General features: G+C 42.8%; 2 protein-coding genes across 4 annotated transcripts; one reads left to right on the top strand and one right to left on the bottom strand.

The window, feature by feature from the left end:
- Positions 1-20,769: 20,769 nt before the first annotated feature.
- C8B (complement C8 beta chain) lies at positions 20,770-56,348 on the top strand. Of its 2 annotated transcripts, XM_036911217.2 has the most exons (13): positions 20,770-21,019; positions 26,721-26,877; positions 29,609-29,750; positions 31,896-32,037; positions 34,525-34,657; positions 36,757-36,954; positions 40,189-40,429; positions 42,427-42,555; positions 44,816-44,979; positions 51,764-51,917; positions 53,506-53,574; positions 55,097-55,147; positions 56,196-56,348. In XM_036911217.2, exons 1-13 carry the CDS (start codon positions 20,934-20,936, stop codon positions 56,345-56,347), a joined length of 1,818 nt encoding a protein of 605 aa, XP_036767112.2. In that variant the 5' UTR covers positions 20,770-20,933; the 3' UTR covers position 56,348. The 2 variants fall into 2 exon arrangements, with proteins under 2 accessions (XP_036767112.2, XP_036767113.2); XM_036911218.2 differs by lacking the exon at positions 55,097-55,147 and having other exon boundaries at positions 20,784-21,019.
- A 10,353-nt stretch (positions 56,349-66,701) lies between these two features.
- C8A (complement C8 alpha chain) lies at positions 66,702-127,943 on the bottom strand. Of its 2 annotated transcripts, none has more exons than XM_036911221.2 (11): positions 127,770-127,943; positions 115,256-115,358; positions 110,210-110,354; positions 109,092-109,239; positions 102,544-102,733; positions 100,455-100,655; positions 98,531-98,771; positions 76,049-76,180; positions 74,764-74,924; positions 70,859-71,081; positions 66,702-67,235 (listed from the first exon to the last, which is right to left on the bottom strand). In XM_036911221.2, exons 1-11 carry the CDS (start codon positions 127,844-127,846, stop codon positions 67,084-67,086), a joined length of 1,773 nt encoding a protein of 590 aa, XP_036767116.2. In that variant the 5' UTR covers positions 127,847-127,943; the 3' UTR covers positions 66,702-67,083. The 2 variants fall into 2 exon arrangements, with proteins under 2 accessions (XP_036767116.2, XP_036767117.2); XM_036911222.2 differs by having other exon boundaries at positions 74,764-74,921.
- Positions 127,944-128,248: the final 305 nt, after the last annotated feature.

Here is a 128,248-nt window from a genome sequence, read left to right as displayed (position 1 = left end):
TTCTTACCATTTATCTCTTTTCACCTGTAAGTGGGACATACTGTCTTTATTTGTGAGTCAAATATAGATAGCTTCCAGATGGTGGACTGTGAACTCACCAGTCTTGGTTTAGGTTCTGGCTTCATGACTTAACAGTTGTTTGACCTCAAACAAATCACTTAAACTCTCTCAAATCCAGTTCATTCAACAGTTGAAACAATATCTACCCAGCGGACTGTTATGAGAAACACATTTAATAATTCTATACCTGGAACATAGAAAATGCTCAATATGTATTACCAATTAATGAATAAAAAATTAGGCTGATGGCTATTGTGTATTTTGCCCTTCATTCTTTCACTTTATGCTTCATATCTATTTTCCCAGCACAGTTAACTCTACTAATTGTGCAGAATGACAGTGAGTGATTATTATCTCTTATTTTATTGTCAAAGGAAGGCAGAGGCAAATACATACCTTTTTGAAGCATTTCACTGGCAAAGTATAAGGCAAAAATATATCATGGATTTATTCATGTAACAAAGAGTTATTAAACACATACTATATGCCAGGTCCTGAGTTAGTCACTGGAAATTCAGACATTTTTTAAAATACAAAACTGACCCTCCCTGCTTTCAAGAAGCTCAAATTCTAGTAAGGAAAATAGGCTAATAGATGAATTAATTAGAGGAGGATTAGTAATGGAATATAGGCATATGCAAATATGGGAGTGGTGGGAGAAGGCTGTGCAGTAGCATTGGTGATTGAATCGGGTCTTAAGAAATGAGTAGGAGTTTACCATGAGGAGATGGCAGTAGAGGGAAAGTGTTAGCAGAACTGGCAGGGCCAGTGAGTATGGTGAGTCTGGAGGGGCTGGAAATGAAGGGAGAAAAATGACTCTCTATTTAAGCTGTTGAGTAACACAGAAAACCCAGTTTCTCAATTCATATTTCAAAGCTAGAATAATAAAACATCAAAAAGTACTATAAATGATAGCCTAATCTTTCTAATGAATAATTAGAAACTCCTAAATTAAATATTAACAAATTAAATATAGCTGTAAACCATGACTAAAGCCGATTCCTGGAATGCGATTAATAGGTCAAGAGAGACTGTCTTGTCTTAGTAGATGTCAAAAAGGCCTCTGATAAAATTCATTATCCTCTTCAAGAAAAAAATTGGAAACTAGTATTAGAGGTTATTTTGTTTCATTTTTTTGTCATGTGAAGGGAATTCTCTATCTCAAACCAACAGCCAATATGAAATGTAACAGTGAAACTTAAGGCCATCTCCACTAAAATCAGATGGAGGTAAGGGTGCCAACTGTTACCTCCATTATTTAATGTTATTTGAAATGAGAGGCAGTGCAATACACAAATGTGAGAAAGAGAAATCAAGTATTTAAATGTAAAATGAGAAAATTATCGATGTTTGCAGATAATGTTTTCTAATAGGAAATATCTATCAGAAGCTGTAAGAACTAATAAAAGGTGGTTAGTTTAAAAATATATAAAAATCAGTATTTTCTATACTGATAAAGTATTTTAGAACACCTAATGGCTTTAAATAGATTCTACTAAAAAAGCAACAAAAGTAAAACACCAAAGAATAAATTTAATATGAAAATGTAAAATTTAGATTTAAAAAAAAAAACTAAACAAAAGTACAGAACTTTGTTGAAGGGCATTAAGCAGCTGAACAAACTGAGAAAGGAGGGTCCAGTATTATAAAAATGTCCATTTTCCCTAATTACAGGAAGTCCCTCACTTAACAATTGTTTGACTTATTTTTTTTTATGATGGTATGAAAATGAAACACATTCTGTAGAAACCATACTTCAAATTTTGCATTTTGTTCTGTACCAGGCTGGCAGTATGCAGTACAGGTGCCATCCCCTCTCGGGATGCTGGGCAGGGGCAGGGAGCTACAGCCTTCAGTCGGCCACACTATCACGAGGTTGAACAACCCGGCCACTTAGAACCATTCTGTACCGATACAACCATTTTATTTTTCATTTCCGATACGGTATTCAATAAACTACATGAGATATTGAACACTTAGTTATAAAATAGGCTTTGTGTTAGATGATTTTTCCTAACTGTAGTCTAATCTGAGTGTTCTGAGCACGTTTAAGGTAGGCTAGGCCAAGCTATGATGTTTGGTAAGTTAAGTGTATTAAATGCATTTTTAACTTAAGATATTGTCAGATTACGATGGGTTTATCAGGAGGTAGATGCATTGTAAGTCAAGGAGGATCTGTAATTTATAACAGTGCAATTCCAATCGTCTCAATTCTACATCTTCAATCATATATTCATATTAAATCATATTCTAAGGCATATCTGAAAGAGAAAGGCATGTGAGAATATTTAAGAAAAAAATTAATGTAATGAGGATAAACTTCCACTATCAGATTTCAAAACATAAGCCAAAGTCATTTGAAATTATTGGTACAGGGCAAAGAATAGAATGATCAGTGAAACAGTATATAAGGTACAGAAATAAGCCCCAGAAATTATGTATAATCAATGAATGTATAATTGAAAGTGTTCAGATCAGCAGAGATAAAGATTATTAAAGATGATAATAATTGCTAGAAAAAGATTTCTACCTCACACCATATAGTTAATTAAATTCCACATAAATATCAAATGTATCATATAAAGACATGAAAGAATATGGGGTAAAATAAATATTCATATAGGGGTAGAAAAACCATCATAACACTAAATACAGACAAAATATATAATATTTTATATTTATAAAATGTATCATTTTAAAGAAATGAAAGGAACCTAAATAGGTTTGTATGAAATAATGTCAAAGATATATAAGAAGTATAGGTTTGGTAAATTCCTTTTTCTATTAATAATATAAAAGTATGTATGTAAGTGCTTATGTATCCATAGAAAATGTTCATTATGGTATTTAGGAAACTACTCATTCACTGAATGTCTATTGAGTGCCTGGTATGTGCTAGGCATTGTTCTGTACGCTGGGGAAGCAAACCCCTTGTCCTCATGGAATGATGCTATCCACATGCCAACCTTAAGGGAGTGCATAACCCTAAAAAGGGAGTCATTGAGGGGAAGAAACAAATTTCTCATCTAAACCTAAATGTACTCTTTAAAATTTTATGCTTCTATATATTTGTTTCCAGTATTGTTCATGGCCAAAAAGTATTTTTTAAATGCATAAATGTTTGTAATCAAAGATATTCAAATTAAGATGATTTTTGCCTATCAGTTAGCAATGATTGAAAAGGTGATTACCACTGTGATAATAAGGATATGAAGAAACAGGCACCCTCAAATACTTTGAGTGTTTGATTCAAAGACATTTTTAAGTCAAAACTTTTGAAAAGATGCATTATCTTTAACATGGTAATTCCATGTCTAAGAGTGGAATTTAAGATAAAATTTCTGTAGTAGTGAACAAGTAGGTTTTAAAGTGTCCTTCCTTCACTTACTATATGTAATAGTGAAATACTGGAAATTTCTATTTCTAATATTATGAGACTATAGAACTGTTATATTTGTAGAATGGGGTGCTATGTCTACATGATCAGTGATAAACTCCTTGAAGATAAAGACCATGCATCTTGCATTTATCTTCTGCATCAGTAAGTATAAATTTACAAATGTGGACTGTGTAGTCATTAAAATAACATTGTAGAACCTATATTTTATCTCAGGATTTTCCATGCAACCTTTTAAATTAATAATTTAATATAGCATAGTACAAAATTATGTATACATTTTGATCCTAATTTGGTTGTATAAATTTATGCATTCACATACACTCATAGAAAAAAATTGCAAAAATCCAGGTAGTAGGATTACATGTTACTTCCATTTTATTCTTTGTGCTGAATTTTGTTTTGTTTTCCATTTTCTCTATAATGAATATCTGTTACATTTAAAGGAGAAAATAAATGTTATTTTAAGAAAGAAGGAGCCAGTAGACAAAGGTGTTAAGTGCTATGTAAGCATCATAATAATAGGTAATACTTGTTGAGTTCTGAATTTGTGCCATACACCCCATGAAGTGCTTTACCTAGATTATCTCAGTTTGTCATTTCCCCCACAGCTCTGTGAGGTTTAAACTATTACTGTTCCCATTTTCAAATAAAGACATCGAGGCTTAGTGGGAAAATACCCAAGTGGCAGAAGTCCTGTTGGAAGGGCTGATATTCACACCCAGAGTCTGACTCCAGAACTCAGGTTCTTAATTATACCAGGTTGACTCTTCAGTTACCATCAGGCTGAAAAGTACTCACTGAACTGTTGTTGGAGGTGATTTGATGACACGGGGCAATATATGTTGGAGAAAAAGAAGAGGATTTGGAATCAAGAAAACTGACGCCAACACATAAGCGTTTTCTCATTCTAAGCTTCAAGCCACCCTAATGAAGCAGTCATTGGAGATCTGTCAGTTCCCTTCTCAGAGGACGCTGATCTTTGGACAAGGTTTAAATGACTCACCATCATCCTCTAAACAGGTTCAAAGAGACCCTAAGAAAGACCGAGCACCCATCCTGCATGCATTCTCCAAAAGAGGTGAGAGAACTTTGGGGAGGGCTGGATCATTGTGCACCTTCCACACAGCCAGTGAGTGCTAACTCAGCTGGGACAGAATTCCACTGTGAAAAACCAAAGACATTTTAGATATGGTGGCAATCAGTGAGTCAGAGGAGGAAGAGGGCCCAGACACTCCTATTCCCAAGCCCCCACTGTCTGCCTTTCTTCTCATGGCTACCACAACACTGTCCTCATCAGCCTCCTCTCACCTCAAAGGGTCATGCCATGATCAGAGGAAAATGTTCTAAGTCAATCTATGAAATACAATGTTTATTGTTTGCAATTTACATCAACATTTTCTTTCCTTAGCATGTACTCTTTTTTTTTATTTTAGTAAATATAAAAATGTAAAACACAGTAAAAACAAAATATATTAATATAAAGCTCCTGTAAGTTCATTCCTAATCCTGTTCCCTCACTAACCTAATTTGCCATTAGTTTTTTAAAACGTATTTATAATTACATAGATAGCATAAATGCATTCTTAATATAACAATAGTTTTAGTATTTCAGAGAAAACTAACTCTTGGCCATGCTCTTCCATTCTTATCTCCTTCCCAGAGAAAACCAGTTATCCATTCAATTCAGTCTTCTAGATTCTTCTAGGTAAATATTTATACTCACAAATGTTTACTAAAGGAATGCATAGTTTCATAGGTATTTGCTTTTTTAATGTATAAGTAGCATGGTATACATACTTGTTTTTCTTCATGGGTTTAGAATGTTATAATTTCATGTTCACCTACATAAATATAGATAAATATGTGTGTTCCTGTTTGTATATGACACTGAGGCACAGTGCTCCTACAGTAAAGCACAGAAATCGTCAGTGTCTTATTCGAAGCCCATCTAGTAGCTCTCTGACAGTGGGTAAGTTATCTTCTCTAAGCTACCATATTCTCATCTGCAAAATAGAGGGATAAATGAACTGGCATTTGTAAAGTGCCTAGCACAGGTAACTCTACATCCATGTCTTTTAAATATTAATGAGGTTTTTGAGGTCCACAGCTGGTAAGGAGCAGAGGAAGATTTGCTCTCACAGACCCACATGGCTGCTAGTGTTCCTTACACTTTTGATGCTCTCGGAGAAGCAGGAGTGACCACCGATCCCACCCTTCCTATGGGAAGCAGAGGCCCAGCTGGAGTGCCACTTCCAGTCAATCCTCACTCCCCTGGAAATCTCCCTCTGATGTGCTGCTGAGCTAGGCCACGCCCAGTTGTCCACTCTTCTTAGACATGGTTATCTGGCCTCTGGCCCTCAGCCACTTCTGCCTCCTTACCCCAAACAGTTGGTCCAGGAGTGTGTCTCTTAGCCAACTCATTAGTTTATCTCCACCATTCAAGCCCCTGCTTTTTGCCAGGCCCTTCTTCCTCACCTCCTTATGACCAGGTCTTTTCATTGAGGACGGTATTTGGGGTGAGGGTTAGCATATCTACATTTTTGTTTTTTTGTCATAACAACCCTATGAGATGAATATTTTCACTTGCATTTTATACAGGAGGACCTGAAGGTCAGAGGCAGGAAATATCCTTTCCACTTAAATGGTACCACCAGCATTTGAGCCCTGACTAACAGACCCCACGTCCCCTGCTCTTCCAATCCTCCATGCTTCTGGGGGAAAGTGAGAGTGAGGTGACTGTCCTCTCATTTCACCTGGGATGCACCTGGCTTTCAGGAAGCTCCTGGCTGTGATGGCTTTCTCCAGCTCTTTCCATGTTTACCTGAACAGGAGATGGAAAGAGCTTAGCTCATTTCTGCTACATCAGTGTGTGAGATTCACTGCTAATAATGCCATGTTATCTCAGTGGAAACATCTGGCTTATGGATCATGAGGAAAAGGCTTTATCAAGCTCTGTATGAGTTTACTTAAGAAATAATATTCTACAAAGCCATCCATGCTTAGTGTTGATGGCATCTCAGGTAGAGCAAGGATTGGATTTTGCAAATGGTGCTGTAATTTGCAAACCAAGTATGTACCAGAAACCATCATCTCAGAAAAGATGTGCTTTAGCAGACTTGTTCTCCACTAAAAAAAAACCCGACATGCCACAGGCACAAAGAAAGTTGGCCAATGAAACTATCTCTATATTATGCCAGATGCAAGTTAATTTCATTGTGAATGCTGTGAGTAGCCTGAGGAATAGTGAGGAGGTGGCAGTGGGGTTGGGTGGGGCTGGAAACTAAAGCAAGTCTTTATCTAGAAAGCAAGAGAGAGATGGAGAAGAGCCTTAAGATCACAAAAGTGAGCCTGGTTACAAAATAACCAGGAGGAGGAGTCTGGCAAACTAGTGAGCAGGAAGCGGAATGTGGGCAGGAACAGCCATCAAAGTCAGAGTGCAGAGTGAGGGATTCAGAACTAGGAACATGAGGCAGCTCAACCCCGGTGAGGACAGAGCATGCCCCTGAAGGAACGTCAGCCAGCATCCGTGACCCACTCTCAGGAGGTGGTCAGTGCCTTTATCTTCATGGGTGGTTTAGATGATGTGGAGAAACACCTTTGCTTCCCTGCTAGCCTGTGAACTCCTGGAGAGCAGGAACCATGCCATGTTGCCACATAGATGAGCGGCAAAGGTTTACCGAACATGCAGGACTGAGAGAGAGAGACGGGGCTGAATTAGAGATCCCAGAGTTGACTGGCAACTCGGCTTCTGCATGGCGGGGTAGCCTGGGGTAAATGACTTTACCTCTCTAAGCCCCAGTTTCTAAGTTAAATTAAGAGGTTGGGTGGTAAATGTAATATATCTTACAGTGTTATAAATATTCTGAATCTATGAATAATTAATCCATGAGTCATAAAGGCTGTTGTGACAGGGTTATTAGCATTCTTACCAGCAAGGTTGTAATTTTTTACTAGAAGGACTTCCCTCCAAGTGCTTGGGATATCCAGTGGATAAGGACATGGCCGTCTCCTTGAAGGAGGGCACAGGTAGAGGAAGGTGAAGGAATAGGTAGCTAAAGAATTACAATCCAGTGTCACAAACCCTACCTAGAAATAATGCTATGGGGCCAAAAGAGGAAGTAGTTCCTTTTTTTTGGGATAGTCAGGTCACAGAGTGCTCTGCAAAGGAGGTGGTATTTGAGATGGATCTTGAACATGAGTTCACTAGATGGAGAAGGAGGGTCCGAGTGGAAAGCGTCTCCTGGCAAAGGGAATGTCATGTGCCAAGGAGCACAAGTCAGGAAATGTAAGATTTATCAATGGAAACCAAGGATTTGACCCAGCAGATAATACTCATAGGAAGGAGGAAAAAAAGGAGGGGAAAATGGGGGCAGGGAAAAGAGAAGAGAGGACAGAAAATGCCATTTGATAATAGGGACATGTCTGTTTCCATCTTACCTACAGTGTTGAGTAATAGTCAAGTGCTAGTAAGAGAAAGCTGTGACGCAGTGCAATGGATTTCAATTTGGGAGCTAAACCATAGAACAAGTTCCAGAAGAAACTTAGAAGTCATCCAAGCTAAAGTTTCCTAACATGAATAATTTTTCTTTCTTTTATGCATCTCTCACCTGCTACCTCCTTCTTCCCCACTCTCATTCCTGGGATTGGAAACGGGGACTTACATTTAAATAGATTTTTTTATTTCCAGCTAAATTCTGGCTAGGAAACACATGTCAAAGATGAGAAAGCTGAAGCCTGGTAAAAGAACCTAATTTCTCCAGGCCCCAGAGCCAGTGAGTGGCAGGGCTGGGAATAAATCCCCAGGCCCTTGACTTCCGTGGCTCAAGTCCATGATCCTTGTAACTTCTCCAAGTACAACAAGAATATCCGCATGCCCCACCCCCTTTCTTGGGGCAGCACACAAGTGTGGGTGGAAAGCCTCCAGGGTCTGGAATTGCACCACCATTACCAATTTCCAGTCCACTGGCTGCAATCCTGCTCCAGAAAGACTGAAGGACATTGCTTCCTATCGGATGGCTCTTGTTCTCCACCCCCAGTGTCAACAGACTTCCAGACGTTCACCTAAAGGGGCCTTGATTTATTGTCATTCACTGGGGTTTTAAACGTTAAGGAAAGAAATGAGAGAGAGAGAGAAAACAGATTCTAATTTCTCTTCAGTAAAGGAGAACTGCAGTTTGACATAAAGCCCTTGGCTCAAACCCTACCTTTATTTAATAATTCATATTATTATTATTGTAACAACTAACATTTCTTGATCTTCTCCTTGGTGCCAGGTACTGTGCAGGTGCTTTACCACACCATCTGCAATCCTTACAAAACCCCAGAAAGGTTTCGCCGTCCTTATTTTGTTGATAAAGAAATGAGCCCCGGAGGGTTTAAAACCCTCAGCCAAGGTTATACAGTGACACCCGGCAGCCTCAGGATTTGAGTGCAGATCACTCTGACTCCAAGCTTTGTTTTTAAGAGCTGTGTGACCTCGAGCAATGCAGATTCCTCATCTGTGACACGGTGGGTAATAATAAAAATTCATGTTGTGGAGAGACCCACAGAATAAATAAGTTAAAATAAAAAAAATAACTCCTACCTATCCGGGTTGCCATCAGGATTAAATGAGTTGATACAGGAAAGTTCTTTGTAAACTGCAATACACCATACAAATGTTATCATTATTATACTTTAAAAAATATGGCTGTTCCCATAAAATAAAACAGATTATGGCATATATTTATGACAACATGCCTCAGAAACAACATCCCTCCTGATGGGCTGCCTCCCTATCACGTTATTAAAAGGTTAAGGAAAATGAACAAGGGCAGATTAAGATTAGATCTTTCACACATGAAACTACAGAATCGATAGAGAAACAATAATCCATCTGGTGATATGAAGAAATGTACCCAAGGCGCCTGGAATGATTACTCAGGGAAACATGAACCGGCATCGACAAGACACCTGGCTTGGCCGGGCTGGCAGAGGCTGGGCCGCTGCCTCCCTCACACCAGCACCCTCCCGGCAAACGGACTTGCTTTCCGAGAACATGGAGTGGTGAGGACCCTGAGGAAGGGGCACTTTCCTCTCGCAAAGTTCTGCAGGATTTGTCTCTGCAATTGGGTCAGAGCTGCTGGGGGAAAATGCCACCTAAGCGGCACCCTGAGGTGCATGAGATTACATCTGTCTGGTCAGTAGAAAGCCCAGTTTTTGAAACCTGCTCTGCTATCCTTATGCTATGATGGTCATTATCACTGTCATTCTTACATGGTATGTAGAGGATGCCAACTCTTTTCCTGGACACCTGTGGGATTGAGGATTAAGGCTGAACACTCAAAGCACTGAGTTCCCTTTGCAGGGCTTATTCTACCTGCGCTGCTGGAAAGGGATGCCTGGAGATCTCAAAGGAAGACAGTTCTGGTGAGTGTTCTGGGCAGGCTTTCAGTCAAAAGTCTGAGATTTGGCTGAAAGTAAAACTCATGTATGGTCATAGGGTGCCCTCAGATACCCATAACCTATTGATTAACCTTCATGGTGGCATGTGTGTGACCCTCCTCCCACTGTCCTGAACATGACAAGGCATTATAGCTAAGAAAATAGTAATAGCTTCAAAAGGAATAGCAGCTTTGTATATTGAACACCTCCTAGGTGTCAAGCCCTGCACAGGAAATTTATACATATTGCCTCTACTCCTTATTACCCCCCACCTAATAAGATGTACTATCCTCTCTATAACGTAGAGCATCAGAGAGGCAAAAAACTTGCCAAAGTCACATAACTAATAAGTAGCAATTCAAACACCGACTGTTGTTCCCCCATGTCCGCATTGTGCCCGCTCTTTAGCACTGCCTCTCAAAAGTGCAAATCCTCAGAAGAGAGGCAAATGCTGTGACTGTTAACCTAACTGCCCTCCCACCAAATGGAAAACCAAATAGGTAAAGTCAACGGTAAGTAACAAGAGAAGGTGCCATAAAGGAGTGGAGGGGCAGAACAGACTGGAGGGGACTGAGGTCATTCTTGAGGCTTTGGAAAGAAGCCCTGTCAGGGTTTGTGTGGGAGGACAGGGCAGACTTGTGGGGGCATTTAGTGTCCCTCAGGACCCATTCATAGCACCCTCAGGCTCTCCTCCCAGGCTTTGAGAACACAGGTTATAAGATTCAGGTGGTGCAGGAGACCCCAGTCACTCTCTTTGCAAGCATCTGACCAGGCCGGCGGGCGGGCAGCCTCCTTCTATCCTTGTGCCCCATTGCTAGGGGCTGGGCTCCCGTCATCATCTGCTTTCTGGTTCCTAAGGGAGTCCAGGCGACTCTGGCTTGAACACCTGGATGCAGGATGTCCTTCCTCAGAGAGTCTGCCTGGATCTGAAATGCCCGGGCATCCTGTCTACAGGGAATGGCATACTTACTGTGCAGCTGAGAACCTGAGACTCAAAAAGGAGATGTGACTTGCTCAAGGACACACAGGCTATGTGCAAGTGGCAGGACTGTGTCCTGAGCCCCTTTCTCTAGTGTGAATCCCAGGACTTCTCCTCCTGTTCTGTTCTGCCACAGAGAAGAATCTCAAAGCTGGGGCCAGGTTCTAGGCATCAGGCAGAACTCTGCACCCAGAGAGGGCCACCTCTCTACCCCCTTTCACATCTGTTCAAGGAAGCCCTAGGAGTTCAGAGTCATGATCCAGACAAGGGGTGCCTGAAAGAACTGGAATAAACCCCCATATTGGATGTAGAAGCAGAGTGATAATAGTGAATGCTTATAAATTTTTACTCATCATGAATTGTGCCATGAATTGTTCTAAATATCTTATGTAATGTTAACTCATTAACCTTCACAGGAGCCCTCCGAGGCGGATACAATGAGCCCCATTTTCTGGACAGAGAAGATGAAGTTAAGAAGCATAGCTAGTAAGTACAGAAGTCCTCTGCTATAGACAATGCTTGCATCTCCCCCAGATTCCTGTGTTGAAACCTAATCCTCCAGTGTAATGGTGCTTGGAGGTGGGGCCTTTGGGCGGTGATTAGGCCATGAAGGTGGAGGCCTCATGAATGAAATCAGTGCTCTCATAAGAGGCCCCAGAAAGCCCCCTCCCCCCTTCCACCATGTGAGGACATAGTGAGGAGACAGCTGTCCACAAACCAGGAAGCGAGCCCCACCAGACACTGACTGTGCTGGTGCCTTGATCTTGGACTACCATTTCTACTATTCATTAGCCATCCAGCTCATGGTTTGGTTGTAGCAGCCCAAATGGACTAAGATGCCCACTTGTGTGCCACATAGCAGGGCAGCAGAGCCTGTGTGCACCACTGCCCTGTGCTGACCGTCAGGAGACAGGCAATTCCCCTACACCTGCCTCACGTATGGAGGCTGTGGTGTCAATTGCCAGGGTAAACAGAGCCTCTGAGGAAGAGCAATTACACACCTTGACAAACGCAGTTATTCAAATATAGGTCCCAAGCTAACAGATTCACACATTTAGGATAAATGGAAACTTGTTCAGTCATATTTGGAATAACATCAAAGCCATATTTGCATTCACATAAGATTCCTAAAATACCGTGTTTGCACATCAATCAAAAAATCTTTCTGGGGCTGGTCAGTCAGTCTGCTTTAGATGCCCAGATGTTCAGCCTTGACATCGGCCCCACTGCCCACAGCCCCACGCAGGGGCCAAGCTCACAGGGCCAGAGGTTCCTTTCCGGCAGCTGCTGCCACGGTGGATGCCGGCTGCCCAGAGGTAGATGTGAACACTCCCTTCTGGAAAGAGGGCTGTTACCCTGGTTTTGCCTGCTCTGGATGCCAAATTTTTCACATCAATGGACAGTTTATTTCCATTTATCAGGTTTCTTTAAATGCTTTGAAGGAAGATCTTGGTCTTTACCTGCCAATCTCAAAGTCCATTGTAAGTCTGGACTCCTGGTCAGGGAGTCACAGCTTCACAGGTGAATCTGGAGACCATGTTTCCCTGTGGGTGGTGGTGCAGTGGCATTTCTATCACTCCAGTCAAGAAGCTCCACCTCCCTCTGTGAGCCTTATTCTCTGGCAACAATGCTTAAAGAAAGGTACTTTCAGATTCTTTGGGGAAGAAAGAGTCTCTTCCTGATTAAGACTTATTTAAAAAAAAATACAACCTCATTAAACAATGCCACTTCCTGAATGTGGTAGCTGGTCTCCAGAGATGGTTCCCGATAGGCCACACCTCCCTGTCTTCACAGCCTTGGGTAGCTCCCTCCCACAGTGTCCCTCACTTGAGCCAGGGAAGGGCAGTGAGAGCAGCTCAGCCCCAGTTCCAGCGTGCAGCCTTCAGAAGGCCTAGCAGCTTCTGCTTTTATGCTCTTGGGAGCCCCGAGCTGCTGTGCAAGAAGTCCAGCTACTCTGCCAGAGAATCATGTGGAGAGGTCTTGCAGAGTAAGAGGCCTGAGGAGGACTGAGGCCCCAGTCAGGCTGTCCCTGCTAGCCCTGAGGCTCCAGCTTTCGGGCTTGGTCAACAAACATTTGAGTGGAGAAGCTATCTGGGATGTTCCTGCCCAGCAGACAGTGTATAGAACATAGATGATCACTCCTGTGTGCCCTGTTCGAATTCTTGACCTGCGGAATTGTGAGTATGAGTAACAGAATTCATGTCTTAAGCCGCTAAGGTTTGAGGTAGGTCTTTATGGCAGCACCAGATAATAGAAACATCGTGTGGCACTATGTAACACCAGTAACTGCACAAGTGACTCAAGCCTGACGACTCAGCCACGGCACACTCTCATTCAGGGCTTCCAAGCACAGAGTGAGTTTCCCAGAATTCCTTCCCTGCCTCCAGCCACCACCCCAATGATATCAGGAAAGTATATGGTTTTACTACTTACAACTACTCAAATCACCATTATATGTAGATATGTGCAATTACTTGAGTTTATTTCCTCTATGAAACTGTAAGCTCCATGTGGGCAGGAGGCCAAGGGCAACGTTTATTGCCACATCTTTCACTTTAGCACAGGACTCCCTGTGCAGTGGACATTGAAAAGATATATATTTGAATGAATAAATGCATTGGCATGAAGTTCAGAGTATCTGAAGCATACAGATTGAGAAAGCGTGCATTTGCCAGGCTAAGGGGTTTGAACTTGATCCACTAGCGAGTGAATGAACCGAGGAACAAAGTGGCTTGAATTTTACCATTTGCACTGTTAATCCACAGAATCAATGCAACTACCTAATCCATCGAGTTGTTGAATGTCCCTAGGTAATTAGTTTCCTGGCACATTGCCAGGTAGAATCCCGTTTTACCTCCTCATGCATTTCTAGCATTCCTGGAAATACCTGAAATAGAAAATGAGTACTCAATATTTTAGGTTTTTTTTAATTGACCGTACTTCAGTATAAAAACATTTACAAAAATGTACTACTCTAAGTTGGACTCAAGATGTTTCATTGTTGGTGGGCATTATGAGGTCTGTAAAATGTCCTAAGACTTTGGGAACCAAAAAACTGTTTAATATAAAATATATACCGTGCTACAATATTAAACATATAATTATGCATAGATACTGAGAACTGCTGGGTGACCCATGAATCATCTACCTTGCCCACTACTGCCTCTTCATTCACGGTCAATGTCTGAAAGTTTCCCTGGGTTGGAAACTCCATTAAAAGCTGTCACTGTCATGGCCCACCTGTCTTCTAGTGCTTCTTTTTATATACTGTTGAGTCCTCTCTGGTACTCTTGTCAATAACCAGGGGCCAAGCAATGTGCCCACTCCAGGCCCTAAATCATTAACACCAAATCAAATTGTGAGCCCCAAATCACTCGCTCTCCAGTCTTCCCAAGTGATGGAGGCAAAGCCAGCAGTCACCCCTCCCAGCCCGCTGGCCGCCCTTGCCTTGGGACACCTTGCTGCCTCCTGTGTGTACCTGGCCTTCACAGTGCTGATATCATCACCAGTGCTAATCAGCTGTTCTTGCTGTGCATCCTAAGTTTTCCTAAACTATATGGCTCACACTCACAATGTCCCATATCTACTCCTCCCTATTTATAGCCAGAGAAATCCATACCTATACTTCACAAACCAAAACCAATAGAAGAAACAGGGCACCTATGTGTGTCCAGAGAGAAACGTATATCCATACTACTATACAGATACACATAATAGAGGACACAGAATCCCCATACCTGTCAACACAGAGGACAAACAAAACCCTGTAATAGTGAGCTTCCTCTGCTAAACAGACACCACCTTTCTGCCACCACCAGAGCTGTGGCAACTTAGATGTCTGTTTTGAATCCATGACTCCTTTCTGGCGAATGCTTGCCAATTCTGTGAGGTGGAGAATGGGAATTGTGGGAAGGAGGGTAAATTAGTTCAGGTAATGATAGCCACTACAACATAAAAATGGTGAATCTCAGTAGCTTTAACATAACAGAAGTTTATTTCTACTCAGGCATTGTCTAATCAGCAGTGGGTGGAGAGGATTCTGATCCATTCAGTCATAGAGGAATCTAGGCTGCCAGAGGGTCTGCCCTCTTCAACACTGGCTTCCAGCCTCATCCTGGGGACCCACACTCAGCTGGCAGATGGGGGAAGAGAGAGGTTAGGAAGGCATGTGGGAGGGTAAAATGGCATGCATCACTGCTCTCTCTATTCCACATGACCTAGTCATGGGGCCAGATAGAATTGCAAGGGGCACCACGAAATATAGTGTAGCTGGGTACCTCAGAGGAAGGCGACAGGGGTCCAGGAATGGCTATTCTCTGCTCCAAAAGGATGGGACTCTTCATTCATTTGGCTGGCTATCTTTTTTCCCCTTCTGGTTTTTCTAAGTGGGAATAGAACCATTTCCTTTCTCTTTGGGTTATTTTTTCCCCAGTTAGATCTCACTGCCCACTCAGCCTACCCATACTTTATTCTGGTCCAGTTTTGAACTGTGGTGGAAATAACACCCCCCCTCCATGGGTAAGGGGTTCCAATGTAGGGTGTGTGCATAGCTACCTCCAGTGACACAGTTTCACAGCAGTCTGCTGAGGGCACTTTTAAATCAGCTTCCCCAGGTTTCGAGGAAAAGCCTTCAGTGAAAACCTTGGAGATCAAGGGATCCCAGACACTGACTAGGACCCTGGAACAGTAGGAGGAGGACAAAGCCTGACCTCCAAAGTCCAAGGAAGGTGATCCTGGAGAACAAGGAACTCATCTTAAGGGAGACAAGCCCGTACATTTAATCCACAGGACCATGGGTGACGATGCGGGAACATGTGCCGCTTGGAGTGGGGCTGCCTGAGTGGCTGCTGAGCTCAGCCCTGGGGACTTAATCTTCCTTCCTTAACAGACAACCGTAATCTCAGTCATAATAATCCCACCTTTGTGTAGAGCTTCATAGTTTACAAAGCCCCTCATAACTAGTATGTAACTTACTTTTCTCAACAACAGAAGACAGATAGTGTGGTATGCCCTCCTATCCATCTCCACTAATTCAGGCCTTCGTCATGTCTCCGGGGACACTTACACCAGTCTCTCTGCATCCATTTGCCTCCCTCTAGTCCATTCTCAACACTGCAGCAGAGTAACCTCTTTCACAAAGAAAGCTGGCCCCTTCCTTCCCCTCCTAAAGCCCCTCGGTAACTCCCCTTACACTTAGGATAAAATCCCATCCTGAGTGCTGCCCGTCAGGCCCTCCACGGTATGACTCCTTCCTGCCTCTGCAGTTTCGTTTCTCCCCTCTACTCAGTCTGAACTCTGTGCTCCCGCAACCCTGAATGGCATACGGTTCTGCACGAGCCCTGTACAGTTTCTCACTTTTGCGTCTTGATTTCCATGGGCTTTCTCTCTGAAATGCCACCTGTCCTCGCTTTGGTTCTTTGGGTTGCTAACTCCTCCTCACCCCAAACGGGCCAACTCAAACATCACTTCCGAGAAACCTTTCCCAGTGGCCACACACACACACACACACACACACACACACACACATTTGGCTGCACACAACCTACACTGTGCAGATATAGACTGTTGCATTCATCACACTGCACTGCCCTGATATATTACTGCATCTGTGCCTCTGTCCAGGTTGTCGGCCATCCTAGAGAAGGTCTATTACATATTCATCTTTTTACCCTGGCACCTAGCATTGTGCCTGATATCTAGTAGGCTCTCAGTAAATGGTTTTTGAAACATTATTTCAATAAGCCTGCATTTGAAACTAGGGAAACTACTGTTCAAAAGGCTTAAGGGATTTGTCAGGATATAAACTAGTAAGTGGGAGAAGTGAAATGCTAATCTAGGTCCTCTGATACCCCAAACACTTGAAACTATGCCACACCACCTTCGGAGGAACTGAAGATCATTTTGTGAAGTGGAAAAGTTATATCTCTTGAGGGAATTTTTCTTTTGTGTTTTATTTTTACATCTTTCGAATTTCAAATCCTTTTGAGAATCTGAGGAAAGCTCTAGGCTTTTTCCCCAGAAAAATTAACATATACACCAAATTTTGTATGTAACATAAGAGTATATTAGGATAGGATAGCTGTGGCTGCAGTGACCTATAAACCACAAATCTAAATGGCAGTACAACAGAAGTTTAACTCACTTTAAAGTTCCCTGTAGGTTAGCAGGGATTCTCCTCCCTCCAGTGAGTTAGGGTTTTAAGCCCCCTCCACCATGAGTCACTGTTGTCTTAACACATGCTTCCAAATTACCACACAGAAGACAGAAATGAAGGCGCACTGGTTTATTACTGCTTCAGCATTAAAATGGCACATAGCGATGGTAAACTGCAAAAAGTCCACAAATTCCTTCCATCTTGTATGGACACCCTTTTGCAAAATGACTCTGTTTCCTCCTATCCACAGGTCCTGTCTGTCCATCTTTTGAGTGTGGGTTTGGCCATTGCTTTGGCCAACTGAACACTAAAAAACATAAGAGTTTTAAAAAGCACTTGTACATCACAGCCCGACCTTCCTTGCTGCTCTTTGGAACCATGAGATAACCATGAAGAAGACTGAGCTAATCTGTTTGGAGACATGTGGTCCAGTTACCCCATCACTTCAGCCAACAGCTAGTACCTACAGCCAGACAGAATGAATCCTCAAGCAGGTGAGTAAGACCATCCTGAATCAGCCAGCTCCCTGCCGACCCACCAGCCAGCTGAGGTTGCGTAAGTGAATCCAGACAAGACCAGCAGAACCACACAGCTTAGCCCAGACCTATTTGACGACCCGGATAATTTTAAGCTAATAAATTACTATTTTAAGCTACTAAGTTTGGGGATTACTTGTTATGCAGCAAAAGCTAACTAAAATAAAAATATGTATCAGGAGTGGAGTGTTGACATAGCAAAAATCTGAAACATGTGCCATTAACTGTGGAGCTGGATGCTAGAAAATTAGTTATCAAAGACTGGAAAAACAATAAACTGTTATTGAATGCACAGACCTGGACCTATGAATTTCTGCATATAATTTAAAGGCCTGGAGACACATGATCATTTTTAAAAACTCTCTGCAGTTCAGCAAGGAGATCTATGGCCAGAGAGTAGTAAGGTGTGATAACTGTGTGGTAATTGTGCTGGACCTAAATCATTCCTCAGACTTCCTAATTGCAGAATAAAGCCTTGGAGTTACAAAAAGAAGAGTTTGGGAGTCAGGAAAAAGAACTTGTACCTGACTGTGGAACCAGTTGTGAGACCCCCATCTCAGAGGTATTGCATACTTTGTGGCTTATTGTCAATATCAAACAAGAGGCTGTATGGGAAAACCTGTTAAATTGCTAAGAACTGTCTTTGAAAAGCATGTGCATTATCAGGGCAGCCTGAGGCTGCCATCCTCCTGGCCTGACCCCAGGTGAGCACCACCTGCAAACACCAGGGGGCGCCATGAGGTTGGAATTCCAGGGGACCTACTAGAGCCTGGACTCGAAAGAATCCAGGAGAGTCAGTTGGGAAGGCTATCTTGAGAAAGTCAACATTAGTATGAAATGTAAGTAATAAGTCATATTTAGCCAAGTGGCAGATATTCTGGGCAGAGGGAACAGCATGCACAAAAAGCTGGAGGTGAGAGAGCACACGATTCACTCATGTAATTGCTTTTCTCTAAAATTTGCAGTTTCTTCCATGAGTCTATCAGGTTGAGGAGATGGGAGACGAGTCTTTATCTTTAAGGATATGGCTTCTCTTAAATGCAGGCAGATATGAGAGAGGACATGGATCTTTCTTGAAATGCAATTTTCTGCTTGTTTGTAAGTGATTAACTACCATAATCAATTGAGTCAAGGGTCAGGTCACTGCATCCTTTGGGACAGCGATGGGATAGTCCTTTGTGCTTGGGGTAATGATGCCTGGAATGCCTGCAGGGTGACCTGACAGCCAAGCTTGTGTCTTTGGGCACATTAAGGTGAAGGAACAACTGGCCTCTGTGGCTTTCCATCCATCTCCTTGCTACTCTTTCCTATTTGCATTTCCAACCCAGTCCAGCTACTCTGGTAGACATGGCAGGCTGGGAGCAGGCTGGTATTCTAACCTGTGTCAGGAAACAGGTTAAGGGGCTTAATGTTTTATATTCAAACCTGAAAGCAGCCATATGAAATAGGTGTTAATGAATTATTAGCCCCATTTTTCCAGATGCCAAAACAGTCTTAGAGAAATTAGGTAGCTCATTTAAGAAAGTCAAATCCAGTTTGTGTTCTTTCTGCCAGCCCACCCTCAAGTTGCCTGCTGCCTCCCCACTCTGAGGCCATTCACCTCCTCCTGCAATATCAACCAGAACAGCCAACCACTGTGTTCACACAGTCCTTTATGGGCGGCGGACTGGTTTCGCAAATGCAAGGTTAGTACAGTTTAGACATGAATTTGTTGATTCTGAGGAGTCGTCGATGGTTTTCAGGGAGGTACACTGGAGAGCCTTGACCGTTTGCACATTGCCTCTGAGTGTACAATCCTTCTCAAACACTCCACTCCTGTCTCCTCACCCCAGGCATGGTAGGTGCCATCTCTAGGTTGCAGTCAGGGTGACACTGTCCACAATGGAACTGAAAATGTGCAGACACTTATGCCACATCTGGTCGCAGGTGGTCAAGGTGTCACTGCTAGGGGGGTCGTTGCGAACATTTGCTTGGATTGTGCAGGTTCAAGACAGCCTCGTGTGATATTTTCCTTCAATTCTCTTTAATGGTGAGACCACAAAGAAATGATCGGGTAATCAGTGTAGTATTGAGAATAGTGAAAACATGAAGGGGAAGCACTCTTCTAGGTTCAAATAAAACAAGCTTGACTCACCTTACTTGAGTGGCACCTTCCTTTCCTGTGTTCAACCCTAGAGGAATGACAGCAGGTCCCCTCTGGCCTTTGCCGTGGGAGAGGTGGTAGGTGAAGGGCAAAGGCATTTACTGAGCTCCTTTCAGGTGCTCCTACTATCCCTTGTGAGGCTTACTAGCCAATCCTGGGGACAAATGTTAAATCTACCAATACCAATGATCTCCGTTTCACTTCCCAGCAAGGTCAGGGAAGCGATCTGCCCTGCACACAGTGAAGCGCTATGGCAGTCATATAATAACAACACACATATTTGGATAGTTGTTCTGTTATAATTACCATTTTTATACTGTCTATTTGTGGAACATTTTCACACTGAGTATCTCATCTGACTATCCCAACTGACAGGTAGGCATAGCCCTCCCAGGTTTACACATAAGGAAACAGAATCAGGGACAGTCCATAAAAATAGCAGGTCACTTAATAAAGAGATCATGGCGTATGTGCTAGGCACTGGCCAGAGTGTTTTAAATATTTAGATTTATTTACACTTTACAACAACCCTGTGAGGTGGGTACTGTTACTATCCCTGTTTTGCAGATGGGGAAACTCAGGCCCAGAGATCTTAGTAGTTTGCCCTGGGTCACACAGCTGGTAAAACATACAGAGAGAACTGGAACCCAGGTGGATGGGCTCTAGAGTTCTACAGCCCTCTTGTCTACTTGCTCAGCATCATGTAGTTAAAAAAGAGGCAAAACTGGAGTTCAAAGCTTGGCCTGTCTCCAAACCTTGCACTCTACTTAGTTGTAATAGTTCACATGTCTGGGGCTTCAACACGGGCCTGTTCTAAGCACTTTCTCATATAAACTTACATTGCACCATTTTGCAAATGAGGAAACAGGCATAGAAATAAAGTAGTTTGCTCAAGGTTACAAAGCTGGTAAGTGGCAGAGACAGGATGTGGATCCAGGCAGTCTGAACCTAGAGCCCACAGTCCTTACAGCCTTGGCAGCCTGTCCTCTCGGCTGCTCTCCCAAAAGCTGGTTACATGTGCCACAGTGTTTTCCCTCATTCTCATTGGTTTCCAGAGTCACAGTGAAGTTTTCTGCCTGTGCAAAGTCTAAAGGGTTTCCAGTCACTGGTGGCTTTCTGTTTACTTTGTGGAACTGTTTGCTCTATGGGGACAGAAGGTGACAGTAGTGCTCCCTGTGCAGGCTTCCTATGGATCTAGGAGCCTCCGCTAGATCCCCCATCATATAGAGAAAAGCAAGATGTCCAGGACACGGTCCTGGAGGATGCCAGCAGAGCTCATTCTCCTCTGTGCTGCCCTGTGTTGTCTCAGCTTGCCTGGCTACCGGTAAGTGACGTCTGCAAATGATTCCCCGATCGGTAATATGACAGGGACTATAAAGCCACATAAGGCTGACTGCTTCTGTGTTGTGTGCGTATTGAATAAGGAACATCTCTTCAAGCAATTTGCATGCATCTGATAAAATGGTAGCAACAAATTATCATGGAACCAAGCAGCTGGCTTCAACAAAAGTTCCTCTACAAAACTGACATGTTTAAATGTATTTTGTCATGCTGAGAAGAATAGGATGCTTGTTCTGTGTTATGAAAAAAGCCTCAGTGTGATTCTTTATGCAAAAGATTTGTTATATATGGAAAAAAGAGCCAATTCATATTAATGATTTTAATATGACAGTGATCTACTCTACCTGCTCATCACCCCACACCCCTAGGGTTCCCAGGCTCTCCCTTCCTCACATACACCCTCCAAATGTCCCCAGCAGCTAAATGTTAACTGACTCATTGCATCATTTTTTTGGTATTCATTAATAGGGCATAAAACTGGCTCAAGAAAATATCTGAGTAAAAGCTCAGAGTTAATCTGAGTGTAAGTTCAAACTTGGGCTTCAGTGACAGAAATGCCAGTGTCTTGCAATCTGGGGTCCCCCCAGTGCCTGAGATGCCCCTGCTTTGAGTGTTGAACCACCCAGGCCTCTTTGTAGGCAGCTCTGTGGGAAGAAGGACTGTTAATGCCCCTCCATTTACTTATGCCATAAATGCTGTCTGAGTACCACCTCTCACTTAATGTGCCCATTGGGCACACCCCTTGGTCCCAGCTCTGCTGAGCACTCAGCCTCCATTGGGCACCACCCCGAGATCAGAACGGTGAGTATTCACCACCCTCTGGGCACTCAATAAAAAATAGCTCTTATGATTATGAAAACTCTCCACTTGGCCCCAAGAAGAATCAAGCTGCCAAGGACTTCCTTGTGTGTACTGTATATACATACAGAGAAGGATTCAGGACCCAAGGAGACACGTCTGGAATGGAGGGTCTAAGGTGATCATAGCCACCCGACCCACAGCACTGATCCCTATGCAAGGCCCTTGTCAGGCTCTGAGGACACAGAGAGGACTAAGACACACAGGACTTATGTTCCCATGGAGAAACCTAACATGTGAGCACATACTATCTGAACTGTTGCAGGAGATGATACAGGTGCAGGCGAAAAACAGCAGGGAGCAATCAGCTGTGCTGGGCATGCATGGGGTCTGGAAGGGATTCTAGAAAATATGATGCTTGGGCTAAACCTTTACATATGAATAGGTGTTGGCCAAATGGCCAAGGGTGTGAAGGGTGTGAAGGGTGTTCCAGGCAGAGGAAACAGCATAAACAAAGGCATGGCAATGTGAGACAGACTGGCTTGTTCCTGAAGCTTCAAGTCCCTTCAGTAAGCCTTGAGCCCAGGCCAAGTTGGGGAGCTGCCAGAGACGAGATGGGAGTAAGCAGGAGTTGGATCATGGGCAGCGTTGAGGGGGCATTAGGCTGCCAGCTAAGGAACTTAAACCTTATTCTCTAGGCAACTGGGGAGCCAGTGAAGGGTTATAAGCAAAGGAAAAATACAATCAGATTTCCCTCTGAAGTAGGAAATGGAGATAATGTAATATTCCAGCAATGTCATGAGATAGATGTGATCTCTTATTGTCATGATATAGAAGAGCAAACTGATCCTCAGAGAAGAGATTCCCCGATGTTCCGTGAGTCTCAGACCCATACCTGGATCCAGGTTTAGTGCTCTAGCCTCTACCCATGATTCCCATGGGGCAATCCATAATTCCATAAGTATTTAAACTCAAAATAGGTGATTATTGATAAAGTAGAAGAATAGCCTTCAGTTCTGGAACAGAACATACTAAGATCGCCTTTCTATTAGCTAAAAAAGAATTTTGTTTCTAGTTACTTTTGTAATCAAATCAGGTGAAATAATCGTCATGTTGTCATAAGACCTATGGTTTATTTATTACTACTCTGTGCCTGGCATTTAGATAGATTAGCTCTAATCCTCACAGCTATTTGAGGCAACTGCTATTGTTTACAGTTTTGCAGAGAATGAAACTGAGATTCGGAGAGATCTTGTACCTGTTGCAAGGCTACTCTGTTAACACAACAGAGTATGGATTCAAATCCAGTTTTTTTTTCTGGTGCTGAGCCCCTTTATATCCCTGCATCTTTCTGCCTCTCAGTAATGCATTATCCCCTCTCCATCTGCACCATGTATCTGGCTTGCTGGACTCCCATGCCATTTCTCTATCTCTGGGCCACACATTTGTTGCCATGAGATGTTGCTTTAAATTTCATGTCTACAACAGCAAAGACAGAGAGAGGAGAAACTGAAAATCTGCCACCCAGTAGCTGCCCCTTCTAGCAAAGAGGAAGGATGCTATTTGCAAAGGGAATGCAGCTGCCTAACAAATTGTGTGTGACAAGAAAGTTGTTGTGTCAGGGCATTTCTACAGAAAGCCAAAATACATTGACGCATCCCATCTATATAAGCTGATGGCTCGCAATTTATTGCTGACCTAATCTTGCTGTACTTGATGGATCCATCTTTATTTTGATCAGAGACTCCTGTTAGAAAGACAGTAGGAGACAAGGGCCCAGTGAAATATGTCCTAATGCTAGCAACAGCATTCCCTGCACCTCAAGGAAAGGTACATTCTTGCCAGTCCTTATGTAGACAGATATGTTCCAAGGACTTGAAGAAGGGTGTTTATTGTAGCTTTACATTTGCATTTACACATGCAAAACATTGGGAAAATATGTGTCCTTCAAAAAGAAAAAGAATAAATTGAATGCAATATATGTCAAACAATGGAACATACATATGAGAGGAATGAACTAGATCTCTATGAATCAACACGTATATGCCTTAAGAATACAATGTTGATTGACAAAAGCAAGTTGTAGAACAAGTGTGGTATGAGTAAAGCACACAAAAGCAATGCTATGTATTGTGTATGCATGTTCGTATGTAAAAATATTTAAAAGACTGAAAGGAGGCACACAAATTCATGACCATAATTCTCACTGCAAAGAAGGAGAGGGAATTGGAAGTGGGGATAATAAATTTCAGATGTGAAATTTATAGCTATTTCTGCATTTAAAAAAGAACTTGAAAATATATCAAAATGTTAACAATTACAATCCTGGGTTGTGAGTACATGATAGTTTATTATTTTATTTTCTGTACTTCTCTGGGCATGTTTAAATTTTCAACATTAAAAGCACACAGAGGATTTTGAATGACAGAACTCAAGTCAGTTGGTCAAAACATCCACGTGGTTTGTTTCTGTAGAAATTCATGGGCATGAAAGACACATGTTGGATCCACACACACAAGCTCTGACCAAGTCTGTCCTTTTTTGGCCCCATGCTATTCCCAGGATTTCAAAATGTGATTTAATGCTAGCCTTTCTGATTTGCATTGTTGCAGTACTAATAAGCCACACACATCTAAGCTGATGTAATTTACAAACATTTTATTTATTCAGCTGATTACTTCATTATTGCATTGCCACCTCCATAATGAAAATTGGGTACAAAAATCAGAGAACTGGTGGCTATAACTACTTTTTACCAAGTTCCTTCTGTAAACAATCATCTTGCCTATTAACATTCTTTCAAATTTTAGAGAGGAAAATAACTGTGATTCTTAATAGCTCTTGTTGAATGTTACTTATCCACTCTGTCTGAACTATGGCCCTGAATCGGGTTGATAGTTGCTAAAAACACAACCTAACTGTTTATTGGTTGAAACAGGAAGAAGGTACCCTGCAGAGCTGTCAAATACACACTCAGGAGAAGCCAAATCACAGACAATATTGTTTTGTCAACCCTGGGCAAATCAGTAGAGAAGAGCACATTCTGAGGCCCCTCCCTGGTGCACAGCATCCTGCCTTGAGTAACTGTTTCACAGTATCCACCTGTGGTTTCCAGGAGAGTCTTTGACCTTTCGTTAAAGATCCAACTTTACTAGGCAATTGATTTTTGCTGGTCCCCGGGGCAGTCATGGAGATGGATTTCACTGGAGTTAATATTCTCCTCTTTTTAGGAGTTTTGCCAAGTGAGAATGTATTGTTAATGACCTTGTCTGGAGTGATGCACTGTGTATTTGAGACGGGGAAACGATGCTCTCCCTAATGACTCAATCTTGGACACAGGGATGAAAGAGGCCTTGCATGGAGACAGAGGGGCCTGGTGGAGTGGACACTAGCTGGGTTCCCTTCTAGGCAGCATGGGGCAGTGGACGAACTCAACCTCTGAAGTCCAACAGACCTCAGCTCAGACCCCAAGATCACTGCATACCAGCTGCACGTCTCAGGCATTTCCCTCACATTGCCTTATCTTCTAGACATATTTTGGGTCTCATGTTACTTGACTGCTCTGCAGGTATGACACCATTTGCCTCTCTCCCCCCGCCCACCCCGGCCTCCCCTCCATCTCTACTCTCTGCTCTACATGTTCTATGCCCTGGCCTGGCAGGACCAATCTCTCCTGGTCTGCCAATGGTGCTGACACTCCCCCAGGACTTAGCTGTGACCTGCTTCTCCTTTCAAGAGCAGTCTTGTCCTCTCCCAAAGCTTCTCATGATCAGATCTGTATCTCTAGCACAGATCTTTCTCCTGAGTCCCAAGCCTATATTGGTTGGAGTTAGCTACAGACTACTTTACATAGGTGTTCCACAGGCACCTGGAACTCGTCATGTCCCAAACACATCTTCCCCAACAAGCTCCTCTTTTGCTCCGGTATTCCCCATCCACCCACACATTCACACTGGAAACCAGCATCATCCTAAGCCCCATCCTCTCTAACCCACCCCTGTCCCGTCATGCATCACTTTCTGTCCATGCCACCTGAGAGATTCCTTGTATGTCTGTCCTCCCGGACACTGCCATAGGTCCAGCTCACATCACTCACCAGCACTACTGCACGAGCCTCCCACCTGCTTTACCTTCCGCCAGGCTCTCCCCACCCCATCCAGCCTCCACACTGCAGCCACCACGACATCCTGAAACAAAGCTCTATGGGGTCTGTGTGCTTACAAACCTTGCCCACTAGATAAAGTCCCAAGATCTAGGATGTGAGACACATTCCTCTGTTCCTAAGACAAACTGTGAGGTGCTGAAGGCAGAACCTGTGTCTTATATTCTCTGCATTCCCTGGAGTACTGTGCCTGGAGGTTGTTTATTCTCAGCAAATGTTTTGTAGGCTTGTAATGTGAGAGCGTGCCTACATACGATCCAGGCCACGCCTCTCATTGTCCAGAGCACAGCACAGCAGCCCAGAGATGGAGAGGGAATTGCTCAAGTCACACAGCTAGCTGTGGTTGAATCCCTGCATATCTGTAGCACTTTAGAGTCTATGATGTTCAGATATACTTTCTTATTTAACCCTAGGAGGTAGGTATGATTCTCCCACTATATTGATGAGAGAAGTGAAGCTCACACAGGTTGAAAGACAAGACCAGGATCACCGAGCTGCTGATGGACTTGTCTTCTGATCTGAGTTCGATACTCTTTTGACTAGCTAGCCACAATGTCAGGCACTCTGGGTATTTAGTCAATATTTGTTGGATGAATTAACCTATAATTGAATGATGATAAGCTAATAGCATTGCACAAGTGAGCAAATATGTATTTACTGAATAGATGGGTAGGTGGTTATACTTAATTCCCATCTTGACTCTTTGCTCATGGTGACCTTGTAGAGGAGAAAGGCTGCACTCTCTTGAGTCAAATGCAGTCAATGGGAGCTTTGCCAAGAGTAGACAGACTCGGAGTGTGGATGGCACGCCGATGCCCATTGACTGTGAATTGTCCAGCTGGTCTTCCTGGAGCACGTGTGATTCCTGTCAGAAGAAAAGGGTAAGTACCCAGGCATTTGGGGAGCGCTCAGCTTCCAGAGGCCCTGATCCTAGGGTAGTAGTAGTAGGATCTCTATAAATGTTGGCTGATTGAATCAACGAATTTGATTCCTCTGTGTCTCCAAGTGACAATCAGATCCTTTATTTGATCTTTTAGGCTTTCCCAATCATATATGACCTTGTCCATGTTAGGAGCTTTCTGTCCCCACTCTTGCTCTTTCAATCCATTTTTCATGATGCAGCCAGGGGAGCTATTAAAATATAAGTCTGGTCTATGTTTCCTCCAGTTTGAAACCACTCAAAGTCTACCCAAAGCCCTTAGGATCAAGTCCAGACTTATTGTATTCAAGGCACCACATGCTCTAGACCTGGCCTACATCTCTATAAAACATGCCCCACTCAAGCTCACAGAACACTTGTATTTCTCTGACCATTTCACACTCTCTCTGCACCTTTATTCATGCTGCTTTTTCAGGCAGGAGTAACCTTTTCTACCTCCTTCGCTGGCAAATACCTTCTCCTAATGGGGACCTCCTCTTTGGTTCTGTAACTTCCCAGCCCCACTTGCAGTGGATAGATACCTTCTGTAAGTTATAACAGCTCTCCTTTCCTCCTGTATCTGAGCATTCATCATTTTACTTTTCTTTTAGTGTTTACCTTTCCATTAAACAGTGAGCTCTTAAAGGCTTAATCAGTTCTGTATCTGCAGTGTGAAGGCCAATTTCTGGAACATATTAGGTGCTTCATAAATATGTTTTGTTTGACCTCATTATATCTTCTGACATCTCCATAAGGAAGAGAGGATAGTCATTACACTTTCCCTTAGGCCTGTGGGTAAACAGGTTCAGAGCAAGTAGGTGATTTCTTGGGCTCAGATCACTGGCTCCTTGTCCAGTGTTCTACCACTAGAAACTCACAGTCTCTGCAGTATTTGTCCTTCAGGCCCGCTTGTCGTGTGAGGGCTGACGCAGGATCCCAGATCTGATAACAGCAGATGCATCAGAGAAAAGAGAACCATTGCCATTTCCCCAGCTCCCAGGGAAGCCAAACCAGCCACGGGCTAGGACCCTAAAGAGGCTGTGCAAGTAGGCCCAGGAAGATTGCACAGAGCTAGTGGATCACTGTGGAGAGCAGGCGGGTTCGTTCAGCTCCCAAAGTAAGCTTTACTGTTGAAGTCATCAACAAAGATCCAATATTCTCTATAACTGTTTCATCTGCACCATGAACCAGGAAGATCCAGCATCAGCCAACCAGCCAGTCAACTAGAGCTCTTCCCTTGGAGTTTGCTACATACTTTGCCTCAGTGGCCATCAGCACTCTTACAGGGCCACTGGCTGAGGGTTCATCAAAACCTTTCACCTGAAATTGGAACAGTCTTTCCTCCATCATTTCCATGCTCCTGAAACCCATTTTGTCATTGGTGCCTGGGGTTTCTAGCAATGTTGTTTGTAGACCTCATCCCTGTCCTGCCAGACTCTGTCTACTGGGAAGACAGACCCTCTGGAAATGCAAAGGAACATAGGCGAATGGTTGTCTCTTCTTCTTTTTGGATTTCCAATGCCATACAAGTGATAATTATGGCTGCTTAACCTGTCATTCTGCAAAGGGGCCATTATCCTGGTTTGCCTCCTTTGCTGCAACAGAACCTTGACTGTCACCAGCATTTGGAAGCCACCCAAATCTGATCACTTTCTTTCCCTGCAGTGGTTTCTCATTGCTCCATAATAAAACATTCAATCTAATCTTACTAAGGCCTGGAAGGCCCTGCCTTACCTGCTACTAGTTGTGTTTCTCTCCAGCTCTTATCACCCTCCCTTCTGTACTCTTCTCTCTGGCCATGATGAATTTTTTTATTTTCTAGGACAAGGTACAGTCTCTTTAGTCTCTCGGCTTTGGTACAGCAGTTTCTTCCACCTGGATTACTCTTCTCTACCCTCCTCCTGCCAGCTCTTCATGTTTGGTGCCTACCATCACCACCACCATCACCACCACCACCTGAGACCTCCTTGAGGGCAGGCTGGAGGGCACAATTATGATCACAAACAAACAAGCATAAATAACACCTACCTTTTTCAACACTGGGTGGCTTAATCAATATTTTGGAAAATCAAGCAATATTTCTAGAGTAAACAGGAAGGTAAAGAAAGAAATACTGACTGCTAAAAATTATTAACAATAAAAAAGAAAAAAGTACAAGAAATCGAGTGCTTGCTATGTGCCAGACAACATAATGAGATCTCAGATATATTATAAATATAATGGAAACTCCATAGCTGTACATTTAGGTAATTCATTATCCCTTTTTTGTATATTAGAACACTGAGACCACAAAGGTTCAGTAACTTGCCAATGTCCATAACCAGGAAGTATCAGAGTCAATTGGGACTCCAAAGCACATGCTTTTTCATGTATAAAATACTGAGTAAATGAGAATACTTGAGTCAACCCACTGGAGTAATGGAGCTGAGAGATTGTGGTTTTGTTCTACTGCACTGATTGCATCAATCTGTTTACTACCTTTTGACTCCAAAGCCCAAGCTTTTCCCACATTCAGCATATCTTTACTGATCACTATAGATGCAGAGATCAAAGACAAAGCCCGTGCCCTCAGAGAGTTCACAGTCTCGTTGAGATAGTCAGGCAGACCCCAACATAGATCCTTCAGTGCCTCACTCAGCTCCCAAGACCCCGGAGGCTCTGCCCTTGGTTCACTGTGCTCCTCTCTGCTGCAGTACAGACACGCCTCCCTGCTCCGGCCCTCTCAGTTCTATGGGGAGCCATGTGACTTCTCTGACAAGGAAGCTGAAGACTGTGTTACCAACAGACCATGCAGAAGCCAAGTGCGATGTGAAGGCTTTGTGTGCGCACAGACAGGTATAAATGGATGCAGGGGTGGGAGGGGAAAGCTAGCAAATGAGGCGATGGCATATGATGATGGGGGCCTGGCCAGTGCCTAGTGCTCAAGATCAGGGTCATGTGGCAGGCCTGGGGGCCTCTTTGTCCTCCTTGACCTCTTTTTACATGTAATATTTCATAAAAACAACCCTCTAAAGTAAGTGTTAATAGTATCCCCATTATACAAATTAAGAAATTGAGAATTGGAGTCATTACTTTCGTATCCTACAGTAGGTTAATGGATGAGCTTGCAATTAGAAATTTGGGAATTCAGATGACATTCGCTGACATTAAGGACACCAAAAGTATGTGTGCTAGAATCAGAAATCTTGAATCAAGTCTTATTTTGATTTTGTGACCGAGGAGTAGTCACTTAATGTTTCTGCATGTTGCTGCTCTCAACAGAAAAATCAGAAGTGACGTTACAACCTTACAAGTTTGCTGTAAGCATCAAGTGATAACAATGGTCATGAAAACTCTTTGCAGATTGTAAGGTCTGGGGCCTCTCTCAGACGCTTGGGTCTAAGAACAATGTGCAAAGCCTACAACAGTTAACTAGGGTGGTTAGCATCATGTATCTTGAAAAATCTTTGAAGAGATAGTCCCTGTCATTCACGTTTGTACATCACCAAGTCTGACATAACCCTTAATGCCTGATGTAGTCACTTAAAAACAACTTCCAATTAAAGGAAGGAAGAAAAAGAAGGACAGATAGATGGACAGGCAGAGAGGGAAGGAAGGAAGGAAGGAAGGAAGGAAGGAAGGAAGGAAGGAAGGAAGGAAGGAAGGAAGGAAGGAAGGAAGGAAGGAAGGAAGGAAGGAAGGAAGGAAGGAAGGAAGGAGGGAGGGAGGGAGGGAGGGAGGGAGGGAGGGAGGGAGGGAGGGAGGGAGGAAGGAAGGAAGGAAGGAAGGAAGGAAGGAAGGAAGGAAGGAAGGAGCACACAAATGAATCATCTTCAGCCGCCGACCTCAGAAACACTTGTCTTTTCAATGCATTCATCTAACTGAAGCAAGCATATGCCTCCCTATTTATCTAAGTCTCCAGCAAAAATAGGAGTATTCTGACCCAAATTATCTAGACGGTAGTTACAATGTCTGCATTCACTGTACCCTTCTGGACTGTGCTTTGGGATCTTTCAAGAAAGAGTTAGAATTCTTAGAGCAATTTCTGGGGCTTATTGCAAATGCAAAATTCTATCCAGTAAATCTAAAAGACTTTTACAGTTTCTCTGTGGACTCATTATGGCCAGCGTTCCATGATTCTGGCGAAAGCAGTAATAGTTAGTCGGGCAGGCCGCAGTGTAAGTGCTTTGTAAGAAACACTTGAAGACCACATTGATATTCTTCGGCCTTTAACGCCCCCAAGAACATTGGTTAAAAATGACTAGAGATATCTAAGGAAACAGGGTGCCTGTCTTACGGGCTTTATCCCTCAAGAATATAAGGAGAGTCAAGGGAGAGCGAAGGGATTAAAGAGGCAAAACGGCTGCAAATAAATTTAAGTATATAGTCCAAATATTTTTTTACTCTAAAAATAGTCCCAATGGCTATGATGTTGAAGGCAGTGTGGTTTAGAAGAAAGAATGTGTGATTAGAAAGCTATAGGCTCCAATCCTGCTGTGTGCATTTGGCCCATCAAAACAGGATAATAGTAACTTATCCAGCACTTACAATGAGTCAGTTTTGTTCTACTTCCTCATTTAAATCCCAGCAACCCTAGAGGGTAAGTATGATGACTTCCCTAGGAGTAAACTGAAGTAGGCAGGCTAGTGGAAGGCCACTCAACTAGTGCTACTTGCAGGACCCACCAAACCCACGTCCCCTTGCCAGCCTGAGGGACAGGAGTCAGGACTTCCTCCTATCTGGCCACTTCAACTTCTGCCTAGTGGGCACTTTCCCTTTCTCTACTCTTAATGTCCTCCCTGCAAAGTGTATTCAGGAATGCAACATGGACCTCTGGGGGAATAAAGTGTTAATGCCGTTACTGACACATGCTAATAATAAATGAGGACTAATCGTAACAGAATGTTAAAAGCCCAGCAAAGTGTCTGGCACATAGTAGGTGCTCATACTGTGTTAGCTCCCCTCTTGATAGCTATGTGACTGTCCCTTTCTCCATCCCAGGGAGGTGTGTAAACCGCAGACTTCTTTGCAATGGGGACAATGACTGTGGAGACCAGTCAGATGAGGCAAATTGTAGGAGGGTTTATAAAAAATGTCAGCATGAAATGGACCAATACTGGGCAATTGGCAGTCTGGCCAGTGGGTAAGTTACTGCCTTACCATTGTGTACATGGGAAGGCATGAAGTTAAATGTAATTCTCAAGAAGAGAGAGGAAGGGAGCTGATATAAACAGAGTTCCTCCTTTTGTCCTTTCTGAAAAAAGCCTAGTGTGAGTGGATGCTTGTGGCTGCTCTCTGAGGACAGGTCCAGAGAGCTCCAGGAGCAGGTCCCAGCTATGGGCAGATGTGGCCACGAGGGCTGGGTTAGGAACATCACAGACAGCTGCGCAGAGAGCCCACGAGGGCTCCTTGCCAGGGCCGAGGGTGAATATTCATTTAACACCTACTCTGTGACCGTGCGAGATGCTTTCTAAGCATTACCTCTGAATCCTATTGACAGCTCTTAAGGGAGGTTGTTATCTGTTTCTGTGTCCCTAGACCCCAGCATGGGGCCTGGCCAGAGGTGAGGCGCCTAAGTACTTAGTGAAGGACTGACTTTCTAGGATGGGTCAGCAGTCAGTCTGTGTTTCAGGCTTCCAAGGAAACTCGGAGTTGGTCTGCTCCTCTGGCGAGGTCAGAGGAACAAGGTCAGAAGGGGCAGAACTGGGCTGGTATTCTCCCTGCCCCCCTGCCATATTCTGCAGCCTCCCAGCTTCCAAGAGGAAGAGTGAGCGCCTGCCTCACATGTATTAAAAGTCATCATATGTGATGTAGTGTGACAGGAGAATGGTGACCCTAAATGAAATCCATCTTTTTCCTAAACAAAAATCAAATCTTGATCCTTAAAGGTTGTTCTTAAGAGAGAATCCTTATGTGGGAAGCACTGCCTCTCAAAACCACCTCATAAATTTGTTCTTATAATCCCTACTTACTTGATGAGGAAACTGAGGCCTGGAAAAATTAAGAGAGTTCCCAGAGGTCACACAGCTATAAGAGGGCAACAGAGCAGACATCCAAGCCACCAGTAGGGACTGACTGGTTGCTGTATGAGAGGCAGAAGGACAGCCCAGTGACCACAGGGCCACAGGTGAGGCACTTATAGTGTGGTGCTTTAGTTCTGTCATCCACAGAAGGTAGTCAACAACCCTTCTCTCAAGCTCTGTGAGGATCAAATAAGCCAATGTGACTGTAATAAACTAGTAAGTGAGCACAGCTTATATGGTGGGATGTGTGCAGACTCTGTTCTTGAACCAGATCGTCAGACTTGGAATACTGGCCCGCCAGTTGTTGCTGGCAGGGAGGCCTTGGGCATGTCGGTTACTCTCCCCGTGCCTTGCTTTTCCTCATCTGTAAAATGGGCATAATAATAGTAATAATACTAATAATACCCATCTCATAAAGATTAATCCTCCTAAGGGGTAAATAAGCTAATATGTACAAACTGAATTCAACAGCACCTTCACAAAGTAAGTACTGCATTTTATTGGCAAAGTAAAACAAATAAATATACATTATTATAATACGTGGAACTGTCAGAAGAAAGAGTGCCTTAAGATAGTTCTGTTAGGAAGAGAACCTGAGCCCAGTGTATGGGAGCTGGAAGGAGACAGAGCTCCTTGCAACTAAAAGAACTTTCAGTAGTGGTCAGAGCTGGTCAAGAATGGAGGCCTGCCATAGGAGTCAGTAGCAGGATTCTCAGCCTTCTAGACGGGTATGATGATAACCACTGCCCAGGGCTTTGAGGACACTAAATAAGGTGACGCAGGGACCACCCACTCCTGGGTCTGTTTCCAGTTAAATCCTCTGTAAGTGATCATTGGTTCAGTGTCTTGTGATGGAGGGCATTCAGAAATTAAGAAGGAAAACATCACCTGCGAAGTGCACACAATCTAGTGGGGGCAACAGACGACATAAATAATGCAAACATTTATCACAGACCAAGTGGTCTTGTAAACACTTAACAAACATGGGCACATGTAATCTTCACAACAACTTCACGAGGTAGGTATATTCCTGATCCCCGTTTTACAGATGAGGAGACCAAGGTACAGAGAGGCTAACTGGTTTGCCCAACGTCACACAACTAATGGCAGAATGGAGCTTTGACCGCAGGCATCTGGCTCCAGAGTCTGTGTTCTTACCTTTTATGCTAGCCATTCGTGTAAGGCAACATAACAGTAGAATGATAAATGCATGAGGCTGGCAGCACAGGGTCTTATGAAAACCTCCCACCCAGCTGAGTACCACAGGTGTCAGTGAGGGCTTCCCATGAGTCACAGCAGACCTCAATCTTGAAAAACAAGCAAGATAAAACAGTGAATGTCTGGAAGGGCCTTCTGGGCATGGGGACCAGCACTTACACCAAAGCGAAGGAGCAAAGTGGCTTGGAAGAGAGCAAGCATCTCCAAATGGAAGGGGGCTAGGGAAGTGAGTGTGGTTAGCCAGAGAGGAAGCCGGGAAGTGGCTTTGGTTCACGGTTTAAGGGTCTTCAGTGCTATAGCAAGGAGTTTTGATTTCATTCGGTGGGGTCTGCCAGTCAGCATAACCTGATCACCCTAACCTCTGCCCCATCTCCTTGCCCTCCCTGCAGGATAAATTTGTTCACGAACCGTTTGGAGGGCCCGGTTCTCGACCACAGGTACTACGCCGGGGGATGCTCCCCCCACTACATACTGAACACAAGGTTTAGGAAGCCATACAACGTGGAGAGCTACACCCCACAGGTATGGGACCGCCAGAAAGCCATGGCAAGGCAGTGGAGGGAGCACTGAGTGAGGAGCCAGCTAGCAGGGGTTCGAGGGCAGGGCCTGCAGCCTGCCAGCTGGGTGACCTTGGGGCATCACTTTCCCTCTCTGAGCTCCAGTCCTTCCATGGCAAAATGGCAGTTCCTTCCTCAAGACATAGTGGTGAGGCTGACATGCTGTATGCATACAGTGACTGCAGCAGTTGTAGTAGTGAATTACGCTAACAATAATATATAAAGCTACCATGAAGATAGAAATAGAGCTTAGGACTTGGAGTCTTGCGGGCTTGGTGGCCCTGCAGGTGACCGTCTGTGTAGCCCTGCATGCATCATCTCTGAGCATGAACACCCTCTGAGCCTCTGTTTTCTGATCTTTAAATTGGGAGTTATCAGGTTTCTACCCTGCAGAAGGAGGATTAATGAGGTAATACATACCTGCTTATATATTACCTGCTTTAATGGTGACTCTTCAGAAATTGTTAACTCTTGTTACTACTAAGTCCTTGCCTATTAGAACCAGGCATTTTTCTAAGCATTTTAAGTTACAGAATGCTCTATGAATATTATTATTAACAAACTTACAAGCAATCTCACAGAGAGAGTGGGGTTTAGAATAGACTGTTACTGCCCGACATGCACACTTGCGACCCGAGTGGAAGATATGGGTCCCATGCCCGGCTCTGCCATAGGTCCCAGTTTTACTTTAGCCGAAGTTCTTTTTCCACTCTGGGCCTCAGTTTCCTCGTCTGTAAAATGAGAGGCCTGGACTAGATAATCTTGATGGTAGTTTCCACTTTTTAAACCATGCAGACCTGAAGGTTAAGGCTACTACCTCCCCTCCTTCTCTTCTTCCTACTCCCCTTCCCCTGCACATATTTACTGGGTGAAAGACCTGTGGAAAAACACATCTCCCTCCATTGCCCTCCCCCTGGTGCCCAGTGCTATCCCCAGAGCCTCTATTTTCAAGGGATTATCTCAGAGCAGCAATTGATCATCCTGGTTAAAATAGCTCCTAACCCAGGCAGGAAAGACTGCGTGGTCTCCTCTCTCCAGAGCCAGTGTGTAAGCGCTGCACTAGGCACTGTACAGTGTTTATCCACATAAATTCAATCCTCAGGACAAGCCCAATGGGAGGAACAGTCATGAGCTCCATTTTACACATGAAGAAACTGAGGCATAGACAGGCTACATCAGTTGTCCAAAGTTCCCAACTGGAAAATGGCAGTGGTGCATCATTCCACCTCAGGCAGCCTTACATCCGCTTCCCCTCCTCAGCAGCCAAGGTGTTACAGGAACTGCAGGCATCTAAAATCCAGTGGGAGTCGGGTAGAGACAATTTGGGACCTGTAACTCCAAGGCCACCAAGGCAGTACCCTTGGCAGCTTCCCTGCACAGAACGATGAGCACTGATTGTTGAGCAGACAGCTCTTCAGTTTTCCTGGAAGGCACACTCCTGCCCTTCACTTTGTCCCCACTGCACTACCTTGGACCAGACCCTCAGCAGGGCTCCCCTGTGCTCTTTTACAGCCTCCTCATTGACCTGCCTCTCTGACCCAAGTTCATCCCTTTCTGTCCAGCCACTGTGCAGTCCTGCACTGATCTCCTTGGCTACTTCCTCTGTTGGCTCATGTTTGGATTGGTCCAAATTTCAGAGCAAGTAATCCAGAAACCTGAACATTTTGATACCAGTACATTCTTTCACATCACTCCCTTCCCCTCACTTTTGCATCTTCTGATACAACTGCACTAGTATCCCTGCAGTTTCTAGAAAACATCCTGCACCTTCCCACCTCCATGACTTTGCCTAAGCCAAATCCACAGCCCAGAATGTTCTACATATATGCCAGTTAAAATCCAAGTCTAGCACCTACCTCTGAGTATTACCCACAGTACTGAATACATCCATCTCTCCTGGTGGGTCAGGGGCCCTGGAGATGGGGATGCAGGTGGCCCTGACTTTTCTGTATCCAGAGTACCTATTCAAGTGCCTGGCACATAGGAAGTGTATGGTGGGGGTCTGTTGACTTGTACTGATGTGAGTCAAATTAAATAAGAAACATTTTCTTTTTTCTTCCTTAGACCCAAGGAAAATACGAATTTGCACTGACAGAATATGAGTCATACTCAGATTTTGAACATAATATTACACAGAGAGAAACTAGCATGTCTAGTTCCAGCTTTGGTTTTAAAATTCCTGGAATATTTGAACTTGGCATTAATAGTGCAAGTGGTAATGCCAAACATTTTCTAAGCAGGATCAAGCGATTTTCTCATACTGTAAGTACCCTTTGCCACTCTTTTAATTCGTATGTATTCATTTGAATTTTTGTGCCCACAAACGTGTCTGTATTCTACATTATTACTAGTTCTAGCAACCATTTATATTTCTGCTGTTTTGAAAATTCACAAAAAATAGCTTGGTCTTACATTAACTTACTTTTTAGAAAGGTGATCTTCTTAAATTATTTTCATTCATTTCCTATTAAGTTTTTTCCCCCTTGTTTTTCATGAAGCTTGAGATTGTTGCTTGTTCAGACTAAGTTATGTCTGAAAACTTTTCAGCCCCTAGCAATTTGACTTCTTTCCTAAATATTCAGCTGAAATTCCCCTCTAGACTGTCAGCAAAGACCTCTTCTCTGACTTCTTGGGGCATCTGGTGGGGCTGGCCACACGGTGACATGCCTGTGTCCCCTGCTTGTTTTCTACTTCATATCAACTTTCTCCCTGGTTCTAATATCCCCACCTGTTTTTTAACTTACTTTGTGGCCGTCTTTTCTTACTGTACAGCCGTGCCAGATGACCTCTCCTGCCCCCCAGCCCCTGGCAAAGACAAGCTACGTGTCTTCATCTCTGCTTCAGGCCTTCCCGTTGAGCTCTGGCCTGAGCCGCCCACTCTCGGGCATCGTTCCCTGGAGGCCTCACCGAGCTCCAAAGCAAGCTCTTCCTCCTACATTTTCTGTGTTAAATAGATTCTTTCCTTCTACTTTTCTGGGCTAAGAGTTTCAGAATTTTACTTGGCTGTCTTGTCACTTCCACAATTGCTGGCCGCCAAGTCCTTCCTTATCACTCTCCAGTACTTGTTTCTTCATCGAATTTGCATTGCATCCTAACTAGCCCAGGCCCTCCATCTCCTGCTAGGATGTCCTAAAGGGCCTCCTGTCTCCCGACTTGACTCTTCACATTTATGTGCTGCCAGGAAAATGTTTCTGCAATACTAATCTAATCATATCACTGGCTCCCTACTGCCCATGAGGTCAACATCCTTGACTGGGTGGAAGAGGAGTCATTGGATGGGGCAGTAATGGGTTATGACTTCGGAGGAGCAGGGGGCAGGCAGAGGTGAGGGCCCTTGGCCTCCCGAGTGGAGGAGGGGGTGTTTTACTCTCTAGTCACTGGGAGTCTTCAACATGGGTGTGATGCTACAGAAAATCAATCTGAGGGGACACAGAGGAGATCAAGGTGTCCACAGTGATTCACAGGAGAAAAAAAACGGTGAGGGGCTCTGAATGGTGTCTCTTGGAAAAATATCAACCAGAAGAAACAGAGTTGTGAACAGTCATTAGACTGTTACTGTCTCTCTGGTTATTTTTGCCCATCTTCTGTGAGCAACCTGGAGGCAGAAGCCCATCTTCTATGAGAATGTGGAGGCAGAATCTTTAGATTTAGGATGACACTTAGTAGGTGCTTAAGACTGAAATAGAGCAATGAAGGATATGCCTGGTTAAAAGGAGCCTACCTTATTAGGGGAGAAAACTCAGGGCAACACCCATTCACCCTTTCTCTTTCTCCTTTCCCCCTTACTCCCTCCCACCTCCTGATTCAAATAGCCAGGTCCAGAATGCTTGATGCTAGGCACTACCCTAAGACTTGGGACCTAAAGACAAATATAACATGATTCTTGGCTTCAAGCTCATAGTCTAGCAAGAGAGGTAAACCTTTACATAGGTAACTTATTCTAAAGTTCTTATAGCAGTTGTAATACAGCCTAGTATTCACTATAAAGAAAATACAAAGTACCGTGCAGTCCTGGAAAATGGGATGTGTGTCAAGGAAATTCAAGAACGGTACTGCATAGGCAGTAACAGCTTAACTGAATTTAAAATATAAATAGGTGTACATCAGCAGAAAGGGAGGGAAAATCATTTCAGGCAGAAGGGACGAACAGCATGGGCAAAATTATATTATGAAAGAGAATGAGAAATTTGGGAGCAGTGAGAAGTTAGATGAATGCTGATGTACGGTGTGGGTGGTGGAAACAGTAAGGTGGGGGGAGGAAAACTTCAAGGTTGTAGGCATTTAAGCCGGAGAGGCTGTTGGAGGACAGTGTATGAAGTTACTTTCAGAGTAAGGCAATTGATTTTATTCTTGAGGCAACAGAGCCAAGGCAGGGTTTTGTTTTAAGCTGTGATAGTGTCAGTTTTAGGACAGCGACTCTAGCTGGAGCATTGAAGGCAGGCTAGAGGAAGAAGGGAGATCAGTGGGGAAGCTTTTATTAAACCCACACCAGAGACGAAACCTAAAATATTTAGAAAAATCACAAACAGAGCATTGAGTGACTGCTTTGGTTGGAAGCATAGGGAAGGATAAGGAGAGACACGAGTCACTGAGGCAGGATGAGAATGGGGCAAGGGCAACGCAGGGGACAGTGCGAGGAGCCTGGTGGTGGGCACAGCTGGAGCTGGCACAGCTTTGCAGAGCTGACTGGTCAAGCTGGCTGGAGTTGCTTAAGACTGGGGCAGAATGTACCCCATGGACATATCCCACCCTTTCCCCTGTCCTTCTGTTCCTGCCCCAGTATAGGAGCCTCTCATCCCAGGCCGTATAAATTCCTCCTGCATACCTGCACCTCATCTAGCATCACTATTTTTCTAAGCATCACCACACCTTTTCTGTAAAGGGCCACATATTAAGTATTTTAGGTTATGCAGGGCCAAAAGGTCTCTGTTGCAACTACTTAGCTCTGCCACTGCAGTGTGACAGCAGCTATGGACAATGCATAAGCAAATAGGTGTGGCTGCATTCCAATAAAACTCCATTTACAAAACCAGGCACTGGATTTGGTGTGCAGGCTGTAGTTTGTTGACTCTTGCCATACACTTCAGTGTCTAGCCTTCCTAAAGCACCATTTTTACTCTTTCTTGCATGGCTTTTCTTTAGAAAAACATAAGCAAAGAAGTTGCCTTTTCAGGTCAGTCAGCAAATCCCATATCCCACCTGAGCAGCCCAAGAGCACCCACACGTCTGTTTCTGGTTACCTACTCTTCTCATTCCTTATTTGCTACTGTAAAGAGGTGAGTTAAAGAGCAAGTTCTTCCAAGCTGAAAGGACATTGGAATATTTACGAGAAATGAAAGCTTGCCAAAGAGGCCGTCTCCCCTCAAGTATCCTGAAGGAATCATAAGAGTGATGACCCCAAGCCAAGAACATCGGATGGCATTTGGAAAGTTCATCTTCTCGTTCCAGATTCCTAACTTTAAAGGTCTGGTTTTCCCATGTTGGTATTTCATTTAGAAAAGCTCATTTCTGCATGCGCGCTCTGACCTTGAAGTGGCACATTACAAGCTGAAACCCAGAAGCCTTATGCTTCATTATGAGTTCCTTCAGAGAGTCAAGCAGCTGCCTGTGGAGTACAGCTACGGCGAGTACAGAGATCTCTTCCACGATTTCGGGACGCACTACATCACAGAGGCCGTGCTCGGGGGCATTTATGAATATACACTCATCATGAACAAAGAGGCCATGGAGAGAGCAGGTACGATTTCCTAATGGGGCACCCATGAGCTGTGTGAGTTGATGGGGAGATGTTTCTATTTTCAGTGGGGGAAGAGTTAGAAGTAATGCTCCTAGTTTTCCTCCCATAGTTCCATTTGCAGATTCCTCCTCCTCTTTAAAATTTGTTAATGTTGGCCTTCCTCTGCCCAACCCTCTGTCTAGGCAGTCTTCTTTTACAGCTGCTCTCTCTAGACAGTAGCACCCACATGGTTTTAGATGCCTTCAGCACGCAGATAACTCCCAGTGCATATACCCATCCTGGATCTCTTCTTTGCACCCAAGAGCTTATATCAAAATGCCTCCTTGATATCTCCATGTGAATATCTAACAACCATCACAACCTTAACATGCCCCAAAAGAAAATTCTTGATTTTCTTTCCCAAATATATTCTTCCATAGTCAACCACATCTCAGAATGGTTCCACCATCCAACCAGTGGCTCACAGCAAAAATCTAGGAGTTGACCTTGATTATTTCTCTTTCCTTCCTGTCTGTTAGCAAGTCCCATCAGCCCTACCCCAGAGTTACATTTCCTCTCTGTCTTTATGGTTACTGTCTTACTCTCACCCAAGGACCAGGGCTTTTCAATATTTAATGTGAATGTGAATTATCTGAGAATCTTGTAAGAGGTTGATCTGATTCAGTAAGTTTGAGGCGAGGCCCAACATCCTACATTTCTAATGAGCTTTGATATGATGTCAGTGCTGCTAACCCATAAACCACACTCAAGTAGCAAGGTCACGGACTATCACCATAGCCTCCAAGCTAATTAGCTTCCATTCCTCCTCTACATCCGTTCTCCACGCAGATACTGCAGGTCTTCCCAGTTGTGATCAACAGCAAGTCAATCACATGCAATGTGTGATTCCTGCTGCCCAGCCCGGCATTCTTTGTTGCCATGTGACCCTCATCAGGTTAAGTGATCTGTCCTAGGTCATTCAGTTTACAGTGGCAGAGCCAGGGCTTGGCTTAAGTCCAGGGTCCTTGCAAGAGGACACATAGTATATAATGTAAATTTTTGGCAGTGTGGCCTCAGTCTTGCCAAGATCAAGGGTACCTTCCTCCATACCAGTGGTTTCAAAAGTGCTTTTCATTTTTCCTCAAACTGCCTCCTACAGAAGGGCACTGTGATCAAACAAGCTGGAGAAACATAAAAAAGACCCCACTTTTAGAGTTTCACAAGCATACTGACATAAAACCACCTCTCCACTTCTTCTGATACAACATTGGTTACACTTACTTGACCAAAGAAGCCCCTTTTTCTTGTAATACTTACTATTACAAGAATTATAAGAGTTATTTATCATGGGATTCGTGTTTTAAAGAACATGCTTTGGGGAAAACTGATCTGCACCAGCATTACTAGACAATCCCAGTGGTCAAAATTGCTGCTCTCTTCCCCTTACACATGCCTCAAAGCGCTATAGAAAGGTGCTTGCAAGTCACACCAGAGATTTCAGCCAGGCCAGGAGAAAGGGATGCCCTGGGGGGAATTTGAGAGGAACAAGTAGGAAATAATCCAAAAGTGGAAAAGAAATAAGGGAAATTGTCCCCTCTCTTTGCCATGTACTATATCAGATCCTTTATACGTATTGCCTCAATCAATTGACAAGCTCTTTCTACTCTATCAAAGCTTAGAAAAGAAATTCTGAGGGGAAGGTGGGCAGATCGCAGCAGCCTTTACTCACTGGCTCTATCCTAGAGACTTGATAAGGAACCACATTTTTAAAAAACGACTCTGAGCGCTTGCCCTCTTTGGAGAGCAGCAAAAACCTCTCAGAGCCTTTGAGGAAGCTGGAAGGGGAAGTCGGTGCTGGTCTCATGAGCTCTGTGCCCTGGTGCCAGTAGCTGACTACATTTCTTGTCTTCAGGCTGACACTTCCTTTATAGGAGGGGTTGGAGGTCTCTGGAATCAATCACCGGAAGAGGAACAGGGTGGATTATCTTTAAGTCATGACCTCTGTCCTTGCTTTCCAGATTACTCTCTCAAGGATGTCCGTTCCTGTGCTATGAATGGTTTTAAAATCGGTGCTGCCATTGAAAAGGTCTATGTCTCACTGGGTGTGTCGGTGGGCTCATGCCAGGGTATCCTGAAGGAAATAAAAGGTGAGGGGCAGGGGCATTCTAATACTTACTAGTACAAAAATTATAAGAGATATTTATATGCTTATCTTCCTTCCTTTTCTAGCACTCCAAAACCCAGTCTTTCTTTAAGCTAAACACTGGATTTCACCTAAGGCCTTAGAATAAAAATAATAATCATTCATTGAATAATGCTGAGTAAATCATCCATTGAACAAAATTTACCTACCTCCTATTATGTGCTGGGTATACAAAAATGAATGAAACTGTGTTCCTACCCTCATGGTGTTCACATGCAGAAGGCAGACAGCGACAGAACCACTGACAAATCAGTGAGAAGCAGCAAGCCCAGGCTGAAGCACCAGGGCAGGCTTCCCAAAGAAGGGATCATTTGAACTGCCGCTCAAGGAATAAAGTATCAAGGTAGTGTTTTAGGCAGGAAAAAAAAAATCTAACAATGCAAATTACTCCAAGGACTGGGAGTTGGCCTGGCTAGAGGTAGCATGCTGCATCTGAGGCAGGTGGAGGAGGTGGGGGAGACAAGTGAGGAGACAAGTCCGTCCCAGAATCAATGGGCTAGAGGAGCAGGCAAAGCCGCAGATCATGTAGCAGAGCCCACATGGCAGGAGAGGCCAGATGGGAGACCAGGACATAGAGCCAAGTGTCCAGGAGCAGGGAGCTTGGGAGCCATACAAGGGTGTTGGGACTCTCTTAGCCAGTGGATTAGGGGAAAGAAGCTCCAATCCCCAACGCCTTCTGCCCCCTGAGCCCCTCTCCCTCATCTGCTCTGCTTACCAAGCCTGTGTCTGGGATCATATATGAAGAAAGCGTTCCACAGCTGAAACAAAACAAAAAGCGAATTTAACTGCTGGTCTAAAACAATCCCTTAGACTTGAGACCAATGTGTGGTTCATATTGTTTATTTGTTCATTTCGCTGGGGCTGTATTGGAAGATGCACCCCAAGGGAAAATTGTACATAAGACATAAGTACCCTTTAAAGAAGACTTACAGAGACCACCCATCCAGGTCACCAGACAGCCCACTGCCCAGCCCTCCAGACACCCTAGCCAACCACAATACCGCCTCCCTTTTGGAAATACCACCATCCTGATTTCCGTGTTAAACATGTCCTTCCTTTCTTAATAGTTTTACCACCCATATGTGTCACTGACCATTATGGCTTGGTGTTCCTTGTTTTTGAACTTTTCATGAACAGAATATATTTTTGTCAGTTCTTTATTTTTAATTCAACGTCATTTTTTTCTGTGTAACTACAGTTCATTCATTTGCATTGCTGCATGGTATTTTATTGTATGAATACAATGTTTTGTCTATTCTTTTGAATTTGGGTTATTTCCTTTTTCAAGTAATTATCTATCATCAATGCTGATGTGCACATTCTTACACAGTCATCTCATGCACACATGTGAGTGTTTCCCCAGGGACTTGACCTAGAAGTCAAATTGTTGGGTTTCAGAGCATGTTCCTTTTTCTAGACAAGATAACAGCAAGCTGTTTTCTAAAATGTTGTACCGATGTACATTCCTACCAGCAGTATACAAGGCTCCCTTTTTATGATGCTCAGGTGTTGCAGACTCAGAGCTGAGGAGTCACTTGACACCAGTTCTTTTCGCACTGGGCACATAGACAAATTAGAATGGGAATGACTCACTGATACGATGGCAGGCTTTCTAGGAAACTCCATGACAAGTCAAAATGTCACATGCAGAGCACAGCCTTTATAAATTTTCCCACCTTTGTCATCCCACACAAAGAAGTGATGTAGCTTAGAGCTTAGGCAGGGCTATCTGGGTAAATTCCTTTACCCCTAGTGCCTAAGATTGCTTATCTGCAACATAAGAATAATATAGTTCGTATTTCATAATGAAGATTAAGTGAGTTAATACACATATAACACTTAATCATTAATACATAAATGATCAATAATCTACATATCTATGATCTATGAATCTGTATTTTTATATGTATGTATCTAACAGCTTTCCATATCCTATAGACTCACTTAATGTCTCAGTATTTATAGATGCTGAAAATAAATGTCCCTCCCTTGCCCTGCTCCCACCTTGGGTCATATACAATTGGGTGAATTGCCCTTTTGCCCCAGCACCATGACTGCCTTGCAGGCAGGCCTGTGTCTTGTCTACCTGCATCTCCAAGACAAGCTCAGTGAATACTGTGGTAACCAAGTTGGTAGTTAGGTTGCAGTAAATCCCAAAGTGCGAAAGTGGATCCCCTAACATGCCAGGTCTCTGCCCATTCCAGAAAGAAACAACAGAAACACTATGGTGGAGGACTTGGTGGTCCTTGTGCGAGGAGGAGCAAGTGAGTACATTACTGCCCTGGCATATAAGGAGCTGCCCACAGCAGACCTGATGCAGGAGTGGGGGGACGCCGTGCAGTACAACCCAGACATCATCAAAATTAAGGTACAGCTGAGCCCCTGTTCTGTCTCCTTTTCTCTACTCAGAAAATAGATTATGAGGGGCTACTATGAGCCAGGTATGGGATGCAGAGCTCAGTAAGATATAGACCCTACTCTTGAGTCACACCCATTATAGGGGAAAATAGATCTGTAATGAACCAATTACATTATACATATTGTTCAGCACTGGCTAGAGACCCTGACTTCCTCTCACTTGGGCTCCTAAGTTGCTAAAGGAAATTGACCATCAATTTCTAATTCTAGCCATGTAAATTACTAGTGTTTCCATTTCTTCAGAGAATCACTCATTTAGTTACTTATTCTTTTAAACATTTATTCACTCAACAACCAATAGTTGCTAATGTGGCAAGAACTGAGACACTGGAAGAAAACAGGAAGATGCAAAGAGGAAAAATGCAGTCTATGCTCAACAGTGAGGCACATGCAGACATAACTAGCTCACAGGACAGGATACTATATCATGGTAATCACTAACACATTTGGGGCACCTACTATACCCATGACAATCTGTCAGGAGCTTTAGGAATGGTATTTCATTTAATCTTCACATGTCTGCAAATTAAGTATAAGCATGTTTATATTTAATTTATCTCCATTTTGTGTAGATAAAAATCAAGGTCACAGAGGTCACATCTATCTGTGGCTGATCAAAAGTACCGATTAGGTTTGGACCTGAGACTTTGACTTCATCCCTCCCCTCTAGACTTTCATGTGGTTTGGTGAATTAAAAAAATTATGATCCCAACCACCTGTCACCCAAACAAGAGCAGTTTTAAACTAAAAGGACGTTTGCTAGAACAGGACTGTCACGCACATCAGCAGTGGAAGGTACTGGCCTGTGCGGACTTCAGCACAGTTGTCCATGTTGCATCTAACACCATGCTCTTCTTGCCAGTGTCTGTACAGTTATTGGTGACCCAGTGTCCACCCCCCAAGGATTTATTTTTGAGGCCAAAGAGGGAAATTGAGGGGCTAGAGCTCTAATGGGAGGCTGTGAAGTTCCCAACCCTGGCAATTTCAACAGTGTCTTTATTTGTATGCCAAATGCATAGTTTCTGCAGAACAAAAAGGGTGCCATTCAAATCCCCTCCTCTGCCACTTACTCAGTAGTGACACTTAGAGTACAGCTGCTGGCAAGCATCAAGAAGGATAAAAGCTGCAGGCAGCTCCAGAGATACCTGAGAATGTCTGATGGCAGGGTGACATTGGTTCATGGCATAGACAGGCAAGAGAGAGAACAGAGTTCAGGAGAGATTAGATCTCCAATCATTTTTTATTTTCATTTATAGCTTACCTGATTTTTTTTTTTTAAAAACTGAGAATTAATGGGTTTCCCTGGATACCTGTCTGAATGGTTGCATGTGCCACCCTGGACATTGGGAGTGTCAAGTGCCAGGCCATGTGATATGATATGAGATGTGGGCATATGATGAGTATGCATGCTGTGTATAAGGAAGAGGGAGAGAGGGGCCCAGGTAGGGCCTGCTAGCATGCTGAGCATCTCGGGCAGGCCTGCAAAAACTTACAGGTATGGCACTTTACTGAAGGCACAGAGGCTCCCCAGCATGTATGTGATGTAGTGGAAAGCATCATACCCACTCCAGCGTAGTGCTAGGAAAGGCTGTGTGGACTGAGAGGGGAGGAGATTAGAAAATCAGAGCCATTTTCAGGAGCTGGGGAGGCAAGATTATTTAAGGTTTTTACACACTTCCTCTTTATGTCCTAATCTTGAGTTGGAAACGTACATTCTGGCTGTCCCACTCTTTCATGCATGGTTTCTGGCAAGAGAAAACAGCAGATGGCTTCAGATTATGTCACAATTATTCTCTGCAGAATGAGCTTACCAGGTAGTGGGAGCAGCAATTGCATTCCAGGACAGCAGAGCCCACTAGATAAGTAATTCCTAGACACAGAGTTGGCCAGGGTTTGTATACATACCCAGTCTTGAAGATCATGATCAGAAACGTGATTCCTATAGGAGCCAGATGGGCAGGGAAGGAGACCGCAGAAGGGGCCGGTCACATTGTTTACTGGTAAGCTTTGGACACAGAGAGACGGCTGTATGTTCAAAAAAGAGCTAAAGAAATGCCATGGACATACAAAGAGAAGTTTGAACACAAAAGATTTAAATTACATTCAAGATGCAGAAGACTAGCATATGTCTAAAAAATGGAAAAATGGAAGTATATTTTAAAGTGTGTGCTTATAATAAAATGCAAGAAAATGAGGAATTTATTAAATAAAAAATAGAAGCGAAGATGTTTAGACACTAATGAGATGAAAAGGGAAGTAGGTGAATGTAGGAAACCAAAAGCGCAATAGCAGAATTAAAACCTACACTGGAAACTATAAAGAACAGAATTGACACTGCAGAAAATTGAGTCAGTGATGTGGAAGGTGCTAATAAAAATGTTCTTATAATGTAGAAGCAAAAGACAAAGAGATTAAAACAATGACATAAAGAAATATTATGGGCACAGAGTACAGAAGTGGAAATCTAAAACCCAGAGACTTCTTCCTGAGAAAAAGACAAGATTAAATTTAAGGATACATTAATCAAGCACATAATAAAGAAACTTGCCTGAGCTGATAGTGCAAAATGAGCAGCTCATTCAAAAGTCGGCAAAAGTACTGAAAACAAAACCATACGGAAACACATCCTGGAGAGTTTTTTTTTTTTTACTTCTAGGAACAAATACACAAAAATTAAAGTCATCTTGGTCTTAGAATTCTTGGCAACACTAAATGCCTGAAGACACTGGAGAGATAACCACAAGGTCTTGAAGGAAAAAAATGTGTGGCCCAGTGAAATGGTCATTAATGGATGAAAAATCCCAAAGACATTTTGGGATATTAAAAGAGTCACATAAAGGGTCTTCAGATTTAGCAAATGAAAATGCAGGAAGTCCAGTTCATTTTGAACTTCAGAAAAATACAGAATAACTTTTTTAGTGTAAATATCTCCCAAATATTTCATGGGATATACTCAAAAACTATTTGTTGTTTATCTGAAATGCAGTTTTAACTGGGGGCATTCTGTGAGTATCTGGCAACCCTAGTCATAAAATCTATCACCCATGTATGTTCCTATAGTATCAGGGTAGCTCAGCTGTGGTCTGGGACCCTGGATGACGGAGAAGCCACTGAATGGAGCTTGGGCCCAGGGTAAAGGGAAAAGATCATAGTGACGGTGCTCACACTGGGCTCACGTGAACTAGAGGGCACTGCAGTGCAGCAACCCCCACATCTCCATGACTTGTCCAACAAAAGTTTATTTCTCAATCACACAACGTGTCCCCAGTTATTGAGCAGGGGTCTTCCCTCCATGTCACCCAGAGACCCAGGCAGTGGAGGCTTTCTCTTGTCATGTTCACCCAAGACACCACAGCAGTGGTAAGGAAAAGGGGAAAGTCGCCTCACCTCTCTCTGCTCCGAAAGCTTCAGCATGGAAGGGACACTCCCTCTGCTCAACTTCCCCTGTCACAACAGGTCACACTGCAAACCCATCCTTAAGGGTGACAGTGAATTACAGCCCTGCCCTGGATCCAGCAGGGAAAGTTGTAGGCGAGCAATAGTAACAACCAGTGCCCCGTTCTGGCAGCTTACTCACAGATCCTCTGTAGGCAAATTGCTCTGAGCAGGAGAAGGTCTAAAGCACAGGTGTTGTGGCAGCATTGCCTGGGGAGAGCATGTCGATGGGCTGCTTGATCTCACCCACAAAATAAATTCTGAATCTCAGATAAGGAATGAATATAATTAAATGGCAGACAACACACCAACCAATGATTTTGTGCAACTGAAATCCTTAATGAGTAAGCAGTGATAAAAATTTATAACAACACATCTCAAAGGACATGGACAATTCTCAGAAGAATTCAGGTGGTGAATAAATATGCAAACTTTTTAACTTCTCTAGGAATAAAAAAATGAAAATTAAAGTAACAGTGCAATATTTTTTAACCTATCAAATTGACAGTGATTAAAAATCTGTAATCCTCAGTGTCACTGAAGGCGATGAGATATGAACTTCTATAAAATGAGATGGGGATACAAATTGGTTCAATACTTGAGGAAAGAATCAAACTATATGTATGCAAAATATTTAAAATATTTACAGCTTTTGATCCAATAACGCCAAATGTAAGAAATGATTAAAGAAATAATTTTAAAAGTTAGTAATGATACATGTATAAAAACATGCCTTGTTTAGGTTATTTGTAGAGCAAAAAGAAAAGAAAGAAGAAAACAACCTAATGATTTAATAACAGGAGAGTTAAATACATTGTAGTTCATCCATATAGTAGGATACTACACTGCCATAAACATCATTGTATCAAGGAATATTGAATGACACAGGGAAATGTTCATAACGTGATGTTAAGTGAAAACAGTGGAATCTAAAACTGCACCTTTCTTATGCCACCAGTTTGGCATAAGTATCTGTCCATCTACCTATTTAAAAGAATATATACTGAAAGGACACAAACCACATGGGAGCAGTTCAAATCCTTTTCTGCCATTTACTGACTGTGTGACTCAGTTCAATCTATTTGACTTTTCTGTGCCTCAGCCTTTTCATCTGTAAAATGGGGACACAAAGTATTCCCTTACTCATAAGATTGCTGTGAAGATTTAGTTAGTGTATTACTTTGGCACCTAATAAATGCTACCAATGGTAATAAATATTTATCATTAAGAATGGCGGTCACCTGGGTCCATTAGAGAGCATTACATGTCAGTAGACAGTGCCCACTATCCGTCTACAGCAGTAGGATAAATAAAATTTTCATAAGAGCAAGTGTGCTGAGGACCCAGTGATCAGTGTGAGTAGCTAGGACTGTGTGTTTGGGGAGAGATGGGGAATAAAGAGGGAAGAAAGAAGAGGAAAGGGAGAGAGGGAGGGAGGAAGAAGAGAAGAGAGAGAAAAAGGACCAGCAAACCAAGGAATGGACATATGACATGTGCTGTGTTAACTTCGGTAACAAAGGAGCTGCAGAGTCCTGAGGGGTCGCTGCTCAGTTCCAGGGCAAACCAGAGTCTGCAAAATTTTGGACAACCCTGGCAGAGAGGTCGGAAATGGGAATAACCAAGTGATTCTTATCAATAATTATGAACTAGTAGGATGAACAAAAAAAGCTTCGTGTTAGAATTCTGGCAGTGCTATTTTATGAGTTTTTCGAGATTGTTCATCATTTAACCTCACCTGAAAATGGGGCTAATAATTGTTACTTTGTGAGGATGAAGTGGATCCTACCTGTAAACTGCCAGCACGGCTCATGGCACACAGGACATGCAGAAGGTGTGTTCCAGTTCTGCCACTGACTTGCTCTACCCGCTGCAGCAAATCTCAGGCTGGTAGGAAAGTGCTGTGTGGTTAAAGGCAGCCTTTGAAGGTGGCCTGGCAGAAATGCAGGTTATTGGAGGAACTCACCACCGGCATACTGCAACCCTCCCTCCTTTTTCACCCCTCCCCCGTGTGGGGCCAGCAGGCAGGACAGTTCAGCCAACAGCCTCTGGATCAATTCATTGACCACAAAAGAGTGAGACAATGGGACCACTAAGGGGCCTTGCTTTGCCCACTGGAGCGAAGGTCAGCATCAGATGCATTAAGAAATGGAAGCAATTTTCTTCCCACTGGAGGCTTCTATTAGGCATGATTGCCTGCATTTAGACAGACCCTAAACTCTCCAGGGCTGGATTAGGGCAGGATCACAAACAAAATCTGGAGAGGAGCCTGGCCCTGGAGCTGAAACTGGAGCCAGGAGGCTCTGAAAAATTTTAACTACCTCTTGGGACGTTCCTCTGGTTTTTCCCAGCCCACAAACACCACCACATCTGTCAGTGGCTTCCTCTTCTCAAACCCTGCCATGCCCACTGAGCCACCAGCATCTCTCTCCTGCTTCTGGGCTCTGGCTGACCACACCCTCTCCTCCTGCCAGCTTCCCTTGCCCCAGGGAGGCCTCTGTCCCTGCCTTCATTCACCCATGTACTTTCACTAGTGGATCTCACTGAGCTTGGGCCTGGACCCTGGAAACAGAGCTGCACAATATATCGCCCTGATATCCAGGAGCTGCAATCTAATGAGAGAAGAAAAAAAAGAGACTTCAACACATGAAAAATGTAATAACCACAAAGAAGCACAAGATAGAATTTGTACTGGATAAATAGTAGCGACAGGATTCTAAGCATCTGATGGTGGGAAGGTGTTCTGTGTGCTCTGGGGCACATGAAGGGCTTCCTGATGGTGGTTCTTACACTGTGTGAATGATTTTGACAGGTGTGGAGTGGAAAGTGATGTTTGGACAGTGCTTCTAAAATACTTTAAGGGCTGCTTGAAAATCACCTCCTCCTCTGCACCAAAATCAGATTAACCACCTGCTCCCCTCTACCCATTACAAGTTCCCACTGCTACCTGTAAGCACTGTGCTATAAATACCCGGTAGGATGTTTGTCTCCATCTCTAGATTCAGAGTCTTGAGAGTGGGGATTTTATCTTACTCATAACTTATGCTTAATGCGTGGTGCTTAGGAGTATTCAGTAAGTGTTTGCTGACCTGAAACTTGGATGAGTTTATCTGTGGATATTAGGTGGGGTGAGAGAGAGAGAGGGTGGGGCAAACAGCTACATGCTGTGACATCCACCCAGTTCCACACAAATGCACCGAGGTCTCTGCACCCACCCCTTGCCTGTTGCTGTGGAGCCTTGCTTGATGCTTCAACATGATGAACGTTTTCTGTTGGAATAAAGGCCTTTCTTCACATCCCAGGCAGAACCGCTGTATGAACTGGTGACAGCCACAGACTTCGCCTACTCCAGCACGGTGAGGCAGAACATGAAGCGGGCTCTGGAGGAATTCCAGAAGGAAGTCAGCTCCTGCCACTGTGCTCCCTGCCAAGGGAATGGAGTCCCTGTCCTGAAAGGTACTATTTCTAAGCCTTGAGTGTCCCTTGTAGAAGACAGCCTCTGGAGGGGCTTGTTCTGGGGCCAGAACACATTATCAAATCCACAGAGCCTCCAGACTATCTCGGGAAGAGTGGCCAGGTCAATCCATAATCCTCTGTCTCAGGCACCAGGGACTTCATTTTCTTCATTTTCTCAGGGGGAAAAAAATGCCCTCCAGCAATATGGGGCCTCTTAAAGCTGAGCTTCTCCACCCTGATTGGATATTAGGACCACTTGTGACTTTCAGAATTATGGCTGTCCGGGGCCCAAGCTGGATCCCATGTGAGACTCTCTAGAGAAGGGACATTAGTCAGGATGCTTAAGTCCTCGCCAGTTCCTTCTAGACTGCTGTCTGGGTGTGACTCTCTGTAAAGTCCCTTCCCCACCTCCCTGGAGCATAAGAGGTAGGATTGGACCAAGGAAACACCTGTACTCGGGTGCCGTGCTCATGGCAAAGAGCACAGTGTCCCTGTAAGGCCACAGGCCTGCCTAGGCTCCCTGTGAGAATCACCCAAGGAGCTTTTCATAAACACAAAGCCCACCTGGCCTCAGCCCAATATAAGTAAAGTGGACCACTGGGACTGGCCTTTGGAAAAGCCTGCCAGATGATTCCACTGCAGAGTCAGGGCTGAGAAGGTTTTCTACAGCTGAACTCACTGGCAGAGAGGATCTGTGATTTCACTGAGCTCACAAACTAGGGGGAGCCCTTCACCGGACCAGGGTCACCCTGAAATGTACTGTGCATTACTGTAAGTGGGAGTCTAATGATTTCCTAAGAAGGTAGAATGTACAACATGCTAGTGTCACTGTCAGGATGCCTAGGTCGCAGCCACGGGACACAGTGGGTGACAACAGCTTTAAACTGAAGACAGGAGCAGGCTGAGACCATGTGGTCTGCAACAAGCAACAGGGTCTCTCCTGGCCAAAGAAGGGGCCTGGGCTGACCAAGGAAACCCTTTGTGTGTGTCCTGAGCAGTACATGGTAAGAAGATTGGGGGACTGAGAGATGGCAGCACAGACGGGCCTCTAAAACTTGATTCCTAACTATAAGGGTCAAAGCCAGACTCACTGCAATGCACAGGGCAAATCTGGGAAAGGCTGAGGCCGGAGATCTTATGCTCCTGTTGTGAGGAGCTGAGGAAGAGTCCAGGCCAACATGATATTAAAACCGGACATCATGAGCAACTGGTAACAGCACATCCCAGCCCAGGTTGCCAGCTGGAGTCAGGGCAGAACCCACATGGTGGAGAGAGCTCTCAGAAAGGACACAAGGGAAGACTTATTCACAGAGAGAAAGATCCTAGCTGCCCAGCTGGGACTGAGGAGTATGCTGTAGCTTCCTGGAGCAAAGCAGACATAAATGAGAGCCAAAGGCTGGGAGGTCCTGCCGCCAGGACAAGGACACCTGAGTGGGGGCCAGTTCAACAGGAAGTGGGATCAGCTCCTTGGCCCAAGGTTTTGATCTAGAGTTGCTGAAATCCCCCTTGCCTTGTGTGGGGAGCTGAACTTTAGAAGTTTTTCGTTTCACATGGAATGATTCACATCCTCTCTGCATTGTCTTCTCAGGGTCCCACTGTGACTGCATCTGTCCTGCTGGATCCCAAGGCCCAGCCTGTGAGGTCACCAAGCACAAAAGTAAGGAGTCTTTTTTTGTAATTGAAATATAATTGATATAATATGATACTGGTTTCAGGCATACACATAATGATTCAAATTTATATACATTATGTAATGCTCACCATGATTAAGTGTAGTTACCATCTATTACCATACACAGTTATTACAATATTATTGACTGTATTCCCCAGGTTGTACCTTTCGTCCCTGTGACCAATCCTATACAATCCAGTAATTCCATTTTTGAGTATTTACCCAAGGAAAACAAAATCATTCATTTGAAAAGATGTATGCACTATGTTTATTGCAGCATAATTTACAATAGTCAAATTATGGAAGCAACCTAAGTATCCATCAATAGATGAAGAGATAAGAAGAGGTGGTACATATACACAATGGAATATTACTCAGCCATAAAGAAGAATGAAATCTTGCTATTTACAACAACATGGATGGACCTAGAAAGTATTTTGCTAAGTGAAGTAAGTCAGAGAAAGTAAGGAGTGTTTGAGAGTTGCTTGGAAAAGAAAACTCTAGCAAAGTCCAGAGAATATGCAAAAGAGCAAGAGCAAGCTGGGGATGTCAGGTAGGGAGCTAGACACAATGAAACTTGAGATCTGTCCTATCCTAATTCCTGATTTTAAATGGCATTTTTTTACACCAGAGAGTGCTTGTGTTACAGGACTACTAATACATGGCATTTGCAAATTGTCTATTTGGATCATTCTGGAATGCTTACTTTCTCTTTTTTTATTTAGTGAACTTCTATTCAACCCTCAAAATCCAGCACAGATGCCCCTTCTGTAAAAATTCTTCTAACCCCCTCCCCCTACTCACCACCAAGTAGAATTAATTAATTCTTCCTGTGGACTCCTGTAGGTAGCACTTGAATATATACCTATTATGGCTCTTAGCATATTATATTTTGGGCTGTGTGTGTCTGTCTCCCCTGTGTCTATGAGTAGGGATCATGTTCCATTTATTGCTGTGTCCCCGTGGTACAGCAGTTACTGTTTAGTTATGCATTAAATTAACAAATGAAAGACTAGACTATCTTTCAGATCCCTTCCAGTCCTAAAATTCTTTGCCCAATTTATTATCCAGTGTTTGTTATTACCTCCCCTTTCTTTTACTTTCTGCGACTTTTTGATGATACCATTAAAAAAGGAAATGGCACATCCAATAAAAACAACAAACATTTATTAGTTCTTTAATAGGTACCAGGCACCTTGCTGAGTGCTTGGACTCAGCTTGGGTTCAATGTCCATCTCTATTGTTTAATAATTTGACCTTTATGTGCCTCAGTTTCCTCATCTATAAAATGGAGATGATATTAACTATCTCATAGAGTTTTCTTGAGTTTCTCATGAGACTCTTAAGGCACTTGGAAAGATACAAGTGCATGGTAAGAGCAAAATAAATATTGGTTAGTTTTTTATAGCAAAACAGTGTTACTTTATATTTTATGCGTATTAAATATTTTAATTTCTGCAACAACCTTATGAAGTAGATATGAATGATTAATGTCCCCATTTTATAGATGAAGAAACAGGGCCAGTGGGTTGTGACTTGCCCAATGGTCACACAGTTGGTAAGTGTAGGAACCCAGGTTCGGGTCCAGTGAGTCCGATTCTACAGCCTTTGCTCTTGATGCCTGCCTGCACTATTCCCCCTGCAGCAAAATGCTCAGAGCTGCACCACCACTAGGCCCCTACATCACCAGTAAGCCCTATGTAGAGACCTGCCCAGGAGGGTGCAACTGTGCAGCCATAGGATTTCTACTGAATGGAGGAGACCTTGGACACCTCCAACTCCAGCCTTCTCATTTTACAAATGGGGAGGCCCAGAGATATTAAGTAATGTACTCAGAATTACACTGTGAGTTATAGGCTCAGCTAGACACATGATACATAATGGTGAATGTAATTGATTATTTGCCAATCTCATCAACAACCAAAATTTCCTCAAGGGAAAGGCAAATGTCGGGAAGGGGAGTGCACAGGGTTTGTTATTACCTCATTTAAATGCACAGCGCTCACAGTAGATAACATGGCTCCCATTATGCATTGCAAAGAAGTAAACTATCCATCATCCCTATAGCTGGGACCTGTCTAAGCTGGAAACCATTCATTCATTCAACAAATATTTGCTAAGGGTCTCTCATGTGCCGGCTTAGATGCTGGAGTTCAGTGATGAGCAAAAGGGTTCCTGTCATGGAGATTGCCCTTTAGAAAGAAAAATCAATACCATTAAAATTGTCCTAGAAATACATTTAAGGTTTCTGTTGTAACTGCTATAAAATGCTCTGAGAGCTTAAACTACAAAGAATTGATGGGGAGTTACAGGTTAGGGAAGGTTTCCCTGCAGAAATAATACTTAGATCTGAACGGAGAATAGGATTGGCTGGATGGATGGTAAAGGGAAGAGTATCCTGGGCTAGGGGAACAGCATGTGCAAAGGCCCTTTGGCAGAAGGGAGCGTGGTGAGTACAGTGGTCTCAAAGAAGGGCAGTTGACTGGCTCAGGGGGACAAGAGCCTGAGGCTCCCAAAGCCTTTTGGTTTATGCCCTCCATCCCACACATAGGGCGCCAGAGTGTCATAAGGGCTAATTAATGTTCGGTTGGCCTTCTTTCTTATAGATATCCCCATTGATGGGAAGTGGAATTGCTGGTCAGACTGGTCTCCGTGTTCTGGAGGACATAAAACAAGACAAAGACAGTGCAACAATCCACCTCCTCAGAATGGGGGCAGCCCCTGCTCGGGCCCTGCTTCAGAAACACTTAACTGTTAAGGAAGAAACTGTTAAGAAACACTTAACTGTTAAGAGCTTCTAGCAGATAATACCACTGTGGGCTGCACACAGCGAGAGCTCTGAGCCCTTAGGAGCTCAGGCCAGCTCACCCCTGCACTGGCCCCAGCTGCAGCTGACCCAAGGGTGGAGGGCAGTGCCTTTCAGGATGTTTGAAATAAAGATGTTGTTTATAAAATGCACATTGATTTGAACAAATGGAGAGTTCACAATAATTATAGATGCCTCAAGGGCATAAGCATCTTATTAATCCTCCCTCTGTTCATCTGTACAAATGTATTTCTCTCACATTTATGACCAGTCAGGAACTGTGTTTGGAGTTATTCACACTGAAGTCCTACTGCCTAGTAGTGACTGGCACATAGTAGGTGCCCAATTATGAATCAATGAATATATATTATGTTGTTCCTCCCTGAGAATACACTGTCACATTCAATGACGATGGCAGTTAATATCCATTAAATGACTACTGTGGGCCAGCCACCATGCTCAGTGTGCTAATCCATTCCATCCCCGTGATAGCCTTTGTAAGGTGGACGCTGTGTTAGCCCTGCTCCATTGCTGGGGTACCTGTGGCTTAGAGCAGGTGAGTGACTTGTGCGGGGTTACACAGGAAGTGGCAGAGTTAGGCTGAAAACATGGGTATTTGGGCCCCAGAGTTTTAAACTCTTCAACTGTGATGCTCCCTTCCTCTCAATAAACAGGCATTTGATGAACAAGGAATTTTTCTCAAATAAAACATAGAAGAAGGTGTTGGGGAAGGGGAGGGGGTGTGGCAGGGTGTGGGGGTGTGATTGACAAGTCTCCACCCTCCGCATCCTGCCGTGAGGGGATCCTGGTCCCTCAGCTCCCTTTAATGCTGACCCAGGGAGGGTGAGCTCAGGAGCTCTGAGGCGGAGATGAGTTGTGACATGAGTGCACACCCAGAGAAGAATCTGAGCTGCAGACAAGAGCCAGGGAAACTGATCACTGAATGAGACACTCAAGAAAAGGAAGAAAAAAGAGGAGAGATGTGGTGCCTGGAAGAGGACACATGTCAAGGGGAAGTTCAAATTGATGGCTCTTGGGCAAGGTGCAATGTAAAACTTCCCTACCTCTGTACATGCTACTTTATTCTCTCTTGCTTTTGTACAAATCCATTCTGTGGAGGGAGGTGCTTGACGAAAATAAGAGGACAGTTGATCTTTAGGTTACTAAAATCCAAAATATTTTTAGTTTTTAGATTAAGGCAAGGGATCATTTAAGCTTTATTGCTCTCATTCATTCCATCATATTAAAACAGTATGGGGTTGTAATACTTTCTTTGCCCCTGGGTGCTTCCTATCTGATTACAGAACTTCATGTGAATTTGTTGAAATCAAATTGGTGGGAGAAAACAAGTCAGGTGAAGGTGAATTGGCTCATCCTATTCATTTTCAACCAATTTGTTCTGGGCCACATCATCCGCTTCAAGTTTGCCGTGGGACTAAGCGCTGGGGCCTGAGACCTCCGCACATTCACAGCCCCAAAGCATGGGTCACAGCCACCCACCAGTCTGGGCCTACCAGCTACCTGGAATTGAGTCAATAGACCCACAGGAAGGAGCTTATTCTTTGCTGCTCGGGGGTCGTTGCTGCAAGCATGGTGATTCTGTCTGCATCCCTGCATCCCCGTGTCCCTCGCCATTGAGCTGACGGGTCTGGGCCCTTGTTTGGTTTAATATTATTGCTTTGCCGTCTGCTGTTATTTCAACAGGCTAATCCAATAATGTTTTATCTCTTTCATTATACCAAGGCCATATAATTTTCTTGAGTTATAATCTATCTTCTTTTAAGATTCCCCAGAGACGGGAAGAGCCGCTCCGTCTTTGGTTGATGGGGAGCTCCCGTGAAGCCCGCAAGCATGGTGGAGCCAGCCCTGCCAAATTAAATTCTCAGCCTCAATCACCGCCACCATTTCTAATGGGAAATTTAAGTTGATTATGGGGATGACAGCCCAGGTTCACGTTTATTGCATTTAGCAGAAATTGTTTATCCTATTAAATATGGTCTTAAAGGAGAAACAATTGAATCGTGGAGCACCAGTGAATACCCGGGTGACGCCCAGGTACTGCTAAACTGTGTAATGATTCTATTCTTATTGGTGGGTTGAACTTCCCCTTGTGGCTCCTTTTGCAAACAAATGGAGTTAGGAGGAGGCTGAAACATAATGTAAGAATTAAACAAAATAAATGCAAACTGTGCTTTTGGAAAACCTTGGCAACTGTAGCCCACACTGGTGGATCTGTGTGGGAGCTGCGGTATCCATGGGGCACAGTCAAGGCAATGTGGTTTGGCAGCAGTCCTGGAAGCTTGAGCACAGCACAAGGTACATGGATGGGAGAGTTTTGCACCCAGCAGCATGAATCTTTGAAGTGCTGTGAGCCCTTCCGTGTGCTTGAGGTCAGGGCAGGGGCTCGGCATCTGTGCTTTCTCACTGTGTGACCTTGGGCTTGTAACATAACTTCTGTGGGAAAAATTATTATAATTATTTTAACAATAATAATAATGATAGCCACCAATTACAGAGTGCTTCTCAGTTTATGAAGCCTTTTTACGTGTATTATCTCATTTAATCTTTATCTGAGATTGATGGGGTAGATATTAATACAGTGATCAGGTGACATGCAGCGAAATTTTCAAATAGGCAGCACGATCGTTACCATGGATGGGCTCACTATGGAAACCAAGGTGGGCTGCTAGGGCCAGGAGAAAGAGCATCTGTTGGCAGCGAATCCAGAGGAAAATGCCATCTGTGTGTTAAAGAAGAGAATTCTCTGGCCTGCTCTCAGGCACCTATGAAAGAAAAGCCCTTGGGAGAGAGTGGGCCTGGAAATGAAAGCCCTTGGATACCAGCCAGGCCTCCCTGGGGACCTTCAAGATTAGCATCTTAATGGAGAAATATTTTGTTTTACAGATTGAAGATGTTCTTAAGGATTTTATGTCTTCTCGCCAACATTTTCAGGCTTTGTGGATATTGTATTTTAATTCAGTCGTTTGCTATCTCCTATTCCTTCTCAAATATAATGTCCTTGAAGGCAGGAATAGTGTCAGTCTACTGCTCTCATGTATCCCAAGTACCCAGCACAGTGCCTGGCACAAGCAGGGGACAGTAGATAATTGTTGCATGAACTAATGAAATAACGAAAAGGGATGTGAGTGGGGCCAAGGGCAGAACCCTCCCAGGCCAGCAAGAAACTTTAGTAAATTGGTGACACATGATGGTGGCATCATGAAATCTGGGGTACAGCAACTCTAAGATGTCGGCATCCACACAGCAGTAGCAGGGAGGCACCTGGCTGGTGTCAGGTAGGGGCAGATAATACATGTCTGAGAGCATTGGTGACACCCACTGAGGACCCCCAGAAATCTTCTGGGAATCTTTACAGAGGAAGGCAGCACAACCCTCTGTAATCATCGGTGGGGTAAACCTGGGAAGCACCTTTACAGGTTGATGAAGAAACCAACGCTCAAGAAAGTTCAAGGGCCTGCCCAGCATGTGGCAAAGGTAGGAAATGAATAGCATAACTTTAAAAAAATTATCTCCCACAATGCTGCCTCCACCTCATTTTCTCACCTCTAGATCCATTTTAGGCCTAGAATGCCTTCATGAAAACCCAACACCAAGACATTGACTGGTACGTTAACTTTAAGTATTTGAGATTCTCTGTTTATTGAATGTTGTCATGAAACTGGATTTTTCTAGTGCTTTCCTCTCTGAGTTATCTTTTGTAATGTTAGGCCAGATTCCATACTGAGGTGGGTTTCCTGGGATTCCCTGAGGGGATGTCACAGTGTCTTAGGCAGAACTGGAAGCACAGATGAAGGGAACCGAGTAGCCTAGTGCTTGGAAGTGTGTGCTCCAGTATCATGCTGCCCACCTGTGGGGCATTGCCTGGCTCTCTGACTTACTGTGCAAGGTATGTGCCCACCTCTGCCTCCATTTCCTTGTCTGTGAGATGGGGATGGTGACAGTATACCTATGGGTCTTTGAGGAGCATTATGTGAATTACCATATTCAAGAGAGCAGCTGGGTCAAAGTCAGCACTCCACAGTTAGTGATATCAGTGACGTATCATTGGGTCTGAGAGTTCTCAAAACCTCAACAGGAACTATGGTTTGTTTGTTTGTTAAAAGTCATTTTACATGGCTTTAAAGACATTTCAGTGCTACACCCACTCCAACACAGGAGAACAAGAAACACATAAAATAGCTTAGCTCGGACAAGATGTCTTAATAAAGGACATGGAGGGCTTTTATATCCCAAGCTCTGGGTTATTAAGGGAAAATGTAACAGCATAATAACAGTATTTGCAGAAGGCATTACCAGTTACAAAGAATTTTCACATACCTAATCCAGCTTACTCCTCTCAATGCCTGCAAGAGGAAGAATTTATTAGCTGCTTTTGACAGGTGAGGAGACAGACCCTCGGAGAGACTGAGTGATTTGCCCAAGACCACACAGCTCAAAAGTGGCAGGACAGCCTCAGTCCAAGGGCTGCCATGCAGCCCCCAGCTTCCTGCTGCATGGCAGACCTATCTTCATCATACAGTGGGTGCCTGCCCACCTGCCCACGTGCATAGAAGAGGCCAAGAAAGGCACGGGGTGTGGCATCTGTGCAGCAGAGAAGCAGAGCCATTTTGGAGAGCTCTGAGGCAGGCGGACAGCAGTGTGAGCCCCACCACCGCCACTGCAGAGCTAAGCAATCTTGATCAAGTCACATATCTTCTCTGTGCCTCAGTATCCTCACTGGAATATGGGGCCAATACCCGCCATGGCACAAGTGTGCAGATGGAATGACATGACGTATGCAAAGGAACTGCTGTCACCCCAAAGGGCCTGGCACATGGTGGGTGGCTGCTTGAGTGAACCAACCCTGTTTAACACCTGCCTCTTCCACCTCCTCCCACCACCCCGAGCAGCATCTGTCTCTTTGTGAGCATGTAGACTGCATTTTACATAAAGGTAAAAGAGACGAAATAGGGGTTGCATTTGCAGTAAGGAATTCTTGGAGGATTGTCAAAGGCAGTCAAGTGGCTGGTCTGACATTCCCCTCTGTGCAGGGGGCCGCTCCGGAACCCAGGCACTCCCATTATCTGTGGCTGCATCCACCAGTTATCTTGTGTCTACACCTTGCAACCCCAGGTGTTCCTTCATCCATCATTGGCCATTGTCTGGTATCTACTCCTCCTTCCCCCACCACCTCCTGCCAGACAGGCCTCCTTGTTAATAAGCCAGTTTGTTCATATCCTGAAAACTATCTGATTCTGGACCCTTTTATCCCAAACACCATCCATCCATCAACTGCTTGCTCCACATGCTTGGTTAGGAAAATGGGAATGAAGGAGGGAGACAAATAATAGATAAAACTTCTTAGCTGCTATCTCTAAAGAAATAGAATGGATAAATAGATCCATCAGACATGTATCATGCCACTGGACAGCGAAGTCCATTTGTAAAAAAAAATGGGTTAGGACAGGAGGATTTATCTCACATTTTAAGCTGTTAATATAGAAGGGAAACATATTTTCCATTATCTCTCCTAGGAGGTGGGGGGAATCCCCCAGGCCACGAATGTAGAATTTTTAACTCGATTTGATGGACTTTCCTTCACTAGGGTGGAAAAGGTGGGCTCTCTTAGATTTGCTCAGCCCCTAGGAATGGTGTAGGCTCTTCTCTGAAGCACCAGGAAGGCTGCAGGAACTGGGAGCCCTGGGAAAATGTCTTCCATGAGGTTCTGTCTCACAAATTCCTGCACACCGCGTGCAAAGACTTGCAGAGCATTTGCCTCTAGCACAGAGGGACCAGAGAGAGAACAGCATCCAACGCACTGTCATGGGGAACGAGCTGTGTGCCAAGCACCGTGCTAGGCACTGGGCCACCAAAAGTGACTACGAGCCCTGGTCTTCCCTGCAAAAAGCCGCTGGTTGGGGTAGACAGAGACAAGTAGCTACAGTATTAGTCTGGAAAGTGCTGGAATACAGAGCTGTACGACAGAGTAGCACCTGATGAAATGTGGGGTAATGGAAAGGGTCAGTGTTGCCTTCCTGGGACACCAACCTCTACACTGAAGAGAGCTGGTCAGGAGCTAGGAGAAGAGGGAGCAGGCAGTCGAGAGTGTTTCTAGGTGGTGTGTACAAAGGCCTGGAAGGAACAGAAAGGCTGACCTATTTGAAGAACTAAAGTAGAAATAGTTCATTCCTTTCACAATTATTTATTGAACCCCCTATGAAGGCCCAATCCTATTCTAGGTACTGGGAATCCAGCCATGAAAAAGCTTGCATATTAATTGGGGGGAGGCACGCTAAGAAAAAAGAATAAACAAGTCAGTAGTGGTAAATGCCATACAAGAAAAATAGATGAGAATAAGGTCTTTTGGGGGAGTAATACTTGAGCATAGACTTGAATGAAACAAGGGAGTGAGTCTTGGATGAGTTCTTTTAGAGGATGAGCATTTCAGGCAGAGGGGACAACAGGTGCAGATGTCCTGAGGCATGAAAGCTTGGCATGTGTGAGGAACAGCAAAAAGCCTTTCCTGGCTGGAGCAGCATGACTGAGGGAAGGAGTGAATGGACAGAAATGAAGGCAGAGAGAGCTGAGTGCTGTCAGATAACACTTTGTACATCCTGTTAGGGACAAAGGATTTTTGGCACACCTGGCTCTTGGAGCCTGAAAGGGGAGGTAGAAGATGGAGTGGCAAATCGGCATCAGATTGGAGAGAACCTTGGAAACCCAGTTGAAAAGTCCTGGGCTTTATACCAATGGCTGTGGGCACTGACCCAGCAGGAGCCCCTGAGGTGACGAGGGAAGTGCCTGGGAAGTGGCCATCTGTGGAAGCCTCCTCGGGACCCAGCACCCACTGCCATTAGGAAGGTCTCAGTGAGCAGACCAAAGGTCTGAACTCAGCTCCTCCCAGCCTGAGAAGGACCAGCACCCAAACCAGCGAGCTGAGTAGGAATGACCCCCGGCAACCCACCTCCCGGTTTCCCACCTCTGGCTTGGCACATGCAATTTCCTCTGTATTATCTTGCCCCTTTTTCACCCTCTTTTGCTTACCTAACTCCCACTCATTTCCTAGACTCTGCTGACATCCTCTCCTCCTTCAGGCTGTCCTCCCTGCCCCCACACCACCCCCTGAGCTTCCTGCTGGTGGGGCACCCACTGCCATTGTCCACAGCCTCCTCGCACCAGATCAGGCAGTCTTCCAGGGTTGCAACCATGCCTGATTCATTTCTGTACCGCCAGCACCAGGCAGGAGGCCTGGCCCAAGGGCTCACCTGAGTGCTTTGCCCATTTCCCAAGTGAAGGGCAGCAGCCTCAGCTGCCTTCATGGGAGAGAAGCGTCCTTCTGCTAAACTGTATCCCATCCCTTCCTCTCTTGGCTCCCGAGGGCTTCACCCTGCTGTCTCACCAGTGGGTTTCAGCACCAGGCAAGTTCACTCTGGATTCAGTGAAACTGAAAAATGACAGTGGAATGTGCTTGGAATGAAAAGGTTTATACTCAGCTTTATTCCCACAGTGGCATGTCAAGCGCTAGAATCCCGTACACCTCAGGGCAAGTCTGCATGCAGCAAGCAGGTCTTTGTCCCCAGGCCTCTCCACCCCTGCAGCTGGCTCAGTCTCTCCTCAGCGCTGCCACCACTCCAGCCTCTGCTCTCCTGCAACCCTGCAGCCCAGAGCACTGGGCAGAGCTCTTTTATGTAGAGTCAGTAATAACGTATTGCCCGTACGTGTGCAGTGGGCAGGCGGACCAGGGTCAGGTGAGAATCCTGGCCACAGGAACTTTCATTTTCTCTACACTGGCCATCTCTCATTTCTGCAGTGTGGTTTTTGAAGCTTAACCTTTCTCTCTGCCCATTTTCTTCACCCTAAAGGCATATAGTTCAGAAGAGATTCATTGAGTGCTAAACTCCTTAGATCTTCCTCTATCTCAAAGAGGAAAAAAAGAAAAAAGCCTCTCCTTACTGCTTTTCATTCTGTCATTAATTTACTTTCCAAAAGACATCTTGTCAAGCTGGAGATTATGTCTTTAAACCATGTTTTTACATCCACTACCTATAAAGCATTAGATTATAGATCTCCCGGAAGGACCCGAGGGAGAATACATTTGACGAGCTTTAAGCCTTGTGCCTGGTGAGAGCCAGGCATTCTTCAAGAGGGAAAGGCACTGATCTGGTGAAGGGTCGCTGCCTCTGAAGCTGCCACAGCCACTGTATTTTAACTCCTAAAACTGCTGGGGAGGCAGTGTCCTCACAGGAGCAGGACAGACAGTGGTCTTGGTTCTCTGGCTCAGATGGCAGGAGGACGGCATTGCTCGGCTGGTGCTCTGGTCTCACTGGAGATCAGGCAATTGATGAATCCCAACGTTCTTGTCTCCTGCCTAGATCACTATGCTTCCATCCTAAGGAAGTGCCTCCATTTCTTCCCTCTCCCTGCAGCCCACAGGCCATTCTGCAACTCGTCGACAAACAGAGCAAAGGTTGGGAGTATGCGATTGATGGACCGCACCAAACCCTGGCTGGCCTGCCAGCTCTGTGACCCACGAGGCTCGGCCTCACTGAGACTCAGTTGCCTTAGCTGTCAAATGGGACTCATAAGCAAATCTTAGGAGATCCTTGGTAAGATTGCATAAAAGAGCACAGATAAACTTCACTGTGGCTACCCTTCTGTTTGACCATACATCCTATTACCCTCAAACATGCAATGACTCCTTGACTCTCAAGGGTTTGCAACCTGAGCTCTTCTGGCATCACCTGGGGAGCTTTTAAAACTGATGATGCCTGGCGCCCACCTCCAGAGGTTCACATTTAATTGATCTGGGGTGCAACCTCTGGACATCAGGGTTTGGGACACTCCCCAGGTGACTAATGTGCAGCCAAGGTAAGAGAACTACAGCTCTTAGATCAAGCTTGAATGTCCTCTGCAAATTGCCTCTTGGCCCAGCCAATCCGGCCTCCCATCACTTTCGAGCATGTAACTGCTACCCACTCCCCAGGAAATAATGAATGGAAATTAATTACTAGTGTAAATTAAGCTGAAAAATAAAAGGTAAATTAATGACAGGATAAGGAGCAATAAGGGAGTCTTCTTTTACATAGACTAAGATCTAAAGAGTCCAAAATAAACTTCTAAACTATAAGCTTTCATAATAATAATAATAAGGGTGATGCTAATATTTTTATGTGATAGGCATTGTGCTAAGTGTTTTATATAACTTATTTCTATTCACCGTTTTCCCTACTCCCCCTTTTCTACACACTCCCCCAGTATCTTTTCTCACCTTCAAACTTTGTTACATGAGCAATTTCTGTCTTAAAGGTCTCCTTCCTCTTTGCCTATTTCAAAAATCCCCCAAGGTTTAGGTCAAGCCCCATTCCATATGAAAAATATATGAAAAATACACAAACACACAAGGAAACATAAATCACTCTCCCGCCTGGTCTCCTCTGGCACTTATTTTGTGCCACGTATTTTGGCATTAACTCAGTAATTTCCTATGTCCTTATAACACCTTCTAATTAAACCACATATATATGTCTTATTATTACCCTAATAAGAGTGAGGATTCTGGAAAGATAAGGAACACCACTATATGTCAGTCAACAGATATTTCTTATAATTCCTGGGAATGCAGATTGTGCCTTCAAGGAGCTCACAATCTATACAAGAAACCTGCAGGGAACAGAGAACTCAATGCAACACATGTTCTCCACTTGGAGGCATGACTGGAGCACTGTAAGGATAGCAAGCAGGCTGGCATGATTGGCTGTCCCACAGAGTCAGAGAAGGGGCACTGATTGTCATTAGTTGGCCCCTCCAGATCCACTCTCTACTCTGAGGGGCTGACCAGTATGGACCACATCTTTGAACTGACTTGAGTTCAGCCCCTCACTTCACCTGCAGGTGCTGGTTAGATCCCTCCCAATTCAAGCCCAACCCTGGACTCAGGGATATAGTGCTGGACCAAACAAAGCTGAACCCTGCCTTCAAAATCACCCTCTATGGGAAGGCAGGTCATAAATAGCCCCAGAGATATGGGAGCCAATATATAATTATTAATTGTGAAAAACACAGCAAAGGAAAAGAACAGTGTGCCATGAGAAAATAATTGGGAGAAAGATGTTAGTTGTGGTAAGAACTTAAGCAAACAAGAAAGATTAGTTGAAGGAATACAAGAAAATGTTGAGTCCAAATGAAGGAAAATTGAAGGAATTCAAGTCAGTCTTTAACTTTTTCTCATTATTCCAGTGTATCTACTTATCCTACCAATTAATAATAGGTCTTTGAGTGAACAAATATTGTTATCAAAGAACTGAAATAATTCTCCCCATTTTGTTTCATTGGCCTTTGATTGTTTCAAGGGCATCTGCCTGCCTTGTACCTGCAATGTCCTAAAAGTGCCTCTGAGACATGGATTGGATTGAGATTTCTCCTCTTTTTTTGGATGAACCAAAGTGCCACAAGCAGGACCGAGTCTCTACCTAATACTCAACACCCAGTTGTTGAATGACTGTGTTTTGTGGGTCACAGAACAGTTGGCTATGGATGGCATGGGCTGATGACAGGACTGGGAGCTGGCAGGACAAAGAAAAAAGTCCATGTTGATTTGCGTTTCCTCTGAGCTGAAAGACGTCTTCATCCAGGGGTCAGTGCAGGTGGTGACATCAGCTGCCTCTGTCCCAGTCTGTGCCCAGAGACCCTCAGCAAGCCTGGGTCTGCATTTTCCGCCCTGGACAGGCAGCACCTCCATTTTGGGGTTCAGGATTATTGCATTCTCTCCTCCTTTCCTGGGTGCCTCCTCTGCAAGCTGACCAGGAGCTCCAGCAGCTCCAGCGGCCATCTGCCTTGGCTCCTGCACAGATAATTTCCCAGGGGAGGTAGAGGTTAACATTCATGAAGCAGCTCGGATGGTCCAGAGGGAGGCCCATCCCGCCTAGAGTGGTCTGCAACCTCTCCTTGGGGAAATGCCTTGGTGTAGCCAACCAAGACCTCTGTGCTCGCTGCCCCACACTTAATTGGAAACCCTAGATGGAGTTAGAAGGGGCTACTGGGAGCCCATCTCATGAAATTGGAATCCGTGTTTCCGTGGAAGATGGATAGTAGAGTAAGGGGGAGGTGCGGAATGACATGGAACCACTGGAGGGTGTGAAAAGCAGAGAGCACAGCCCAGCTGGGGATTCACAGCCAGCCGGACACCACTATGGAGAGGATTGCTAGGCTTTTGAATGAGGGTTTGCAAATCAAACTCCCTCTGACGATGGGGCTGCAATGAGTGACAGCTTCTCTGTGCAGAGCATCAGAACACAGGCACTGACCATGAATTAATTGTCTCTGAAAACCCAGTGCATACAATCCCCCTAGCCTGGGGCTGCTGACTCCTACTGGCTCTGTGCTTTTGGGCAAGTCCATATCCTCTCTCAGCCTGTTTTCACCTCTGTAAATGAAAAGGATGGATTAATCCAGTGGGGTTTTTCCATCATAATTTTTATCACTATCTTTTTCTCTTAAATGAAGTCTTACATGTTCTTTCTGAAGCTTGGGTGACTATCAAGCTTACCCTGCTCCCCTGGGGCAGCCCCTGAGGCCCTAGGTTTCCTCAGATCCCAGTGTGAATATCATGGGATTAGATTATCTTCTAGCCCCTTCCAGCTCTGTAATCATACTCCCTAGTGGGCAGCCAAGCAGGGATCCCTGTCTCTATTTCTCCCACCCCTGTCACTCTGTCCTCACAGGCAAAGGTTTGCTAGGAAGGTCTCTGGGGACCTACATCACTGGTCTGCACAGTGGCTGACTCTCTAGCCTTAGATTTCCTTGCCAATCAATCTTTGTTCTGATGAAAGTTCAGTCTGATAGCTCCAAGTCCACCTGATGTCCACACCCTGCCTGGAACAAGGTTAATGGAACACCCATGAGCTGCCTGTAATTGACTGAATGCTATCTTTTAGGGGGAATGGGCTACAGGAGGACCCAGCCCTCTGTGCCTTGCCGCCGCCACCAGATCATTGGCATCCTGCCCCCCTGTACCCTTCTCCAGTGCCCACTGTGTGTATAGATACAACTCAGCAGGGCCACACTGAGTCTAGCCTTGGCCCACTGAAGAGGTATATCCAGGTGGTCCACACTCCCTGTTCCTTCTGCCTCTATGCTGTGTGGACAGGTATCCAAGCAAGTCACTGGCTCTGAGGGCCCTGGACATGCCACAATTCTAATTACCCAGGCAGGACTCGTCTGTCCCTTGAAGCTGGGTCAGGCTGATAACCACAAACTGGGACATTGTCTTTCCCTCCAGAATGATAGTCAGTGCAACCATCTCAGACTTTCTGCCTTCATTCCCCAAATTTCCTGGCTCTTAGGATATAAATCAGTAGAATGTAACAGGAGCTTGGTTCCTAGCATTTTACTGCCAGGATCCAAAACGTAGTTCTGACACTCCCCAGCTAGATGACTTAGAGCTTCCTTCTGGCCCAGCTTCCTCCTCTGTAAACTAGGGCTGATACTAGTATTTATCTCATAAAATTCCTGGGGATATAAATTAATTCCTGTGTGTGAAGTGTTGCAATAGCACCTGGCACAGAATAAGGGTTGGGTATTCTTTCTGTTCATTGACCTTTGGTCCTTCTGGGAAAGCTGCCTGGCCAGTGGGGTGAGTGGGGACAAGACCCAGTCCACTCTGCTTGAAAAGTCGAGAAATCCCTGGGACCTGGAGCTGGGAGACCTTAGCCCGGAGGGGTTTTCTTTGTTTCTCCCAGTTTACTCACCTCTCAGGCAGTACCTTTTTCTAATTCAAATGAGGAAATTGTACCAGGTTCGACTCTGGTCATTGCTTGGTTTTCATTCTCTGTGCCCTCCTTCGTAAGGACTCTGATATGCACTCACCACCTTGGCTCAGCCTGTCAGAGGTCCTCCTACAGGATACCAGGCAGCTTGCTGGGACCCACTTTGCACTTCCTTCAGCCAGTAAAGGGGTGATTTAGCAAAGCCCCATGCCAGGACAGACCCTCACTAAAGGAGCTCCCCCTTCCTCGTATTACAAGAGAGCTTGCCACATGTATCAGCTCGCTGAATCCTCAAAACGACCTGTGACGAAGGTGCTGACATTATCCCTCTTGTACAGGGGATCTCAGATGAAAATTGGCAGCATTGGGACCCAAAAGCCTATGTGACACCAGAGCTATGTTATCCTGCCTCCCATTAGAACCACTTTCTCAAGTGGGGAAATTATAACCCACCATCATCTCATTTTAAAACTGGCCTCCCTCATCTACCCTCTGTGCATCTCCCATCTGTACTTCACTTGCTTGTTTTATGGACCCAACAGGAGTACCTTAGGTCTGCCCACCCAGACTTTTTTCCCTCACATTTTCTTCATTGCAGTTGCCAATTGGACTTTATGTATATGTTGATTTGGTAACTCCTATTTTTTTTTCATCATTCCACATATCATATAAGCCGTTTGGTATGCACAGAACATTGGAAGCTTAGGGACTTGGGCATACCTAGAAATTCTCGGAGCTCAAAGAAATTTAAATGTGAAAGGTGAGCCCCAGAAAAAAGAACTGATTAACCAGTGCCCCACAGTAGGGTAGTGAAATAGTGGCGAGTTACATCCAGGTCTCCAGACTTCTTCATCTTTGGGGGATATAAATTTCTAACCCTTGTCTGAGCATGTTCTTCCCTGGTCCCAGCTGGTTCCTGCTTTAGCTCTATACTTTTAAACCTTCTTTGCTCCCACCTTGCTTTTAGTTATAACTCCTTGCACTGTAATGACAGCTCTTAACCCTTGGGTTGGGTTGAATTGCGTCCTTCCAAAAGATATGCACAAGTCCAAACCCCCAGTACCTGGGAATGTGTGCTTACTTGAAATAGGGTCTTTATAGATGAAATTGAGCCAAAATGAGGTCATGTTGGATTCGGATGGATCCTAATCCAATGACTAATGTTCTTAAGTGAAGAGAAAGCAGAGACATAGAGTGGAGAATAGCATGTGACACCACGTGAAGACAAGCAGATATTGGAATGACACATCTGTAAACTGAGGAGTGCCAGGGGTCACTGACAGCCCCCAGAAGGCAGGAGAGAGGCATAGAACAAATCCTCCCTCAAAACCTCTAGGAGAAACCAACCTGGGCAATGCACCTGGACTTTGGACTTCTAACTTCCCAAAGTGTGAGACAACAAATTTCTTTAAGCCACCCAGCTTGTAGTAATTTGCTTTGGCAGCCCTAGGAAATGAATATATCCCTCCAGCAATGAATGCTATTGTCAGTTCTCATCTGAGAGAGGGTCTTGATGGTAGGGAGAAAGCATAAGAAACATTTAATATGGGGAGTCAGCCATAAAGCTTAGAGTGTGGGTTCCCAGAGTAGTGGGAAAGAGGACATGTAAAGGAGAGGCTGGGAACCCCAAAGCCCTTCCTATGTTGGCCCCTCTGAGCTGAACCAGGCTTGGGCCTGAGTGAGGATGCACAAGCCTTACCCTCTTGCTCCATTTGCTCACAGGCCAGGCCCTGGCGACCCAGGGGACACAGACACCTGCAGCTGGTGCCCTCAAGGATGGGCTCCCCATTGTTGAAGCAGGGTCCGCAGCGGCAGGCGTGGAATTCCATCAAGTACTGATCCAAGGCCCGGTGCAGGTTCTGGCGTTTGGCCTCCATGGGCCCCAGGTTCGTGTGCCGCAACATCTCATGGATGGGCTGTATCTGTGGATAGAAGTAGAACCAAGGACCCCTGTCTGGACTCTGTCCATCTTTCCAAAGCCCAAGAGCTGGCCACCAAACTTCTGGAAGTCCTGCTATTTGCCAGGCACTGAGCCAGACACTCAACTTTCTCCACTATAGTTGAATCCTTGCAAGCACTTGTGAAGCTGTGAAGCATGCTCTAAACTCTCCAGGCCACACATGAAGGAGTGGATGCTCAAGAATGTTTGGGTGACTAGCTCAGGATCACACAATTCAGTGCAAGAGCCACTGCGAACATGGACCTACTTAACTTTGAACAACCTGTGGTCCCGCAATCCCAGAAGAAGAAGAGAGCTCAGAAGCCATTCATGCCAACTCATCTGCCCCCTCTGGCACTTTTAGGAAGCTGGAAGACTATAAAGTTTTTGCATGTTGTGTGTTCATGTGTGTATTTTTTTCTTTTGATTGTCAACCTTCAGTGCAAGAACTAATAAATTCCTTGATAGGTAGTCGTAAATACTTGCCCTAATGGTATAGGTATGATGAGCTTGTGTGTGTGTGTGTGTGTAGGGGGTTCATTTATAGGTAGACAACCTGTTCCAGGAATGACTGTCATCCAGGATCCTCCACCTTGACACTATGGCTTTTCCATCTGGGTAACTCTTTGTTGACAGCGGGGCTGTCCTGTGCCTTGTAGGAGGTTTAGCTGCATCTCTGTTCCCTATGCTCTAGATGCCACTAGCATTTTCTGAAAACCAAAACTGTCTCCTGATGTTGCTAAATTGCCCCCTGGTTGGGAAGTAGTAGATGCAGTAGAGAACATTGAATCTGGATCCAGAAGAATCGAGTATCAAACCCCAGCTCTACTTTTTCCAGGTACACATGGAACATCCCTTCCTCATCTGTAAAATGAGAACAGTCATCCTACCCTCCTAGTTTACCGTGAAGATTAAAGTTGATAGATGGGAAAGTCCTATCACATAGTAAAAGCTAAATAAATGCTGCTCACTCCTAGCTATGGGCCTACAACTCCTTCTCTAAACCTGAGCCTCATTATCTACAGAATGGGAATAATAACCTACTTCCTAGAATTTTTATGAGGAGCTGAAGAAGTAATGAGTGAGAGATACCATTGCAAAAGGGAAGAAGAGTATAAAATAAAACACCATTTTTATTAGTTAGATGTAGCAAAAAAAAAAAGCCAGTATTTTCCAAATTGCCTGTATATATGGTTATCTTCAGCATCCTTATAGTGCTATATATTCTAATGCACAATCATAAAACGGAATCTCTTTTCCACATCTCTCATTTTATAGGAGAGTGTCCTGAGGCCCTGAATGGGGAGGGATTTGCCAAGGTCACAGAGAAATTCAGGGGTTAGATGAGCCACACTGGAGTGATCACGCTTCTCTAGAATCAGAAGTCAATGGAGGGCACTCACGTAGCCTTGAATGGGTTCCTGGCAATGTTTACAGAAAGATCTGTAGCAAACAGACTCTCACCTGTGGTCAGGGGCTGCACTTGAGCTTACCAGGCTACTTGTATCAAGACTGGCTGGGCCTCCAGCCAAGGGGAGAAGATCACTTACTGGAAGTTCAGGGAATTTGGCTACATTGTTAGGAAGTCATTTCAGAACAGGCTGCCTCATGGCCCTGGTTAAAATGACTCTCAGTTCCAGGGAAGGCTGGGACTATTGAGTAACTTCCCTTTGCCCCACCAGTGGGGCTTAGCACCCAGCCTCCCATCCCTCACGTCCCTCCCCGAGCACCCTCAGGAAGAGGAAAGCGGACACTCCTTGGGAAGGGCTGGCAGGGACTTAAAGGAGGGAAGAAGGGCAGAGGAAAAGAATCTTAGAATGTTAGATCTTGAAAAATACTGGCCGTGGTCTTGTTCCATTTTACCATGAGAAAACAGGTGTGATACAGCAACTTCACTTCCATGACTGTTTCTTCAACTGACATTTTCTAATTATGTACTTCTCTCTCCCTCGTGATGTAACATTTTATTAGCCCCATGTTATAGAGCAGGAAACTGGGGCTCAAAAAATGAACTAATTTGTCTAAGGTCACACATAAAAAAGGTGGCTGAGCCATGAGATCAACTTTGTCTTTCTCACCCCTAATCTAGGATATATCTTTCCTAAAAAACAGTATTTAGTCTTCTGCAAATCATGACTGTCAGCCTTCTCTTTGGAAGTTTTGCTTAAGGCAACAGGAAGTTCACCTCTTGCCTGTGAAAGTCTATGTATTACTCCTAATATCAATTTTACAGCTTTTACCCAAATCACTAATAGCTTGATGATAGCAATTTTCAGACCCTCTGTGAATTACAGGTGCATAAAAATGGTCCCTTACTCATTAGAGAAGAAATGAAGTCAGGGTTAATCCATCTGACCTCTTTCTTCATAGAGAGCAGGGTGCTGTAATAGACTTTAGGTTTAACTCTTGGTATATCTTTTAAGAAGCAGAATGTATCCATATCTGGAATTTTAAATACATGTAGAAAATAAGAGAGGAGCAGCAGAAAATGGATGGGAAAACAATATTTAAAAACCCCAAATACAACTCTTTTTTTAATGGACTATCTTGCAAATTAATAGAAGTAGTTTGGCAACTGGTAGAGTAATCCACTTTGCAATTTGAATACAATTTTACTCCCTTTGTGAGATTGGGGATTTTAAGGCACTTTGGCAACGTTGACCTCTGAGGCCCAATGGCCCCTGTGGGGCTGTCCTGTGCATGAGGGATTAGAAGCATCTCTGGCCTCTCCTTGCTCAATACCTGTAGCACCTCATGTTTGTGACAATCAGAAATGTCCTCAGACAATTTGATAATATGGGTAACTGTTGAACGACTGTATTGTGTATTTGAAACCAACATAAAATTGTGTATCAGTGATATTTTAATTAAAAAAAAATGTCCTCAGACACACCAAGTTTCCCCTGGGAAGCAAAACTTCCCCTGAGAGGTTGAGAACCATGGCTTTAAGGAAGGTGCTGGGCTAGAGGGAAGTGAGAACTGAGCATGAAGTCCCAAGGTCTGAGATTAAGAGACTGCCACATAGGGGCTCTGTGACCTTAACCACCTGATTACTTTAGAGCCTCAGTTTCCTCATCTTTTCAGTGGAAGAATCATGTCTGTGCCAGAGATTTGCTGTGATAAGGAAAAGAGATCATTTAGAGCAAAGGTTTCCAACTACAGCTCAGGACCACACTTGACCCACAGCTTATTTCTGTATGGCCTTTGAGCTAAGAATGGTTTTGACATTTTAGAAAGTTGTAATAAATAAGAACTTGTACAATAGAGACTGTATGTGCCCCACAAAGCCTAAAATATTTACTGACTGCTCCTTTACAGAAAAAGTTTGCCAATCTCCAATTTAACAGATGTGATTTTAAAAGTTTTTTATGTATAAATACACTTTTTTTTAATGTGGCCTAATCCTGAGGAAGTTCTGGGACTATTAGTGTAAAACTAGGCACTGACCAGATAGATATTAAGCATCTGATTCCAGCTCTCCTGAGACCTGGGTCTGAAGTCATCCACTCCCTATAGTCGGGCATGGGGGAGACCACCAGTTCAGTGTGCCACTACATTTAATCTTGTCCTTTGATGGTCTCATAATAAGAAATATGAAATGATCTGGTCTGCTTCACTTTCATTCCTCATGGATGTAGAATTTCTTCAACTGCGAAAAGACTTACCTCAAAATCAATAACAATAGGATTATACTTTAATGACCTTCCCCAGGAACGGTATGTAATGGCACTCCTGCTTTGTGTCAAGCCACCAGCCCAGCCAGAATTGCCACCTTGCACCCGAGAAATGATGTCTTCCACAGCCATGGTCCTCCCGTTGCCATCTACTATCAAGAGGATAACTGCATTAGTTTATTTCCCAAAAAGGTCAAATGACTGGTTGGGAAGCTCCACTAATGAGATCTGGTAAAAGTTTGTGTGCTCTCTCATCAGATCTGCCTCCCATACTTCTACCTTGCTTGGTTAACTGGCAGGACAAGGCAGAAGGACCAAGGCCTGGAAAGGGGCTCACCCTCTGCATTAGAGCAGACATGGGGAGGACAGCCTGACCAACATGGAAGGGGGAGAGGATGGGAAATGGATGGTTCATTCTTTCATTTACTCATTCACGTGTCAAATGTTTCCTCAGTGCCTATGATATACCACATAGTTTGAATTAAATATTATAGGTACTCTGACAGATGTCTCCACAGGGCTAAGTAGGCGCTCAGAGAAAGACATAATCAGACCTACAGTAGGGATTGGGGGGTGGTCAAGAATAAAGGTGAGTTGTCTAGAAAAGTAAATGAATCTTTGCAGGTAAATGGAGAGAGAAGGGAAGGACATCAGAGAGAAGCAATTTGACATAAGGTCCTGGGGCATGAGTAGCCTATAGCGATGGGAGTAACTTAACCTGTTTCATATCTACTTCATCCACTACATTATAAACTGTTGCATCATCCCTGCATCTTCTGTGTTTCCCACCTGAAAAACAAATGCTCAATACATGTTTGATGAATGAATATATGAATACTTATATTGACTTGTTCAGGAAATGCCACAAAATAGTCTTATAAAATCTTTCTCTAATAATTATTCTTTGAGCTTGGACTTGGTAACCATATCCTTCTCTCTTTGGACTATAACCTGAGGGGTCTTCATCTCAGCAGTGGACTTCCCAGGTTCTGTCTACACATTCCTTTCATCCCAGTTCTTACTTAGATCTTTATCTAGTGCTTGAAATCTGGGTGGGTGCAGCATACAAAGTCAAGTACTTCTAAGATGATTTTAGCCTGTGGTGAATTTAAAACAGAGCCCACTACAAGCTCTTTAGTCTGGGTACTTAGCAGCTCTGCAGTGTGACCATTGCCTGCAATAGAATCAACTGAGGGGGGAGAAAGTCTCCATGTTCTGATTTTGTGTCCAAGGAAAAGTCTGGCCTCTCTTTGGGAGACTCATTACTAATACTTACTGGGTTCACCACTTCCAAATTTTTCACATCGTTGTCCTGATAAACCTCCTTTAATTTGCGTGGTATCCGAATAGTCATAGCTAATGCCCACAGAGCCTCCAAAGCATGTCTTGATATCTTCGCTGGTAACACCTGCAGTGGTGAGACAGCAAAAAACAAATGTGACGTTACAAGCCAGTTAACATGCACAACCAGCTCACAGCAGTTAACGCCAGCCTCAGCGCTGGAGTCTAAGAGCTCTGGGTTGAAATCCCTGTTCTTTAACACAGTTTCAGTGTTCTCTTCTGTATGGTTCCAACTCAAATAATTCTTGAAGTGAGAAAAAATATGTACTTCAGCTACTAGTTGCTCAAAATTGCTAGTTCTCTTTCCTTTACACCATCTCTACTAAGCCTCCTTGAGGCAGCAAAAATTCTCGCTCATCCATCTCCATACACCTCACGCTTCACACAGTACCTGGCCTGTAACTGGCACCGTTTTCACTCTGCAATTCTGTGTATGCTGCCCCTTCCTGTCTCCCATTGCGCCACCCTGCCAAGCCTTCTCAAGTTCCGATTCCAGTGTCACTTACTCCATGAAGTATATTTGGATCAGAATGCTTCCCTCTCTCTTCAGAGCTGCCAGTGTGCTTTGTTTGGGCCTGGTGATCATATTTGTCACGGTTTTTTTTTTGCCCAGGTCCTCCTGGCACCCCAGAGAGGCCAGAATGCTGATAGAAGATGGACAGACCTCCATGGAGAGTCAGTCTGCCTTCTGACCCCACGAGAACTGAGTCCCATATTCTCTGTCTCTATTTGTCTATGTCTGAGGACTGACTGAGGAGCCTGCATTTTGCAGATGAGAAACATAATTCTCAAAGCAGTAAAGGTATTTTTCCATGATCCCACAGCCAACAAGTGAACAGAAGTGGGTTTCCCACCCTTACTCAGCCTGGCAACATAAGGCTAGAAAAGTAGACTGAAGCAAGATATTGACCATCACTGCAGAGTTCAACTTCATCTGTAGCTAAAGTCTTCAGAAGGTTGTGAACTGGAGTTTGTGTTTTTGAAATATCATTACCTTTAACTGCAGCTATATAGTAATTATTGCCAGTCATTGTATTATTCTGGCAACCACAGAGTAAACTTAATTTAGGCCTGTAATTCAATTGTGCTAAGGATGACAGCATTTTCAAGAGAGGGTTGAGCAATGTAGCTTACTGGCCTGTACCTCAATTAGATTGCAAACTCCATGAGGTCAAGGATTTGTATATTATTCACCACTCTGGTCAGCAGAGCAGCACAATGAGGAAGAGTTCAGGAACTTTTTTCTAAGAATAAATGATTGAGAAATGAAAAAAATAAGTGAATAAATGATGTCATATATCCTTTGATACGGGCATCTGATAGAATCTTAGAAGTCAGGAATCCTGAACTCAAATCCCAGTCACTAGGATGAATGGATAAAGAAATTGTGATATATAAATGTATATATATTTGCATATGATATATAATTACTATGTATATTATTTTATAATTTTAATGTATTTATATGTAAAATAATATATAATAATTTTAATATATAAATATTTTCTATATGTATTTTAGTTACATATAATTTTAATGTATCTAAGTTAAATACATGAAATTATTATATCACATATATATGAATGTTCCGCCTTAAAAAAGAAAGAGATCCTGCCATTTGCAACAATATGGATGAACCTAGAAGACATTATGCTAAGTAAAATAAGCTAGAGACAGGAAGAAAAAATACTGCATGATCTCACTTATATGTAAACTCAAAAAGTCAAATATATAGAAGCAGAGAGTAGAATGGTGGCTGCCAGGGACAGGGAGGTGGGGGAAATGGGGAGATGATGGTCAAAGGGAATAAAGTTGCAGTTAGGCAGAATGAATAAGCATAGAGATCTGATGACCGTAATTCATAATATTGTACTGAATACTGGAAATTTGCAAGAGTAGATTTCAGGAGCTCTCATCACACACAAAAAGGTAACTGTGAGGAGAAGATATTTAAATTAGCTTGACTATAGTAATCGTCTTGTTTTATATATATATCAAATCATCATGTTGTGTGCCTTAAATACATACAAATTTTTTTTTTTAAGTAAAACAAAATAATTCCCAGTCACAGACACCATGTATAAATGTTGGAAAGGCCTGTGATCTCACTGGGCCTCAGTCTCCCATTTATGGCGAGGAGGGATTGGACTTGTTCACCCACCAGACCCCTTGCAGCCTTGCGACCGCAACCCCGGTGACCATGTGCGTCAGCTTCCGAGCACCTCCCCTCAAAGTGCCAGGAGCGGTGATGCCATAAGCACCAGCGCTCAGCACCCAGCAAAGGGCTGCTTCTGCCACTTCCGTTCAAGCACTTTTAATTTCTACTGCATTACTAATTGAGGAAGATTTAGCATATTTAATTGTTTTGATTAAAAAATGCTTCAACAGTGATAAACAAAAGTGGGTGAAAGGAATCCACAGGCAGAAGCCAAAGTGATTACTTAGGTGAGTGGTGGAGGGCTGCCGAATTAAAGTGACAGTACCCGCTGATTAATGCGGCTGGGTGAATGTGTTCATGGAGGGTCCCCCGACAGCCTACCACGTGCTGCAAGGAGAAGAGAATTTCAGCTTGATTTGTACAGCATGACTTGATTGCAAAGAATTGACTTCTGAGGAATCCAAAAGAGGTTACCAGCCAGTTAGGGGAGGTCTGTGACTTAAGAATCATGCAACGTGAGAGCTGAAAGTATCCTTTGAGAGCCCACACTTCTCATTTTAGTTGAGATGCCCTTTCATAAAGGGTAATTATATTGCCTAAGGCCATACAGCTAAAAAAAAATGGTGGTGCTGAGATTCAAACGCAAGTCTGTCTTGTTTAGAAACCTGTGGTATTTTCACTAATTACAGTTACTGCATCAGTGTCTGGCCTGAGGCACATTCACTATGGATTCAGTGAGACTGAGGAATGACAATGGAATGTTCTTGGGGTAAAAGGGTTTATATCTGGCTTTATTATCACGTTGGTAAGTCGAGCACTAGAATCACGTGTACATCCAACAGTCTGCAGGTCTGTAATTCACCTCTGTCTCTGCCTCTGCCTCTGCCCAGAGTTTTGGGAGGAGATCTTTATATAGTGACTCAGTCAATAATAGCTTGTTGCCTACAGGTGTGGAAGCAGTAGCCTAGCAGTAGGCCAGTTATATCATCCAGTAGTTTAGGGTCAGGTGAGGATCCTGGCCATAGGAACTTCCATTTTTCTCACAATCAGACTAAAGAATTCTGCTGTCAGAAAAATTTAGTAAGCACCTATCATGTACCATCCCTTGCACATTGTGTGTTGGACAGTGTAGACACAAGGAGAATAAAAAATATATGAATATGATACAAATCTGAATAAGGACCTGTCCTTGAGACACTAGCAGGTTTGGGACAATATATTAAATGAAGACTAATTTGTATCCCAAGAGTTGCTTATTTCAATATACCACTGTTAGAAGAGGAGTCTCTTGTCTGAAACTGTGGGGGTACCAAATCTCAGGTGCCTGTAGAGCACCCATGGGAAACCAAGACCAGTAAGTTGGGGTGGAGGCAGAGGAGGTCAGATGTGCTGCCAAAATCCGGGACTTGAAACTGGCACTAGAAGTGAAGACACAGAACCAGACACCAGAGACTCTTGCTTCTGTCAAGCCAAGAGTAGAGGAAGGGGCAGAGGAAGGGACAGGAAAAGGTTTGGAGCATTGTTTAGCCCCTGCCCAGAGGGATGTGTGGCATGATGGGACTGACTATATTTACAAGACCAGGCAACACTGCCATGGCCTCACCCCTGTTCCATCAGGCTAGAGTCCTTAGATATCATCTTTGGACTTGATCATACTGCCATGTGTTTTGGGCTTTTGAGCTCAGTGAACCCAGAATTGATAGTTCCCAAACCTGGCCACACACTGACATCATCTGGAGTGCTTATTAAAAATACAGGTTCCTGAGATCCACCTTTATCAACTCTAATTCTGTATTTCTGAGTAATCAGCAAACTATATTTTAAACAAGTATCCCAAATGATTCCTATACAGTGCATCTGGGGTCAGATACTGAGTACCGATGTCCTACAGAGATTATCAGGTGGCTGGTCACAGAGCACGGGCCTCTGCCCTGTCTCATCAGTTCCCTTGCCAATGCCTTGGCTATGAACTTAGCAACCAGGCTAAGCCAGGCTCATTGCACTATCCAGAAGAAGGAACTAGGAAAAGCCAAGGATAATTCAGATAACGTATCAGAATTCAGAAGGCTCTCAGAAGAAGAAATGAATAGACAGACCAGGCATAGCAAAATGAGATTCATTTGGGAAGTCTCTAACATCCTGCCCAGGAGACAAAATACTAAAATGCACGAGCTCGATAAAGAACGGACACAGCTTAGCAGGGAGAATAAGAGAAAGGCCATAGAATTTTTTTTATAACTTCCAGCTCAGCAGGGCAAGGAAGCCAGGTGAAAATTATAATCAGTAAAGTAAAAGAGGGGATAAATTCACTCTCTCTGTGGAGGTTAGAGAAACCCAGAACCTGGTGAAAAGTTCCAGGAGCCACACTTTTAAAAGGGAGTAAGAAAATAGGGCATTCATTGGACACTGTTCAGCCTAAAAATGACGGAAATCCTGCTGTATGCAACAACAGGGATGAACCTTGAGAACACTGAGTGAAACAAGCCAGTCACAGAGGGACAAATGCTGTGTGATTCCATTATATGAGGTATGTAAATAGTCACATTCACAGAATTGCGGCTGCCGGAGTTGGGGAAGGGGAGCTGACACCTTGCTAATCAACAGGCCTAAAGGCCAATTATGCAAGATGAATAAGTTCTAGAAATCTGCTGTACAGCATTGTCCCTACAGTTAAGAATGCCGTATTGTACACTTAGAAATTTGTTAAAAGAGGAAACTCTTGTTAATTGTTCTTACCTCAGCATACTAAAAAAGAAAAAAAGAAAGAAAAGAAGTAACTACTAGAAAAGAATGATCATGAGGGTGAAGAAATTCAAAGCTTTATCCCTTTTTGAGAGGACGGGGGCAGGGATGTTCACTTGAACAAGAAAGAACGATCTCTCCTCAAGAGAGAGCAAATAAAACCAGATTCAACTCTCCAGAAGGAGTTAGGCTTGTTTGTGTGGTTGAAAGGGCGAGAACAAGGACCAAAGGGCAGAAGCTGCAGAGACAGGCTTAGGCTCAACATGAGGCAAACCGTCATAGTGGCCAGAGGCCAAGGACACAGGAGCTGTTTCACAAGGCAGTGAGCTCCCCATACCTGGAGGGTACCAAGCAGAGGCTGGCTGTTTGCCTGGCGGGGGCGCATAGCAGAAGCTTTTGAAGAGTTAGCCAGTAGTCTGTCAAGGTCTCCCCTAAAGCTGGGATTCTGGATCTTTAAGAATGCACCAGAGCCCCTGAAGATCATCTGAGACAACTCTGATAAGTACTCAGTGATTTCTCACTGTGAGCCAGGCCCCTGGGAAAGGAGGCCTAAGGAGAGTGCTTGCTCTCAGTGAGCTTACAGTCAAGTGTGGGGAAATGCACGCATCAACAGACAGCTGTGGTACTGTGTGATGAGAGCCGATGGAAGGCAGCAGGGTCAGGGAAGTCTTCCTTGGGGGACAGAGAAAGGAGACTAGAGGCAAGTCTGAAAGGAGGGATAGATATCAGCCAGATGAAGTGAGAAGGACACTGAGGGGCAGAGGGAGACCAGGCAGGAGCCTTGTGTCCCCAGCAGCAGGATTCTGCTCAGCAAGGCCAACACATCGGAACTTAGGAGAGGAAAGGAGAGAGACGCAAACCAGTGAAGGAAGTAGCAGGTGACCCCGGGTTCCTTCCCACTCTCATCTGGTTCCAAGAGGAGCTGTTATGGTGCCCGCCTCGGAGGCCAGCAGCTCAGAAGACATCTCTGGCCACCACATCTACTGCTTGTTTCCCACCTAGTCTTGGCTGCAGTGCGGGTGTGAGAGCTGTCCTCGTGCCTCCGTGGAGATGCTACATCAATGTGGCTCTGAGGCAGAACAGGCGGCTTGACTTCTGAGGTGCCAGAACACAGCAAGTTTCTGTCATTCCTCAGATTAAAAGCATCAGGTGGAAAACAGCAGGTGTAATGCATTATTTATCTCTTTGCAACAAACAAATGCCATTCTGGTTGCTGTGCTCTATCTGCTATGTTGCTTTGCTACACTGGTTGCCCCCAAAAACAAACTCAAAAGGGAAAGGAAGTGTCATATGGTCTGTTTCTTGCCATAACATAGGAAAAGACGATTGTTTAGCTGAGAAGCGTCGGCTGACTTACTTGCACCCTCTGTGCTTGTGTTTATCCATTGAAACCCATGCTTCTTCCTGACCACCTGAGAGTAATAGTGCAGATACCTCTTTGCCTTTGCCTGTGCTCTTCCCTCTGACTAAAAAGCCCCCTTACCTCTTTCACTGAGTATCTCCCACTCGGATCTAGGAAGCCTTTCATCCACCCGCAAGCACCCTATGTGTGTGTCCCCCATGGATCCCTGTGCTTCCTTCCTGCATAATATTTAACATACCCTAGTGATTGTCAATGTCTTGGTCTGTTCTTCCAATTATACTGCAAACTCATAGAGTCACCCCTTGGGGTTACATGTCTTGGCATAGAGCCTGGCATACACCAAGTCCCCAGGAGTGCTCAGAGATGGGCTGATTCCAACCTATTTAGACAATACCTCTAAAGTGTTTTGGGAGTCATGGGCCTCTTAGTTGACAGCACAAATCACATCTTTGTAATAACTCATGCTTGATTATGAGTTGATATTTTATACAACACTTTCATCTGCATTATCTCATTCAAGGTTCACAACAATCTTATAGGGCCAGGAGGATTTCCCATTCACAGGCTCACGGGTCGGGAAAAGTAGTTCAGGAGAGCAATGGGGCGCGAGGGCTGAGTGGGGCCACAGCATGCTCATTTAAGGACTGGTCATCTTGTCCGGTGGCAGGGACCCTCCTGTTCTCAAGAACAGTGATAGTCAAGAATATGAACTCTAGAGTTGGAATTCTACCAACTCTTTAGTTAGTAGTGTGACTTTGGGTGAGTTATTGGACCTCTTTTGGCCTCATTTTCCCCATTTGTAAAATGGGGATGATAACTATTTCTGTATATGAGTCCTGAAAAATGGTGTCTGACACAATTAAGTGTTCAACCAATCCTAGCTATTATCATTATTAGGTAACTTTCCCAGAGTTCCATGAATCAAGAATCATGAAATTCAAGTTCCATGAATCATGAAACAAGCCCAAGAATCAGGGTTTGATATAAGGTGTGCTATATGCAGGCTTGGTGCTTGCTCCATTTCATCACACCAGTGTCAGTCTGCAGAGAAATGTTCATCACGTGGCATGAGTAGCAGTCACCTTACGTGGATCTCTTTTGGCCTCATTTTCCCCATTTGTAAATGGGGGCCCTTGCCCCCATGACCGCCTCATTCCACAAGGCAGCTCAGCAAAAGGAGTCCATGCTCTGAACAGGCAATGCTAGGGCTGCAGTCTCGGTCTGCATAGGGACCCTGGGCCCTGGAGATGGTTTGGGCCATGACAAAAGGCATTATAGCAGAGATTTTCAGTCTCTCTGGAATGGAGACCGCCTGAGCTAGAATCTGCCCTTGCCCACTTACTATCTGGGCAAATCGTTTAACCTCACCTCTCTGTGCTACAGTTTTCTCATCTGTCCGGTAGGGATTTTAATAGTGCCTCCCTCTCAGGGTTATTGGGAGGGTTAAGTGAGTTACACGCCATGCACAGAGCTTGGGATGGTGCCTGGCTCAGTATCACGATAATGGTTAAGTGTTACTATTATTACGGTTGCTATAAATGCTGTAGCATACATATGCTGGGCCCTTCATTCCTGATTCTGGATTTGGAACATTAGGAAGGAGGCTGTGGAGTTTGTAAAAACAACTTTTCTTAATCAATATTTCTGTAATATGAGCTATTAGGCCATGAATGAGCAAAGACCAAGGGAGACCCACATTTGATAAGTATCTATCATGTGCTGGGGAAAGCTTGCTTTCCCTTGTGTTATATCATATGCACACATTACCACAGGCACAATTATTCCCATTTTAGAGATGAGTAAATAGAGGCTTATAGAGTTTAAATGACTTGCCCAAAATTATACAATAAGTATTATATAGTAGAACTGGGACTGAACCAAGGGCTGTGTCCGAAGCTCATTTTCTGCATGCCACATTATATCACCCACGGGAGAGAGAGCTAAGTGTGGCTCTGGGAATAATTTTGACATCATCACATTTTACTTCTTTAAGGCTAAGGCTGTTTTCATTAATGGAGGTGGGAACTCAGAATCGGACAAAACCAGGAGGATGGTGCTGAGAGTCTCTCGGTTCCATGTGTATGTAAATGACTTAAGAGGGGGGACAGAGCCAAGACACCAGGAGTCTGTCAATCAATACCATCCATCACTGTGAAGTCTGGTCGTCATGGTAACTGGGGATAAAGCCTGGAGCCTGTTAGAATCTAGTGCTTGTCTGTTCGGGGTGACTGGTTCATTAGCTGGCACAGAAAAAGACCTTCTGGGACAGCCCAGACTACTTTGGTGTGAATATGAGACTCTTCACAGTCAGGTTTCTGCCTGTCTCCCCCTCCCTACTGACCAGTCCAGCTCAAACTCTTTAGGAATCTACCCCAAACTCTGCAGAGTGTAGGGAAAGCTCCAGAGGATGCCCGGCATATATGGGCTTTGATTCTGAGCCACCCCTGGTAGAAAGACTCTGAGCTTCCACTGTGGGTCAGCTTCAGCACATGGGGAAGACCCTGGAGACACACCACTGACAAGATCCACAGTGGACATGGGCAGCTGGAATAGCGTGGCACACAGAGCTAAACCCCAGGCACACCGGAGCACCTCTGACAGGCTCCCAACCCAAAACTGAAGGGGTAGAAAGATTGCCTAGAAGATTCCTATCTAAACAGAGACTAAGGGTGAGTAAGCATTAGCTAGGTAAGGAAGAGATGGTAGTTGGAGTAGAGCAGAATTCCAGGTAGAAAGAATAACCCATTATTTTTGTAAAGCCCCAAGGAGAAAGTGAGTATGATTAGGCCAACAGACCAGCAGCTAGTTCAGTATAGCACAGCCCTGTGGAGAGCAATGGGGCGGGAGGGCTGAGGGGGGCCACAGCGTGCTCATTTAAGTACTGGTCATCTTGTCCCATGGCAGGGACCCTCCTGTTCTCAATGTTCAGCTTAGCATGGCTCCAGCAGATTTCCACTGTGCAACTTGTCATCCTGTATGGCTCCCTGGAGGCCAACACTGACTCCTTTCCAGGCAACTGGTATCATCATTCTTCCTGCTATAACCCAGCCACAGGACTGTTCTCGTTTATACGCTGGCCTCAGGGGTACGCCCTCCGTAACAGAGTCTGGCCTTTGGGTGAACCTGGACATTTTCTCCTGCTACTCATCCTCACCCATTTGCCACTTCAGCCACTCTCATGAAATTCCCTCCACTTAAAGCTCCCTTCTCCACCAGGTGAGCTACTACTACGACTAGTTTTGGAAGATCAGGTTGAATGTCTTTGGAGTCTAGGAAATGGGAGGGACAGAGAGGATGGGATATATTGTATTTTGCTCTGCCCCGACTGAGTGCACATTTCTTCAGAGCAGGGATCGGTGTGTTTCATCCCCACATCCCCAGAAACCATGGATTCTCAGTGAATGTTTATTGGATGAGTGAATGCATGGTGGGTGGATGAACTATGGATGGAGATTAGATTGTGGGAAGGGTTTTCCTCAGAGATTGTTTCCTGCCTCCTACTTTGGGTAACAAGGGAAAATGCTCTACTCAGAACCTTCCTCTGAAGGAATTGTAAGCAAGCAACAGCAATAATATATAAATGTGATGGAAACTGTGAGAAATCTGAGAGACTTAAATTATACGTCCTTCCCACCCCAGTTACTCTCCATACACAGCTTAATCATCTGGCTGCCTTTGTCTCATTCTCATAAAGGACTACCAAGCACACTGTTCCAGGGCCAATCCCCTATCTCTGACACACACCACTAACTGATCATAGCACTTTCTGGCTGTGCCTCTATCTGGTATCATAATCCTTAACTCAGTGGTCCTGGTAGCATTTGCCACTAGAACCACCTACCATCACTGGCTAAGACACTTTTTCTGGCCTAGAAGTCTCTGAAGTTCACCTCTTTAAGTGCCACAGGTGTTAGCACACCATGCTCATTCCTGGCTCTGTGACTGTGCCTATGCCCCAGAACAAATAATACAAGCTATGCAGTTCAATCTTCAACAATCCTCCCAATTACAATTCTCAGTCAGTGGGTCAAACTAACTCAAAATTCCATTTAGGAATGAATGTTGACTGTAACAGTCCCTTGATTATTTTAAAAATCTGACGTGACTGCTTTCAAAGCTATCACAAGCTGTTGAATGTTTTTTAAAAAGAAGGAAAGTGAAATAAAATATCCAGATGTACCTCAAGAAGCATTGAGCAGGGAATTAGAAATTTTCATTTCAAACTCCACTCTGCTTCTAACCAGCAGTGTCACCTTGGACATGTCATTTTACCTTTCAGTGTCTTGTTTTCTTCATTTGTAAGACAGGGACAGCTATACAACACAGCTCAAAGTAATGCCGAGAAGCTTAAATGAGATGTGTATAAGGGCTCAGCATGCTGCCTGCCAGAGCCAGAACTCAGTGAATGCTGGCTCTTTGATTCCCCTCTCGATAATCTGTTTCATTCAGTGAGACTTCAAACACCTATTCTGACAGTTATTACTTAAAATCTGCCTCTAGCCTTGTCTACCTCCCTGGATGCTTTATTTTATGTATCAGTTTGGACCACAGAGTGTCCAGATGCATGGTCAAACATTCTGGGTGTGATCAATATTTAAATCAGTAGACTGAGTGTAGCAGCCCCTCCCTTGTATGGGTGGGCCTCATGTGTGGGTGGGCCTCATCCAATCAGGTGAAGGCCTGACTAGAACAAACAGACCCACCTTTTGAGAAAGTGAGGGTTCTTCCTGCCTGACTGCCTTCCAACTGGGGCTGCTCTCAGGCTCACACTGAAACAGCAGCTGTTCCTGGAGCCCAAGCCTGCCAGCCTTTGGACTGGAACTAAACCATCAGTTCTCCTAGATCCAGCTTATTGACTACAGATCTTGAGACTTGCCAAGACTCCATATTGTGTCAGCCAATTCTTTATAATAAATCTCTTTACTTATACACACACACACACACATCTTATTGGTTCTGTGAAACCAGTTACCTAGAACCCCAGCTAATACACTTCCTAATGTTTTCCTTATGGCCATGGATTATTTTTCCTTTACTTAGAATGTTTAATACATGTCTATAGTCGGTGGAGCACACTAGATGGTGTTTTTAATACTTCTGATCACCCCCAAAAGCAAGCAATGTATTTTACATCATGATGCAGCTCACACACATCCAGCTAAAGTAAGTTTCAATACTTAGCCATACTTTGTGTGATGCACTCTGATGTTTTCCATCTTCTTGTATTTCATTTCATTTTGTTAAATGCTGGTCCTGACCCACTAAATTTCTTGCACAATGTATTATTGGGCTGTGACCAGCAGTTTGAAAAATCCTAGGTGAAATATTTCTGAAACATTATAGCATGTTTGTAAGATTACAGGTTCTCACGTTTGATCTCTGTCTCCACCAGTTAATAGCAATGCAACCTTGGGCAAGTTATTTAGCATTGCAGAGCTTCAGTTCTTCATTTGTAAATTGGGGATTATAGTATGGTCTTGTCAGGTTTTTCTTGACGATTAAATGAGATAGTGCATCGAGAGTGCTTACCCCATTGTCTGCCACATAGCAAAATGCTCAGTAAATGGTAACTCTCATCACCAATGCCAGAGCCTAAGTTTCTGCATAGGGGAATGGATGATGGACTGCATAGGAACGTAGGGGATGATAAATACTTGGACAATCCACAGACTTTCTCAGAAGACCTTGGTTCAATACTGGCTGAATCATGTTTAGCCATTTTCTTTGGCTCTTCGGACCTCAGCTTTCTCTTTATAACATGGGAGGAAATAAAAATACAACTCCTCATAAGCTATTATGAGGAACATCTTGAGTATCAGATATGAACACTTTACCAATGATCTGATACTCAAGTATCACAACACTGATACTTGAGTATCAGATTGGTACTTTACCAATATCAGGGTTTGTTTTCTGTAAATATATTTTATTAAAACCAAGTATTTCAGTTAATTCTAAGTACAGTGAATAAAAAATCAAATTGTTCATTTTTGGTGGTAACCAATTTGATTGTCCATGTAGTATATCATCCCTGATTATAATAAGATGATATGACAAAGGGTAACACTATTAGCCTTCCATAAAAGCTCAGTGTTGGTATCTTGACAGTATGTGGCAGGTCATGTGTGCTTCATAAATGTTTGTTGAATGAAAAGCTAAAAGAATCAATGACTAAGGAAGGGAAGGAGGAAGACAATGTAGCATTATAACTGACATCAACTTTAGTGCAGTTTTAATTATACCCCTGTGGCTTTTTCTACCTTGTGTGTTATGTGGTAGACCAGCTGGTCCAAAGACCCTCCCTGGAAGGTGGTGATCAGTGACAGGCTGAAGGTACTGCACTCCCGCCAGAAGGGTCTTTCCCAGGGTTACTATCATCTGGCATCCATCACGGGGAGGAATGATGGAGCACAGGCACTGACTTGGGCAGAGTTGTTAACACTTTGAAAGATAGTGATGAGAATTCAAAGTGACCTTGATTAATGGGAGAAGCAGTCCCTCCAAAACTGGATGAGACTCTAGGGACAGAAATGAATGAACTTGATCAAAAAAATGGGCAGGTGGGGGAGGAGACATGATTGCTGAGGCTCCAAGTCTGCAGCAAATGCACTGGCCACTGCAGGCCAGACGTAATGATTTCCTTTCCATTTGAACAATGTATCAGAGCTGACCCACTGCAGAGCCCTATCACATAGGTCATCTTATTGTCCCCACTTTACAGATGAGAGAACAGTTAACATTATAGAGCTAATAAAGCTGGATATCTGGGATTGATAAACATGTGGTAATAATAACACCAACATAATACAGCAATAAAAAATAGATAACATTTCTGAATTCTTAGTATATGCCAAGCACGGGCCACATGCTCTCATAGATTGCTTCATTTCATATTCACAACAGTACTATGAAGTCTGTACAGTCATTGTCTCATTTAGAACAACAGAAAACTGAGGCATGGAGAGGTCAGCTAATTTGCCTGAGGGTCACATGGCTGATATAAATGGTGGAGGTGAGATTTGAATCCAAGCAAACTGATTCAGAAACTTTCTCAGCAATTGATATTTTTTGAGTGCTTATTAGAGTCTAAACACTGTGCTAAATATTCCCTGTGGATAAGTCCACTTATTCCTCACAACCATTCTGTGAGGTAAATGCCATTAATACCTCCAGCTTAACAGGTGAGGGAATTAAGCCTTAAAATGATTAAATAATCTACCCATGATCACACAGCTAGTAAGTGAGAGAATGCATGTTTTCAACCATTATGATATACTGATGTCCTACATTAAGTGGAAAAAAAAATTATTTAAACACTTACCATGAAAAATGTACTTGGAATTATTTTCAAATAAACCCTTGTTATTCCTTTTTGGGTCTTCAAGAAGATGATGTTCAGAGAAATTAGGTACCCTAATCAAGGTCATGCATCTACTAAATCAGTTGGTACCAGAACCAAGATTCCTCACCCAGATGTGTCTGACTCCAAAGTTTGGGTTCCTTGCTACCATGTCACCAACATAGTTCTTCATTCCACAAACCTCGTTCAAATGACTTTACTAACCTAGTGACCCCACCAAAAGTTGGAATCCATAATATAACTACTGTTTAGGTGGACTTTTACTCATCACAGTGCTTTTTAAAAATATCTTGGTTAATTATCATTAATAGCCTTTTGAAGTGGTTATTATCCATATATCAGCTATGGAAAAGCAGAGACTCAGAGATATGAAGTATTAGCTTTCTGATGGCAACATTTATATGAAAAGCAGTGATATCTCAGTAAAAATGGTTCTTTTCACTGTGTTACTGCTTTCTGGCTTTTGTGGGGCTGCAGAATGCTACTGGTTTCCTTCACAAACAAAGCATCAATGGAAGTCATTTTCCATAACTCTTTGAAGGTCCCTTTCAATATGGCCAAAAATCATAGAATTGTGAACTTTCAGAGTCTTGAGAACTCTTAGTTTACCATCTATTCCATGCATGCTTTCCATTACAGCAGCCCTGACAGAGATATTCTGTTAGACTCACTTAGATTTTTTAACTGAAGGAAAACTCTCTTTCTTGTTGCATTTCGAGAAAGGAAGGGCATGGAAGCTGAAATAAATGTGTCAGGACCTATCTACATTAGCCAAAAAAAGGGGGTCCAGACCAGACTACTACCATCTTTGCCCCAAAGGTATTTATGGGCTATCCATCTGACCCCTGACATTCTTCTCATTTTACATGTCTGCTTGGTGGAAGGGAACCTGCAGAGAGAACATGGCACAGCATGGTGAGCGGTAGTTGTGGGAATGAAAGGAAGGCACAAATTGTACCTACTGAGGAGGTGACTAATGGGATATGTGGGAAGAGAGAGGGAAGAAGTGAAAATTGTTCCCAGGTTGTGAGTCCTAACACAGGCAAGTGAGACAAAAAGAAAAGATGAGGCTATAACTCAAAATGTCTCATATATATTCACTTACTAGTGATGGGACTTCTCAGCCTCTGTTCCTTCATCTGTTGAAGGAAGGAAACCTCTTGTCCCCCACAACATCATTGCAAGATTGAATAATACAAATAGCCTACAGGTACATCACTAATAGTCATCAGGAAATGCAAATCAGAACCACAGTGAGCTATCACTTCACACTAGTAAGGATGGCTATTATCAAAAAAGATAAGTGATTTACCTGAGGAAAGCAGAACCTCTGATTTGAAAAGATGTATTTTTATCATTGCATGTATATGTTAATCAATGCATTATTTGCAATAGCCAAGGTATGGAAGCAACTTAAGTGTCCATCAATAGATGAATGGATAAAGGAGATGTGGTACATATGCACAATGGAATATTATTCAGCCATAAAAAAGAAAGCCTGCCATTTGCAACAATACGGATGGACCTCGAGATTATTATGCTCAGTGAAATAAGCCAGATGGAAAAAGACAAATACCATATGATTTCACTTATTTGTGAAATCTAAAAACAAAAATGAACAAAACAGCAGTAGCCTCAAAGACACTGAGAAGTGACTGGTGATTACCATGGGAAAGGGATTGGGGCAGATGGGTGGGAAGGATAAGGGGTATAAAGGAAGGATAAGTGATCACAAATGCTGGTGAGGATACTGAGAAAAAGGAACCCTTGTAGATGTTGGTAGGAATGTAAACTGGTACGGCTGGCCTGGAGATTCCTCGAGAAGTTAAAAATAGAGCCACCATATGATCCAGCGATCTCACTTCTGCATATATACCCAAGAGAAACGAAGTCATTACATTGAAAAGATACCTGTATTCCCATGTTCATAGCAGCATTATTTCCAATAGCCAAGTTACAGAAACAACCTCAGTTGACAGATGATTGAATAAAGAAAATGTGGTATAGATACAATGGAACACTACTTAGCCATGAAAAAGAATTAAATCTTGCCATTTGCAACAACATGGATGGACCTGGAGGGTATTATGCTAAGTGAAGTGAGTCAGACAAAGATTAATACCAAATACCATATGATTGGAATCTTATATGTAGAATTTAAAAGGCAAAACTGAGAAAAGACCCATAATTACAGAGAACAAACTGGTTGTTGCCAGAGATGAATGGGTGGAGGGATGAGTGACATAGATAAAGGGTATAAGAAGGTACAAACTTTTAATTAAAAACAAATCATGGCTGAATAATATTCCATTGTGTATATGTACCACATCTTCTTTATCCATTCATCTACTGATGGACATTTAGGTTGCTTCCATTTCTTGGCTATTGTAAATAGTGCTGCGATAAACACAGGGGTGCATGGACAGTGACTGTAATGGGGTGTGTGGGGGAGACTTGGTGAAGGGGGGAGCCTAGTAAACATAATGTTCTTCATGTAATTATAGATTAATGATAACAAAAAATTTTAAATTAAAAAAAAATCATGGAGATGAAAATGTACAGGAGATCCCAAATACATAGGGATATGGTCAGTAATATTGTAATAATTTTGTATGGTGACAGACATAACTACATTTATCCTGGTGAGCATTTTGTAATGTATATAGTAGTCAAATCACCATGTTGTACACCTGAAACCAATATAATATTGTATGTCAATTATACTTCAATAAAAATGTGATTATATATGTTGCATATATAAATTACACATGATATATTACATTATATATATATTTAAAATATGTACATGTTCTGGAGTCTTTTGGCTTCAGGATCCCTGCCATATGTCCAAATGCCTACAGGACATCTCTGCTGGGAATTTGGTACTCCCAGGAAAAGTCACATACTTTTTACCTTAATATGGGTGTGTATGCATGTGTGTGTGTAAGCGAGAGAGAGATTAGAGGAAGGAGTAATTTATATCTCACAATCCATACCCAAGTCAGCACCAAATTATCTAAATTCTGCTTTCAAAATAGGTCTCAAATGTATCATATTCTTTCCTGCCCATTCTTTAGTCCTTACCTGAACATCAGCAAGAATCTTCTAACTGATCTCCCTGAATGCACTCCTACCTCCTCTCACCTGTGCTTTATATAGCCCAGGAGTGATCTGCTGACACAGAAACTAGGCCATAGCACTGTCCTGCTGATAACCCTGCAGTGGCTTTCCAGATCATGCAGATATGATCCATACTTCCGGCCATGGCCAGCAAGAGCCTCTCTAGGCTCCTTCCAGCCTTCCTGCCATTCTCCCCTTATCCATAAAACTTCAGCCACACATACCCTCCTTCAGTTCTCAAACACACTAGGCAGCCCACTCTGCCCGAGATGCCTTCCCTCTCATCTTTGGAGTCTCCTTCGTATCTTAGATCTCATCTCAGTTTGGATATCATCTTACCCAGATACTCCTAAACTGAGTGAGTGTCTCCTCCCCTGCCTCCTGTCATTCTCTATTTCTACAACCTGTTCATTTATTACATGACTGTTATCACAATTTGCATTATTAAAAATTTTAAGTTATTAAGGTCCTACTATGTGCCAGTCACTCTTCTAGGAAATGACTATATAGTGATGAACGAAACAGATAAGGTCACTGCTTCCATGGAACATGCATACTGGAAGGAGAAACTTGACAATAAACAAGTAAGCATGTGAACATGGTAATGACCAAATTAATAGTGACTTTCTGAGGATTAAAATAAGGTGCTTTAACAAGAGGGACTTGACTACATGGTCGAGGGAAGGCTTCTCTGAAAAGATGATATTTAAGTTGAGATCTGAATGATTAGAATACAGCTTTGCAAACATCAGAGAGAGGAGAAGCTCAGACAGAGGGCAGCTAGTACCAACACTGCAGCTGAATAGGCTTGGTATGTTAGAGTGTTAACAGAACAGTGATAGCAACAACAAAAAGACAGTTTTTGTGTGTCAATTATACCTCAATAGATAAAAAAAAAACAAAGGATATCTTGGATGTTGGGGAGGTAATGTTACACTTCCGTGGGAGCCTAGACTTTGCTCAAGGGCTGCAGCTGACAGGTTTCTACCTTCCGTAGGAATCAGTATGGCTTTGAGCTTGAATTTCTGGATGTACATTTTTTTCTCCTTTGTTCCTTCTTTGGAGTTCCTATTATTTGTCTTTGTACGAAGATACGGCAAGGAGAAGAGTGTACTTGCCATTTCTGGCTTCTCTGTAATCTGCCCCCCTTACAGAGGCTATCATTCACCCAGGACGGGACAAACGTTTAGGTGACAGTGTTGTACTCGTTTTGTTTCCTGTCTCCTTTTGCATGTGCCGTGCTGCCAGCCTCCAAAGCTCTTCCCTGTCTGGTCAACTTGACAGAGTTCCACTTATCCTTCTGAACCTTGTACAGGCATCCCTACCTCTGTGAAACCTGTCCTGACATTCCTGTGCTCCTTCCTCCATGGTTTTGTTTGTTCATGCATTCACTCATCAACCATGTTTAATGAGTTTGTATCATGTCCTACATGAACCAATCAATATGGTTCCTGTTCTTGCAAAGTTCACAATCTAGTGGAGGAATCTAAATAAACAACCAAAATCCAGATGTCATCCTTAGTTCCTCCTTTTCTTCCTGCCTTTCATTTGAGATCTAGTGATTTGACTTCTAAAGCATGTGTGGCCTCTGTCCTTATCTCTCCTACTGTCTAACTAGTCCAAACTGCCATTATCTCTCACCCGGACACTGATAGAGTATGATAGTTTTTCTTTCTACTTTTCTTTTTCCTTCCTTTCTTATTTTTTTCTTTCTGCTGCAATGATTATAGGGGTGCATATATCTTTTCAAATTAATGTTTTCATTTTCTTCAAATAGATACCCAGTAGTAGAATTGCTGGATCATATGGTAGTTCTATTTAATTTTTTTAGGAACCTCCATACTGTTGGTTGTACCAATTTACATGCCTACCAATAGTGCACAAGGACTCCCTTTGCTCCACATCTTTGCCAGCACTTCTTTTCTTTTTGATAGTAGCCATCCTGACAGGTGAGGTCCTGTCTCATTATGGTTTTGATTTGCATTTCTCTGATAACTAGTGATGCTGAGTATCTTTTCATGTGCCTGTTGGCCATCTGTATGTCTTATTTGGAAAAATGTCTATTCAGATCCTCTGCCCACTGCTTAATTGGATTGTTTGTGTTTTTATGTTATTGAATTGTATGAGTTCTTTATGTATTTTGGATGTTAACCCCTTATCAGATATATGATTTGCAAATATCCCTTCCCATTCAGTGAGTTGCCTTCTCATTTTGTTGATGTTTCCCTTCACTGTGCAGAGGATTTTAAAAATTAAATCCCACATGTTTATTTTGCTTTTGTTTCCCTTGCCTTTGGAGCCAGATCCAAAAAAAATTGCCAAAAATGATGTTAAGGAGCTTACCATCTATGTTTTCTTTTATGAGTTTTATGGTTTTTCTTACATTCAAGTCTTTGATACATTTTGAATTGATTTTTGCATATGTTGCAACCCAGTGGTCCAGTTTCATTCTTCCACATGTAGCTGTCCAGTTTTCTCAGCACCATTTATTGAAAAGTCTTTCCTTTCCCCATTGTATATTCTTAGTTCCTTTTATGTAAATTAAATGACTATATATGTTTTGTTTTATTTCTTGGGTCTCTCTTGTGTTCCATTGAACAATGTGCCTATTTTTAAGCCAATACCATGCTGTTTTGATTACTGTCACTTTATAGTATAATTTGAAATAAGGGCACATATATCTCTGGCTTTTTTCTCCTTTCTCAAGAGGTTTTTTTTCTGGTTATTCAGGTTCTCTTGTAGTTTCACACAAATTTTAAAATGATCTGTTCTAGGTCTGTGGAAAATTTCATTGGAATTTTGATAGGGATTACTTTGAATATATAGATTATTTTGGGTAGTATGGCTATTTTAACAACATTAATTCTTGCTATCCATGAGCACAGAATATCTTTCCCTTTCTTTGTGTGTTCACTTTTGTTTATCAATGTCTTATAGTTTTCAGCATACAGGTCTCGTGGACCTGTATGCTGAAAACTGTAAGACATCCCTTGATCCCTAATGCATGGTTGCATGCTGTCTTTTGGGGAAAAGCATTTTTCTAAAGGAAACCTTAGAAGAAAACAGCCTTGTGCATCCTCTGGGATGAACCGAGAGAAGATCTGAGGGAAAACCCAAGGACAAAAGAGTTCCCCAGAGCAAAGCAGCTACTGTGTTTACTTAAACCATTCTGTACCATGCTCAGCTCTTTTTGAGGGCATGAATGTATACCACACAGGGTGTTTCTTAGAAACAAGCACTTAATAGAATATAAATATTATTAAAGTCATACAGATCAAAGATACAGAGAGAAGAAAAGACAGTGACAAAGAAGAAAGAGAGGGGGTTATCTAGAAAGAAAAGGAATGGGGGTGGCAGGGATGAGAAAGAGGCAAAGAGAAAACTAGAAAACATCAAACATGGAGAGAGGGTGTGCATGATTCAATTTGCCAAAAGGAAAAAAGGTAGATGTTTTTGCTCTTTGTAGGTTAATATGTAAATGACATTCTGATTTATTAGCAGTCTCCAGCAGATGAGGTGATGATTAGCACATTTCCATATTTATAGAAAAGCAACACTAACTTTCCAGATTTATAGAAAATCAGCTCTTCACGAATAGCAAATTGTGCTATTATCGACATATGGTTTTCTATAAACAGAGCTGAGGTAATTATCCCTGGGACAATTTGTTGGTGGGCTCCTTTTGAATATTAACCATATTGGAAGCCCATTCCTGCCTCACAGGTTTTAAAGAGGGAGGGGCCATGAGATACCCTGGGCAATTAATTAGTAATCTAACACCAAAGAGAGAGTCTAAATGGAAGACTCTACCAGGACCACATGGTGGAAAGACCATGGGTCCAGGGCTCTGATGCCAGCTTCCTGCAGCTCTGGGCAATGTAACTAACCTCGTGGAGGAGCCTCAGCATTTCAGGAGCTAAATCTGGGATAACACCAACCTCTAAATGTTATTAAGAGAATTAAGTGAGAATATATGCTACAGCACTTAGAACCTAGTAGGTACTCAACAAATGTTAGCTCTTTCTCCTTCCTCACATTTTTGAATGATTCTTAAAAGATCCACTTGAATTAAATTTGTCAAGCTCATTATTCTTAATTGTGTATATTGATCCATACTATTTATTTTGTATCATGACTCTGTATGAGTCTTTATTTAACTGGAAAAAGTTTCTTGGAGCAATAACTTAACTTCACTGCCTACAATCTACTATGATATTTTGTTGTATCCCTTGTGGTTCAAAATGTTGCTTAGGACCATATATTGATTTCAAGATCTACAATTGGGTTGCAACCTGCAGTTTGAAAAATTCTGTGCTGCAAGAGGGTAGGAACCATATTTGGATTTGCTCCATTGTATTCCTAACACAAACACTTAATAATACTTGACAGTACTTGAATGATAAACAAATAAATACATGGACAAATGGATGAATTAATGAGTGACCCTAGCCAAGAATATAAATTAATGGCCCTTTCAAACTCCATGTCTTGTTCTGCACCCTTACTATATACTAAGCCCCATGGTGCATACTAAAGAGATTTAAAAAATGTCAGATACAATACTTGCTTTCAAAGATTTTCCTTTCTAGATGAGTAGAAAAGTATTAATGTTTGGAAAAATTTTTTAAATACCATACAATGTGAAATGTATATGAATGTGTTAAAGAAAAGAAGTCGCCAGCCTGGGCTGATACAGTCAGGGGAAATTTTTGAAACTGGGAATTTGAACTTGGCTTTAAAATATAGATAGATCTTTCACCCTTCTACTCATTCATTGACTAGGTCAGTGGTTCAGAAGTACCTGGAGGGCTTGTCAAAGCACAGACTGTTGGGCCCTTTCCTGGAGTTTCTGATTTAGTAAGTTTGGGATGGGAGCTTGAGAATTTGCATGTCTAACAGGTTCCCAGATGATACGGATGCTGCCTGGAGTGTACACTAGAACACTTGGGAGTGACACTAGGAAAGTAGTTGATGTTATACCAAGAAGTTTAGACCTTGTTCTTAGCCATTCAGGGCATGAGGTAGAGAAGTAATATCAGACCTGTGAAGGAGAAAGATCCTTCTGGTGGTAGTTGTTGAGAATGGACTGGAAAGGGTGAGCTTTTCCGTAGAGCCCATGCAGTAGTAAGTGAAAGAGGGGACCCCAGTCTACAACTATGGGAGTAGGTGGGGAGGAGGAGAAGAGAAGATGGATACGGACTGTTCAGGAAAGAGAACTGAAGGGTCTTCAAGATCTACACGGGTGAAGGAGAAGGAAGATTCTGGGATAACTCTAGGTTTCTGACATCACTGACTGGTGGTATGGCAGTTCCATTAGCTTCGAAACTACATTTAAAGTAAGTTTTAACATTTTAAATAACAAAATCCCAAATATTCTTTACTCTTAGAGAAGTAACTATGGCATAACTAAAACCACAGTTCTGCAGAATCAGACAAGGAAGTTACTTCAAGTCCTGTTTGTGGTGCTTAACAAGTCATTTCACCCTTCTGAACCTCCACATAAATAATAATTTTTTAATAATTATTTCCACATAAATAATAATATTAACCCTACCTTGTAGAATTGTCATGAACACTCAAAGAGATCATGCATGTCATAGTGCTCAGAGACCTGCAAATCATGTCTTCGTGTATGCATTGAAAACTGTGTGTGTAAAGCATCTGTTGTACTTACCAAATGATTCCATTTTTTCTTTGTCAAGCACCAGGATATATTCATAAATGCCACCCATTGATCCAGATGTTATATAATGGGTGCCATAGTCATTGATGAACTTGGCATACATGCCGTAATTGTACTGCTCCGGAAGCTCCATTAATGACTGCAGTATGCCTTCATCCAGCATGATATTGTCTCTCCTCATCTTAAAATGAGCAGTCTGTATCTTTGTGAAAATTCTCATGAAGCTGTATTTCTGCCAACAGCCACCACCACCATTGAATGAGGGAAAAGAATACAGAGAGTATACACTTTACCATATGAGGTAATGCAAAAAGTCAGCATTTAGTAATTGTGGGAACTATATAGAGTTACACATAAACATATGAGCATAAATACATATAGTGGATCATCATTATATTTTTCAAGTATCATTATATTTTACAGGCATATATTGAACACTGTGTGTGCCTGGCTTCTTTTCCCATGCTTTCATCTCTGTTCCCACTACCCCGAAGTCAAGTTCTTATCAGCTCTCACCTGGGTTAGTTACTCCACTGTGCTTCACTGAGCTCCTCACCTCTGTTCTGCCCTCAGTCCATTCTCACCTCCATTTCTTGCTGCTCTAATTAAAACACTACATTATGCAACTTCCTATACAAGTATTAGGCATCCATTAAACATTATGCCTAGGAATATTTTTGATGACATGGTGAAATGCCAATATTATTTATTTACTTCATTTATTAAACAAATATCTATAAATGCCTATCGTCACATGCATTATGCTAGGTGCAGAGGACAGAATCTTAAATGATATATGCCTCTGCCCACATGGAGCTTACATTCAAGTAGTAATCTTAGACTGTTTAAATAATAAAGGAAAGTAGAGTCCTGATATCATAAAAAGGAGACAGGCCCAGGGTGATGTGGGGTAGATTTAGGGTCATATATGTTTCTTACTTCCAGGTAATATAAACCTTGATCCAAAGTGTTAGTAAAAGTTCAAAGAGGCCACATGGTTTTAGAAAAGTCCACATTAATATGAGAGAGCCAGATCTCTGAACAATACTTTCCCTTCAGATCAATAGCTAATTTGTGGCGAAGCTCCAGAATGTAATTTATATTTGTGTTAACCTTTATAATTGTATTTTCATCATCCAAAATAATTTTTTCAGTCCCAACAGTTCTAATATGAGTGTTATTGAGGCTTTTTGATAAACTTCTAATCAATTCAATAAATCTTTCTCTGGTTCCTGATCACCTCTCCATCCTCCTCACTCCCTCCTTTCCCTGCCCTCCTCCCTGTGCTTCAGCCAGATGAAGTACTTTCAATCCCAAATTGGTGTGAGGCATTCTCTCCTCTCCAGGCCTTTACACATGCTGTTTTGCAGGCCGAAAACACCCTTCTGTCAACTTCTGCCTTCCTCCACCTGGACAAGTTGCTCTAGTCTTCACCTCTCAGTTTGAGTAGATGTCCTTTCCTCCAAGAAGCATTGCCTGATCCCTCAGGATGATAGGCAGTTGGTGATGAATGTGTGATGAAGAAATCAAAGACTGAGTATGCCAGCCTTCAGATCTATTCGGAAAGACAGGCTTGCTCTAAAATTCTTCCAAGTCTAGTTTTGAGGGTCTGGCCCTTTCTCTTTAAGCCATTACCATTCTAAGTATTTCCCTATATGCTCCAGGTAACCATGAAAAAGGATGGGGTGAAATGATAAGAGTTCTAGTCTTATCATTCAATTTTATTCCCTTTGTGATGATTCTGTGTGCAAAAGCGAAATAAGAAAAAGAAACATGATTACCACTGATCAGACATTTCCAATTACATAGGCAAATGAAGGTTCAATTACTACTGTACTTTTTAATGCAATTAAGGAAATACATGTTCAGTGTAGATTATGGAAAACTGTGCAAAACAGGCATAATATTTTAATACCTTGTTATTATACTTGCTTAGCTTATTCAAGAGCGAAGAGTCTTGTGACCTGGATACACCTGCCTCCACCATTACATTACTGCCTGAGAGGCCTATGCCAATGGTCACTCCAACTGACCCAGACTTGTCATTTTTTACTTTAGAAAAAAGGTCATTTGCATCATCATACAACTCTGAGGAGAGTCTAGTATCTGCCAGGGCCTAAAAGGAAACAAATACATGTTAGCTTTGTGCTATAGAGTTATATTCCCATTCACACTTTATCCTTAACACTTTGCTTTGTAAAATACCTAAAATTTCAGATTATTATAATTATTTTAAAAGCTTAATCCAAGCATAAGATTGATACTAAAATACAGAAAATACATCAGTATTTAATTATGGTTTAGTGGTACTGCTGAAATATTTATTTAAACACACACATAGATGATTCTGATAAAATGCTATATTGCTCTGAGTATGGATTTCTTTCCAGTTGGAGAAGAGTTGAGAAGAGGGTGCTTGGCTGTGCAGTGGAGACATACAAAAGGCCACATCTGGATGTGGATCTGGCAGGAAAGGGGCAAAGGAAGCTGTGCAGATGAGGAGCCTTCCAGGCAGAGGTGCCCCCAGATGCTCGGTTATTCCATTCCAGGTACACGACAGGGTCGCGTTTCCCTGCCCACTTGATCTGAGGTATGGCCTTGTGCTTTGCTTGAGCCAAGGAAGCAAGGGTTAAGAGCCTGTGAGTGTTTGCACTGCAATCACAAGAGCATGTGTTGAGATGGAGCCCCCATTAGTTTGGGTCCCGAGTGTCCGCGATGACAGTTTCCTTTCTATGATGATCAGGATGAAGAAGAAGCATAGGTATGGCATTGTCATCCTAAAGCACTGAGATTTAAGAATTTGTTGTTGCCACAGCATTGCTTAGTTTATTTTGCCTGACACATAGGCCCTGCATGTTAGAAAACGGCCTTGTCTGTGTCTGCCAGCCTGGTTTACCGAAGGCCTCATGGCAGAGGTGGGAGTAGCCGGGGGAGCCAACTTCTCCAAAACAGACTCCATAAGTCTGACTTTATCCTCTGTCAATATTTTTCTCTTGAGAAAGTTTGGGGAGGGAGAATGTGACTAGATAATTGTTCATAGTCTTGGGATCCTACTCTCTCTCTCTGTAATTAGAAGGTTTAGAGATAAAATGTTTATGACTATATAGATATGATGTATATAGTATATCCTTCTAAATGACGTACAGCTATTAGGCTTAGTTCAGATAGATCTGGGTTTGAATCTTATCTCTGCCGCCTACTGCAGTCTAATTATGGGCCTCACATTTTATCCTTCTACGCCTTGGAGGGGTTTAATATCTAAAATGGGACCGTGTAATATTTAGCCCAATGTGTTGTTGTGAGGATTAAATGGGAAAATCTATGTGGAAGTTGGTTGGGCACATGGTAAGCATCCAGTGAAGTCTGCTGTGTGGATATCTCACCCAAAGGGTGAGAGCTAAAGAAAGGAATGGTCACAGGTAGGTTCTGGAGCTGTGTGGTGCTCTAAGTGACTGGAGACCACAGAGGTTTAGAAATGGAGAAAACCGGGAGGGTCATCAGCAGTTTGCAAGTACCTTTCAATAGCAGAACCCTTTCTTAAAGCAAAATCAGCTACAGAAAAGCACAATATGAAAGTGATCTGTGGGGAGCTGCTCTCGGTGATGAAGGTGCCTAGGTTTCAGAGCCCTGTTTAGCTGCCTTCCATCCTGTTCCCTATTTGTATCTTAGGAAACTGGGCCCAGGGAGGGTAGTGAGGTGCCCGAGGTCTTGTATTCTAACAGAGCCACAACTAGGGCCCCAAGTCTCTCTCACCGATGTTGGAATGGAGCCATGACCTAGCCGCTGGGAGGTTCCAGTTACCTCCTGCCTCTTGCTGGCCCTGCCCTTGCCTCTCCATCCCCCTCAGCCCTGCACATGTGTGGGGGCAGGCGTAAGGGGACCTTCAGTCACCATCAAGCTCAGCAAACAAAATCTTCCCAAGCAAGGTGCCCCTCTCCACTCACAGGCCTGTTCCTCCCCACGCCCGCCCTACAGTGACCTGTGAGGGCCCCTTTCAGACTCACTTCGAAGTGGTACTTCAGGAAGTTGTAGGGTTTCCGGAAGTACTTCTCATCATCTCCATAGTAGAGACGCTCGCAGGTGGGGTCATACCGGAGCTCCCTCCATTCCCCATTGTATACAGGCTCACACTGGCCCCCAGAATACCTGGCGTCGTACACACTTTGAGTTTCTCTTTGGGTCAGGATATTGTACCTAAATTGAAAAGGCAAGAAACTTCTGGGAGAAGAACACTGGAAGACAAAGATAACATAAAATCGCCTCTGGAAGATGTAGCTGGTGGGTCAAGCAGTGGTTTCTCAAATTGTGTTCCAAGGATCCCTAGGGTTCCTCAAAGTACCAAAGGGTAGCAAAGTGTTACCCTTAAGGACCATGTTGGGTAACACTGAGAGATTGAGTGGCCTGGGCCTGGGCCCCTGGGTTCCCTTTAATCAGAGCAGCCAGACAGCTCCATTCAGCATCCAGAACAGTGCTCCCACATAGAAAGGCACTTCTTAGTATGTGTTATGTAAGCTGACAAAAAATATATGCACACTTATCAAGAATCCAAGCACAGGAACCAGACAGTCTGGACCTGTTTCCAAGCTCTGCCACATCTAACTGTGTGGCCTTGGGCACTCATTTAACCTCTCAGTGCCTCAATTTGGTCATTTGTGAAAACAGCCAATACTTAGGACCTCATAGAGTTAAATATGAGCTAAAACCTGTAAAGGAATCATAAAGTAAGTAGCATATGTTAAGTAGTGACTAAATGTTGCTATTGTTATTTTTGTTTGCATTATTTCAGAAAAGGGCCCTGCTGCTAAAATCTAGATATCCAACACTGGGTGTGACTCATAGTGCTAAGATGAGAATCTAATCCCCAAAGGCCATCGTCTTCAAGATGGCATGGTATGTCAGCGGGGGCACAGTTTGAAGTCAGGGAGACCCCTGTTTAATGTCCTGCTCTATCACTTACTAGCTGTGTGGCTGGAAACATTCTGAAAGCTTTCTGAAGTCATTCTCATTTGACAAACAGATGTGATCAAACTATTTCTCATGGTTTCTGTGAAGTCTAAATGAGAGTACTAAAGTAAAACAGAAGTAAAGTCGATAGTATATGTTAGGCACTCAACAAATGATACTTCCATTCCCCTAAGCCCAATACCCTTCTAGAAATAATTTTCCATACTTCCCTCTCTGGGACATTTCAAATCTATCTGACCAAGCTGTATGTTTTAGGCCATGGATGATTTAACATATTTAGCTAAAAATAATGTTAAACAGGTAATTAGCTAAAAATAATGTTAAATAGGTAAATAGTTCAAATGTTCTAAAAAGAGAAAGTTAACTGAATGAAAACATTTAGAGTTGGCTTACAAAGCCAAGACCTGGCAATCAAAGCCTTTTATGTTGTATACAGGAAAATCGCTGCTTGTCTCTGCCTCTCAAAGCTCTTACGTAGCCATTGAGACCCCACTCAAACATTGCTTCCTCTGTCTGGCCTTCCTTGATTATCCTGGACAGACAGTTGTTCCTTGCTCCATGTTTCCATGACATTCCATGATCACCTCTGACACTTTCCCTCTGTGATAAGGCACAAAGGCAGATAAGCAGCCGAACAATTGTGAATACAACCTACCTCAAAAGAATAAATGGATAATTATAGAGCACTTGGCATATAATAGAAATTTAATGTATGTTAACTTCCTTCTTTTCTTCCTCTCTTCATCTCTTTCTTCGTATTAGTGGAAGTGATGTAATAATAGCTATGATGAATTGAATATGCACTCAACCAGACATTTAGCATACATTACCTTTCAAACTCATGACAATTTTGCAAGTACAGAGATCAAAGCTCAAAAAAATTAAGTAACCCTATAGTATCAGGTGGATTTTTTTTTTTTAGATTTTTTGTCACTAAAATCCGGGTTGCTTCCCTTTACTTTGCCCTGCAATTTCTATCCTCCCACCCATTGAACATGTTTCCACCTGTGACATAAATACAGGCTCTCTACTGGGCCAAACAAAAACTCAAAGGAATAATGAAAGCCCTAAGGTCATCTATAACTTCTAAATATAAGAGGTTGCGAAGTCTACATATATTTGGAAAAGCTAGTTGCAGAAACCCCAGTGAAAATGAAAAGACATAGAGAAATACCATTTTTTGGAAATACACTATGCAGAAATATTCACATATGTGTGCCAGGATGCTCACTGCAGCATTGTTTATAAGGGAAAATAATGGGAAACCATCTTTGAATAAGAAGTAGTCAAATAAGTTTTCATGTAGCTATTCAATAGGAGAAGACTTAGTATTTTTTAAAATAAAGGGCCAGATAGTAAATATTTTAAGTTTTACAGGCCATAAGTCTCTGTTGCAACCACTTAACTCTGCCCTTGTAGGGCAAAAGCTGTGTTGCGATTAATCTATTTACAAAAACAGACAACCAGCTGAATTTAGGCTTCAGACTGTAATTTACTGACACCTGTTACAGAACAGAATGTTGCTTATAAAAAGCAATAGAAAATATGCAGGGAAGTCTTCAAAATATATTATTAAGTGAAAAAATCAAGTTACAATGTACAGTATATATGGCATGTATTATAGTATGATCACATTTCTGTAAAACATATTTGTCTGTCATGCACAATACATATAGACATATTTTCCGTAACAATGTATATTGTCAATGCATTTTTTATATGATCTGAAAATACCAACACCAAACTATTAAGGGATCAGCTCTAGGGAGGGAAGTGAGGAGAGGAATTGGATTGGATGCAGGTAGGGGAGGGCAAAGGAAGACTTTCAGGTTTGACCTCAAACATGTGTTACTTTTATAAAAATAAATAAACATATCAATAGAACAAAAAGGTATCCTACAGTATGGGAGAACATATTCATAAATAACAGATCCGATAAAGGATTGACATCCAAAATATATAAAGAGCTCACACGCCTCAACAAACAAAAAGCAAATAATCCAATTAAAAAATGGGCAGAGGAGCTGAACAGACAGTTCTCTAAAGAAGAAATCCAGATGGCCAACAGGCACATGAAAAGTTGCTCCACATCGCTAATCATCAGAGAAATGCAAATTAAAACCACAATGAGATATCACCTCACACCAGTAAGGATCGCCATCATTGAAAAGACAGACAACAACAAATGTTGGCGAGGTTGTGGAGAAAGGGGAACCCTCCTACACTGCTGGTGGGAATGTAAATTAGTTCAACCATTGTGGAAAGCAGTATGGAGGTTCCTCAGAATGCTCAAGATAGAAATACCATTTGACCCAGGACTTCCACTTCTAGGAATTTACCCTAAGAATGCAGCACTCCAGTTTGAAAAAGACAGATGCACCCCTATGTTTATAGCTGCACTGTTTACAATAGCCAAGATATGGAAGCAACCTTAATGTCCATCAGTAGATGAATGGATCAAGAAGATGTGGTACATATACACAATGGACTATTATGCAGCCGTAAGAAAAAAACAGATCCTACCATTCGCAACAACATGGATGGAGCTAGAGGGTATTATGCTCAGTGAAATAAGCCAAGCGGAGAAGGACAAGTATCAAATGATTTCACTCATATGTGGAGCATAAGAACAAAGGAAAAACTGAAGGAACAAAACAGCAGCAGAAGCACAGAACCCAAGAATGGACTAATAGTTACCAAAGGGAAAGGGACTGGGGAGGATGGGTGGGATGGGAGGGATAAGGGCGGGGGAAAAAGAAAGGGGGCATTACGATTAGCATGTATAGTGTGGGGGGGGCACAGGGAGGGCTGAGCAACGCAGAGAAGACAAGTAGTGATTTTACAGCATCTTACTACACAGATGGACAGTGACGGTGAAGGGGTATGTGGAGGGGACTTGGTGAAGGGGGGAACCTACTAAACATAATGTTCTTTCTGTAATTGTAGATTAATGATACCAAAATAAAAATTTTAAAAAACAAACAAACAAACAAACATTAAAAAGTGGAAAATGCTTAAATTCGGAAAAAAGGTATCAGGACAGGTCTCTGAGATCTCGTCAGATGAATAGAAAGGCCATCAGAATGTCAGCTGTTGGGAGTGGAGGTGAGGCCACTCTGTTGGTTTCAGCACTCAGTGTGGGCATGGTGCACGCGGAAAGTACCCCCTGGTCATTCCTGGCGGAATCATGTGAGAGCGGCAGCGTAGGCTGCCATCTTTCCGCCAATAAGGAAGAATTATTTTTTAGGTTGACACCTCAAGAGTTCATGCTTCTACTCTGCTTATCTCACAGTGACTTTCAAAACCAAAAAAAAAAAAAAATACCTTTTTGTTGGTGTCAGAGTCTGAATCAGGTCTCTCTCATATTTTGAAGTCCTGACCCCCAAAACCTCAGAATTTGACTGGGTTTTTTTGGTGAGAGGGTCTTTACAGAGGTAATAGAATTAAAATGAGATCATATGCCTGGATTGATAAGATCCATTATGCCTGGTATCTTTATAAAAAGAGGACATTTGGACACAGACACCCAAAGGGAATACACTCTGAAGACACGGAAGGAGATGGCAACCTACAAGCCCAGGAGGGAGGCCTCAGAAAACAACCTCGCCCATCCCTTGATCTTGGACATCAGCTTCCAGAACTGTGAGAAAGTACATTTTTACTGTTTAAGCCACCTACTTAGTGGCACTTTGTTACGACAGCCCAAGCAAACTAATACTATTGGTCTGAAAGGAAACAGAATTTGATCACCTTCATATGTGTGCATCTACATGCACTTACCGGATTCTATCCTGCATGGTAGGTGGGCTGTGATCTCAGAGCAATTAAGTCACACTGAATGAGTGCATTTCTCAGAAATGCGCACCTGATCCTGAGTGGACGGCAACATGGCCGGGTCCCTTTGTGCTGATTCCTGCATCTCCCCGTGTCCTCATTGGCAAGATCCAGCTGGTCCTGTGGATTTGTTTCGAGTCAACCAATACTCAGTGAGAGGCTATTACAGGAGTAACTCTGAATAGACGCTGAGCAGATGAAAAGGACGAGTCAGAAGCAGTCTCCACCTTCAGAGGGTTTGTGTTCAAGTCAGGGGACAAGCCTACAGCACAGACAGTGCGGCAGGGAAACAGCAGTGTCGGTGGCACTGGAGTTCAGACCTTTGCTGGGTGCTGGAGAGCAGAGGCGAGGAGTCCTCAGCCCCGGAAGATGAGCACTCAGCAGACGACCCGGCCTTGCTGGATGAGCACCGGGAGAGCAGGACATGGAAGGGACTGTGGGAGCGATGGTTGGGGACCAAGCCCACCTAGACATCCACCTTGTTACTGCTGTCCTCAAATAGCCTCTTCTCTGTGCGCACAGAGTGAGGGAGAGCTCTCTGGTGTCTCTCTTCCTCTTCTTAGAAGGTCACCAATCCTATCAGACTAGGGTCCCATCCTTACAACCTCATTTAACCTTAATTACCTCTGCACAGGCCCTATCTCCAAATATAGTCACGTCACGCTGGGGACTCGGGTAGCACATGGATTTCATGGGGACACAATTCAGTCCATAACAACTAGGTAAGGAATTAGGCAGGTTAAGAATATGGGGAAGGTCATTCTAGAAAAAAGGAACTAACTTAAGTCTCAGAAGAAAAGAATGTGATACCAACCTGAACATAATGTACACAATGAAGAGAAGTTAGAATCAAGGCCAACTGAATCTCAGCAGATAAAGTGTGGCCTGGGAAGTGTCAACAAGCAAGAGCCAAGTGGAGATTCAAACTCCTCCCATCTCACCCCGAAGCCCATTCTCTCTGCACTGTGTCATTCTGCTAACCCTGGTTATACCAGCAACTCCAGGGCAAATTAGAGTGTGGGTGCACTTGGGTCTCTTTGCACCCAAAAAGGAGCTCTCTTTGGGGGACATTATGTGGGGTTTCATGGAAGATGTGGCTTCTTAAATTGGCCTTGGAAATGGAATTGGGAGAGAGGACCGAACAGTAGAGTGGGAAAGGGAGAAGGGAGGAAAGGACCCTTGGCAGACACAGAGGGGAAAGCAGAGCTGTGTCGCATAGGCAGCACTGGGCAGACCACCTGTTACGGAATAAATGCACGTGTCCCCCCTCCCCCGGATTCGTGTGCTAAATCCTGATACCACCACCACTCCCCTGCCCTGCCCCACTGTGGTGGTGCAAGGAGGTGGGGCCTTTAGGAGGTGTTTAAGTCATGTGGGCAGAACCCATGGACAGGATGAGTGCTTTTGTAAAGGAGCCCCACCCAATGCCCTGGCTTCTACTACATGAGGACACGTGAGGCTCTGCAGCCTGAGACAGCAGCCTCACCAGCTCCTGCACCCTGGTGCCACACTGCAGGCCTCCAGAAAGGGGAGAAACAAGTTTTTGTTGTTTGTAAGCCACCCAGTGTGGGGCATTTTGTTATAGCAGCTTGAAAGGACTAAGGTGCCACCTTAGGATGACCGTGGGCTCCTCCTCACAGCACACACTCCAGAGGAATTCTCCAAAGTGACCCTCTGATGTCCCCAGAACTGTTATTCATGATTGAAGAGAAGTTGTTCCCTGCCCCCAGGTAGCCAGAAGGCCCTGACTCACCCATGAGCAGCCCTCTCGGAGCCTGGAATCAGGTCATACTGGGTGCAGTCATCATCAATGGCCCGGACATCTTCACAGTTGTCCTCATCAGAGCCATCAAGGCAGTCCATTTCTCCATTACACACAAGGTGGCGCTTCAGGCAGCGGCCTGAGAGATGAGAGGCTGAGGAAGTTTCTGGAGGCTCTCGGATTCTTCCCTCTCGCTCATGCCCCAAATCCATAGTCACCAACAAGTCTGTTTGGCCTCTGAAATCGCCCTTTAATCCTCTCCATCTGTTCCATCCTCTCTCCATCCTCACTTCCCTCTGCCCTCCTTCCAGTCTTGCTGTCTTCCCACCTGCAGCCCCCCACCTCAGGCCCTGCCCCCAGGCTCCCCTCTAGAATCCACCTTCCACGTTGCGGACCCCATGATCTTTCCAAAATGCTGGTCAGGCCATGTCATCCCCCTGCTCTGCATCCTCCAAATGCCACAGTCAGCCAATACCCCCTGGCCCATTCCCTACCTCTCTTCCCAAAGCCCTGGCCTGCAATTCTTTCTCACTGACTGCCAGCCCCTAAATCCCTGTGCTTTTGCATATTCCTCCTCCTAGCAAACACTTCTTACTTTCCAAGTCTCATCTCCTGTGCCATTTTGAAGTCTTCTCTGACTCCCCAAAGCAGATTTGGACACTCCCTGCCACACTGTTAGCCACCCCTGCCCAAGGTCCCATTGGACCCTTACACCTGCTATCACATAATATTGTCATGGACTCCTTTCCAGTCTCACTCCCAGAGGACCACGAGTACCGTGAGGTCAGGTGCATTATTTTCATCACTGTATCCCCTGCAGATACACTCTTCCCAGCACATGATCTGTGCCCCATCGATATTTATTAGTGAATGGAAGAATGAGTGAATTGTACCTTTTCTAAATGAATTAACAGAGATGTTCCTACAAACTTGCATCAGAATTACTTGGGCCTCTGGCTTGGCTTAAAGTGAGATTCCTGGGCTCATCCCAAACCTACAGAATGACAACTTCTAGGGAAAAGGCTTAGGAATTTAACAAGCTCCTGCATAACTATTTTGCATGTTAAGTTTGACAGTCACAGCTGTTTTCCTGCTGGAATACTACTCACCTGTCTCCTTACACTGGAAATCCTGTCCACATTGTGCTTGCCTTAGACAAGCTGTGGGACTGTGACAGCTGGCTTGATCCCAGACATCACCACTGCAGATGGTTCCCCCAAACTTGTTTGGCTGCAGGAGGCTCCGGTATCTGTACTAAATCAGATTGTGAACCAGACACATTCATTGTCTATCAATCAACCAAGCTTTGTGCAGGCAGGTCTTAGCTCAACATAAGGAATAACTGTGCAGTGATTCGAGAGCTGCCGGAAACAGCTGTCTCTTGAGGAGATAAGTGTTCATTCATGGTGGTGTTCAGCCAGAGGTGGCACAACCACCAGCTGGAATATTGAATAGGCCTTCCAAGCATCAAATAAAAGGTGTGAACAAGATATTTCTAGGGTCGTCCTACTTGCTAAAAAGGACCTCCATCCCCCCTTCTCCAACTAGTTAGTACCTATTCATCTGTCAAGACTCATGGCTTACCTCCTCTGAAAGCCTTCCCTAACTAGCATATTCCATAGTTCCCCTTCTCCTAGCACTTGTCAGAAAAGGTTGTGATGAATTACTCACTTGTTTACCTTTTGCTCTAGTTGAGAAACAGTTTGCCTGTGGGGATGGGATGGCAGAGGGAAGGCCATGTCTTGGCTTCCTACACTAGGCACTTGATCTGTGGTCAGGTACACAACAGGCATTTTTATATGTTTGTTGCTTTTCCTTTGCAGTATTTTTTCCTGCCATGGCATCCTCTTCTGGGACACATCTCATATGGCTCACCCTCTAAGTCTCAAGGGTGTGTGGATATCAACCAGGCCAGGCCAATCAGGGCACCATATATGCCAAATTGCAATGATTAGTTCAGGAATTTGTTCATGACTCAACCTTAGGGCAATCATAGTGCTCTCTGAGGACTTTCTCTAGGAAGCATCAAAAAAGAGTTTCTTTTTACTGAAGTTGCTGGGAAATGTAGGCATCTAATAAGTTGAAAGAACCTATCCAAGAGAGACAAAGAGAGCTCTGAAGACACCACCCGCCTCCCTGGGTCAGCTTTGAGCCCAGATGGATGAATGCTGGTAGAATTAAGTAAATACTGAAAGAATTAAAATGCATACCAATCTTGGAGCTCTATGGCTTCATGATGCTGCATTCTATTTGGCGTACAATGTCAGGCACTAGTGTAGGAGGAAGCTGAACACTTGGATATTCATAGAAACATGAAGTTCCATCCCTTCCTTCAAGAAGCTTAGAGTCTAGTTAAAGAAATAAAATATGTAACAACACAAACATGCTGTCTGGAGAGCTCCATGCAGAGTGTCCAGTAATGCATGCAGGCTCTGCTTCCTCTTGCCTTGGCTCGGCCCCTAGACCCCTCCTCCAGGACTGTTAGTAAGGAGCAAAGGGATGATTTGAACATCAAGAGAAGGGAGATCCCGACCTGCATCTGTTTCTTACTTGCAGGGTAAAGCCTCAGTGCCTGGTACTCTGTGAAATGAGGTGACTGCCCCTCAATGCAGGTGACCTCACTGACTACAGTTACTAAGGATTCTTTCGTCTGTGTCAGAAAGCACATGGGCATAGCATTTAAACCATCGTGGGTTCAGATTTCAGATTCACTGATCAACTGGCTATAAACAAGTCATTTACCTTTTCTGAGCTTGTGTTTGCTAATATGTAAAATGGGTATAATGACACCTTATCTTGGAAGGGTTGTGTGGGAACTAAGAGAATGTCTGAGGAAGCACCCAGCCCTGTGTCTGACACTTTGTTGATGCCAAGTAAACAGAACTGGTTTCCACATCATTATCATTGTCAGTGCAGCCTTCCCAGATGATTCCAGTGGGTGAGTGTGGAGCAGGACAGCTTCCTCTCTCTCTCCTCTTGCCTATTTCTGCCTCCTTAACTGCTCATTGGCCAGGAGACAGAGGTAGCAAAAAGAGATGAAGACTGAACCAGTCCGTTTGTCTTCCCTGACTTTCAGTTAATAACAGTTAATAAATAAGAGAATTGTAAACTCTATGGAAAGAGATTATAATTAATTATCAATTTGGGATCATAAGGAATTTTAATTCTCTTCCCACATTTTGCCCCTCAATGCAGTAAATGAAGGAGTGTTCAGCACGATGACAGAGGGTCAATTCTCTTTCTCACTTTTTAAAACATTGATCAGAGCTTTAAGACCTGCAGTTACCAATGCGATAGTAATGGTGATGGTAGCAACCATCTATTGGGTGCTTATTATTGGCCAGACACTTCGCATTCTTTATCTCATATAATCCTCACCAGTTTAGGAGGTTAAGTGCTATTATGAATCCCATTTTAAACTGGCTTAGAATCCCAGTTCTGTCACTTACTGTATAGTGTCGCTGGGTAATTACTTAATGGCTCTGACCCTCAGTTTCCCATCTATAAAGTGAGAGATAGCTGAGAGTATTGAAAAGATTCGTGGCAATACATGTAAAGAAATAAGCACTTTGCTTGTTTCCTGGCATGCACTCAATAATAATAGTTATCAACATCCTCATCTTTCATGTAGCCAGCTGTTGGGCTGCTCCAGAAGGATTTATGACAAATGGGAATTGGATTAGATGACCACTAATATCACTTGTTATTCTCCACAGAGTGCAGGGAGAGATAGTGAAGTGATCAGGCACACAGACATTTTGGAATCAGACTGACCAAGTTATTCATCTAGCTCTGCCATTTTCGTAATGGGTGGCCTACCAAAGGGAACAATAATACCTATCATATACAGATGGCTGTGAAAATCAAATAAGATGATTCATTTAAAGCATAGCACAGTGCCTGGTATATAGGAATTATTTAATATGTGCTAACTGTTAATGCCATTATCATCCTTCCTGTAGTTTCTACACTTAGAATGATGGTGCAGAATGAGGTTCGGTCCCACCAGCTCCTTATTTTCTAGGTTGCTGTCAAATAATGAAGACATTATGTTGTAGAAAGCTTGGTGCAAACACTCCCTAGGGGCTTCTCTGTGCTTTTACCTGTGGTTGTATCATTAAAACATAATTTTCTTTTCTAGCTAGTAGATAATGTTTCTTTCCAGAAATGCACACCTTTGTTTGGGTGATTTTGAAAGGAAGAGACATATTAATAGAAAGAAACTAGAGTGACCTTTCACTTAAATGATTAACAGAATTTAATTATTTTAAGTATTACTTTAATGACATGTATGTCTTTTTGAGTAATTAAGGCAGTAATTCAATTCTAATGTAGACTGTAAGTCGCTCACCAGTGCTCTCTGCTATCTAACCTGCAACACATGAGAAAAATTTAGTTTAGGATATATAGTAATTGAATAATGGCCGTGCAAAGAAATCAGGCCCTAGTCCTTGAAAGTTATAAATGCTACCTTATTTGGAACAAGGGTCTTCACAGATATTATTAAGGCTTTTGAGATACGAGATTACTCATATCTGAGTGGGCCCTGAGTGCTATCACGGGTCCTTAGAAGAGGAAGGCAGAGGGAGACTAACACAGACACACAAAGGAGACACACAGGGCGGAAGGCAGTGCGGCCAGAGGCAGAGACTGGAGCGGTACAGCCTCAAGTCAAGGATGGTTGACAGCCACCAGAAGCTAGAGAGAAAGAACAGAGGGAACCTCCAGAGGGAGTGTGGCCCTGCCAACACCTTAATTTCAGACTTCTGGCCTCCAGAACTGTGACAGAATACATTTCTGTTGTTTAAGCCACCCGTTTTGTGGCAATTTGTTATAGCAGACTCAGAAAATGAATACAGGGTATCAAAGCAAAAGGATATTTTGGGGGCTAGATATTTTTAAACAGGGGCAGTCTAGGATTCTTTGACATATCTAAGAGACGGGAGAGGCAGAAGAACCAATTTTAGGCTTGAATGTTGAATAAACTAAGTCCAAGTCTTGTTGCCATCTGTGATGATTTTGAACACTCCTCAAACGTTGACAGGGTGCCTCCAGGTCTAACTGAGGAGGGGTCTGGAGGCAGGAGGGCCATCACAGGCTCTGCAAGAGCTCAGGGGAGAGGAGCAGGGCTTAATTCAAGTCAGAGGGGGTGGGTTCGGAGAGCAGGACACAGACAGTAATTATAAACAGGTAACATGGATTGAACATTTACCAGGCGCCAGAGGCCATGAAAAGCACTTTGCGTACCTCGCTCACTTAATGTTAATAATAACTCTGGGATGTAACTACTGCTACTACTCCCATTTATAGAAAAGGAATCGGAGGCACAGAGAGGATAAAATATATGCCCAAAATAGCACAGCAAATAAGGTGCAAAGCTGGAATCAAAACTACAGAATCAGAGCTTAAACACAGACTTAACAGTAATGGGCTAATAGACAAGGTTCAGGCAGTGGTGTACCAAGTCTGGGTGGTGGGAGACTGGATGCATCCTGCCCTGTATGCATCCAGTAAAGGCATGCATCACTTATAGCAATATAAAAATAATATTTAGACAGAATAGAAGTTAGTCTGCTTTTCATTATCTTCATGAGCCAGTGAGCCTGAATAAGGTCAGAATTTTAATACTCCCCCTACCAAGGCAGAGTGCTCCCAAAGTCCCCCTGGGTTTAGTGACCATTTTGGGCCATTCAAAACCACTTAGATGGGCAAGACAGACATTCGTCCATTCATTGGGTGCATCAACCTTTTCGATCCAGGAAAGGGGAATCCTCAGGAACCCCCTTGGTGGCATGTTCTGCTTTATCTCAGGTCCCCATAGGTCATGGACAGCTTGGCATTCTTACTAAGCCATCAGTCCCCCTAGATCACCCTCATTAGTGGGCAAGAGAGAGGCCAGGACATCAAGGATCAGTGTGCCCAAGTCTGAATGGCCACTTGTATGCATGTAAACCATAACATACACACCTTGCAGCTTTTCTCAGTAATGACTTACAAAGGAAATCAGAAAAAGTTCCGCCATCCGTGTGTTCCTGGCTTCTAAATACCAATTTCTAGACCTCTAGATTTATAGACCTGACTACTTATCTCTGTTTGAATGCCTCGTAACACAATTCAAATTTTAAGTGCCCCCAAACTGGTCATAAACATCTTACCTTTTTGTCCTGGCACGGAAAGCAATCTGTCCACTCTGACCAGTTGTTCAGCCGGCAGGTAACTGCTCTGGGGGTGAAACTCTGAGCAGCCCGACTTACTCTCCTAAAGAAAGGAAAGACCCCTGCTTCAATTTTTTTTTAAATTATTATGATAATTTAAATTTTTGTTATAAATTCAAAAAGGTGTTTTAATATGAAGTTATCTTAATAATACAAAAACAGATGAATCTTCCCCAGCTTTATGGAGGTATAATTGACAAAAATTGTGTATATTTAGGATATACAACATGATGGTTTGATGTATGTATACATCGTGAAATGATTACCACAGTCAAACTAATTAAGACATCTACCATCACCTCATGCAGTTAGCTTTTTTTTTCAGTACAATACACTCTTTCAGCAAATTTCAAGTATATGATGCAGTATTATTAACCATAATCACCATGCTGTACATTAGATCCCCACAGCTCATTTCTCTTATAACTAAAAGATTGCATCCACTGGCCAACCTCGTCCCATGTTCCCCAGGCCCTTGTAACCATTATATTCTGTTCTCTGTTTCACTGAGTTTGACTTTTTCAGATTTCACGTATCAGTGACATCATGTTCTATTGTCTTTCTCTGTCTGGCTTATTTCACTTTGCATGATGTCCTCCAGGTTCATCCAGGTTGTTGCCAATGGCAGGATTTCCTTCTTTTATGGCTTGGACAAATGCAGATTGATTTTAATTTGTGAAGCTTGCTCAGTGATTTAGGCACCTGGGTACTTAGAGCAGCAGAACACAAGGCGGTATCACAAGACAGTTCCTTAACCTTCACGTCATCCAGAGGCAGGAGTCGGGGTGGAGCAAGGAGAAGAGGGAGATGCCAAGGAATGCACAAGTTACTCCTCTTTGGAAGGCTTGGCTATAGGGTATATCCAGCACTTGAATTATTTTATCTTCCTTCTTAAGAATTACAATTGCTCTTTTCAAAACAAAAGTTATATGGCCTATTTCCAACTTTTTGTATTGTGATAAAGTACATATAACATAAAATTTACTATTTTAACCATTTCTAAGTGTTCAGTTCAGTGGCATTAAGTGCATTCACACTGTTTTGCAACCATCACCACCATCCATCTCTAGAGCTCTTCATCTTCCTGCATCAGCTTTGAAATGCAAACTTTAAACAAAGGGAAAAGGCATGCGCATTTTCCTTCCAGTCAATCACAATTTTAAGAAATAAAGAATGAAAATGTATCATGTTCCTGCTGTATGCAGGTATGATGCTAGAGGGTTTATATAAATTATCTCTTTTAACCCTATATCAATCCTATGTGGATCAAACTATCCTCATTTTAGAGAGACAAGTACTGAGCAAAGCTAACATATTTTTGAAGTAGCAGAGTAGCAGAAAGCCCAGGGGTTAAGAACATGGGATCTGGGGTGAGAGAACTGAGTTTGAATATTGGACCCTTGCCGACTGAAAACTTGAGCAAGTTACTTAAATCTCTGAGCTACAGCTTTCCCGTTTATAAAACCATGTGAAAACATTACCTAATAGGGTTATCAAAATCATATTGAAATACTTCTGAAATGTTTATTAAATGTTGGCTTTTGTTATTTCACGCCAGGATACTACATGAATTATCTCATTTAATCTCTATAAGTATCCCTGGGGGTAAATTATTAACCCTATTTTATATATAAGTGAGTTGTGATTCCTGAAAGCTAAGTAACCTCTGAAGTCAGAGCCCAGGGGCGAGAGGCAGAACTTGTCCGACCTCGTTGGTTTGATGGCAACGCCCAGGTCCTCTTCCTCATCACACTACTGCCTCCTCATTGTACAAACCAGCCGACAGAAATGAGAGGGTGAGACTGTTGCCTGGGGCAACACAAGTAGAAGGTAGAAATTGCTCTGTCTCTAAGGCCATGTTCTTTTTGTTACCCATGCTGCTTCCTCAGATGTTCAGGACTCTGCTCAGGTCATTCAGGATGAGGTGGACAAGCCGCCAGTTTGCCTGGCAAGCCCGAGCTTCTTCCCACAGCATCATCATTACTTCTGCAGTGTGGAAGCCTCGTCAGCCCACAGGACAGAGGAGGACGGTTACCACCATTAATCGCTGCAACCTCTGAGGGCCAGGCAGCCTCTGCGGTGATGAATGGCACAATTATCTCCCTAGTGCAGGAGAGAAAGAGCTTCAAATCTCATGCTAATTATTCCCTGAGCTGCTACTCCTGATGACACCTAGGCTGAAAAACTGGACAGAGAGCCTTGGCATAGTCAGGGAAGTGATAGTCATTGTTAACACTGGTTCTCAGATCTGGGTTCCAGGACCCTTTACACTCTAACATATCACTGGAGACTCCAAAGAGATTTTTTTTGTTGTAGTATGGACTAGAATTCACAAAACTCAAAAGCAGAACTGAGAAATCTTTAAAATATGTATCTATTTAAAATTAACAAACCCAATTATATGTTACCATATATAACATAATTTTATTAAAAAACACATTTCAAAGTCACATTTTCAACTAGTCAAAAATGTGCCATAATTTTATATTTTTGCAAATGTCTTTAATGTGTGGTTTAGCAGAAAGCAGCTAGATTCTCATATCTGTTTCTTTAATCTGCTGTTGTATGGGGCTTTCGTGGAAGTCTATGAAGAAGTCTACCCAGCCTCATATATTTATGTAGTTGAGAAAGGTAGATGAGGAGTGTTTTAATAGTCTTTCAGATAACTGTGGGTGTTCTTTGATACTACACCAAAACTTGACGATGGTAATTTCTCAAATGTTACTTGCATTGTGGAATCTGAAAACATATCAGTAAACTTTTCTGTATGCTGTTACATTAAAAATCCACTGGTCTAGGTACACTTTGAATAGATCCGATATCCATACATGATTTTTGTAACATCAGACATTGGAAATTTGAAAAATAGTAGCTCACTGTGTATACAGATCAAAAAAATACTAACACCTTTCATTATACATTTTTTAAAAGTCAAATTTATTAATATTGCCAGTGATTTCATCAAGCTCATGATAGTGGATATGCTGTCCGAAGTTTATTTTTATCTGAAAGCTCAAATTTTGTCATTGGTGACAAATAATGTTATTTGGTTTCCTTAAAGTGATAGGCTCTCTGCTTTTTGAGACAATGCCTGCCAGATAGCTAAGCCTGAATAACCACAGTTTGGCACTTACCCTGTCAAGTAAAAATGATGTTCTAGGAAAAAAGTGGCTACTTTGACTTAGATCTCAAATTACTGCTTTTCCTTAAGACAGCCATCATACTTCAATGTAGCAGAGGTTCTTTACACATCCTTCCCATATTGTCACTGAGAATACTTAAATAACATGTATTTAAAGATTGAAGTTTTAATAAAATTAGTGATGTTTACTGTTTCAGGAAGAACTTCCTTAAGTAAAAGTTCATTTCTTTCCTGTGCATTTGGTGCCACTGCCTTGATTTGTACCAAGACCACAGTATTTTGACCCACCAATACTTTTGCACTGTCAACAAAAGTATAAACACAGTGTAAAGGGCCAGTGTTTTAGTATTATTGTACAATTGTTTTCTGAACTCACAGCCCCCACCCTGAAAAGATCTTGGAAATTCGCTGGGGTCTGCAGACTACATTGAGAAGCTCTGATCTGTAAAATTATGCTAGCATAACACCAGCAATGCTACTATTCCTTCAGAGAAAACTTCCTTGTCCAGCCCAATTCCTTTCCTTGCTCTGGAAGGCCTCACCAGTCTATAAACAAGCCATCCAGCACCCTGCCCTCTCAGTTACCCCTTTCCTCATCTCCAGGGCCCAGGATTTTTCTTCACTGCACTGTCTCCCATGGTCACATCCTGCACCTTCTCATTCTGTGAAGCAGCTCTTCCTCCAAAACCCTAATTCACGAGTTACCTCTGAATAGTTATTTGGGGGCTCCACAGCCTCTTCTCCTTGTGTCTTACATGCTCAAGGATTCCCAGTGCACTTTTGTTTGGCCCTCAATCGGGCCTCTGTTCTCTGGACAGCTATGCTTTCTCCCTGTCAATAAGATGCATTCCTGTTTTCATTTCCCTTTATACATTGTTTTTACTCCATAACCCATCATTTTAAACTCTTAACCATATCCTAAATTCCTGGACCCCACTGTTCTCTTCATCATACCTGCCTGTAAAACCCAAACCTAAATGAACCCAACCATCTACTTCTTTACCTGGTTAACTCCTAGTTATCTTGCAATTTCATCATGAACATCTCAGGAAACCTTTCTTAATACCCAGACTAGTCAGGTGCCTCTCTCTACATGATTTTGTCAGTCTCTGCATATCTCCTCAATACTTCATTGTCACACTTGGAATATTTGTACAGTTTCTGTCTTCTCCGCCAGACTGTAAGCTCTATGAAGGCAGCTACTGCCTCATGTTTGCTACTGAAGTTGTGGGACCTGTCATGGTGCCTGACCCAGGGAGGGTGCTCTGTTAATATTTAGGAAACAAAAAAAGGAAGAGAGAGTAAGAGGCAGGAAGGAAGGAAAGGAGTGAGGGGAGAGAATGAAGTCAATTTATAGGAAATAGAGTGACATTGCTCAGATTTATTTGAACTTAATTCCCAGTTAGAATTTAATTAAGTAATCCTGTTATTCAAATGACTCAAGGTTTGGTCCATATGTCATTTTTCTGAGAGACTGTCCTAATAATAACAGTTTAAAGTATAGGAACATGGAGAAAGACAAGCATTCTAATCATCAAAAGGTGAAGAGGAGGTACAGGACAAAGGTTTAGGAGTAGAAAATGACTGCAGCATTTGTTGTGCATCTCACTGTGGAATTGTCAAGAGAATGAGAATGTCAGCCCACAGAGACTGCATTATGATGTCCAAATGGAAGGAAACAGTATTAATGGATGGAAACAAAAGCCTGGATGGAGCAACGCTGTGTTGCTCTAGTTTTAAAAGCTTTGTGACAAGATGTCTATAGACAAAAGCACACAGGAACGCTATCACTGAAACAGAGTCCTAAAGGTACACAAGAACCATTCATTAAGTCATTACAGGTCTCCAACCTTTTAGCCAATATCAGTTAGGACCAGCATTTTCTCTTATAATTCCAAAGAATTTTTAATGTAGCTTATTATTATTTTTTTTTTTGCTGATTATAAAAGTAATACATTCTCATTAAAGGGAACGCAGAAAAGATTATAAAAGTAAAATTTGCCCCAATCCTACCATCATTGATATTTTTTTTTATTTCCTTTCACTCTTTATTTTCATAACATAGTTGAGGTCATACTGAGTATTACATTTTATATCCAGACTTTCCACTTAATATTGTATCAGAAATGTGAGCTATTTATGATGGCTACACGTTGTTCACTTCCCTAAAATCAATTTGATTCTTGAGCCCTCAAGTTATTTACTGAAGCTCTATCCTATAGAATGGGGTGGCTGAATTGAAGGATTCTATGATTGTAAAGCTTCTGATATATATGACCAAATTGCTTTCCAAAAGAATTGTATCAATTTCCCAATTACTTAGGAAACCATTAATAAGTCTGTGGCTTAGTAAATCTTGGAAAATTGTTTTAAAGTATCTCCTAGCTACTGAAAATCTACTCAAAAAATAAGATATTAAATGCAGAGCACTGGGATTCAGGAGTCTGACTGTAGCCTGTGGTTCGCATCTACCTTGCTACACTAAGATGAACAAGTTTATTTAACTGTCTGGCTTTTAATTTTTTCATTTGTGGAACCACCGCAAGTCAATATAGTGCTATTGCAGTGTTCCTTAAAAGGTGCTCTGCGGGGTTCCTGAGATAGGCACCTGGGGTGGAGGAGGAAGAGAAGATACAAGTCAAATCTTTTGGATAATTTGGATAATACAATATACTACTCCTAGAGATTTAAAGTGCCCAACAACATATTAAAGAAAGGATCTTAGAAATCCTGAATTGTAATTTGTGTAACCCAGTATTTCCCCAATTTTTTGAACACAGGTCATTTCTTTTTTTATGCAACATCTGTAAGATTGTGTAACACTGTTGAGGAAACCCTGATACAACAAAAAGGGGTTTAGCCCACCAAAGATACATTTGAATCCAATTTCTGCCACTTACTGAACTCCCATGTTCTTAAAGCTGAAAATCAGGGATAACAACTTGTGCGACTGCTTTGAATATGGAGTGAGATAGTGTATGTAAAGCCCTGAGTGTACACCTAACATACATGTTAGTTTCTTATCTCTGAACTTCTCAATCCCATACATGCCCACCAAACCTCTCCAGCTTCCTCAAAAATGTAGTGACTGCCTACTCTGAATGGGGCTGTGGACTAGGGCTTGCCATCTGCCTTTTTAAATAGGGTGGCATATTTTTGGGCAAAGGGCCTAGAACCTAGAGTTGGACATAGAACCTTCAGGTTAAATGCTTGACCCCAGAATGTGGCCACCTCAGCAATTAAATCACAAAATAACTGATTAGCTACTAAGCCAAGGCTAGATGGTCAGAAGGCCTACCCTTGATTATTGCCAGGGTGTCATCCTAATCACTTGGATCAGCTTATATTCAAGGCTAATTGTCACCAATTATATAATCTTGAGCCCATCCCATTCAGTTACTACATGGAAATTAAATCATGAAACTGAGGTATTTTAAATTTGACTTTGAAAGTTTGAGTCTCCATTGACCTCCATGTTGCTAAATCCAGTGGAAAATTTTCTGGCTCAGTCTTACTTGTCCTCCGTTAACCATTGTTTCCAGAAATCTTTCTTCCCTTGGACCTCTTCAGCACTTCCTTGCTCCCCTCCTACTTCTGTGCCCAGTTCTCTTTGATTTTCTGAAAACTGGAATTCCTCACAGTGCGGTCTTGCCTTCTTCTTCTCTTTCTGCTTCCTCATTCTCAAGAAGGCGAGATGAATTTCCTGGGCTTCACATACCAACTATGCTAACGCCTCCTAAATTTAGACCTTCAACCTAGACCACTCCTCTGAAATTCTGCTTTGTTTATCCAATTGCCCCCAATTTATATCTCCACTAGGTGCCTCTCTGGCATGGCAAACTTAATGGCTACAAATCTAAACTCTTGATTTTCTCCTTTTATCCAACTCCTCTGTCAGTTTTGCCCACATCAGTAAGTGCAATGGCCATAACACATTCACTCAAGCCAGAGACCTAGCAATGGTCTTTAATTCTTTCCTTCCCCTTGCCCTCATATCTAGTCCTTGGGAAGTTTCTGTCAATTTTACTTTCAAGATACATCTCAAACATGTTCCCTTCTGCCAAGATGTATCTCAAAGATCTTCTCTTCTGCCTGTCTCTACTGCCACCATCCTAATTTACGGCAACATTATCTCTCATCCAGATCATTGTTAGGCCTCCTATAAGCTAAGAACTTCTAAATATAACCTTCCTCTATCCCTTCTCTGCACAGACATCAGGATGATTTGTTTTTTAATTAGAAATCAGATAATATTCCCCTTTATAAGACCCTCCAGTGTGTTTTATTTGTTTGGTTGTCGTTTAGTATACAGAGACTAAAATCCAAATTCATCGTCATGGAGCCCAAGATCCTCTGTGATTGGGCCTCTGCCCACCTTTTTGGCATCTTCTTATGCATAATCCCCTGCTTTTGTGCCGCTCCCACTCCTGTACGTGTAAGTTTTCCAAGGTGCAAGACAGGGATCATGACTGTATTGTTCACCATTGTACCCTAGTGCTAAGGGCAGCACCATGCACAGAGTAGAAACTCAATACAAATGTTTGGTATGAATACATTATCTCATTTAATATTATATTTTCTCACTTGAATTTCATAAGAACCCTTCAGGGTAGGAATTAATACACCCATTTTATAGATAAGGAAAACCAATTCATACAGAGATGAAATAACTTGCTTATTGGGTCTAAAACCTATGCATTGTTTTAGCTTTCTAAGATATACTATGAAGAATTTTTGACAAAAGGGAAATAGAGTAATAAAAGTAGTATTCTAAAAGCTTACCATGTGCCAGGTTCTGTACAACATACTTTATATGAACTCACTTAACTACTGATAAGCAGCTCTATGAAATATGTATCATCTCTATTTTATAGATGAGAAAGTTGGGCCTTAGAGAGTTTAAGTAACTTGCCCAAGTTCTGTAGCCCCTAAGTTCTGTGAAGCTAAGAATTAAACCCATGGTGATCTCACTCTAAAGCCTATACCCAGGGACACTCATTAGTCACACTGAACAGAGGTCTCCATATTTCCAGGACTCACTTTTGAGTTACAGCCACTATTTCAATTGTTCATATTAGTTAAAAATTCATGTAGCCTGAATACATACTGATTTCTAATTATCTGAACAGCTACTGAAAATATTCACATTGCCCTGGCCCAGGATACTTTGGTAAATATACTCTGGTGCCTATGAAAGCAATAAAATAAAAAGAGGATCATGATTTAAATTTCTTAGTGTCTACTGCCTATATGGCTTATTCAAAAAACAAATAAACAAACAAACAAACACAACCTTTGGTTCTCCTCTGTGTTTGAGGTCCTCAGTCATATTTCTTCAACCTCTGCCTAAGGAATTCTGTTCTTTCTTCATCAGCAGAAATGTTAGGTTGACAATGTTAGGAAAACCTTTGTGTATCTTAACTCCAAATTAAATATTTGTCTTGCTTATCAAAATGGGTGCTTAGTTTTAGAACAATGTTTTTGTTTTTGTTTTTCTGGTAGTGAGGGTAGTGGTAATGGTGGTGATAACACTGCTTCGGGAATTAGAAGACCTGACTATGCCATAGGCAGCTAGCTGGGTGACTGAGAACATATAAAGTTGCTTTCTTTCTTCTCTGGCCTTCAGCTGTGGAGATGATAATTATAATAATCTTGGAGAGATGTAATGAGGAATGAATTGGCCAATATTTTTAAGATGCCTAGCAGAGATGTCTGGTTGGTGTTAAAACTCCCCTTCTCTCTCTGGGGCCCAGTTTCATCTGTAGCATGAGTGGATTAAACTGGATGTTATCAGGGTCCTTCCTAATTCTGAAGACCTATGCTATAGAAATGATGGAAGTAGCAAACAAGAACTTTAAAAGAGTTATTGTAAATATGTTCAAGTGTTTAAGGAGAATAATTAATGATAATAAAATGATGATAAGTGGAAGGTATAAAAAAGTACCAAATGAAACTTTTACAACCAAGAATTATTATATTGGAAATGAAAAAAATCATTGGATGGGTTTAACAATAGACTAACCACTGCAGAGGAAAAGATCAGTAAACTTGAAGATATAGTGGTAGAAACTATCCAAAATGAACCAAAGAGGTAAAAAAGGCTGCCAACAACAATTTTAAAAAAAATGTCATGGTGGCCTGTGGGATAATATCAAGAAGTCTAACACATCTGCAGTTGGACTGTCATCAGGAGCATGTGGAGCAGGACACATAGTTGAATTAATGAGCAAAATTATTTTTTCCAAATTTGGTGAGAACTGTAAGCCCACAGAACCATACCAAGGCACATCCTAATCAAACTTCCAAAAATCAATGATAAGGAGAAAATCTTCAAAGTGGTTTATTTTGTTTTTAACAGACATATTACACAAAGAGAAACAACGCAGATTTCTCCTGAGAGACTATGCAAGCCAAAGAAAATGGAAAGACATCTTTCAAATGATGTGGGCAAGATGTGGGGACACAATTCTCAGAGAATTTTAGATTCTTAAAGATATCCTTCAAAATAAAGGCAGAATAAAGACTTTTCCCAACCAAGAAAAGTGAAGAATTCATCACCAAAATTCATTCTGCATTATAAGAACTGTAAAAGAAAGTTATTCAGGCAGAATAAAAATGATACCGTAAGTGGTATATTATTTGAAGGTAGACTATGATAAGGTAATGATGTATATTGCAAATCTCAAAGTAACAACCAAGATATTAATAAAATAGAATAGCTAATAAATCATTGGGAAATAGAAAAAAAATCTTAAATCTGAAGGATGACCAAAAAGGAGAAAAATAGAAACAAGTAGAAAACACACAGAAAGACAATAGACTCAAACCCAAAGATAACTATAATTACATTTTCTATAAATGGTATAAATATTGTAATTAACAGAGATTTTTAGACTAAATAATAATGCAAGACCTATTCTATGTGCTATCTACATGAAGCATACTTTAAAATATGAAAAGTTAGATAAGTTAAAATAAAATAATTGGAAAAAAACTCACTATGCAAACACTAATAAGAAAGCAAGAAAAGTCATATTAATAATAGACTACAGGAGAGGGACAATTGGCAGAGATAATGAAAGCCTTTCATAATGATAAAGGAACAAATCATCAAGCAGGCATATCAGTCCTTAATGTAGATAGATTAGATAGATAGGTAGATAGATGATAGATAGATAGATAGATAGATAGATAGATAGATAGATAGATAGATAGATAGATAGATAGATAGATAGATGATAGATAGATCCAATAACTGAATATCATTTACATGAAACAAAAATTGATAGAACTGAAAAGAGAAATAGATCCACAAATACTCTTGGAGACTGCAACATCCTTCCCTCAGTAATTAATGGAACAAGGAGATGAAAACTTGAACAGCATTAACAACCACTTTGACTTAATGACTTAGAACTACACCCAACAACAGAAGAACACATATTTTTGAGTGCACATGGACTATTCACTAAGATAGATCATATTATTTGTCATAAAACAATTCTCAATAAATTAAAGGGATTGAAATGTTTTTAAAAGTTTAAACAACACATGTTAAAATGTATTACTTATATAAAATATGTAATAGGGAACCATTGATTTTTGAAGCTGACTATTATAATTTGTTTTCATCACCATTGTTTTCAAATTCTGTTCTCAACACCATTTTTCTATTAAGACTTTGTATTAAGCAAATTGTAAACATGAGCTTATAAAAATAGAAGTATACCATTTAAAAATGTAAATGTATCTCATCTGTTTCCAATGTTAGTGTTCATGTAAGATTTTATTTGGGAAAAAAGAGTGCCACTGTTAAATTTTTTTAAGTTTGAAATCACTGACCAATCTAGAAGATCCATGTCAACTGGCACATTTTAAGTTAATTCTGTCTAATGTTTGTCAAAGAGAAGAGAGAATGGGAAAACCAAAATATGACAATCACACAAAAATACTGGCAACAGCTTTCATTGAATGCTTTCTAACTACCAGGAATTGTTCTAAGTACTTTTCACTTATTTAATTCTTCCTTTTATTTTCCTCCCATTTTACAGCTCAGAAAACTTAAATGACTTGCCTGAGATCAGATAAATAGTAAACCTCAGAGCCAGAATTTGAACCCAGTAAAGTTATTTGACCATGTAGTTTTCCATTTTTAAATCCAGGGTCAGACACACAGGCATGAGATACAAAGACCTCATGATTTCCTCCTTCAGCACTTTGCAAAGTATTTAATTGGTTCTCTTCTGCCTTGACTTCAAATTTGCCTCTTCACTGGTCTGTCTTACTTGATAAGTTCATCAAACATCAAGACTCTTTGTTCATTTTCAAAAAGGATTACAATGATAAGTTTTTATAATTAGGAGTATCTCAGCAGAGATTTCCTTTCCCACAGTTCTCTTGCCTTTATCTTCTAATTATTAGAGATGAATTTTCTGATTTTTCAAAATTGTATTTGCTTTAAATGCTGTTGCAAATTAACTGCTCATAAAAATACCTATCCCCCTTCTGAACTGTTACTTGAAGGAAATCTCGCAAGCACGAATGGTTCAAAATTGAATCACTCAATAAGAATTAGAATAAAATAACTACTTAAAATCTTCAGTGTTTGGGAGACAAAGACTGCTTTAAAACTATCCCAAAGGCAAAATAAGGGGCTGTTTAAGCACTACAAAATACTTGATGTTAAGATATTTTGTAAAAATAAAGCCAGGTTGACAATTCAGGGAAACGGAATGGGTAAAATTGCAATGTGCTTGTGAAAATATCACTTCCATTCATTACCCTGTGGCAAAAGGTAAATTTGTTTCAAGAATGAAATGACCCAGCATCTCTACAGTCTCTTGCATTCCTGAAGATGATTTTATATACATTATCTAATTGTATCTTACCCCAAACACTATGAGATGGTATTCTTAGAATTCACAAACAAATAAGTAGAGGTCCAACATTACTCAAGAGAACTGTTATTTATTAAGCCGAGCATATTTTATATCCAGGATCTTATTTCATGTTCATGAACTCTTATATATATAGAAGAGGCATTATTATTCTCCTTTTACAGATAGGGAACCTGAAGTTAAAAGAGATTAAGTGATTAACTCCCGACTACCCAGCTACTAAGTATTAGAGTTGTGATTTGCACACAGGCCCATCTGACTCCAAGGGCGTACTCTTTTTCCTGTCCTGCACTCCTGCACTGGATTAATAAAAACATGAAAAGACATCGTGTAGCCTGTTGCAAACATGAATATGTTTTGTTCCCCACCAGGTGACCCCTATGTATCAATTTTGCTTGATTTATGGCTGACTCACCGGTCCACTTTCTCCTGGATGGTTGCGCCAGGCTGACACGTCATCAAAGACACAATGAAGAGAGCCGCAGCAAGCATCCCTTCCAGAAGCCGCCACCCTATATTATCCAGAAGGAATAAAACTAATCAGGGAGTTGGAGTAAAAGATGTCTATAGCCAGGATCTGTAAGATCGATCTAATGTTTGAAACTAACAGAACTCACTTGATTCTCATTCAGATGTGGTTAATTAGCTACTAGGATATTGATTAGCCAAACACCGTACATCACAGACACCAAAAACGGCTGTCCTTCAGACCTTTTGAAAAACAATATTCATCTGGTTGAGGAAAGGAGTATATTTATCCACTACCAGTTTAGCAAAGGGACCTTATTTTCAGAATGAGGCAAAAAACATACCAAGATATAGTTCTGGAATTCATGGTCTTTTTGAGTGACTCTTAGAACTTCTGAGGTGTGGATAAAGTGAAGGTTCCTACGG

The sequence above is a fragment of the Manis pentadactyla genome, chromosome 4 (assembly GCF_030020395.1).
Source record: "Manis pentadactyla isolate mManPen7 chromosome 4, mManPen7.hap1, whole genome shotgun sequence".
Classification (NCBI taxonomy): Eukaryota; Metazoa; Chordata; class Mammalia; order Pholidota; family Manidae; genus Manis; species Manis pentadactyla.
This window is presented reverse-complemented; position numbering and strand designations above follow the sequence as displayed.

Excerpts from the sequence above, each read along its gene's own strand:
- C8B (XM_036911217.2), top strand. The coding sequence starts at position 20,934 with ATGTCCAGGACACGGTCCTGGAGGATGCCAGCAGAGCTCATTCTCCTC. Across the intron at positions 34,658-36,756 it reads TGGAGAGCTACACCCCACAG|ACCCAAGGAAAATACGAATT; the intron begins GTATGGGACCGC and ends TTTCTTCCTTAG. Across the intron at positions 40,430-42,426 it reads AGAGGCCATGGAGAGAGCAG|ATTACTCTCTCAAGGATGTC; the intron begins GTACGATTTCCT and ends CTTGCTTTCCAG.
- C8A (XM_036911221.2), bottom strand. The coding sequence starts at position 127,846 with ATGCTTGCTGCGGCTCTCTTCATTGTGTCTTTGATGACGTGTCAGCCT. Across the intron at positions 110,355-115,255 it reads TTCCGTGCCAGGACAAAAAG|TACAGATACCGGAGCCTCCT; the intron begins GTAAGATGTTTA and ends AATCTGATTTAG. Across the intron at positions 71,082-74,763 it reads CTATTGTTATTGATTTTGAG|ATACAGCCCATCCATGAGAT; the intron begins GTAAGTCTTTTC and ends TTCTATCCACAG.